Source organism: Dasypus novemcinctus, chromosome 4 (assembly GCF_030445035.2).
Source record: "Dasypus novemcinctus isolate mDasNov1 chromosome 4, mDasNov1.1.hap2, whole genome shotgun sequence".
NCBI classification, from domain to species: domain Eukaryota; kingdom Metazoa; phylum Chordata; class Mammalia; order Cingulata; family Dasypodidae; genus Dasypus; species Dasypus novemcinctus.
Window position 1 is genome coordinate 72,476,724 of NC_080676.1, and position 144,179 is coordinate 72,620,902.

The following is a 144,179-nucleotide window of genomic DNA, read 5'->3' on the forward strand; positions in this document are numbered from 1 at the left end:
GCAAACAGAATAATAAAATTCATAAAGGTTTAGTTAATGAAATTTTTGGTTACAGAATATAAAGTAAGTTCATTTAAATTAATAAAGTAAGAAGAGCAAGAAAACATGAACAAGAAACAAGATACTATTTTTTAAAATGTCCAAGCAGCTCTGAAAAATAACAAAGTAGATCTTCTAGAAAGAATGTAATTATTGAAAACAAAGCCAGTGGGTGGGTTAAACAGATTACAAAAGGCTGAAGAGAAAATTAGTGAACGGGAGGATAGATATAAGGAAATTACTAAGAGCAGCCCAGAGACAAGGAGAGAGAAAATACGAGAGATTAAGAGATATGGGGATAAGGAAGCAGACTTGGCCCAATGGACAGGGCGTACACCTACCACATGGGAGGTCTGCAGTTCAAATGCTGGGCCTCCTTGATCTGTGTGGAGCTGACCCATGCACAGTGCTGATGTGCGCAAGGAGTGCCCTGCCATGCAGAGTGTCCCCTGCGTAGGGGAGCCCAATGCTCAAGGGGTGTGCCCCGTAAGGAGAGCCGCCCAGCATGAAAGAAAGAGCAGCCTGCCCAAGAATGGCACCGCGCACACGGAGAGCTGACACAAGATGACGTAACAAAAAGAAACACAGATTCCCAGTGCTGCTGCTAAGGATAGAAGCAGTCACAGAAGAACACACAGCAAATGGACACAGAGAGCAGACAACTGGGGGGGTGGGGGGTGGGGGAGGAGAAATTAAAAAAAAAAAAGATATGGGGATAGACTGTGAAGGTCTACCGTATGCCTAATCAGAATTCCAGGAGAGAAAAGAGAACATAGAAGAGGCAGTATTTGATGAGATATTAGCTAACAATTTTCCAAAATTGGTTAAAGCCAAGAATCTTCAGCTTCAGGAAGCAAAGTGAATCCCAAGCAGAGAATTAGAGGAAATCTACTCAGAAACATGAAGAATTAAACTTCAGAATGACAAAGATGAAGTAACCATAAAGAAAAGACATTCTCTACAAAGATACAATCATTAAATTCACAGCAGACTTCTAAATAGCAATGGGTGCCAGCTGACAATGAAATAATATTTTAAAGTACCAAGAGAAAATAACCAAACCCAGAAGGGCATGACTAGCTAAATTACCAATCATATGAGCAAGGATGAAATAAAGGTATTGTCAAACAAAAAGAGATATGTTACCAACAACAGGCACCCACTAAAGACTCCTTCTTTCAGAAAGAAAGTGATCCCAGAAGGGAGGTCAGAGATGTAAGAAATCACAGGAATATAACTAATACCTACCATCCTATCACTGATTAGGACAATCCTGAGGAGCATACTTTATCCACTGTATTTCATTCTTTGACAGCATACCAAAGCCCACATTCAGCTACTCGCCAGGAAAATATTTTGTAAGGGGATAATATAGGTAGATTTTTGTCACTTTCTCATAATTTCATTATTTCCCTATCATATCAATATTCACATTATTAAAATAAAGATCAGTAGCTGTGGCAGTTTGATATTATTGATGAATTCCAAAAAGAAATACTGATTATGTTTGTAAACTGGTCTATTCCTCTGGGCATGTGATACCCTTTGATTACATTAAATTCAGAGGGTTCACTTTAGGGCTTTGACTCGGCCTTGTCAGTAGGACGTTGAGTCCCCATCCCCTTAGTGGGCAGATGCACACAAATGACAAGGCAGAGGACAAAGCTGAGTTTTGATGCTGGAGTCCCAGGGAGAGTGCTGAGCTGTTCACCTGATAGTTACAGCTGGTCTTGTGGAGAGAGGAGAGCAGCTGAGTCGGGAAAGAGATGAGCCCTAGGAAGAGAGACTAGCCTTATGCTAGCCTGCTGCTGAGATTGTAAGAAGCTAGGACAATGGAGCCTTAGGAGGAAGAGGAAGGCTGAACCGGTACAGAGACCTGCAGCCATCTTGCTCCAACATGTGGCAACAGATTTTGGTGAGGGAAGTAACTTACTCTTTATGGCACTGTGACTGTAAGGTTCTACCCCAAATAATACCCTTTATAGAAGCCAACAGATTTCTGGTACTTTTCATCAGCACCCCTTTGGCTGACGAAAAGAGTAGCAATAAATGAATATACTCTCTGTCTAGAATATACCTTAAACTCATGATAACCTGAAATCATTAGAACTCCAACAGCTGCTTCCATGTGTGCACCATCCTCCACAATGCCTAGCTAAATAATCTAGATTCTTAAGAGAGGGGCTGAGATACTCAATGCACACACACGTTTATACTTAAAATAATCTGCTGTTCTACCACCCTTAGTTGAGGTAACTTGTGTATATGTTCCTTTTATCCATAAAAGCTTAACACAGTACTTTAAGAACTGTAAACCATAAAAATGAAACAAATACTGGAACATAATGACCAGGAGAACAATACCCATTCTCTTGGCCTTAGGCAAAAGAGACCAAATGCAGAATTACAAAACTGTTTCAAAAATGAAGAAAACTTTTATTCATTCCCATTATTACACTTCCGAATACCCTGTTTAAATGAGTAAATACCCGAACCATTTTCCAAGCCACAATCTCAAATATTAACTTGGGAACTTGTTTCAATACTGTGGAAATCTTGTTCTGATGTGCAAAAGAAAAAATATTATAAACACATACACTCTTAAAAGGTTAAATCATGTTTCCCCATCTCTCTAACTATATCCTAAAATGTTGTCTGTTGATGCTAGTGATTTTATACTAACAAATAATTCCATTTCAATGCCACATTATTAATCCAACAGTGAAAGAAATGCTTATAAAACATGGAATTCTTTCTTATAAGAAAACACTAAACATGTATGAAACTAGATTGGGTTGAAATTTTAATCATTTTAAAGATCTTCACTATTTCTACTTTATAGCATTTGGATTGTCTTTTTCAATATTTAAGTCTCAAAACAGGCCTTCAAAAAGAATTGTTATGACTAGTTAAGCCATGCATGTCAAGTTATAAAATATTTATTTCCATAAAAACACCAGAATGTTTTAGGAAATTAAGTCTTGATTACATAAAAAACATATATCACATCCCATTACTCCATATAAAACAATGTTAAAATACCGATTTATTGGTTTCTGTTTTGAAACATGCTTTCCATAAGCTTTTATTTTTTAATTAACCCATGACACATTATTTCCTATTTTTTTCCCAAGTAAAACAGTAAATTGAGACCCTTCATTTAGAAAAAGCAGTCACCTGAAGGATCCATTTTTTGTAAATGTACAACTTAATAAAATATACTTTTTAAAATGGCAACCTGAGTTGTACTGACATACACACTAAATCTTAGTACTCAGTTTCATCAAGCTCTTTGACAATTCATATATTCTAAGAAATATTACAAAATGTAAAAGGAGGGAGTAGATGTGGCTCAAGCAGTTGAGCACCTGCTCCCACATGGGAGGTCCTGGGTTCAGTTCCCAGTGCCTTCTAAAGAAAAAACAGACAACGAGCAAAAACAATGAGCAAACAGATGAGAGCGCCATCTCATGGGGGGTAGGCAGAATGTAAAAGGAGAACGGAGATGCTTTAAGGAATAGTCAATTTTGACATAATTTCTTTGCTGTCCTACTTTAATAATCTTCTTTGAAATTCTGGATAAATGGCCTTACTATTATTATGCAATTAACATTTAAATAAACCTCTGATTCATCCAAATTATTTTATTCTTATATATAATAAAATTTTCTCAAACTTTAGCTTAAACAATTTCTTTTCACAAAATAAGAATTATTTGTCTCTAATACATAAAGAACTCATTTTTCTGTCCCAAATGAAGATAAAGCCATGTCTCATAAAGTACATATTAACAGAATTGTTTCCTTTATTGGCACTTGATGCTAGAGGATTATCAATAATCTTCCCAACAGAACACTAGATTTTGGAATTAGCTGTGGCTGATCCAAAATTTCCTCTGTTAAACATTATTTTGGCCATAATTCCATTAAACAAAATTTTTAAAAATAAATGAAGACAAAAGATGAAAGTAATGACATAACTCTAGAAGAATACCTCTAGTCATAAACTTATAGGGAAAAATGACCATATTTGAAAACAGCCACAAGGATCAAGGTAGAACACAGAACTGTAATGAGCAGAGTCACAGAACATACTAAAAAGGTATGTACAGTCAGTCCCACTGGAACTTGTAGAGTCACATTCTTATATACCTATGGAGAGAGAGGGATAAAGAAGTTAAATTGAGACCTTTCCTAGGGTGAGACCACTATATCTTTGATTTCTAAGTTGATCTTTTGTTTTTTTAAAAATATCTTTCTGCCATTATGTTGTATTAAATGTTAACATCATTGTTCGAGTGAATCTTTTGGATCCAACATTTTATTTAATGTTAGAAAATCAGACTCAATTCCTACAATAATTCTTAAATTCTCATTAGTTCTGACTTTTTATACATTTTACATAGAGTGGAATATATTCTAAAAAAAGAAAAAAGCAAACTATATCCTAAAGTCACCTCTAATCAATAGAAACATTTACTTCCTCTTACTATGGTTCACAATAGAATACAGAATTCTAAGTTCAAGTTCTAGAAGAAAAACAATAAAACAAAAATAAAACTAAAGTATCATTCGTTTTTCTGCTTTGCTGTTTCTCTTCCCAAATAGCTTTCAAAAGTTTATTAACAAATCACAATTGAATGTGTCCTTTTTTTGTTACCACAACATCAAATTAATGGTGATACTAACTAGTAACTCAAAAGTTCTTCTATGTTAAATTTAGTTCCTAGATCCTATTTTGTTTTAAATATAAGGGGTTCAGTTAGAAACCTTGGGAAAAGTGATTTTAAAGAGATTTTCAAAACTTAAAATTTAGGTTATCTTGGGAGTAGTTTTATTTTGGGTTTTGTTTTTCTCTTTAAGGAAGTTGTAGCAGTTTGATATTGATGAATTCCAAAAAGAAATACTGGATTATGTTTGTAAACTGATCTTTTCCTCTGGGCATATTAGATTATATTGGATTCATAGGTTTACTTGATTAAGTAATTACGTGAATCTCTTGTGCCAGTGGGGTGGGTGGGGACTCACAGATAAAAGGCATGGCAAAGGACAGAGTTAGGGGGTTCCTAATGTTGGCGTTTTAATATTGGGGTTTGATGCTGAAGCTGGAGCCCTGGGAAGAGAGGAAACCTGAGCCTGGAAAGAATCTAGCCCTGGGAAGAAAGGAACCCTAAGCCCAAAGAGATGAAGATCTGGGAAGAAAGGAACCCAGGAAGCCTGAACCCTGACAGATATCAGCAGCCATCTTGCTCCAACACATGGAAACAGACTTTGGTGAGGGAAGTAACTTATGCTTTATGGCCTGGTATCTGTAGCTCCTATCCCAAATAAATACCCTTTATAAAAACCACCCATTTCTGGTATTTTGCATTAGCACCCCTTTGGCTGATTAATATAGAGGTACTGAGGGTTGAACCTAGAATCTTGTACACAGGAAGCAGGTGGTCAATCACTGAGCTACATTTGCACCCAATGAGAGTTGTTTTTTTTGGTGTTGTTTGGTTTTTAGGAGATTATCAGAGATTGAACTCGGGACCTTGTACGTGGGAAGCAGGCACTCAACCACTGAGCTACATCGCACATGTGTTTCTTTTAAAATAAATACCTGGATTATAATTCCACATAAAAAATGTTACTAATGCAATCTGTAACAATGAAAATTATTTTTCATCAAATGGCATTGTAAACAACCCTCACTATAGATCACCACCTTAGTAATGAATGGTCACCTATATTTCCGTTATATAGAAACAAGAAATATAAGTAAAAAAAACAAACAAACAAAAAAACCCCAAAGTGCTTGACTATGACCTCTTATTTCAAGTTCCAGGTTTTAAGGAGAACTGAACTCAAAATGGTTCAATAGGATAATTACTTATTTTGTAGTAATGAACACTACCAACTTTCTATCAATCAGTAACACTAATCACACTCCTCATTCACATAAAAATAAAATTCAATATTTCAGATATATTTTGGAGTTTGAAAAAATTCATGCACTATATGGCAATGGCAAACTACTCAAAATCATAAAATATCATCATAGTCCTTTCCCAATTATCAGTTCAAAGAAAGTTCTCCAATACAAAATAGCAGTAGTATCACACAGTAAGCCTTTGGCATAAATAGTTTTCTGAGCTAGCTAGCAGACAAACTAAAAAGCAAACACAAGATATTAACAATGGTACACATTAACAAATATGCTTTATGTTTATCCGATTGACATTCATGGTATCTGCTGACTTAAAATTTTTTATTTTGCTTTTGTTGCAAACTCAATTGACTCCTTGTAAAAGTTAATCATAAAAATAATGACATAGATTGTGCTGTTCTTTAGAACAAAAAGAAACAAACATTAATACTATAAACACCAGTTAAAAGGTAGCTTATAAAAGAGGAAAAAAGGGATGAAAAATAGAGGGAAAGAAAGAGATAAGTTGTACAAAAACTTACCACTAAAGGAAGAAAAGAAGTAGACAATATTACATGTATGTATAATATATATATGTATGGTAAGTAGAAGACTGCAGACTCCTAAGATAAAGCCATTATTGCTAATGAGTTATTTAATGTTACCCCAATTTAAAAAATGAAAATGAACTGCTGAGGTCAAATTTGGGAGGCTATAGAAAAATGGTCTGAAAAGCCTAATTATAGATATGGATTAGCAATACAACTGTCTAAAAACTTTATCACAGTTAAAATCATACTACTTACAGTTTTATTTTCCTTTTCTCACATGTTCTATATAATAAAGTTAATTTTGTTGTTCAAAAACTAATAAAACATTCTAAATAAAAATAAAATTTTATTCACCAAGGAAAACCAGATGGACATATCACTGCTTTTCTTAGCCACTCCATACCTTTAAAATGTATACCAACTATATTTAAGCTCTGGGCCAAAGGGGTCTGGGACTAACCAACCCTAAGTCCCCAGCCCAAAAATTAAACAATTGGTGACTCTATCCAAATGAGGAAGCACTGCTGCCATCAGTAGCAAAGAACAGTATTAAAAACAAAAAACAGCTTTCTATGGTATACTTTGTGACCACTTAAATGTGATAGAAACATTTCAGAAAGTTTTAAATGAGGCAGCATGACCCAAAAACAACATAAAATATTAGCTTACTGATTTATACTTCATATTGTTCCACTGGCAGATATCTTTATTCTTCAAAGCACAAGGAGCTGCTACTTCTGACTGAGCCCAGCATTTCAAAACTGGGAACTCTGGGAAAAAAGTGGTACAATAAGATATCAGAAAACCTATATTTGGAGGTTAGAGGGTGGACCTGTGTTGAAGCTTAATAGAAGTCTTTCATGTTAGGATATAAGTATTGAAAAATTTTAACACACTATATATATATGGTTTGGACACACTTTTTACATGCAGTTTTATTTTAGCAGCCTGTTCTACATGAGTGCCTTAGAAATTATAAAATTATGAGGGCTGTACAAAAGTTGAACATGACTTCTTAACAAATTCCACTACACTAGACCCAAGAGCCACTTTTAAAAAAGATTTAATACAAACTTTTTTTTAAAGTATAAAATACATTCAGAAAATGAATAGATCCAAAGTGTATACATAGCTCGATAAATTTCTACACAGTAAACATACACATATAAAAACACTACGATCAAGAAACAGAACAATATCAAAACCCAAATACTCTCTTATATGAGGGGACACTTTTTCAAACTTTAAAGTAAAAGGTACCATTAATAGATGGAAAACTAAACTGGATGAATGAAACTAATATCGCTGAAAACTGTTATATTTTTTTATCATGAAATACATGAAGATATTATAGCAAATGTTATGATTAAAAACTTCCTATCTGCCAGACCTTAGTGACAATGCTTTACTTTTGTATACTCTAAACCAGCCCAAATTTGGAGAGACAAATAATCAAAATCTGAAAGTCTTTTTCAATGAAAGAAAATGACTTGATTCTAACAAGACTAGAGATGGCAGAAACATAGTTTTTCATTTACCCAAATCCCCAGATAAAAATAGGAAGAACAATTACACAGCAAAACCAGAAACTCACAGACAGCATGTGAAACAAAAACTAGATAAAAAAGTATTCCTGGGAAGTGGATGTGGCGCAGGTTACTGAGCTCCTACCTACCACATGGGAAGTCTGCAGTTGGGTTGCTGGTACTGTCTAAAAAAGACAGTGAGTTGTGTGACGGGCAGGCGTGGCAAGCTAACACAAGATGATGCAACAAGAGACACAATAAGAAAAACAATGAGAGAAACAATAAAGCAGGGAACAGAGGTTCCCAGTGCCTGCTAAAGAAAATGAGCAAGACAGCAAGCTAATGCAACAGGCAGGTGCGGCAACCTGACGAAACAAGATGATGTAACGAGACACAAGAAGAAAAGATATACTGAGAAACACAACAAAGCAGGGAACAGAGGTGGCTCAAGCCATTAGGTGCCTCCCTTCCACACTGGAGGTCCTGGGTTCAGTTCCTGATGCCTCCTAAAAGTGCAAACAATGAGGCGGAGGGGAGAAATAAATAAATAAATAAAACAAATCTTTAAAAAAAAATTTTATTCCCTCAAACCCCAAAATATATGTAAGTGGAGACAAACCACCAAATGTCTCAAGTCCTGAAATACCAACATCTGTGCAGGAATTAACAGAAAGAGGCAAAGATGTAACCAAAGGGCCTGAGAACAAGAGAATCCAAATAGTCAAGAGGTAGTATTGGAAAGCACAGACAGGTCAAATTGAATAAAACAGCTTAAACTTGCAGGGAGTACAGGGGGTCTAATAATGGTCTAAAGGGGCTGGACCCTATGCACTCTCAAAACCAAGCCATCAAGGGTCCCTTTCAGGACAGAACCTCATGCTGAAGAGCAAGTGCCAAGAGTGAAATTAAAATTGAGGAGGGCAGGTATAACAGAAAAGAAAAAAGTCATAGAAGAGTGAGGGATAGGGACAGAACCAGGAAATCTCAAAAAGCAGCTGCCATTTTTTTTAAAACACTGTATTGAAACAATAGAGAGGGAGCTCTATGAAGTTAGAAAAGCTAACTGAATAAAGATTCCTTCAGGGAAGCAGATATGGCTCAAGTGATTGGGCTCCCATCTACCAAATGAGAGGTCCCAGGTTCAGTTCCTGGGCCTCCAAGTGAAGGCAAGCAGGTCTGTGCAGCAAGCTGATCCATGTGGAAAGCTCACGCAACAAGATGACGCAACAAAAAAAGAGACACAGAGGAGAGACAACAAAAGATGCGGCAGACCAGGAGGCTGAGGTGGCGCAAGAGATTGAGCACCTTTCTCCCACATCAGAAGGTCCTAGGATTGGTTTCCGGTGCCTCCTAAAGAGAAGACAAAAAGACAAGCAGTGAATGGACACAGAGAGCAGACAGTGAGTGCAAGTGGCAAGGGGAGGGGGACGATAAGCAAATAAAATAAATCTTTGAAAGAAAAGATTCCTTTAAAATATTCAGGAAAACTAACCTCGTATAAAAACGAGCAACAAAAATCACTGACATCAAATCCTATATGAGGTAGTAAAAAAGAGAAAGTTAAACCAAAAAAAAAGAAAAAAAAACTAAGGACAGAATAACATCTCTTCAGATAACAAAAGGCACACCAAAAAGACATGCTCATGAATCAAATAAAAGTTGTAATTATGGTTTCAAAACAAGCTAAAATACATTAAGAAAATGATATAAAATATGAAAGAACATCTAGACAAAGAATGTGTGGCATAAGGGAAAGAAAATTAGATCATCATCAGACTTTTGAAAACCCACACTTCAGGTCAGAGCTCAACAAACTTTTTCTGTAATAGGTCAAAGGGTAAATATTTTGTTGCAACATGGTCTCTGTTGCACTACTCAATCCTGACAGCGTAGGTAAAAAGTAGCCATAGACAATACATAATCAAACAGCTATAGTGCTGTTCCCATAAAACTTTACCAAAATAGCCAGAGTACCTGATTTAGCCCTTGGACAGTAATTTGCTAAACTTCTACTTTAGGCCAGATGAAAATGGAGCAATGTGTTCATTTAAGGAAAGAAAATGTAAGCCAAGGAGATAGAAAACAGTAATTATATGCTCTGACAATGTAGATATGGTATAACCACTAAAAAAAGAAATGGAGAAAGAAAGGTGATAAAATATGAAAAAAATATTTAATTGTTTTAATAATAATCATTTATAATGGTAGTATATGTATGAAAATATGTGCATGTGTGCATATTTGTATCCAGAAAAGGCCTAGAAAAAAAATTACTAACCCATTAGCAATTAGCATCCTCGCCACCCAAATTGTATTTCACTTTAAGAAACCAGAGTTTCATGGAGAATGGCGGATTGCAGGTCTCAGGCAAGAAATGTATAAAATGAACCTAGAACAAGATGTCTTATCAAATCACATAGTAAGTAAGCTATCAAAAATATACCAGGGTCATTTTTTTTTTTTAATATCTAGCATGTCCTTATTAAGTTTTTTTTTTAAATTTCTCTCCTCTTGCGCCCCCCCTCCCCACTTGTCTGCTCTCTGTGTCCATTCGCTGTGTGTTCTTCTGTGACCACTTCTATCCTTATCAGCAGCACTGGGAATTTGTGTTTCTTTTTGTTGCATTATCTGGCTGTGTCAGCTCTCCGTGTGTGCGGCACCATTCCTGGGCAGGCTGCACTTTCTTTCACGCTGGGCAGCTCTCCTTACGGGGCGCACTCCTTGCACATGGGGCTCCCCTACGTGGGGGGCACCCCTCCATGGCAGGGCACTCCTTGTGCACATCAGCACTGCACATGGGCCAGCTCCACACAGGTCAAGGAGGCCCGGGGTTTGAACCATGGGCCTCCCATGTGGTAGGGGGACGCCCTATGCATTGGGCCAAGTCTGATTCCCACCAGGGTCATGTTAAAAGCACTCAGGAGCCAATCTGAAGAGCTTTCCACTGTTTAAAGATAGGGCTATTTGAGCTTCAATAAGGATAAGAAATGCAACAGACTGAAACTCAAATATGTTCAGATTAATTAGTAATAATGTTTTTTAAAAAATTAGTTGCCTTCTGAGAATTATGGAATCCCAATTCATTATTTTAAAAATAAAGCAATAAAAGAAAAAGTCAAGCACTTACACTAACTTTCCCATAAGAATAGTAGTACCAAATAATAGATAAGGGAAGCATCGTAAATGAAAAATGGAAAGCTAGAATTCATGATAAAAATGAAAAGCTAGAATGCACCACTCTTTTGCAACCCCCAATGAATGAATGGATCTAGGCAATGAGGATAGCTGCTGAGATCACAAAAAGAGACACAACCAGACGTTATATGCCTCCTGATAAAAGAACACAGTAATACTTATGGGCTTGCCAAAGGAATTGAACCTGAATCTGATCACATCTCTGGAAACAGCTGCCAACTGCCAGGAAATAAAGATGTCAGAGGAATATGTGGAACTGCACTTAAGTGCAATTAATAAAACCCCATGTTTGAGAAACTCTATAGGTCAAATTGGGCTACATTCTTCAACAGATAAATTTTAAAGGAAAGAAAGGGATAGAGGAGAACATGTAAATTAAGAGACTTAATGGAGATAATTTTTTAAATGGGTAAGACTATAACATACAAGAATGCCTGCTTGGATGATAAAATTCTAAAGAAACATAAGGAAGTCATCAAAAGTCAGGATGGTGGATACTTTTGGAGGGAGGGTGGAGGCTGTGGTTGTTACAGGAATATGGTGTTGCTGCCAGTGTGACTGGCAAAATTCTATTTCTCAATATGTGTGGTAGTTACATGGATATTGCTTTACAATAATTTGTTAAACTATATATTTGTTGGGAAGCAGACTTGGCTCAGCTGATAGAGTGTCTGCCTACCATATGGAGGGTTCAGGGTTTGATACCCAGGGCCTTCTAATTCATGTGGTAAGCTGGCCCATGTGCAGTACTGCCGCGTGGAAGGAGTGCCATGCCACACAGGGCTGCCCTTGCATAGAGGTGCCCCATGCGCAAGGAGTATGCCCTGCAAGGAGAGCCACCCCACGTGAAAAAAAAGTGCAGCCCACCCAGGAGTGGTGCCACACCCACAGAGAGCTGACACAGCAAGATGAGACAATAAAAAGAGACGCAGTCTCCCAGTTCCACCAGATAATGCAAGTGGACACAGAAGAACACACAGCGAAAGGACGTAGAGAACAGACAATGGGCGTGAAGGGGAGAGAAATAAATATTTCAAATGAAATAAATTTTTAAAAACCTATATATTTGGTTGTTAAGTTTTTCTATAACTGTTTTATTATACAATCAAAAAGATTTTTAAAAAGAAAGAAAAAAGAAGCATTTTGCTGTCTCTGTTGACTGCTGACTTACCTTTATTTTTATTTTCAACCATTAGAAAATACTTCCAACCCTTACCTTGGTCACAGTACATCAATAAATCTGGATTATTGACCACAATAAACGTTTCTCCATCTTTACTATACGGCTGATGATAGCGGTAGTGCACAGGCAAAAAAGCCTGGAAACAATCAATGCACTGTGAATCTTGTCTGGCATAAATAAGAACTTCAGATTCTTTAGACAAATAGTTAGGAGCTTCTATATTAAAATTTTCTGAAACCATCATTGCCTGTCAAAAAGAAAACAAATATAAATTCAGAAGAAGAAATGAAGAGGATTAAAAAACAATAACAAAACCAGAAGAATGCTCGACAGATGAATAGAAGTATCAAATTTTCCCCTTATAAACAGCTTTCATTCTCTTTCCATCCTCCAACTCTAAGCAGAAAACAGAGAATGTGATCTGCACTTAATAAAAATTTGTTTACTAGGGAAGTAGATGTAGCTCAACAAGTTCGGTGCCTGCCTACCACATGGGAGGTTCCGGGTTTGGGTCCCAGTGCCTCCTAAAGAAGACAAGCAGATGCTGAACCTGCTGCAACAAGCTAGACGCCACGCCCCCTGTAACTAGCAGACACCTAGACAAGCAGATGCCACAAGCCAGCAGACAGTGCAGCCCGCGGGGAGCAGATGTAGCTCAGGCCATTGGGTATTTGCCTCCCATGTGGGAGGTCCTAGTTCAGTTCCTGGTGTCTCCTCAAGAAGGCAAGCAAACAACGAGCAGATAAATGAGAGAACCATCTGGGGGATGAGGGAAGATGAAAAAAGACAAAGTAAATCAATAAATCTTTAAAAAATTTTGTTTACTAGAAGAAAACTGGGGAATTTATACCCTGGGGTACCAAAATTTCCCCATAATAAAAATTATTTCTGTGCAATTTCTTTATTAACCCCTGTTAAGGTGACAAAATAGGTACCAAGAAAAGAGAAATTTAGTGACTAAATATAGCATTATTCAATAAGTATGAAAACTACTATGACAAAAAATATTAAACATGTTTTGGGTTAAAATGACTGGAATCATTCCAGTAATTTTCTGATCTTCAGTGGTGCAAGGAAGATAGTAGCGAGATTAAGACAGAACACTGAGGTCAAGAAGTCGAAGCAAAGTCTATAAGGACAGCATTCTCTATATTGGGTATAAAAAGTTAATGGAAAAAGTGACAAACGACTCTTTAAAAATAATAATAGATTTTTATTTTTTAGGTTTACAGAAAACTTGCAAAGAATATGAAGTTCCCATATCCCCCCCGCCCCCCATACACACTTTCCCTTATTGCTAACATCTACATTATTATTAACTAAAGCCCATATATTACATTAGGGCTCACTCTGTGATACAAAGTTCTTAGTTTTGACAAATGTATAATGTCATTCATCCACCATTATACAATACCATACAGAATAGTTTTAATGCCCTAAAAATGCCCTATTCTCCATATATTGATCCCCACCATTCCCAAATCCCTGACAACCACTGATCTTTTTACTGTCTCTATAGTTTTTGCCTTTTCTAGAATATCATAAAGCTGGAATCGTAAAGTGTGTAGCCTTCTCAGACTGGCTTCTTTCCCTTTGCACTATGCACTGAAGGTTCTCTATGTCTTCATGGCTTGCTAGCTCATTTCTTTTTATTGTTAAGTAATATTCCATTGTACCACAGTTTGTTCATTCACTGCCTACTGAAAGACACCTTGGTTCCTTCCAAGTTTTGCAATTTTTTTTTTTAAAAGATTTATTTTTTTAATTTATTTAATTCCCCTCCCCTCCCCCGGTTGTCTGTTTTCTGTGTCTTTTTGCTGCGTCTTGTTTCTTTGTCTGCTTCTTGTTTCTTTGTCCGCTTCTGTTGTCGTCAGCGGCACGGGAAGTGTGGGCGGCGCCATTCCTCGGCAGGCTGCTCCCTCCTTCGCGCTGGGCGGCTCTCCTTATGGGTGCACTCCTTGCGCGTGGGGCTCCCCTACGCGGGGGACACCCCTGTGTAGCACGGCACTCCTTGCGCGCATCAGCACTGTGCATGGGCCAGCTCCACACAGGTCAAGGAGGCCCGGGGCTTGAACCACGGACCTCCCATGTGGTAGACGGACGCCCTAACCACTGGGCCAAAGTCCGTTTCCCAGTTTTGCAATTATGAATAATGCTGCAATAAACATTTGTGAGCAGTTTTCTTGTATGCACATCAGTTTTCAACTCATTTCATTAAATACCAAGGAGTGCAATTGCCAGATCATATGGTAAGCTTCTGTTTAACTTTGTAAGAAACTGTGAAAGTGTATTCCAAAGTGATGATACTACTTTGCATTCCCACCAGCAAAAAATGAAAGTTCCTGTTGCTCCATGTCCTCACCAGCATTTGGTATTATTTCAGGCTTTTGGGTTTTAGCTATTCTAAAAGTTGTGTAGCCACATGGGATCTAGGCCCACTCTTGATTTAGAGGTGGAGTGGATATCACCATTCCAGGGTCCTCAGGACGGAGGAATAAAATATGGTTTAGAGTGGACTTACTGGTATTCTACTATAGAATTATTGTTAAAGCAGGCTAGTAAGATAGGGAATAGATGGATCTGGAACCCGGCAAGAAGTCCACATGGACATCAGCAACCCCAACATGGCTGCTGGAAGACCCTCCCCAAGATTCTGCCACTCAGAAGAAGACTTCCAACGGAACCAGGAGTAGCCCAGATATTCCCCAAAGGACTTTATCATTGGGCCCTCCTGGGAGATTGACGGGGGAAATAAGCAATCAAAGCAGTGAACAGCTGGAAGTCCTCTCCTGCCATTAGCAAAGGGGTGGAATAATTAGCAGTTTAAAAAGTGGCACCGGGCCTGAGTTCGCTCTCTCGTGCTCTCTTGCCTCTGGACCTGGGCTCCAGCTGCTTTTCCCCAGCTTGGATCACTACACAAGTAAAACTTGGGCATTTATAACCTATAATAGGAAATTGTAGCCTGTAAATCAGCCCTCTTTATCACTTTTCAGTCCCTTCCTCTCTATTTGGGATACCTGCTCTGTTATTTTCTCCCATTTCTCTTCCCTCCCTCCCTGAATAAATTATGGACCTAACTCACCCGATGTGCTCTTGAAATTCATTTCTGCAGCATAGCCAAGAACCTAAATAAAATCTGGTAACATATTTGGTAAGCCAGTTCAGGAGTTTTCTTGGTGAGTGAAACTACGGCCTGCAGTCTGTTTAATGCCTTCCTTTGGTTCTCCATTTTAAACGGGTTCACCTACGAGCCCCCATAGGACATAATCCCAGAGAGGACTTGGAGTTATTCTGAATGATACTGCAGGGACAGAGGCAGGACATTATATATCCTGCCATAACCACTGAATGGACTCAGGCAGAACATAAACTACAATGTAGGGAAGCGGATGTGGCTCAACTGATAGAGCATCCACCTACCATATGGGAGGTCCAGGGTTCAAACCCAGGACCTCCTGACCAGTGTGGTGAGCTGGCCCACATGCAGTGCTGATGTGCGCAAGGAGTACCATGCCACGCAGGGGTGTCCCCCACGTAGGAGAGCCCCATGCACAATGAGTACACCCCGCATGGAGAGCCGCCCGCGTGAAAAAAAGCACAGCCTGCCCAGGAGGGGCACCACACACATGAAGAGCTGATGTAGCAAGTTGACACAACAAAAAGGACAGATTCCTGGTGCCGCTGACAAGAATACAAGTGGACACGGAAGAACACACAGCGAATGGACATAAAGAGCAGACAAGGGGGGGGGGGCGGGCAGAAGGGGAGAGAAATAATAAATCTTAAAAAAATAATAATAAACTGCAATGTAAATTATAATCCATGCAGTATAGCAGTGCTTCAAAATATATTCATCAAATGCAATGAATGTGCCACACTGATAGAAAGAGGTTGTTGATGTGGGAGGAGCAGGGGGTGGTGGGGTGGGGAGTGGGGTATAAGGGAACCTCTTATATTTTTTAATTTAACATTTTGTGTGATCTTTGGATCTTTAAAAAAAAAGACCATAAAAAAAAAGTTGGAGGGAAAAAAAGTTGTGTAGTATTATCTCTGTTTTAATTTGCAGATTCTCTAATGATACATGTTAAGTATCTTTTCATATGCTATTGGCCATCTGTTTATCTTTGTTGAGATATCTGTTCAGGTCTTTTGGTCTTTTTGTAAGTGGCTTGTCTGTCTTTAAAAGTTATTTGTATATTGTGGATACAAGTCCTTTATCAGATATGTGTTCTGTAAATGTTTCCTCCCAGTGTGTAGTTTGTCTTTTCATTCTCTTAACTGTGTCTTTCATAAAGCAGAAGTTTCTAATGTTAAGGAAGTCCAACTTATAGCAGAAGTTTCTAATGTTAAGGAAGTCCAACTTATCAAATTTTTCTTTTATAGATTGTGCTTTTGGTCTTTATCTAAAAAGTCATCACCAAACCTGGGGTCAACTAGATCGTCTCCTATATTGTCTTTCATAGGTTCTATGGTTTTGCATTTTACTTTTGGGTCTATGATCCATTTTGCTTTCATTTTTGTGAAATGTGTAAGGTCTGTGCTAGATTTTTCTTTTCAGTGTTCTATCACAATTTGTTGGAAAGACTATCCTTTCTCCATTGAACAGCCTTTGCTTCCTTGTCAAAGATCAGTTGACTATATTTGTGTGGGTCTACTTCTGAGTTCTCTATTCTGTTCCACAGATCTGTCTATTCTTCTACCAATATGATACTGTCTTCATCTCTGTAGCTTTATAGTAAGTCTTGAAGTCAGGTAGTGTCAGTCTTCCAACTTTACTCTTCTTCAGTATTGTCTTGCCTATTCTGGGTCATCTGCCTTTCCATATAAACTTTATAATCAATTTTCAATATCCACAAAATAATGTGCTGTAATTTTAATAAGGATTGAGTTGAATTTATAAGTCACATTAGGAAGAAATGACATCTGAACAATATTGAGTCTTCCTATCCATGAACATGGAATATTTCCCCCACTCATTTATTATTGTATACATTTTTCACAGATCATTTCCTATATGCATTTATCCTGGGATATAATGAAGATGAAGCAAGTAGAAACAGCAATTTGGTCTTCAGACAAGACTCTGTTAGCAAAAAGACTATTTGGTGATAGTTAAAAAAAATTTTCACTCTGGGTATTTGAGTATCAAAAATGAGCCTTATAAAGGGTTTCTTTTGGAATGATGAAATTGTTCTAGAATTAGAAAATGGTGACAGTTGCACAACTTTGTTTGAGTGTCTAAACATCACTGAATTTTATACTTTAAAAAGGGAAATTTTATACGTAAATTATATCTCAGTTGAAGAAAGAGAATAAGTTTTTAAAATGCATCTCAAGAGAGACCCAAATCCATTTTAAACCAAAGTCAATTAATAACCAACCAGCAGGAACTAACCAACAATTCAAGGTCTTGAGCAGACTTGAAAGTTTCAGCTATGATTTTTTTTGAATTGTAGCTAAAATAAAGGGAAAAAACTAACAAGTAGGTACTACAACAGTTGACAGATGATCAAAAACTCAGACAGTTGGAGTATCTACATCATTCTGTATTTAAAAGAACAGAGAAATATATTTGGAGAGGATCATAACCTTACCATCAAAAATGATATGGACAATGGCTGGATATTGGTAAATCTCTCAAAATGTGCCCAAACCATCAATGCAACCAAAAAAGGTCCAGAGAATATATGCTGATCTATAAAAACTATAACTTGTTACTCCATTTTCACCACAGATAAATAAAAAATAGCCATGAGGTGTTATCAAAAAATGTAAATTATTCATCAAAAACTCATCTTAAAGCAACCCACACTGGTTAACAGACATGAATTCATACTTTTCATGACAATACTATACTACATACGTCACAAATCATCAGAACAAAGCTAAATGAACTAAACCATGAAATTGTAAACCATCTATAACACTTGCCAGACTTTTCGCCCATGGTCTAGAGTGCTTTCAAAGAAACAAAACATTCCACAATTAAGACACAGTAAGTAGTACCTTAGAACAATTTATACAATATAAAAATTGTATATGTATAATATAATTCTTTCTTCACACTGAGACATTCTCACAAGACTTTGTATTTCTGGTCCAGTCTGGCAAAACACTTATCAATTTATTAATCTCAAAGAACCAGTTTTTTATTTCACTACTCTTCTCTATTGTGTTTCTATTTTCCATTTCATTGATTGCTGCTCTGATCTTTATTATTTCCATTCTTCTATTATTTTGGTTTCAATTGCTCTTCATTTCCTAGATTACTAAAGAAGCTTAGCTCAGGTCATTGATTTGAGACTTTATTTTTTCTAATATATTTAGTCCTATAAATTTCTCCCTAAGTATTGCTTTAGCAGCATCCCAATAATTCTATGTTCTGTTTTCATTTTCATTCAGTTTAAAATACTTTATTTCCTTTTTGATTTCTTTTCTGATATTTGGGTTACTTATGTTATTTAGTCCTCAGATACTTGAGGATTTTCCAGAGAAATTTCCTATTACTGATTTCTAATTTAATTCCATTGCAGACAGAAAATATCTACTTTATAAGATTTGAATGCTTCTAAATTTTTGAGGCTTAGAATATGGTCTATCTTGGTAAATGTTGAATGCACACTTAAATAAAATGCATATTTTACAAATGTTGGGTAAAGTATTCTATAAATGTTGAGTAGGTCAAGTTAGTTTATAGTTTTGTTCAAATATTCCAAATCCTAATGAAGCAGGCTAGTAAGACACGGAATCAATAGACAGATCTGGAACCTGACAAGAAGTCCACGTGGACATCAATAACCCCCAAGATGGCTACTGGACACCCCCCCCCCCCCCCCGCCCAAAGATACTGCCACTCAGAAGAAGACTTCCTCCAGGAGCTAAGAGAAGCCCCAGATATTCCCCAAGGACTTTATCATTGGGCCCTCCTGGGCGACTGATGGGAGAAATAAGCAATCAAAACAATAAACAGTTGGAACTCCTTCCCTGCCATAAGTAAAGGGGTGGGATAATCAACTGTTCAAAAAGGCAGCACAGGGCCTAAGTTTTCTCTCTCTCTCATATGCTCTCTCGCCTATGGACCCCTGTCCTGCCCTCTGCACACTGCTCTCACTGTTTTCCCTCTGCCATGTGGCCACGCAAGTAAAACTTGGGCATTTATAATGTATAATGGGAACCGTAGTCTGTAAACCAGCCCGCTTTATCACTTTTCAGACCCTTCCTCTTCACCTGGGACTCCTGATCTATTATTTTCTATCATTTCTCTTCTATCCCTACCTGAATAAAATACTGGCCTACCTCACCCAATGTGCTCTTGAAATTCATTTCTGCAGCATAGTGAAGAACCTAAATAAAATCCAGAAACACTAATTTTATATGTACTTGTTCTATTAATTAAGAGAGGGGTACTGAAATCTCTATTTATAACTGTGGATTTGTCTGTTTCAATTTGCAGGCCCACCAGTTTCTGCTTCATGCATTCTGAAGCTCTGTTATTAGGTGCATGAATGTTTAAGACTATTTCCTTCTAATGAATTGACTCCATTACCAGTACAAAAGAACCCACTTTATCCCTGGTGATAGTCTTTGCTCTAAAATCCACTTTGTCTAAAATTAATAATAGCCACTTTTAATCCGTATGAGTATGTTATATCTTATTCCATCATTTCACTTTTTTTTTTTTTTACCATTTTAAAAAGTTTAGACAACAAGATGCTTGACTTGAAAGGAAAATTATCTAGGATTCATTTCTTCTAGAGTAATTTATCCCTATTAAAGACAGATTCCCCTACATGTAACAGCTATGTACAAAAAAGGTTATAAAATTGTTCTTGGTTTTATGATAATAAATGAAAAACATTAAAATTCTCCAATCTAACAAGGTATGCAAGATTTTTTATGTTGTTGGTTTTTGTTGAACAGTGAAAGCAAAATAACTTAAAACAAAGAGCTGAATGAGCATGCCACTAATGGCGAAATAGAATATTTTCACAGAACCAATATTTTCCCCATCCCATTTCCATTTGGTGTTGATCAAAGCATACCATTGGCCATTTAGTTTAAAAAAAAAAAAAAAGCAATATGATTGTACACATATACCAGTTACTTTATGAACAATAAAGGACTGGGTAAGGGGAAATTGAAAGAACAGATAAAACTAATCAGTATAATCAGGATGTGGTGGAACCAAATTGCAATTTTTCTTATTAAGAACGTATTTTTGGTCTGTAGGAACAAAGTTCTGGAGTAAAACAGCAGGCTCCCTTTTTTAAAAGGCACCTCCTGCCTGCTGCTGAAACAAATAAATTGTATCTTCATTTACCATTTCCAAATGTGCTGATTTATCTATTCATTGATTGGCTGCCCATCAAATCAGAATCTGATCTGCCTCATTGACAAACCCTGTCATTCACAATAGGCTTTCAGTAGTTTACTAAGTGGTATATGCTTCAATCTTAAACTGCACCACAGAACCATCCTGCTCCACCACCTTCAATTTATTTATTTATTTTTAAAGATTTATTTATTTTTATTTTTCCCCCTTCCCCTTCTCCCACACTGCTGTTTTTGTTGTCTGTGTCCATTTGCCGTGTGATCTTCTGTATTTACTTCTCTTTTTGTCTTCTAATTTTTCCTCCTCTAGGATTCACCAGGATTCAATCCTGGAGACCCCTGATGTGGAAAGAGGTCCTGTCAATTGCGCTACCTCAGTTCCTGGTTTCTGCTGCGCTTCACCTTGACTCTTCCCTTGTCTTTCTTTTGATGTGTCATCATCTTGCTGCATGACTCACTTGCACACGCACTGGCTCACCATGCAGGCATGCTTTCTCTTCTTCTTTACCAGAAGACACCAAGGACTGAACCAGGGTCCTCCCATATGGTAGGCGGAAGCTCCATCACTTGACCCACATCTGCTTCCCACTTTCAATTTATTTATTTATTTTTTTAAAGATTTATTTATTTCTCTCCCCTTCTGCCCCCCACCCCAGCTGTCTATTCTCTGTGTCTATTTGCTGCGTCATCTTCTTTGTCTGCTTCTGTTGTTGTCAGTGGCACGGGAATCTGTGTTTCTTTTTGTTGCGTCATCTTGTTGTGTCAGCTCTCCATGTGGGTGGTGCCATTCTTAGGCAGGCCGTACTTCCTTTTGCGCTGGTCGGCTCTCCTTACGGGGCACACTCCTTGCGCATGGGGCTCCCCTACGCAGGGGACACCCCTGCATGGAACGGCACTCTTTGCATGCATCAGCACTGTGCATGGGCCAGCTCCACAACGGTCACAGAGGCCCGGGGTTTGAACCGCGGACCTCCCATGTGGTAGACGGACACCCTAACCACTGGGCCAAGTCTGCTTCCCCCACCTTCAATTTAATAAGATCATTATCCTTAGTCTTGACTCCTTCCTTGGGTTTTTCCTCAGCCATGGTCACTTCACAAAAAAGATACTAGCTCCACATCATCCAAGTCTCCATCCTTTTACTTGTCTTTAAATTTAAAGTGTGCCCTTATAAGCAACATATAGCTGGGTCTTACTTTCTTATCCAATCTAACTATGCCTTTTAATGGGGATATTTAGACCATGTCCTTATGACTATTGATATGATTAAGCTCAAATCTATTATCTAGACATTAGTTCTTTATCACATCTGTTCTGTTCTTTTTACCCTCTTTTTCTGTCTTCTTTTGGATTAACTGAATATTTTTAATCATTTCATTTTATCTATTTTGTTGGCTTATTCAGCTATAATTCTTTGTTTCATTATTTTTTTGGTTATAGCAAACATCTTTAACTTATCAGTCTACTCTAAAGTGATATTAAACAATTCCATGCCTAGTAAAAAATCTTACAAAAGATACTTCCATTTCTCTTCTCCCAATTTTTGTGATATTTCTGCCATATATTCTTCTTTTACATATGGTATGTATACTGTAGTATATTATTAGTTTTGCTTAAACTGTCAATAGTCCTATAAGAGACTTACATAATAAGGAAAATTTTTTATATATTTACCCATTTAGTTACCATTTCAAATACCTTTCTTTTCTTTGTGTAGAACCAAGGGAATTCCTTCAACATTTCCTGTAGCACAGGTCTGATAGTAATGAATTTTCAGCTTTTGTTTGTCTGAAAAAGTCTTTATTTTACCTTTGATCTGTTCTTTTTTTATTTTTTATTTCTCTCCTCTTCCCCCACCCCACCCCCCAGTTGTCTGTTCTGTGTCCATTTTGCTGCACGTTCTTTTTGTCCGATTCTGTTGTTGTCAGCAGCACAGGAATCTGTGCCTCTTTTTGTTGCGTCATCTTGCACCATTCTTGGGCAGGCTGTACTTTCTTTCGCGCTGGGCGGCTCTCCTTATGGGGCGCACTCCTTGCACATGGGGCTCCCCTATGCAGGGGACACACCTGCGTGACATGGTACTCCTTGCATGCATCAGCACTGCACATGGGCCAGCTCCACACGGGTCAAGGAGGTCCGGGGTTTGAATCGTAGACCTCCCACGTGGTAGACAGACCCCCTATCCACTGGGCCAAGTCTGCTTCCCATCACCTTAGCTTATTTTTTTTTTAAAGATTTATTTATTTATTTTTCTCCCCTTCTCTCCCCCGCCCCAGTTGCCTTTCTCTGTGTCTATTTGCTGCGTGTTCTTCATCCGCTTCTGCTGTTGTTAGCGGCATGGGAATCTGTGTTTCTTTTTGTTGCATCATCTTGTTGTGTCAGCTCTCCGTGTGGGCGGCACAATTACTGGGCTGGCTGCACTTTCTTTTGGGCTGGGTGGCTCTCCTTACCGGGCATACTCCTTGTGTGTGGGGCTCCCCTGCATGGGGACACCCCTGTGTGGCACAGCACTCCTTGAGTGCCTCAGCACTGTGCATGGGCCAGCTTCACACGGGTCAAGGAGGCCCAGGGTTTGAACCGCGGACCTCCCATGTGGTAGACGGACGCCCTAACCACTGGGCCAAGTCCACTTCCCCAATTTTGCTCTTAAAGGTATTTTTACTGGATTCAGAATTCTAAGTTTAAAGGTTTTTACTTGAGTATTTTATTTTTTAAAATTAATTTCTCTCTCCTTCTCTACCCCCTCCCAGTTGTCTGCTGTGTCCATTCACTGTATGTTCTTCTGTGGGAATCTGTGTCTCTTTTTTTGTTGTGTCATCTCGCTGCGTCAGCTCTCTGTGTGTGTGCAGTGCCGTTCCTGGGCAGCCTGCACTTTTTTCATGCTGGGCGGGTCTCCTTACAGGGCACATTCCTTGCACATGGGGCTCCCCTTCGCGGGGGACACCCCTGCATGGCACGGTACTCCTTGCGCACATCAGCACTGCATGTGGGCCAGCTCATCACACAGGTCAGGAGGTCCTGGGTTTGAACCCTGGACCGCCCATATGGTAGACGGACACCCTATGCGTTGGGCCAAATCTGCTTCCCTACTTCAGTACTTTAAAAGATGTTGTTCCGTTGTCTTCTCATTTGTATTATTTCCAAGAAATCAGCTGTCATCCTTAACTCTGTTTCTGCGTATGCAACATGCTTTTTATTTCCTCTTGCTACTTTTAAGATTTTCTCTTACCACTGCTTTAAACAATTTAATCATCATATGCCTTGGTGTAATTTACTTCATATTTCTTCTGATTGAGCATCTTAAAATATGAGGGTTTATTGATTTCATCAAATTTGGAAAATCTTTGGCCATTGTTTCTTCAAATATTTTTTCTATCCCCACCTCTCCTCTCTTAGGGACTCCAATTATACTACAGTAGGCCCCCGTAATTATGTCACAGCTCACCAATGCTCCATTCACTTTTTTTTAATCTGCACCTTCCTGTGGCTTTTTGTGTGCTATCTGCTCTCTGCATCTATTCGCTCTGCATTCTTCTGTATCTGTATTTTTTAATTTATCCCCCCCTTGCAGCTTTTTTAAAAATTTATTTCTCTCCTCTCCCCCGACAGTTGTCTGATCTCTGTGTTCATTTGCTGCGTGTTCTTCTGTGACCACTTCTATCCTTATCAGCGGTACCAAGAATCTGTATTTCTTTTTGTTGTGTCATCTTGTTGTGTCAGCTCTCCATGTGTGTGGCGCCATTCTTGGGCAGGCTGCACTTTCTTTCATACTGGGCAGCTCTCCTTACAGGGTGCACTCCTTGCACGTGGGGCTCCCCTACACGGGGGCATCCCTGCGTGGCAGGGCACTCCTTGCGCACATCAGCACTGCACGTGGGCCAGCTCCACATGGGTCAAGGAGGCCTGGGGTTTGAACTGTGGACCTCCCATGTGGTAGGCGGACGCCCTATCCTTTGGGCCAAGTCCGTTTCCCATTTGCTATATACTTTCTGTGTCCATTCGCTGAGCACTCTTCTGCATTGTTGCTTGTCTCCCTTTTTGTTGTGTTACCTTGCTGAGTCAGCTCTCTGCACTGCTTGCCGGCCAGGAGGCACTCTGCAGCACTTGTGGACCAGGTGGTACTCCACCGCACCCAGGCTGGTGGTTCTCCCCAGCATGCAGGTAAGCCTGCCTTCATAAGGAGGCCCTGGGAAGCAAACCCAGAGCCTCCCATATGGTAGACAGGAGCCCAACTGATTGAGTCACAGCCGCTTCCCTCCATTTACTTTTTAAATTCTTTGACTATTTCGCATTTTTGGTAGTTTCTATTGCTTATATGTATGCACTAATCAATAAAGAGCTGAATACTTGAGGAGAACCATCTACAGATCTCCAGAATTCTGTCTCTATCCGGTCTTCTCCTCTCCAGTGACCTTGGTTTCACCAAAATCTCAGCTTCATCTCAACTCAGGAAGTCCACCTGGTTCTGCCTGGGTTCGCCTACCTACAGCTTTCTTTGATGCTCAAGCAAATACCATATAATGGGTTAGCTTAAACAATGGGAATTTATTAGCTCACAGTTTTGAGACTAGGAAAAGTCCATATCAAGGCATCACCAAGACAATGCTTTCCTCCATAAGACAGGCATTCTGGGGCTGGCTGCCAGAAATTCAGACCAATAGGAGAGAAAGCCACAGGATACAAGAAGCTGAAGGTCAACAGAAACCAGAAGAGAAAGGAGAAGCCAGGAGAAGCTGCCACATGCATTGCCATGTGACAGAAAGATCAAGGATCCTCTTCAAAGAATATTAGTGGTTTTGAATTTAAAAATCTGTCTAAAAACACCATTTAAAAATGAAATCAGGTTCATCTAAGGTGCCTTATTCTTGGTGAATCTACTAAGACTTGTCTTTATTTTCAGATTGCCCACAAACCATCACAATCACCTTATAAGGCATTTTTCTACTATATTACTTATCTGATTTAGATCCCTAGTTCTATTTGGTGTAGTCAAAAATTTTATCTTACGGACAGAGTTGAGATCTCAGTTCAGATATATAAGCATCAACCATTTCCTACATATAACTCCCCTTCTACATAATTAAACTCATTATCTAATATCTCATGACAAAGTTTCTCTACATAGGGAATTGGGCCATGGTCTCAACCCAGCTTAGTAGAATAAAATGGCATCTGACATATCAAGTAATCATCTTCTAATTATTTTTGTTTTACAAATGAGTTATCCATTTTTCTAGAAATTTCCAAAATAAAAAATTAATTCACTTAAAAGTTTATAATTAGGGATTAGTAGATTAGCAAGCAGAAAATAAAGATAAAGAGGAACTTGTCAGTTAATCTACAGTAACACCCTTTACCCCCTTTTTAAACAGTCAACCCACACAAATCCCAATCAAAGGTATGGGCATGTAACCTCTTTTTGTGTGTCCCTATCCAAAAAAATTCCATTTTCTTAGAACATGGTTGGTGATTTTATTAAGTAGGTTCAAGTATAATTCCAATATGCCATTATAAACCAAGAACTATACTTAAATTTGACACCTGTTACTTAAAAAGTTTAAAGCCTTACATAGAATTCAAGATTCAGTGAAGAAAACAACAAATGAAAAAGCACTGAGGTCCTTACATACGTGTCTACCTAAACTGACATATATATATAATATTTATAGCTAAACTACCATACTATAGAAAACTCTGAAAACACACGAAGATTAAGATGGGGACTAAGGTAGGTCCAAGACTTTTTGTGACAGTTTTAGATCATTTACGAATCCCCAAAAGAGAAAGATTATGTTTGTAAACTTATCTATTCTTCCAGGTGTGATATAATCCCTTTGATTATACTGGATTAAGTTGAGGGGCTCTTGATTAGATTACCTGTTAAGAGTAGGACTCTGATTCGACCATGTCAGTAAGGCATGACTCAGGTTGGGTCCCCACCTGCTTGGTGGGCTGATATAAATGGTCACTCACTCAAAAAGACACAAACGAAGAGAGAGCTCTGTCATTTTTGATCCTGGATCCCTGGGGATTGATGAGGCATTCACCTGATAGTTTGCAGCTGACCTTGGGAAGAGACCAGAAGAGCTGAGGCTGATCTAAAAAGCCCAGAAAGAAATGAGCCTATGCCAGAAGAAAGAGGGAACCCTAATAGACAAGCCCTATGCCAGCCTGTAGCTGAGAAAGAGAAGCCCAGAGGGGAAGGCTGAACCCTCACAGAGATCAGCCACCATCTTGCGTCAACATGTGGCAACTGATTTTGGTGAGAAAAGCAACCCTGAGTTGGACTCTTTAGGACCTTATAACTGTAAGTTTTTACCCCAAATAAAAATGTTTTATAAAAGCCAACATATTTCTGGTACTTTACATCAGCCCCCGTTTTGGCAGACTAATACACTTATTGTTGTATACCTTTTTATACCTCCAAAATTTTAGGCTATGAGAATGTATTACCTACTTTAAAAATTAAAATAAATAAATGGAACAGGTGAAGAAACTGGCCTAAACTGCAATTAGAAATAAACTGCCATTATGAATTATTAGAAGCATATCTATTTTGCCTTTGATTCATATAGATTATAATCTTATGAACTAAGACAGCATTTCTCAAAATTCCTTAATATAAATAACTGTGTTGTTAAAAACAGACTTTTGGGCATAAACTAGACACACAGAATCAGCATTTTCTAGGAAGACCATCTGTACAAAAAGTGCACCCAGGTAATTCTTATCAAAGTTGGGTAAACCCTTAATTAGGAGGTAAGATTCCTGTCTAGGAAGAACAACAATTTTGTAATTAGAGAACCCTGGAGTCATTTCTTGACTCAACCATTTACCTGTATGATCTTGAATAATGGTTGCTTTATCCATAAATTGGAGATAATGTCTCCAGGTTTGTTAGAAAGATTAATCTATATAAAGGGTACAGGACACAATCTTTCTTTAATGCTTAATTCTATCTTCTTTCCTTTGGAAAAAAAAATTAAGATATCTGGCATATAGGTATGCAGTAAATATTAGCTTCCTTTCCTCCTATACCCAAATTATACAAATGTTGGGGTATATGTCAATCCAGCTTTACACAGTTGCTGTGGAGGACTATTTATTAATCTTTAATATCCTTAAGACTATACATAGTCACTAAACTATGAACCATCCTGCCCAAAGGATTTAACTAGTTCAGTTTAGTTGGCTTATTCTTAACAAGTATCACTCACTTGTTGAAGAATATGCCCATTGCAGCAGTTTGATATTACTGATGAATTCCAAAAAGAAATACTGGATTATGTTTGTAAACTGGTCTTTTCCTCTGGGCATATTACAGTATATTGGATTCAGATGTTTTACTTTTACTTGATTAAATAACAATTAAGGCTCTGATTGGGCCACATCACTAGGACATTGAGCCCCCGCTGGGGCAAGGACTCGCACAGAAAAGGCTTCGCAGAGAAGCGAGGTTGGAGCCTTGAGCTGGAGCCCTGGGAAGTAAGGGCACAGAGGAGATTGGCTGTGAGGAAAGAAAAGCAAGCCCCAGAAAGAGAGGAACCCTAAGCCTAGAGAGAAGCAAGCCCCAAGAAGAAAGGAACCCAAGCCCAGAGAGAAGCAAGCCCCAAGAAGAGAGGAACCCAGGAAGCCTGAACCCTGGCAGACGTTGGCAGCCATCTTGATCCAACACATGGCAAAAGACTTTGGTGAGGGTCTGATAACTGTAAGCCCCAAATAAATACCCTTTACAAAAACCAACCAATTTCTGGTATTTTGCATCAGCACCCCTTTGGCTGACTAATACACCCATCCTAGGTCTAAAAATATCAATTTATTCAATTTAACAAAATGAAAAAAAAATTACTACAATGTTGTCTTGTCTACTACTTTACCTTAATCCAAATTATGGCATCCCTAAATTAATTTCTTCCCTAGAAACTCCCCCTAATAGCTGTACCTCTGTTATGTTTCTCTCTCGTAATGAAGCCAACTCATATGGATCCACAAATAGTCCTGTCGGGATGTACAGTTTAATTAAGAGTCGGCAGGTCTGTAAGTCCTCAATGCTTTCTCCAAATTTCACTTTTATTAAAAGGTCTCTGTAAGACAAGTACATTTAAAGTAAATCTCTTCATTCAATTGTTAAATGAGACAGCATAACACTATAGTTAAAGGTGCAGAAACACTACATTTCAAATTCAATTTTCAACTGTAATTAAATCAAATTATGTATACTATGTCAGAATCACCCATTAGAACATGCATACATTTATGTCATAAGCCACAGTGTGATATTAGTGTGAAAACAGACATAGATCAAGGGAAGGGATACAGTCCAAAAACAGATACACAAATATTTTCAATAAGTGGTACTAAAACAAATGGATATCTATATATATTTAAAAATGGACCTTGAACCCTCCATCTCATATTATACACAAAAATTAATTTGAAATGGATTGTATATCTAAATGTGATTTTCCCAGACATCTGTTTGGAGGCATTTTCTGGACCACAGTGCAGTGAGGGATTTCCAAAACACAGCGCGGTGATCTTATTTAGATGATCACTCTTTAAAGGAAGATAACAAAATCCACACACTCAATAATGAAATATTCACAATGTTCAGTATCCAACCAAAAGTTAATAAATACATGAATAAGCAGAAATGTGACCAAAAACCAGGAGAAACAGCAGTCATTAGGAAAAGACCTTGATATGACAGAAGTGATGGAATTAGCAAAGGACACTAAAACAGTCATAAACATGCCCCACATGTTCAAGGATTTAAAGAAAAATATGAACATTACAAGGGAAAGAGAAGATACTTTTTAAAAAGAACTCAATTCAACTTCAAGAAATGAAAAACAATTTATGAAATGAAAAATTACCTAGGTGTGATTAAAACCAATTAGAGGCAGTGGACTTGGCCCAGTGGTTAGGGTGTCTGTCTGCCACATGGGAGGTCCTCAGTTCAAACCCCGGGCTTCCTTAACCCATGTGGAGCTGGCCCCTGCGCAGTGCTGATGCGCGCAAGGAGTGCCGTGCCATGCAGGGGTGTCCCCCGCGTAGGGGAGCCCCATACGCAAGGAGTGTGCCCCGTAAGGAGAGCTGCTCAGCGCGAAAGAAAGTGCAGCCTGCCAGGAATGGCGCCGCACACAGGGAGCGCTAACACAACAAGATGGCACAACAAAAAGAAACACAGATTCCCGTGCCACTGACAACAACAGAAGTGGACAAAGACGACGCAGCAAATAGACACAGACAACAGACAACTGGGGTGGGGGGGGAAGGGGAGAGAAATAAATAAATAAAACCAATTAGATGCTGCAGAAGAAAACATCAATAACTTGGAGACTAAGCAATAGAAACTACCTAAATTGAAGCACAGAGAGGAACAAAGCTGGCAGAGGGGCAGCTTCAGTGATCTTTAAATAATATCAAGTGGTCTAACATATCTATCATTGGAGGTGTGGAAAAAGAGGAAAAAATTTAACAGAAAAAAATATTTGAAGACATAAGATGAAAATTTTAATTTGATGAAAAATATAAACCCATAAATACAAGAAGTTCAACAAATCCCAAAAAGAATAAACACAAAGAAAACCACACCAAGATATATTGTGATCCAATCAGTAAAAATCACTAAATAACTAAAAGAAAATCACCGAAGGGAAAAAAAACACCTTACAAGCAGTCAGAGAAAAGAGGCCAATTATGTAGAGTAACAAAGATAAGAACAAACCAGCAGACAATGGAACAATATATTTAAAGAACTAAAGAAATAAGTACTAAAAGAAAAAAGCTGTCAACCAAGAATTATATATCCAGGGGAGGGGGAATTTTTCAAAAATAAAGGCAAAATATACACTAAGACAAATACAAACTAAGAGAATTTGTCACTATTAAATATGGTATATATTAAATATTTAAATATTAAATTTCAGTCAGAAAAAAATGATTGCACATGGAAACCTGGATCTATAAGAAAGAGAGAACATGAGAAATGGTAAATATTTGGATGAACTAGAAAAAAATTTTTCATTTTTATTTGCCTTACAACATGATAGTAACAATGTGTTTTGGGATGTATAACACAAGTAAAATATAAAGTAAAATGTTTGATGGCAATAACATTAAGTAAGAGTGAGGGAAATGACCCTATCCTGATATGAGTCATTCATTAACTGTGACATGGAGTAACACTATTCAAAGGAAGACTGTAATAAGTTAAAATTGCACACTATAATTGCAACCAATTAAAAAAGAGAAAGCTATAGCTAATAAGACAATAATGGAGATAAAATGAAATGCTAAAATACTTAACTTATCCAAAATAAAGGCAGGAAAAGAGAGAAAAGACTAAATGGGACAACAGAAAGAAGTATCAGGATAGTAGACTTAAACCAAACCAACCACATTATTGTTTACATTTAAAGTAAGTGGTCTTGGGAAGCAGATGTGGCTCAAGCAGTTGAGCACCCACCTACCACATGGGAGGTCCCAGGTTTGGTTCCTGGTGCCTCCTAAAGAAGATGAGCAAGACAGCTGATGCAATGGGCTGGCTCGGCAAGCCAACGCAACAAGATGATGCAAAGAGATGACACAATGAAGAGACACAATGAGGAAACACAAGGAGAGACAAAACAAGGAAGGAGCAAAGGTGGCTCAAGCAATTAGGTGCCTCCCTCCTATATGGAAGGTCCTGTGCTCAATTTCCGGTGTCTCCTAAAAAGAAGATGTGCACACAACAAACAGACGCAGAGAGCAGACAGCATGCGCGTGCACACACACACACACACACGCGGGGGGTTGAAATAAATTAAATAAATCTTTTTTTAAAAAAGTGGTCTAAACATCACAACTAGAATGCAAAGATGACACTGGACAAATTTGCACCACTTAACCATACACTGTCTACAAGAAACGCATTAAAATATTAAGGCACAGATAAGTTTAAAGAAGGATGGGAAAATGTCCATAACATACACAAATACTAATCATAATAAATCTGGAGTATATTTTTATCAGGAAAAGGAATTTATATCAGGACAAGGAAAAGGAATTTATATTAGGAAAAGGAATATTGTCAGGGACAAAGAGGATGATATAGCAATCCTAAGTGTACTGGCATACCTACAACAGAACTTTAAAATATTCATGCACTACTTCATAGCAAAAACTGATAGAATTACAAGGATAAATAGACAAATCCACAAATATAGTCAGAGATTTTAATACCTCTCTCATAGTGATTGACAGCACAAGCAGACAGAAAATCAGTAAGGACAGAAGACATGAACAATCCTATCAACCAATTTGACCTAATGGAAATGGACATTTATAGAATGTTCTACCCAACAAAAGCACATTTTTAAGTGCACAGGAAAAATCATATGTTGGGCCACAGAAGAGGTCTCTAGAAATTTAAAAGGTTAAAATCATACAGAGTATGGTCTCCAGACACAATAGAATTAAACTCAAAATCGATAACAAAGCTACTAAATAACCAACAGTCCAAAGAAATCATAAAGGAAACTGGAAAATATTTTGACAAAATGAAATACAAAGATGCTAAACATAGCCTGCAGCTATGTTTCCTCTGGCTCAGAGGAAAACTTACAGTTTTAATGCTAAGATATTTATATTAGAAAAGAAAAGAAAAATCAAAATCAATGATCTAAGCTTCTTCCTTGAACTAAAAAGGAAAAGGAAATTAAATTCAAGGAAAAAAAGATATAATAAAGATAAGATCAGAAATCAAAGAAATAGAAAATGGACAAATAATAGAGAAAAATGAAGATCAAGAAAATTAATAAATCTCTAGCTAACCAGATCATGAAAGAAAGAGAATAAACAGATTACCAACATCAAATACAAAAGAAGGAAAACACAACTTCTATACATTAAGATGTCCTCTTAATAAGACAATGTAAAGGAAATAAAATGAATCATTTTATTTCAATGAATTAAACAACTTAAATTGGCAAATCTCTTGAAAGAAAAATTATCAAAACTGACACAAGAAGAAATAGACAGGGAAACGGACTTTGGCCCAGTGGTTAGGGCGTCCGTCTACCATATGGGAGGTCCGCGGTTCAAACCCCGGGCCTCCTTGACCCGTGTGGAGCTGGCCATGCGCAGTGCTGATGCGCGCAAGGAGTGCCGTGCCACGCAAGGGTGTCCCCCGCGTGGGGGAGCCCCCACGCGCAAGGAGTGCACCCGTGAGGAGAGCCGCCCAGCGTGAAAAGAAAGTGCAGCCTGCCCAGGAATGGCGCTGCCCACACTTCCTGTGCCGCTGACGACAACAGAAGCGGACAAAAAAAACAAAAGCAGACAAAGAAACAAGACGCAACAAATAGACACCAAGAACAGACAACCAGGGGAGGGGGGGAAATTAAATAAATAAATAAATCTTTAAAAAAAAAAGAAGAAGAAATAGACAATCTGAATAGTTCTGATATCTTGAATATGTAATAAAAAATTTTAAAGTCTTCCCATGAAGAAACTCCAGGCCCAGATGGTTTCCCTGATGAACGTTATCCATCATTCAAGAAAGACATGCCAATGATTTCTCAGAAAATAGAGAAGGAAATACTTCCCAACTTATTTTACAAGGCCAGAATTACCCTGACACCAGTACCAGAAAGAAACATCACAAGAAAAAAGTACACACCAGTATCCTTCATGAACATAAAAGTAAAAATCCCTAGCAAGATACTGGTAAATCAAATCATATCTTTATTTCATAAAGATAATACATAATGACCAACTGATAGGTTTTCTTTTGGAAAAATCAATGTGCTTTACCATGTTAACAGAGAAATAGAGAAAAATCATTATTATCTCATAGTAAATGCAGAAAAAGCATTTTACAAAATTTAACAACCATGAAAAAAAATTCACAGGAAACTAGTAACATAAGAGAAAGTCCTCAGTTGATAAAAGCCATCTACAAAAAGACTAAGACAAATATAATTAATGGTAAAAGACTGGGTACTTTCCTCTGAAGATCAAGGCAAGGATGTCTACTCTCACCACTATTAATCAATATTATATTGGAGACACTAGCCAGTTCAAAAGGCAATAAAAAGTATACAGATTGTCTTTATTTGCAAACATGATCACCTTTATAAAATATCCTAAGTAATCTACTAAAAAGCTACTGGCATTGGTAAGTGATTTCAGCAAGGAAGCAGAATAAAGTGTCAGCATACATCAATTTTATTTCTATTACTAGCAACAAACTGGAAATAAAATCTTTTAAAAAACACGCTTCACTGGTCCATGCACAGTGCTGATGTGCTCAGAGTGCTGTGCCACACAGGGGTGTCCCCCGCATAGGGGAACCCCACGCGCAAGGAGTGCACCCCATAAGGAGAGCCACCCAGCGTGAAAGAAAGTGCAGCCTGCCCAAGAATGGCGCCGCACACAAGGAGAGCTGACACAACAAGATGACACAACAAAAAGAGACACAGATTCCCAGTGCCACTAAAAAGGATAGAAGTGGTCACAGAAGAACACACGGCGAATGGACACAGAGAACAGACAACTTGGGGGGGGGGACTGGGATGGAGAGAAATAAATAAATTAATAAAATCTTAAAAAAAAAAAAAGAAATACTTAGTGACGAATTTAATAAATTATGACAAGACCCAAACACTGAAACCAACAGCATTGTTAAGACAAAATGATGTCATTATTCATAGGTTGGAACAATCATTAATGCTAACATATCAAATCAGTTCTCTCCAAACTGCTCTGTAGAATCCCAATAAAAATTTCACGAAGTTTTTGGAAAAAAAAAAAAAGACAAACTGATTCTAAAGTTTACATGGAATACAAAGGTCTAGAATAACCAAGCCATTTTGGAAAAGAACAAGGTTGGAGGGCTTATTCTCCCCTCCTCCTTTTTTTCCAAGGGTCAGCCAAGGGTCAGAAATTTTTTTGGAAAGAAGCCCCGAGGCAAAGCAGATGAACTGAGATGTAAAGAATAAAAAAGTAAAGACTGGTTAATAGTACAAACACAAGAATGTTCTTCCACTACAAGGTGTCAAGAATACAGAGCTACATGGAAAAATACAACCAACCCAACGTATAGACTATAGTTAACAGCAACACTGATATCCCTACAGCAATGACAAAGAAGGCACTATATCAATGCCAAAGGTCAATAATGGGAGTATAAAAGAGGGTATCGGATTTTTCCTTTTGGAAAACACATACAATATAGTGAACCCTGTGGGGAGAGGGCTTATACTTCCTGATTTCAAGACTTACTGTAAAACTATAGTTATGTTATCAAGATAATATGTTACTGGTATATGGACAGATATAGAGATCAAGAGTTGGGGAACTCTTTTTCTCAAAGGTCCAATAGTAAATATTTAGACTTTGCAAGCCATACAAGATCACCACTGCATAGTCTTCTCTGTTTTTTTCCTAAAAAAAAACACAAAAGCTTAAAGATGTAAAAATCATTCTTAGCTCAAGAGCCATACAAAAGCAGTACACAGGCAGGATTTGCCTCGTCAGCCACAGTTTAAAATAGATGCAGAGGTAGACCCACACATATAGGGTAACCAATTTTCAACAAAAGTACCATGGTAATTTGATGAGGAAAGAATAGTCCTTTCAATAAACGGTGCTGGATCAACTGGATAATCCATATGGAAAAACTAATCTCAACCCTAATACTACATACAAAATTAATTAGATCATACCCCTAATTGTAAATGCTAAAATTATAACACTTCTAAAATTTTTTCCCATGATTGTGGAATAGGCATATATTTCTTATACAGGATACAAAAAATATGAGCCATAAAAATAAAAAATAAAAAAAAGATAAATTGGACTCCATCAAAATTAGAATCTTTTACTCTTTGAAAGACATCATTATGAAAATAAAATGATAAGACAGAATGGGAAAAATATTCCCAATATATTTATCTGCCAAAAGACTTAAACCCAAAATATATAAAGAAATGGCAAACAACCCAATTGAAAGTGGACAAAAGATTTAGGCTGACAATTCACAAAAGAAGATATATAAGGGTCATACATAAGCACATGCAAAGGTTGTTCAAAAGCATTAGTCATAAGGTAAATACGAATTAAAACTACAGTGAGATTCCACTACATAACCAACAGAATGTCTAAAATTAAAAAGACTGGCCATATCAAGTGTTGGCAAGGATGTAGCCGAAATTAAACTCTCATACATTGCTGGTGGGAATGAAAATTTGTTATAACCACTTTTTGTTTTACACTTTGGCAGTTTCTTAAAAGGTTCAACATATACCTACCATATAATCCAGCAATTCCACTTCCAGATATTTACCCAAAGAAATGGAAACATGTCCACAGAAAGATTTGTATACAGCTGTTCATTACAGCTTTATTTATAACAGCTCAAAACTGGAAACAAACCCAATGCCATCAACTGGTGAGAAGATAAACAAATTTCAGTACTTAGCAACAAAAATAAACTATACTATACAAAAAACAACATAGATGAGTCTTACAGTGAAAAAAGTCAGATATTAAAAAGTATATACCATATGATTTCATTTATATAAAATTCTAGAAACTCTTTATGCAGATTGTGATAGAAAACAGATCCGTAATGGATGGGGTTGGGTATTGGTAAGGGAGAATAACTGCAAGGAGCATGTGGTTTTTTTTGCAGGATGATGGAAATGATCTATATTTTGATTGTGGTGGTGGACAAACGGCTGTATATATTTATCAAACTCGATGAATTTGATTTAAAACAACAACAACAACAACACTATGAGATAGTACTATTGTAATTCCTATTTCACCAGTAAGAAAACCAATGCACTGAAAAACTAAGAAACTTTTTCAAGAGCCAGGACTCCAACACTTGTAGTTTCACTCCAAAGCCCACTTTCTTAACCACTATTCCATTTTGCCTCTATTCTGTACATAATAAATGTGTTTATGAACATTTAAAACTTTTAAAGTAGGAAATATACATATACAGTTTGTTTTAAAAAAACAAACAATGGAGACCTTTAAAGCCTCCTTACAAGATGATATTCAATTCCTTATTCAAAACATGTTGGATATATTTGTTCATCCTTATGAAGGCATTTATGTGTTTTATCTTCCAGTCCACATTTCTTTACCTTGTTCACAAATATAACAGGAAGACTTCATCAAGTCTTGCAGAAGGGGACCGGGGGTGAGTAGGGTAGGGGTTGTGTAGGAAAGGGTGCACCTAGGGCATGCTTCTATGGACTATGAATGTGTTAATCTTGTCAAAGGATGTTATCTCAGTGGGTAGAGACCTACAAAATAAATAGCAAAACATTAAACTCCCATCCTGGGGAGCCCTGCTACATTCTCAAATAGAGGAGCAAGAATCTCTCAAGTACATAGGCAGTGCCTAATAAAAGAAAACAGACCAATTGGCAAGTCCTCAATATTAATGTATATGACTATGAATCTTATTCTTGCAAAATTGAAACTTAGCCTAATAATAACTATTGCCCAAGAGTTACTTCCTGAAAATTTCCTTATTACTCAAATGTGGCCTCTCTCTAAGCCAAACTCAGCAAATAAACTTACTTCCTTCCCCACAGCATGGACATGACTCCCAGGGATAAGCCTCCCTGCCACTGAGGGATTAATACCAAGAACAAATCAGCAATGCATTTGAAAAAAGACCTTGACCAATAGGAGGAAACACCAATAAATACAAAAGAGTCTTTATGGCTAAGAAATTTCAAAATAAGTCAGGTGTTCATTTCAAAGATTGCACTTATGCACTTTTAGGCAGGATCTCACTAACTGGCTCTGTGAACAAAGTCTCAAACAGGGGTGCTCCCAAGGGCTCTAGAGCCACTGGGACACTATAGGCAAGGCACACAACCCCCTTGAAATCATCAACCTTTCAGTAGGCCTTACCTTGGAAATATGATAACCTATTTCCCCAGTATAACAGAGTTAGACTCATTTATAATTTCCCTGCACAATATTCTTCTACCACCACTTTTTGAGCTATAATTAGCACTATACCACTTAAAAATATGTCTCAGAAAATTAAATTTTCAATCTGTTCATATGCCAGTTGAGCCCTGAATCTCAGATGAATTGAAGCTAACAACTACTCTCCAGTTCATCAGACTTGCCCAGGACAACTAATAAAAGGATGATAATGGACAACCCCTATCTGAAAAAACAGAGAATATGTACAATTGCAAGCAAAACAGTTCCTTCCATCTGATCTAAGCACCCTCTCAATCTGAGGCAGAGCAAGCTCATGATCCTCAAGGTTGAGGAATGAACAAACACAAGGGGGGAATGCATAAACTTATCAATACTGTAGTAATGGAAGAACATGCAACACTGCTATAAAGATAGTGGATACCAGAGATTCTGATGGAAGGGGGAGGGAATAATAGTTGGATCATAGGTCATTTTAGGGCATTGGAATTAAGTATAAACCACAATGTATAGACCTTGGCTAGTAGCAGTGCTTCAATATTTATTCATCAGTTGTAACAAATTCTAAGATGTTATTAAAGGGGAAGATGTGGGAGGAGGAGGGGGTGGTATATGTAAGAATCCCTTATACTTCCAATATAACTTTTCTGTCAATCTAAAACCTCTTTATGGGGGAACAGATGTGGTTCAAGTGGTTGGGTGCTCGCCTCCCACATGGGAGGTTCCATGTTTGGTTCCTGGTTCCTTCTGAAGAAACAGGAACAGGTAACAGACAAGGCAAATGAAAAAGCCGACTCAGGGAAGCCAATGTGGCCCAGTGGTTGAGTGTCAGCTTCTCACATCTGAGGTCCTGGGTTCAAACCCCAGCCCCCAGGTACTTCAAAAAATAAAATAAAATAAAAATAAAACCTCTTTATGGACTAAAGTAGGCTTACCATTATTCTAGCAATGGAAGAACTTGTATTGTTGATATAAAGGCAGTGGCCACTAGAGGTTCTAAGGGGAGGGAAAGGGAAGAATAGGTGTAACATGGGGCATTTTGGGATATTGGAGTTGTCTTGCATGACACTGCAATGATGGATATAGTCCATTATATATTTTGTCAAAACCTATAAAATTGTCCCATGCAAAATGTAAACTATAATGTAAACTATAGACCATGGTTAGCAGCAATGCTTCAATATGTGTTCATCAATTGTAACAAACGTACCGTATTAAAAAAGATGTTGGTACTGTGGGAAAGTCTGGGAGGGAGAGAAGGTGGAGCATATGGGAGTCCCCTGTATGTTTTATGTAACATTCATGTAATCTAAAGCATTTTTGAAAATAAAAAATGATTTTAAAAATTAAGTTTATTACATTAAAAAATAGTCTTGCAAAAAAAATCAGATATATTATAACTAGCATTTCCATGTTTTATCTTTTTGCTAAATAAAAGTAAAACAGTCACCTATGTTGGGAGTTGCCAGGAGCATTCCCCTTTCTCAGGCATGGCAGGGACTTTTTAAAGATTAAAAACTCACCAAGAATAGGACTTTCTAAGGGAGCAAAGCAGTCCTAACAAAGTAGCAATTGTTATAACATTTAATAATTAGCTGGTCTCAGTCCAGTAGTGATAGCCTATTAAAAATAAACAAATACACCATACCAATATATTTCTGTTCTCCACTTTATAAGACCCCCTTATATCAAATAAAAACAGCATCAGTCAATCAAAACATTTCCTCATTTGTTTCCACATTTGCTCTATATATGCTTCTCTTTTCTATCCCTCTTTTTAGAGCTTCTTTCTACTTTCTAAATAAAATGCTACCCAATTCACAAATCCCTCGATAGAGCTATAAAATTCTAATTTTCATTTTCTCACTAATAACTCTATAAAGGAAATAATTTTGTAATAGGTTCTTGCTAGTTCCAGAGACCACCATTTTCACTTCTGTGTTCACAAACCATCTTTTTATAGAATTTTGGTCTCGAATCTACATCAAGCACACTCTTCCATGGTTCTCCCTTACTACCCAAGTATCCACAGGTTACAGATGAAATTTAGCAAACTTTTAAGCAAATTGCCCTACTACTATAAGATATAGTTTATCAGGGAGGGGAGATTCTGAACTCATTTACAGTAGTTAGACCTTTTGTATAATTCCCTACAAATTCTTTATTTCAGTTACCTATTACCAATATTTGGCCCTTTCTAGAGTGGAAGTAATCCTTCTTATCAAGAAAATAAATAAGAGAGACTAAAGAGTTCTGCTTTTTATTATCTATTAATGCTTCCTCATCTACCCTAGCAGCAAGACTATATCTGCTCTAAACATAAAAAAAACCTTTGTGAAAGGCATTGGCAGTTTCTGAAGACACCAAGCAACTCTGGGATTTCTATTTTCTGCAGCTTTTCTTGTGAGCTATTGCTCTTCATCTTTAGTTTTGTCTTGCTTTCTAGCTTCAGTATTCATAATTGGAGAGCTACATTTGCAAATATAGTCACCTCTTCAGGCACCTCGTTTTTTCTTAACAAAAATATTTATGATTACATTGTCAAAATTGCATTATTTACCATCTTTAGCTCCTCCTGAAATTCAAGTCATAAGAATAGTTTTATACACCTCAATTACTGTAAGGAGAGCAATACACAAGCTATTTACTTGACACAATTACCCTAACATTGCTTAAAATGTGTCAGAAACTCTGTTGAAAATTCCTTTGAGAAATCCTACCGACTTTCCTCTCTAAATCAGTTTGTTTCACTTTATTGTTACATCTCCTCTTTGACTGAAATGGTATTGCCTAATTTGATTACATATCTCATTAATAACAATAGCTAATATTTCCTTAGTATTTTCTATGTGACAAGCACATATTAAGGGGCTTTCCATATATTCTCTGATTTAATCCTCAAACTCTAATGAGAATTATTATCATTACACAAACCTACTGATAAAGTAGTATAACAGTTTGATATTATTTATGAATTCCAAAAAGAGATATGGATTATGTTTGTAAACAGGTCTGTTCCTCTGGGAATGGTCCCCTTTAACTGTATTAGATTCAGCTGGGATGGCTTTGATTAAATTATGTTAAGATTAGGGCTTTGCTTTGACCGTGTCAGTAGGGTGTAACTCAGAGTTGATTCCCCACCCCCTTGGTGGGTTATATAAACAGGCACTCACTGAAGAAGACAAACAGAAGAAGGCACAGGTAGATAGAGAGCGTCAAAGAAACGTAAAAGGAGAGACTTTGGTCATTTTAGTCCTGCCACGTGACAGGAAGGAAGAGGCTCAAACAGTTAAAGCCCTGGGGAGGGATGAGTCATTCACCTGACAGTTTGCAGCTGAAGGGACCATACACCTGAGCTGCTGAGAAGGCCCGGAAAGAAATGAGCCCTCCTGCCTACAGCTGAGATCAGAAGAAGCTGGGGGCGGTGGACTTGGCCCAGTGGTTAGGGCATCCGTCTACAACATGGGAGGTCCGCAGTTCAAACCCCAGGCCTTCTTGACCCGTGTGGAGCTGGCCCATGCGCAGTGCTGATACGCACAAAAGAGTGCCCTGCCACGCAGAGGTGTCCCCGCGTAGGGAAGCCTCACCTGCAAGGAGCGTGCCCCACAAGGAGCGTGTCCCAAAGAGTGTACCCCATAGAGAGCTGCCCAGCACGAAAGTAAGTGCAGCCTGCCCAGAAATGGCGCCGCCCACACAGAGATCTGACACAAGATGACGCAACAAAAAGAAACACAGATTCCCCTGCCGCTGACAACAAAGAAGACGCAGCAAATAGACACAGAGAACAGACAACCGGGGTGGGGGGGGGAAGGGGAGAGAAATAAATAAATCTTAAAAAAAAAAAAAGAAGCTGGGCCCGCAGAGCCTGAAGAGGAAGAGGAAGGCTGAACCCTCACAGATATAGGTAGTCATCTTGTACCAACACATGGCAACAGACCTTGGTGAGAAAATACCTCTTGTGGTACCTTGAGTTGGACTCTTTAGGGCCTTGTAACTGTAAGCTTTTACCCCAAATAAATACCATTTACAAAAGTCAACAGATTTCTGGTATTTTGTATCAGCACCCCTTTGGTTGACTAATACAGGTAGGAAAGCTTAAAAGCCACACAGATATTAGTAACACAGCTATATTATGAGTCCAAATCTATCTGAATTTTAAAAAGCCCAAGTTTTCTATTATACTTCCTAGCCATTCACATGGTAGCCTAACTTTTAAGAGAGAGTGAAATATTTTAGTTTAAGGTGACTATTAAATGAAGTGGCTTTCAAAATAAAAATATCAGATACATCAAATACTGGCGATCATTTCAAAGTAATCACTTTAAGAAGTTTTAAAAGTTTTGGAAGTTTTCTTATGCTATAGCTTCCACAACTTTTTAGCATTCTTTTAAATATCTTCAATACTGGCAAATATTCATCTACTAAGGATAATCTCTATTTTGGAAACAGTCTGGTCATTTTGAATCAAGTGTAGTAAATGAGAAATTATGATTTAGGACTGTATAATACCATAGTACTTGAAAATATGACTCTGGAGTACCTCATTTCTAAATTTGAGTCAGAGCACTAGCAAACTATTTAAATTCTACCTCTACCAAATTATTTAAATTCTCTGAGCCCTAGGTTCCCTCATTTGAAAAATAAGAAAAAAATATTATTTATCTCATAGCCCTTGTCAAGATTAAATGGAATAGTGTACAGTAAGCTCCTGGCTGAATATATGCAATATATATACATGCTAAACAACAAATGGTTGTTTTTCCTTTTTTTAGTTTTATTAAACTGAAAATTAAAATATTTTAATTATTATTTCAAAATGTGAACCATATATGGATAAATACATCACTGATAATCTTTAAGAAATCTAGTGGTTTTTCAGTTTACCCATGCTTCAGCGATGGATTTTTTGCTTTAAATTATATGAAAGAGTATTTTAACCTAAGTAGAAATCAATGGGCAACTTACCTGTGAAAACCATCTTTCAAGACTTCTTGCCTCAAAATAATTTCAGAACAAGTGGCCCTTATGCCTAAAAGAACCAAAAAAAAATATATATATATATATATTAATAAACACTCCATAAAAGAATATTTAAATAATTACAAAATAATCGTTTTAATAAGTTTTACTTGCCTGGAAAATCTTACCATCCTAAAAACAAAATAGGATAGTAGTTAAGTACTTTGATTCAGCAGTTAAACAGCTTAGTTTCAAATCCAGGTCTGTCACTCAATAGATGTGAATTTGGGCAAGGTATTTTCTTTCTCTGCTAGTTATTATTAATATTTGTAGAAGCACCTAGAACAGGGCTTACCGCATAATAAGTGCTCTACATAAGTGTTTGCTTTTAATAGTACTTTATCCTAGGACACCAAAAGAGCCATGAAATCTCACTGAAACTTCATACCATACCGGAAACATACTGGTAACTTCTGTATTCTACCACCCAAATCTACAGAACAAGGAAAATGGTATACCCACTTATAGGGATGTTGGGAAAATTAAAAACAAAACAAATTGCTGGAGACACTTAAAGATTCAAAGGGTTCCTTTATAAATATAGATTAACCAGAAAATTTGTTATATGCTAAACTAACTCCATGCATAAGTCAGACATTAAAACAACTACTCAATGTCAGCATCATAAAACTAAAAATTCAGTTACTATTGATCACAGACTCTGCCAGGCACCTTTCCATGTAACTTTACCCAATTTTCAAAAATTGGAGGCGTGTGCGAAAAACATTAAAACTCAAACAGGCAGAAAACGACAAACTACTATTGTATGTTGCTGAAACCATTGGAAGCAATCCTGAAAAGGCTCATTAAAAAATATATTAGGTGAAGATGAAAACATTTAAATATACAAAGGAAGGAAGGAAAACAGAATTGGAAAAAAATAAACATTAAATAATATCTATTTGCCAGATCCTGTACTTGGGGCTTTCACATGTGTTTTTACTTTCACAAACAGGCAGGCAAAATTACTGCCATTTGTTCAGAGGAGGAAAGTAAAGGGTTAGTAACTGGCTCTAAGTCATAAAACCAAGTAAGTGATTAGAAACAAATTTTGCCTAACTTTTAAAAGTCTAGGTTCTTTCCATGCTACTTAGTATTTATTAAAGGAATCCTTATTTGTTTTTGAGAAGCATATAATCACTCTCAAGTAAACAAATAACTTACGTGCCTCTTTTATAAATTCAGATTTGTGTTTCTTGTGCAAATTCCGATTTTTCTGCATCATGCTTTATTTTAATGGGGGATGGGGTAAGCAGCAAGGGCTTATATCTCCCTATAAGTTTTATTAGAAAATAAGCCAGATAAAAAGGCTTATATTCTACTGGGATGAGTAGTAAATAACATTCACTAAGGGATGATGGAAAGGTTAATTTACAAACAGCATAGCAAATACTAATCATTTTTAAGGCAAAAGCGGCATTTTGCAAATGAATTTGTTACATCTGAATTCACCTTCAAGATTTTTCTTCTTAAATATCACTTTAAGTCTTTAGGGATCACCAAGTCCAATTGTTTAAAAATTCTTTTGCCCTTATAATCCTTTCCTCAAATACATGTGGAAACCTAATAAACACATAAAGACAGAACTGCTCTGATTGACGGACTAGTCCAACTCCCTCATTTTACAGATGGAGAATTCACCTAGTATGTGTTGACTTTCCTTCCCCTAGCAAACATTATCACTTTCTTGTAATTATTACAGCACCTATCAGTTGCCCCTATAACACTGCAGCTCCTGGAGGGTTGGGGAGGTTCTGGCTCAGGGCTGGATCCACAGCATCTGACAAGCATTCGGGGTCAAAGAAGTGAATCGACTCGCTTGCCCAGGACGGAGTCAAAAAGAAATCCTAGCCCAATACAATCTATTATAACAGATGTTTATAAAACAAAAGCAGTCATTTCCCCAAAGTCTCTTCATTCTGGATTTGGGATTCTCGCACCTCACAGGGCGCTGAGATCTTACTGGCCCATTGGTGGCTAAACCTCTTCTTTGTCCGGACTTGGACAGTGCTGCCAATCTCGCCTCAGAAACACAAGGCCCGGCTCTCCAGGGACTCAGGAGTGGACACAGCCGTAAAAGGAGGAAGCAACCCCCCCCGCACCCCCCCCCCCCCCCCCGCTTTTGTTTACACCTCCTCCAGCTCACCCCAGAGTTCTGAGGTCCACGCTGGGACACAAAGAACACCTTTGCAAACCGAAGGGACGGGGAGGAGCCCGGAGCCGAGACCTCTCGCAGCCCTCCGCGGCCCTCCAACCCCAGCCGCACTCCCGCAGCCCCGCCCCTCCCTTTACCAGCGTCGGAGAGGGCGGCGGTCACGGTCTGGGCGTGCGTGCGGGTGAGCCCAGCAGCCGCCCAGAGGAACAGCCAGGCCACAGCCTGGACAGCCACGGCCGGGGCAGCCAGGACGCCGGAGGGCAGGCGCCCGAGAAGGGCGCGCGGGGACGAAAAGTGGATGGAGGAAGGAACCTTTACACGCCTCACGCTGCTCCTAGAGCGCGATGCCACGGACTCAGCTAGAGGGACAGAGGGTTCGGTGCGCGCATAACAACTATTGTTTTCCCCTTTCTTACACCCCTAGCCCCCGGAAAGATCGGGCGCCGCGTGAAACCGCCAGCCGGACCCCTTACGCGCGCCCTCCTCCGCCCCGCCCTTCGCCTTCCCGGCCAGGGGCGGGGCAAAGAGCGGCGCACGCGCCGTGACGTGCTCCCGGAGCTGTTGCTGTAGGAACCGGTCCGTGGGCACCCTTTCGGAACTTGCACCCAGGTTGGTTTCCCTGGGTGTAGGCTCGCCGTGCACCGGGTCTCCATCTCCACAGCCAGGTACTTGTGGATTCAGGCCTGCTGCCGGGAAGTTCACTCCACGGCTGCGGCTTGCGGGCTGTGACGGTCGATTTTTTCTGCAGTGCTAGCCTCCTGGCCGCCGTGTCGGGTAAGGGCTCTTGCGTGCACTGCAGTTGAATAGAAATGTCCCTGTCACGGCGGTTTTAGACGTTGACCTGCAGAAGATTCACTTTCTGTACTTCTCTGAGGGTAAGAAAGTCAGCTTGCGGTAGTGGAGACCGTGGAGAAGAAAGGTCCTGCGTAGAGAGAGGATAGTTCACCCTCAGATGCGTGCCATTGCAAAATCCATACTCTTCTAGGTGTCCTAGGGGATACTTAGCAAGATTGTGGCAGGAAGACTAGTTAAATAAATGTGCCGTCCGTCTTCATGAATTAAATAGAATCTGTCAGCAGGTCTGGAGAGCAACCAGCGTAGACTGGAGGATTCCAGGATGGATGTTTCAAAGGGGAGTGTATGCCCAAAGATAATGTGTATGTTATGATATTAAGAAATACGGGTATAAATTTTTGGAAGAAACGCCTAAAAGAAATGAAATTGGTTGCCTATAGAGCAGGGGGCAGTATTTTTGTTGTTGTTGTTATAAACCTCATAGAATTATTATACTTTGAAAACAATGTACAAATATTATTTTAGTAGAAACGAAAGTTAAATTTTAAAAAGAAAGAAAGGTGTCCATAGTTAAAACTATTTTATTAGAGCATCAATTGCCTATCACCATTCATGAGTGCAGTCATTTGCTTACATATTTGGAGTTACTATTGTGCTCAGTAGGATGTCCTAGAAAACTTACCAGCAGACTAAATCTTAGTGAGGTATTTGTTTTAAAAAAAAATTGGGGTTGGATAGGATCAGAAGCACAGGACAGAAATTAGAAAAAGCAGTTCTTTAAATATGATTTATTTCCTAAAAGTAAAATTGCCCATGTCCAACAATAAGGGGTGAATAAATTAGATTATGGTACGTCTATAGGACAAAACACTTGGAAATCATATAAAAAATCGAATTTTAGTAAAATATTCAACAAGAAAATAATCACATAAATTGTTAAATTTAAAAGGGAGGAAGTAGTATGTGTAACACTTTTTAAAAAGCACTATAGTTTAAACTAAAACTTTATGCCTAGAAAAAAGACTAAAAGGAATTAAGGGTGATTATTTAATGTTCCCAACCCCCCAATTTTCTAAAATGAATATGTATTAATTTCTGTTGTTTTTTTAAAAACCATGTTCCTATAGTGATTCTCTAACAGAACTGAGTTTATGAGGATATCATCATCCTATGCCACTTTATATTAATATTTCTTAACATTTGTAAATTTTTCCTAATTATATCTTAGTTGTATCTAATGTAATCCCTTTAATTAAGTGTATTTTGGCATTGGGGGTAGAGAAGGGAAAAGGAAATTGAAAGCATTAACCTGAAAAATAGCTGTTTCTTGGAACTAAAAAAATATTACCAGTGAAACAAATAAGCTGAAATGAAAGCCATGTAAAAATTGTCTTCTCTACGTAGAGGCTAGCTGATTCTGCACCACTTCTTGATTAAGCTTCTAGATTGTGAACATTTAGAGGATATACAGGGGCTGTGCCTTATATTAATATATTGAATTAAACAAGTATGTATGGTATGCCTAATATGTTCCAGATATTATGATGAATATAGTGGTTAACGATGGATTTGTTCCCTGTCCTCATGGAGGATGTTTTAGTTTACTACAGGCTGCCAGTGCAATATACCAGATATGGGTTGGCTTTTATAATAGAAATTTATTAGGGTGAAAGCTTACAGTTTTGAGCTATGAAAATGTCCACATCAAGGCATCATCAGCAATGCTGTCTAACCAAATTGCAGCTGAGGGTGATCAGGTGTCTCACCACAGGTCAACTGCTGGCAGATCCTGGGCTCCTGCCATGTGGCAAGGCAGAATGGCAGGTGGACTCTGCCTTCTCCAAGCTCACTTTCTCCCCGAGCACAGCTGTAGGTGATCAAGGATATGGGTCATCTCTCCCCCAGCCTCATACCTAGATTTGGGGTGCTCCGCTGATTTCAGCCTCCAGCTTCTCTCTCAGCTACTCAGGGTTTCTCTCTCTTTCTGCAGCTCTAGGCAATCCTGTAGTCCTCTCTTACATGGCACGGTAAAAATGGTAGCACTCTTTTCCTCTGTGTCACCTCCCTTTATATAAGACTACAACAAGGGAGCTGAAACTCACCCTGGGTCACGTCTCACTGAAGTAATCTGCCCTTTCTGCACATGTGGTTGGGAAAAAGGGGGCCCTCTCTCTTTGCCTGAGATGTCTTTAGTCCAGGCCTCAGCTTCCACAATTTTGTTCTTGAAGTCGTTTTTCCTTCAGTCTCTGTCCCTTTTAGTCCAGGCCGATAGTGGGTCATTCATACAGATCTTGCAAAAACCTTGCTGGTTTCACGTGCAGTTCACAGGGGTCCCAACCATCAGACAGTAGGACTTTTCACAATTCCTTCCTGGATAATTGTATTTCCAATCCTGACTTACCAGGAAATGGCTGCCTGGTTCCATGTTCAGTTAAAGGGACCCCACCCATGTGTGCAGAAAGGGTGACCTTGTTGCGGCATTTGAAGTAGGTAGACCTTCTGCCCTGTTGTTCAGGGAGAGCTCTGCCACCCAAGATTTTGGAGAGGGTGGAGCACATTCCCCTGGGGTTGGGGAGAGTTAGGTCACTACCCACTGTTCTAAGGGAATGTTGAGCACATGCCCCAGAGTTTGGGGAGATTATGGCCATCACCCCAGTATTCTTGGCGGGTAAGGCCGAACTGAATTGCATTCCCAAGCTCAAAAGTGAACGAATTCACATCCTTCAGTGAACCAGAGATTATTAGGGATCCAGAAGAGTGGGAATACCTCAGGGCGAAACTACTTTCAGAGCAGTCCTGGAAGTGTTAAGCTTCATAGACTGAGCTGCATCTCTAGAACTAAACCTAATGTGACTTGCTGGCTGGGACGGGTAGTGAGATTCATCTAACACCTAGTTGAGCTGAAGTAAAATTTTTTTTCCTCTTTGGCAGGAAGCCATTATGCAACTAACACATTTTCATCAAATTTCCTCTGATTTACCTTGAAGAATATGTGGGAATGATGTGTACTGCCAAAAAATGTGGAATTCGATTCCAGCCTCCAGCTATTATATTAATCTATGAGGGTGAAATCAAGGGGAAAAATCGCCAGCGCATCATGCCAGTCCGAAACTTTTCAAAGTTTTCAGGTACCTCTTGTTTTATCTTAAAATTCTCTAAATCACTTCATAAGTACAATTTGAGACTCATGCATTGGAGTGGCATGACCTTTAGAGTTAGACAGCCTAAATTCAAATCGTAACTATACCAGGACTAGAGGTATAACCCTGGCTAAGTTACCTACTGTCAATAAGCTTCAGTTTCTTGATCAGTACAAGAAGTTTAATTACCTCAGTATTGTTGGGTGTGTTAAATGATAGCATTATTCAATAATATTAACTCCCTTCTCTTCCTCCAGATGTTTTGTTTTTTCAGTTTTTTATTAGCACTAATAGTATACTCTAAAAGCTGTCATATCACATTTTCTTCTCATATTCTCCATGTGAAAGTGTTTAACAGCTCCACAAAATGATTTTAAGTTAAGGAAATAACACATATCACTCCCTTTCCCCACTCAATTCAAACCTCAATGTAAAGAAACAGTTCTGCAAAATAATTCATTCCAATAAAGATATTTAACTACTTAGCTATAATGGCAGATAATGCCTTCAGGTTCTGAGGTTTTTTTGTTCTCTTTTGGCCTTTCCAATAGTTTATTGATGTATCAATGGTTTGTGGTATATATGGTATAAGTGGTATATAGCTTTTTTTTCCCTCTCTCCTAGACTGCATCAGAGCTGCTGAACAACTAAAGAATAATCCACGACACAAGGGTTACCTGGAACAAGTATCCCTGAAGCAGCTAGAGAAATTATTCAGTTTTTTACGAGGTTACTTGAAGGGGCAGAGTTTGGCAGAAACAATGGCGCAAATTCAAAAGGAAACAACCATTGATCCTGAGGAAGATCTGAACAAATTAGATGACAAGGAACTTGCCAAAAGGAAGAGCATTATGGATGAACTTTTTGAGAAAAATCAAAAGAAGAAAGATGATCCAAACTTTGTTTATGACATTGAGGTTGAGTTCCCACAAGATGAACAACTGCAGTCCTGTGGCTGGGACACAGAGTCAGCTGATGAGTTCTGATACACTCACAAAATTTACCAGGCTAGCAGAAACTTCATGTTTACTCAAAGAACATAGAACATAGATTGATTATAGCAAAATCTGTAAAGAACGCTAAATGTACATTTTGGGTCGTAATTGGATTGACCATATTACTTTTCAAGACTAGGACATTTAGGGCATCTACTATGTAGGTGCATAAGTAATACAGAAAAAAACCAGAATATAGGAATCTGCCTTTAAGGAGCTTACAATCTAAATAGAAGATAAGTAAAAAACTTGTGTAAAGCAAATTGACATTATTTGTCTGCAAAAAGTTTAGAGCCAGATGCTTATTAAAGACAATTATATGATGAAGAGGGTCAGAATCTACTTCACCATTACCATTGGGTAGAGTAGTCAGGGGAGACTTCATCCTTTAGTGGTAAAGATAGGACTTTGCCTGGCCCTTGAAATGGTATTATTTGCATAGAGGCTTGTAGAGGATTCCAGATGAGAAAAACTGGAAAAAGGGGAACTAGGGGCAGTGGTAAAGAGACAAGAAATAGAAAGTTTTATTTGAGGAATAGTAAGCAAATTACAATCTGATAAGATTGGAGGGTATATGCAGTTGCCAGGGAATTACCCTGTATCCATTACGTCTTTATATGTATTTAACTCTAGAGTAGAAGAGAACCCCTGCAAAAATGTCCTGCAGGTACAAAGTAGATGTCCTTTGATGAGCAGCAGGGGAATTCACCCCTTCAAATATCAGGGGAAATATACTAAAGAAATTCGGAAATCCTGGACCTCTTTCTAAAAATAAGAGATTTCTTTATAAAATGAGAAATCTACCCATAATGAATGAACAAAAGATATTGCCAACATAGGCCTATTGAAGAGTTTGGATCTACAAAGAAAGTATTTGCTTAAGAAGGTTATCTGTGTACAGATAAGTCTTTCTTCTTACTAGGACATTATTTAATTTGTAGAAATTTTATTGTCTTTGCAAGGGGAGGAAATTAATATTCGTTAAATAAAACTGTAAAAGTAATTCATTCTACCTGTCAGCTTCAACTCTCATTACCATTATAAGTCCCATTAAGGGATCATTCTTTTAGCAATATTACTAGGAACTTAAGATGGTCATGTCTCATATATATATTTGACAAAGGTAGCAAAATAATTTTCAGAATTAGAGATCCTTCCATATCTACATTTTATTCCATTTTATAGATGTAGATAATTCATTATAAAAGCTGGCCTTGGTTTGCTTCTCCCTTTAACTATTACAGGTAATGCTACAGTAAATAACCTTGTATATCCTTTGCACATGTGCAAGGATATCTTCAGGTTAAATTCCTAGAGGAAAATTGCTGGGTCAGAGATGCATTTTAAATTTAAGAGGGGGAGTGCAGGTATAGCTCAGTGGTTTGAGAGCCTGCCTCCCATGCATGAGGTCCCAGGTTCAATCTCCAGTACCTCCTAAAAAAACAAACAAACCATAAATCCTACCATTAAATTTAATAGGGATTGCTAAATTGTCTTTCATAGAGGGTCATTCATTCATTCAGTATTTGTATTTACGGAGCACCTACTGTGGCAGATTGAGATTATTTTATGAATCCCCAAAAAGGAAGATTGTTTTTAAACTATTCCCGTGGGTGTGATGCCCTTTGATTGCATTAAATTTGGTTGAAGGGTCTTTGATTAGATTACTTGATAAGATTGATTTGGGGGTTTTGATTGGGCTAATGAGATGTGATTCATGTTGAATCTCCGCCCTCTTGCTGGACCTGATAAAATCGGAGACACCTAGAGATAGACACACAGGAAAAGGAAGCCACCATATTTGATCCTGCCTTGTGAGAGAGAGATCCTCCAGTTTTGCCTGGAGCTAAGCTACACGGAGAGAAGCCCCAGAGAGGCTCAAAGAGCTGAGACCCAAAGAGAGACAAGCCATATGACTGATAACTTGCAGCTAAACACAGGAAGAAGGCAGAGTAGCCGAGACTGGTAGAGGAAGCCCAGAAAGAAACAAGCCCATGCCAGGTTTGCCTTCAGCTGCAGAAAGGCAGAGACCTCGACAGAGGTCTGCAGCCACCTTGCTTTGCCACATGCCAGGACAACAGGATCAACACTGAGAAATCCCCTTGATAAAACCCAGCCCATTTCTGGTACTTTGCTTTGGCAGCCCTTTGGCAAACTAGAGCACTTACTATATGCTACACCTGTACTTTCTAGGTTCTGGGGATATAGCAAATATATACAACAAAGTCCTTGCCTTTACAGGATTAACAGTTTAGTTGGAGAGGAAAGATGATAAACATAGATAAAATAACATTAGATAAGTGCCATGGAGAAAAAGTAGAATAAAAAGAGAATGATGAAGAAGATGGGAGCCACTGTTTTAGATTGCGGAAACAGAGAAGACCTCACGGAGAAGGTGATGAGTGAGCAACGGCCTAAAGGAGGTGGAAAAATTGATGTGTATTTCAGGCTTAACGTAGAGAAAGACAATTATGTAGACCCTGGGGTTGGAGGGGGTTTAATGTATTTGAGAAAGAGTAAGGAGGCCAATGTGGCTAATATAGATTGAGCAAGAGAAAATGGTAGTTGATGAGATTTGGGTAGATTTTACCAATGCATAGTACCTACCTTGATGGTTGTACCAGCTTAAACTATCAGCAGTATATGAGAGTACCTGTTTTCCCCATAGGCTTCTCAAAAGGGTGTTTTCAAACATGTTCATCTTTGCCAATCTTATAATTTAAAAATAGTATAAATTTTTATTTGCATTTCTTTTAAGTTAGACTGTCTTCATACATTCATATATTTAAAGAGGATTTTTTTTCTTTTTTCTTTTTTTTTTTTTGGTGATTGACTTGTAGAAGTTCTTTGTTAAGGAAATTAGTCCTTGGTCTGTGATATCAGTTGCAAATATTTCTCCACCTTGTCGTTTGTCTTTGACTTTGTTTATGATACGTTTTCCAGGCAGAATTTTTTAAAGTGATCAAATTGATCAATAATTTTTTCTAGGCTTCTGCATTTTGCATCATACATAGAAAGATACTCCTCACTCCAAGATTATTCAAAACTATGTGATTTTTTTCTATACAGGAATTTATTTTGATTTAAGATGTGAGGTATGAATCCAATGTTATTTTCTCCAGATGCCCATCCAATTGTCTCTTGCATATTAAAACCAGCAAACCCTTGACTTCACCTTGAGTCTTTCTTTGATTAACACTGTATCTAACCAAATTTTAGCTCATCTGGGCATTGGATAAACCTCATACACACAGCCCTCCCTTTAAAGCAGATCTAGTTTAGCCTACTTCTAGAGATACAGCTCAGTCTATTAAGCTCAATACTTCCAGGACTGCTCTGAAAGTTCATTTTCATCCTGAGGTTTCCCCAGTCTTCTGAATCCCTAAGAATCTCTGGTTCACTGAGAGATGTGGATTTATTTACACATGAGCCTGGGAATGCAATTCAGTTTGGACCTTTTAGTGTACTACACTCTTACTGAAGATTGTATCTGAACCTCTGAATCAGCCCAAGAACTGACCTAAAGGGCCTTTTATATTTACCAATTAAGCAAGTATGTATCTAGCACCCTCTATGTCTAGGTACTCTGAGTGGTCACTGGAGCAAATCTGTCTCCCTTGTACTTTCCCACTCATTTTAACCATCAAGTTTCTTGTAATTACTTATTTAATTATCTATCTGATATTTCGACAAAAGTAGTAGTGGATCATAGTTGAGGAAAGCCATTGGACTTGAAACTAGGTTTCTGTTAACAGTCAAGAATGAAGCTTGATGGGAATGATTAGGATAGGAACTGCAAGCTCTTAAAAGGAAACAGGGGAAGTGGACTTGGCCCAATGGATAGGGCGTCCGCTTACCACATGGGAAGTCCGCGGTTCACATCCCAGGCTTCCTTGAGCCATGTGGAGCTGGCCCGCACGCAGTGCTGATGCACACAAGGAGTGCTGTGCCACGCAGGGGTGTCCCCAGCATAGGGGAGCCCCATGCGCAAGGAGTGCGCCCCGAAAAGAGAGCCACCCAGCGTGAAAGAAAGTGCAGCCTTCCCAGGAATGGCACCGCCCACACGGAGAGCTGACACAAGATGATGCAACAAAAAGAAACACAGATTCCCAGTGCCACTGATAAGGATATAAGCGGTCACAGAAGAACACACAGCAAATGGACACAGAGAGCAGACAACTGAGGTGGGGAAGGGGAGAGAAATAAATGAAAAAATAAATCTTTTTTAAAAAAAAGGAAACGGGATCATAGACCTAAATGAAAAGCTAAAACTATTCAAGCTTTAGAAGAAAATAAAGGAGAAAATCTTTGTGACTTTGTGTTAGGCAAAGAGTTCTTAGAATTGACAGCAAAAGCATGATCTATACAAGAAAAAAAAAAATAAGTTGGACTTATCAAAATTAAAACTTTTTATACTCCAAAGACAACATTGAGAAAATAAAAAGACAATTCACAGAGAAAATATCTGCAAATCATTTATCTGAAAAAGGACTCGTATCCAGTATTTATAGTGAACTCTTACAACTCAATAAGAAGACAAAAACAATTTAAAAGTGGGCCAAAGTCTACATAGATATATTATCAAAATAGACATATGGATGGCTAGTAAGCACATGAAAAGATATTCAATACCAGTACTCATTAGGGCAATGCAAATTAAAACCAATTAGAGACAACTTCATACCCACTAGAATGCCTATAGTAAAAAATACAGAATACCAGGTATTAGTGAGGATGTGGAAAAACTGGAACCCTCATTCATTGCTGGTGTGAATGTAAAATGGTGGAATAACTACTTTGGAAAACAGTTTGGCGGTTTCTTAAAAAGTTAAATATTCTACCCAGCAATTCCACCACCAGGAATCTATCCCAGAGAAATGAATATATATGTCCACACAAAGACTTGTATGCAAACATTCACAAAAGCATTATTCATAATAGCCAAAAAGTGGAAACAATCCAAATGCCCACCAACAGGTAAGTGAAGAAACAAATACGGTATATTCACACAGTGGAATACTAGTCAACAATATAAAGGAATGAAATATTAATATATAGTACAATGCATGAGCCTTTAAAACATTGTGTTTGGGAAGTAGATGTGGTTCAACCAGCTGGGCACCTGACTACCCCATGGGAGGTCCCAGTGCCTCCTATAGAAGAAGAGCAGATGCCTAAATGAGCAGATGCCACAAGCCAGCAGACTCCCCACTGCAGCCTACAGGGAGCGAATGTGGCTCAGGCTGTTGGGCACTCATCTCCCATGTTGGAGGTCCTGGGTTTGGTTCCCAGTGCCTCCCAGACAAGGCAAGCAAACAATGAGCAGACAGACAAGAGAATCATCTCAGGGAAATGGGGATAAAAATAACAATATTAAACATTATGCTAAGTGAAAGAAGCTAGACACAAAAAAAGTACATATTGTAGAATCCATTTCTATAGCAGATCAGTGGTTGGCTGGGATTGGGGGTAGGGAGTGGGCGTTGACTGCCAATGGGTATAAGGGATATCTTGGAGCCTTTGAAAACACTCCAAAACTGGATTATGGTGATGTTTGCACAATTTGTAAATTCACTTTTAAAAAAATCATTGATCTGTGCACCAAAAATACATGAGTTTTAGGATATATATTGAGGTATATAAATATATATATATTGAGGTATATAAGTTATATACCTCAATAAAGCTATTTTAAAAAATAGGAAAGAGGGAATAGAAGCAATGTCTGCAGACCATTTATTCCAAGAATGAGCAAAGAGGGGCCAAAGATATGTGTAAAACATCCTTGAACCCACATAGAGTTTGGAGAAGGGAAAGAATTAATGCATCCAATCCATAAACACTTTTTGACTATTTACTCTGTAGAAGTTCTCCATGAGGTCTGGAAAGGGACAGCTTTAAAGAAGAGGGAAAAATAAGAGAAAAGACTATGATTCCAGGGATTGATCAATGTTTCTGATTTCAAGGACAAAACGAAGTCATCTGATTTGAGTGAGACTAGGGGTGGGACATGGGAAAGAATGGGGAGTTGGGGTGAAAACAAGAGGTGAGCAGAAGCACCTTTGTACGAATGGAAACAGGTGGAGAAAATGGATTGTGGGGATCAAATAGAAATCTACAGTACTGGAATTATATACTAAAAAGGATCTACCCCCTCCTTACCACTTCTCCCCCAAAAACAAACTAACAGCAACAAAAAAAATTACTGGTCATATTTACTAGAGAGTGTTAATGGTTGAATTAACAATCAACCTTCAAATTAAAAATGTTTAGCTTTTATGGCTACAAAGTCCTCTCAGTGGTTCACCATTTACACTATAGCAGATCCTGTTGGTTACCTGCCAACATAATACCCCTTTCCCCCCTTGCTTTTTGTTATTAGAAACCCAATTTTAATTGTTTGAGTAGAATCCATCTCATACAAGTCTCAGCTCCAGAGACAAAACCCTCTCTGGTCTAAATAAATCCCAGTGTTCCCATTCGTTTGTCTCTTGTTAGGTTAGAGATGTACCCAATTCTGGCCAATGTGATGTGAAAGGGTGTTTACAAAGGCATGCGGGTAAGGTTTTCTCAGTAGCAGAAGAAAGTTCCCTTCTATATCTCTGGACTTGGTTTTGTCTGAATGTGACACCTGGAAATACTGCAGCTCTTTTAAGGCCATCCTCAGGATAACTCCAGTTATTAAGGAGGGCAGAATGAATCATAGAAAGGTAGAGGCAGAGAGAGCATGCTGCACCTGGAGCCTTTGGAAATTTTGTTATATGAAATAATAAATTTACTCTTTGCTTAAGCCAATTTAATTTTTTTTAAGATTTTATTTTTATTTATTTCTCTCCCCTTCCCCGTCCCCCCATTGTCTGCTCTCAGTGTCCATTCGCTGTGTTTTCTTCTGTGTCCACTTGTATTTTTGTCAGTAGCACCAGGAAACTGCGTCTCTTTTTGTTGCATCATCTTGCTGCGTCCGCTCTCCGTGTGTGCAGCATCACTCCTGGGCAGGCTACATTTTTTTTTTTCATGCAGGACAGCCCTCCTTATGGGGTGCACTCCTTGTGCGTGGGGCTCCCCTAGGTGGGGGACACCCCTGTGTGCACGGCACTCCTTGTGCGCATCAGCAGTGCATGTGGGCCAGCTTACCACATGGGTCAGGAGGCCCTGGTTTGAACCTTGGGCCTCCCATGTGGTAGGTGGATTCTCTGTCAAGTGAGCCAAATCCGTTTCCCTAAGCCAATTTAAAAATTGGTGTTTTTCTGTTTCTTGCAGCCAAAAATCAAACAAACAAACAAACAAACAAACTCCTAGCTGTTATTAAAGGAGCAAGCCTCTTCCATTGGCCTCTTCTCTTTCAGGATCTAAAAGGAACCATTTGCATCTCAAGGACAGGAACAGAACCCACTAGGAAGAGACTGACACAGTGGACAAAGCAAGGCATAAGGGATTAAGAAAGGCCAGGGAGCTGGCTAGGGCAGCATGATGCAGTGGACCTCAGAGTCTAAAGCTGAATGGAATCATGTGGAGTCAGGAGGGAGCTGAGTAAAATGGGAAGGGCTTAGTAATTAAAAGTACCAAAGAAGGCGGCACCAGGGCAAGTCAAGCAAATTGTGGCAGATAAGCTGGGGTAAAGAACGTGAAGCAATCCAGTGAGAGAAGGGGAATGCTGAGTTAAGAGATCTCAGAAGTTTAGCAAGTCCTGCTGGTGATGAGATCTGGCATCTGAACTTTTGAGACCAAGACTGATAGTGAGAGAAGTCCATAAAATCAAGAAAGTTGTGGAGTTTTGTGAAATCAAGGAGTCTGAAGGAGCAGTAGTTCACATGTTGAAAGATCCTGTGAAATACTGATGAGGGGCACAGAGGTAAAGAAAATCAGTCAGATCCTAAAGTCATTTAGGTGTACATCAGTAATTTGAAGAAGAAAATGTAAAAGAATGGAATTAATAGTGTATGTTTAGAAAAAGGGAAATAAAAAAGAAATGATAAAAGGTTAGAAGGTTTGAGTAAAAAAAAAAAAAAAGTCAGAAAATTTCCTATGCTATTCCACCAGAAGCAAATAAATAGTACAACATTGGTAGAACATGTTCAAGACATGCATGAATATGGATCCAGGAATCTTTTGGTTTATGATAAGAATGCTTTGGTTAGCAAATTGCATTAGGGCTGCCTTCTTTACCTTGTTAATAGTACTCTGTGTAGCCAGAACAGCAAGATTACCATATGCCTTTCTACTTAAAAAGAAATTTTAAACAGAGCCAAGCAATCTGTCTTCACATTATCAAATGTTTGTTGCTTCCATAGTCCCTCTTCTCTGTTATTATATATTGGATACTACATAATTTTCACATTTTTGGTCAGATGCATTCTCTACCCTCAAGATACTTAGAGGTATCTGTTATTTCTGACAATGAACCACATAGAATGGATAAAATAAAACTCTAATATAATCCTTAGAGTTAATTTTATCCAAAACCTTTTATCTCTTCTTTCGCTTTCTTTCCCCTCTACTCTCCACCAAATATCCCCCACCCTGAAATTAGAATTATCAACTAGTAACAAAAAAGGTTGCAGAGATTTATGTTTTCTTTCTCTCATATCCACTGTTTACTATTTGTGAAGTAACTATTTGTGAAGTACTATTTGTGAAGTAATACACTTCAAAACAGGGAAAAGACTAAAAAGAAATTAAGACCATAAAATATATATAAACTTATGTTAAGAAAATTATCCAAAACTTAGAAATAAAGCAAAGGATGAGTGCCACACATATTTTCAGTGTCATAAAGAGGCTTTGTTTAAAAGCCTGCCCAAGAAATACTTAATTTTCTACGACAATGTACTTGTGTTTGCCTTTGCTATTTATCATTTGATTAAAGCCCAGATGCTTTGCTGTCACATTATTATGGATTGAATCCTGTTCCTCAGAAAGACATGTTCAAGTTCTAAACCCCTGTCCTAAACCCAGATAGGCTCTTTGAAGTCCTATTAGTTAAGATGAGGCCAAACTGAATCAGGGTGGGCCTTAATCCAATGTGAATGGTTTCCTGATAAGCAAGTTTGGACATAGTAGTAAGAGTAGTAGTAGGAGACAGATGGGGAGAGAGACAACCATGTGACAGAGGCAGAGATTGAGTTATGGATTGCCAACAAGCCACCTTCAGAATACTAGAGAATTCAGAGAAAGCATGATCCTGCCAACCCCTTGATTTTGTACCTCTAGCCTCCAAAACTTTGAGACTATATATTCCTGTTGTTTAAGCCAACTAGTCTGTGATATTTGTAACAGCTGCCCTGGCAAACTAGGTCTATTAGTTAGCCAAAGGGGTGCTGATACAAAATACCAGAAATCAGTTGGTTTTTATAAAGGGTATTTATTTGGGGTAGGAGCTTACAGATACCAGGCCATGAAGTGTAAGTTACTTCCCTCACCAAAATCTATTTTCACGTGTTGGAGCAAGATGGATGCTGATGTCTGCAAGGGTTTAGGCTTCCTGGGTTCCTCTCTTTCCAGGGCTTGTTCTCTCTGGGCTCAGAGTCCCTCTCTTCCTGGGGCTTGCTTCTCTTTCCTCTGTGTGCTTACTTCTCAGGGCTCTGCCTTAAGACCTCAGCATCAAACTCCAACATCAAAACTCCAACATCAAAAACCTCCAACTCTGTCCTTTGTCATGTCTTTTATCTGTGAGTCCCCACCCCCCAGTGGGGACTCAATGCCCTAATGACATGGCCTAATCAAAACCCTAATCATACTTTAATCATGCCCAGGTACTGATCAGTTTACAAACATGATCCAATATCTGTTTTTGGAGTTCAGAACTATTTCAAACTGGTACACTAGGACATGTTAACTTGAAGATTTCTGTCTGGTGGAAAAGATAACCATGAGGGTTATGGTTTATTTCCCTATGGGACATTAACCACTTTCATATCCAACCTAGCAATCTTATTCTAACAATTCCTTTTGAATGACTTAGTTCTTCAAAATCCTCTTCAACTAGCTTTACCGTCTTACTGGTTCCCATCATCAATGAGTTAATGTCTTGGACATGTGTTCATTTTATATTTGTATGAAAGTTATATATTTTTAAAATTACACTTTGATACCTGGTAGCCCATATGATAAAGAGATTAACATCTTTTTAGCCTTTGAGGGCATTCCTTTGAGACGCAATGGCTGATATTTTAAACTTTAGACATTTGACTTATGCAGGGAGCTGGGAACAGGAATCAGGAAAGAACTGAAAGCTTGAGGCCAAGTTGAGAAGCCAGACAGATAAAGGATTATTATCAGTAGGGGTCAGTCTCCTCTGGGTCCCAGCTGGCCCAAGCAAGGAAGCTGTGTTACTATTTCACACTGCTGTAGGCAGGCCCACCTTAGTGCTGCCACATTAACCAGTGGGCTCTGGAATTTCTATGCAAGAGAGATTCAGGTATGGCAGTCTAGTTGGAAGGGTTGAGGGGTGGGTGGTAGCTAGGGAAATTGTCTTGAATATGTATAGCAAGCACACTGCATCTTAAAGTCCCTCTCAAGCCACTCCTTGGCTAGGATATTAAACTGTTGCTGCTGAAATTAACAAACAAAAACAGAAAACTACCATCAGAGGGCAGTATTTGTTTTTAATATATCAAAATGCAGCTTTGACTTGGTATTGGAAAGATGTTAGCAATTTTTTCTTACAGTTTAATCAATGTGCCTATATCTCCTTCCATAGTAAGTGCTGGAGGTGAGTCTTGTTCAGCCTTGCCAATGTTTTTAAAATGATAGGTTTCTGGAGGACATTAACTATGTCATACTTAGATTCATTATTTATTCGTTTGATATATTAAAGCACTTTGTATGTGCCGAAAACTTTTCTAGGTAACAGGGATAAAGAGGAGAACAACACAGACAGGACCCTTCTTTCATGGAGCTCACATTTCAGTGGTGAGAAATAAGTTGACAAGAAAAACATATGGTTATAAATGCTGTGCAGATAATTCAAGTAGGGTAATGTGGGGTTAATGCTACATTTAGTCATCATTCCCTTCTACAGAATCTACAGAGGAATTCCAGGAAGGAAAATCATATCAGCCTGATAAAGCTACTGTATGCAGATTTCAAGACTACATAACTGAAGACTCACCTTAGTTACCAATCACTAAGTCACATTTTATAGCATTATGTGTCCATTGGACTTTATTTTTTCAATCCAACTTTATCTTTTTCTACCAATTCTTATTTTTCTGTCTATTCCTTTGCCTGACCTCATTTCCTTCTGAAGGCCAACAAGATTGTCACTCTTGAGAAAAGCCAGGAGTTAGTTTTTCTTTTTTTCTTTTTTTTTTAAAGACTTATTTATTATTTCTCTCCCCTTCCCCCCCACCCCAGTTGTCTGTTCTCTGTGTCTATTTGCTGTGTGTTCTTCTTTGTCCGCTTCTGTTGTTGTCAGCGGCACAGGAATCTGTGTTTCTTTTTCTTGTGTCATCTTGTTGTGTCAGCTCTCCGTGTGGGTGGCACCATTCCTGGGCAGGCTGCACTTTCTTTCACGCTGGGCGGCTTTCCTTATGGGGCGCACTCCTTGCACGTGGGGCTCCCCTAGGCGGGGGACACACTTGGGTGGCAAGGCACTCCTTGCGCTCGTCAGCACTGCGCATGGGCCAGCTCCACACGGGTCAAGGAGGCCCGGGGTTTGAACCACGGACCTCTCATGTGGTAGGCGGATGCCCTAACCACTGGACCAAGTCTGCCACCCAGGAGTTAGTTTTTCTATTCTTCCTCCCTCAGCTTGAGTCTTTCAGCCACAGTTGAACATATACATTCCAATAGGTCTGTGAGGTGGGGCTTAAAAGGTGTGTGTGTCTGTGTGTGTAGAATCATCTGTACTCTCAGTCTTCTTTGAGACTAATGACTGAACCAGACCCCTGAGAAAATAGAACACCTTCACCATTGTCCCTTACCCTCGGTAAGGCACAGTTTCCTCATTTGTAAAATGCGTATTAATACCTGTTTTCACTGGGCTATACTAAGGATTAAATGAGATAGTGTATGCATAGCACAGTATCTGGCATAGAATTAGTACGCAATAAGTGGAAGTTGAAAAAAAAGAGTCCCTTGTCTCCACTTCTCTCCTGAGTACCAGATACATGTTAGCTGTCTTCCAGTTGTACAGAAGCAATACTTATTAACAGTCAAGGCAGGGGAGTGGATGTGGCTCAAGTGATAGAGCTTCCACCTACCATATGGGAGGACTGGGTTTGATCCCTGGGGCCTCCTGGTGAAAAGAAGAAGAGAAAGCATGCCTGCATGGTGAGCCAGTGCCTGCACAAGTGCCCGTGTGGTGAGCCAGTGCCCACGCAAGCGAGTCACGCAGCAAGATGATGATGCAACAAAAGAGAGACAAGGGGAGAGTCAAGGTGACAAGGTGAAGCACAGCAGAGACCAGGAAATGACGTGGTACAATTGACTGGGAACCTCTCTTCACATTGTATCTCCAGGATTGAATCCTGGTTAATCCTAGAGGAGAGAAAATGAGAAGAGAAGACAACACAGACCGCAAAAACAGCAGGGCAAAAACAGCAGGGCAGGAAGAGGGGAAGGGGGGAAATAAATAAATCTTTAAAAAAAAAAGTCAAGGGAAACGGACTTTGGCCCAGTGGTTGGAGCGTCCGTCTACCACATGGGAGGTCCGCGGTTCAAGCCCCGGGCCTCCTTGACCCGTGGAGCTGGCCCATGCGCAGTGCTGATGCGCGCAAGGAGTGCCGTGCCATGCAGGGGTGTCCCCCGCGTAGGGGAGCCCCATGCGCAAGGAGTGCACCCATAAGGAGAGCCGCTCAGCGTGAAGGAGGGAGCAGCCTGCCGAGGAATGGTGCCGCCCACACTTCCCATGCCGCTGACGACAACAGAAGCGGACAGAGAAACAAGACGCAGCAAAAAGACACAGAAAACAGACAACCGGGGGAGGGGAGGGGAATTAAATAAATAAAAATAAATCTTAAAAAAAAAAAAAAAGTCAAGTCAGGGAGAGGATGTGGTGCAAGTGGTCGAACTCCTACCTCCCACATGGGAAGTGCTGGGTTCAGTTTCTGCTGCCTCCTGAAAAACAACAAGCAAAACAAATGAAAAAATCAACTCAGGTAAGTTGATGTGGTGGGCTTCCCATATAAAAGGTCCCAGGTTCAATCCCTGGTCCCCTCCACTAAGGGGGAAAATAGTCCCATTGAAGAACAGCATCAAGATTTTGAGTGACTGGACCAACCAGATGAAATATAATGGAGATAAAAGTAGAGCACAGCACTTACATTAAGAAATATCAACTGTATGAGTACAGGATGAGAAAAAAAATGCATTTAATAGCATTTAATGGGAAACAGATGGAAGGGGATTAATTGACAGCAGATCCAGTATGAGCGCACTGTGGAGTGGCTGCCAAGGAAGCTAAAGTAATCCTGCATTGCACTAGCTGAGGTTTAATATCCAATTTAAGGGAAGGAATGGCTCCATTGTTTGCTGCCCTGGCTAGATCCTGACCAGGGTCATGTTTTCTTCCAGGACCCTCGTTTTAAAAGAGACATTGACACACTGGAGTATGCCCCACCCCCAGGGAGTGACCATGTCACATGAGAATCTACTAGAAGAAGTGATGGGGTTTTCACCTGGAAAAAAAAAAGTTTGCTCTTATTTATTTAAAGAGAGCTTTCATGCAGAAGAATGTATTAATACTGCACTTCCAGAGGGAAAAGCTAGGGACAGTGGGTAGAAGTTTAGGGAGAAACTTTCCTCTCAATAAAAGGAAAAACTTTTTAAAGATCAAAGCTGGAGCAGTGGAAAGGCTGACTTTGTGAAGAGTGATCTGTCTATCTCTGGAAGCAGTCCAGTGAGGCTGAGCCACTGCCCGTTAGACAGGTCGTATAAAGGATTCCTGCACTGAATGGCGGGTTACTCAGATCAGTGGTTTTTAAACTGTTTTATATGGAGTAGCATTCCAGGGAGTCCTCAAAGTGTAGGTTGCAGGTTGGAGTGAGGAATAAGGTAATTTTACTGGAGTGACAAAGGAAAGAGACTAAGGAGTTGAGAACTGGACCCCGAATTTAAACAGAGCAGCTCAGTTCTTATGTTTTTGGAAGTGTCCTCTATTTCAGAGTCCCACTTGAGATATTTGTTCAGAGTTCTGCTGCTAAAATCAAAATTTGGAAACTGTTGGCAATGATGGTTTTCTCACCAGCTCCACAGTGACCCAATGCCTCCTTTCTTAGGTCCACTACTGTCAGAGAGCCTCTGGAGCAGAGGCCAGATAAGTCTCACCCTTGTACCCTTGACTGAGTTCACTCACTTCTGGAGCTTTCTAAATGGCCTCCTCCCTTCCAGGGGATGTGCTCTTTAAAAAAAAAACAAAACAGTCTTTTGGTTAGTAGCCCTTGAGCCTGTAAGGCCTGACAATTTGCTGTAGGTATCTGGCCTCCACTTTGAAGCCTTTCCTCCCGTGCTCCCTCCCCTCTTTGTTATGCTTCCTCCATCAGTCTCTACCTCTGGCAGACAAGGCTTACCTCTTCAGCCAGTAGGGAAAGAAATCCTAGGGCCAGGTTTTAGCCAAAACTCTGGGTGTGGACACCTGAAAGTGTCCTGCCCCCAGCAGGCTCTTTGGGAGATGTGTGACCCAAGCACAGGTCCTCAGAGGGGAGCTTGCCTGGTAGAACACCTTCTGACTAGCTGGGGTCTTCCCAGCCAACCAGGTTTGAATTTTCTCCTCTCTACTCAGAATTCCCTCAATGCTACTATTTATACTAGGGCTCCCCAAATCAGGTTTCTTTTTACAGTTGTCATCTGAGCAGCTTTTTTAAAGTGCATAGGGAAGAGGATATGACTCAAGGGATTGGGTTCTGTCTGCCATATGGGAGGCCCCAGTTTGAATTCTCGGGGCCTCCTGGTGAAGGCGAGACGGACCGCGCCACTGCAGAGTTGACAGCAGACAGTGCAAACAACAAGGGGGTGAAAACAAAAACAATATACTCGGTCACTTCTCAGAATCAGAAGCTGCTAGGATGGAGTCTAGGAATTTGTAATAAGCCTCCCCAGGGGAATCCATTTGGGAACCATTGTTCTCTACCACTCACTTTAGCACTAAGGCCATCTTACCCTGTTTGATTATTGTTTTATCTATGCATCCTGTCTTCCCTCAAAGTGAAGTACACTTGGATTTGTTTCTCCATTTCCTACCACCAGGTGAAGCACAAATAACACCTAAAGTCCTCACTACTTGCTTTACCTGGCCTGAGACTTGGTTGCAAAAGTCTCTACTTTGCTATCAGTGGTTCTAAAACTTTAGTGCGTATCAGACGCATCTGGAGAGCTTGTTAAAATACATGTGGTTGGATCTCACCCCTGGAATTTCTGATTCTGTAGGTCTGGGGTGGGGCTTGAGAATTCACATTTCTAACAGGTCTCCCAGACCACATTTTGAGATACACAGCTTTCGCTTTACTTCTTTTATTGTTGTGGATGTAAAAGTGTTTCCAATCCACAATTCACCCTGTTCTGATGAACTCCGATTTATTCCACAGTGCCCCTTTGCTTAAAGGCCTCTCCTTTTGTAATAACATTATTTCTATGGGATTCAGGTATACTATGACCATCTATTTTAAATTTTCCCACAACAACTCATTCTGTGGCCATTAGTCTGAGGCCAGGGGTTCACCCTCACATAGGTGCGGTGTCTGTAGAAGGCATTTATGCTGCAGAAATTCAGAGAAGGGAAGGATTAGTGTAGGCTGGAGCCTTAGGAAAAGCTTCCAAAAAAGGGGTTGGATTTGAGCACACCCTTAAAGGGAAATTTGTCTGTTTAGAGGGAAAAAGAAAGAGCATTCCCAGCAAAGGAGCCATATGGGCACTGACCCCTGAACACAGTAGCATGTTTCAGAATGAGACTGAGGAGACAGGCTCACTCAAACGCACATCTCTTTCAAGGGGGTGATGAAGCATGTCAAGGGAAGACATCCCGCCTGTTGCCAGAAAGATTGTAACGCATTCAGTGCAGTCAACCCCACTGGAACCAAAATGATGTTTTGATGTTGTCTCTCAGGCTCTCGAGCTGTTCTGGAGTCCCCGCGGTGCTGTGCGAACAAGGCAGCCTGGGCGTCACCGTCAGGGGAATGGGCGTGTTTCCTCGTAAGACCCAGGGCACATCATTCCACTTCCTCTTTCTATGGAAAAAGCCCCCAGCCCTGCAGAGTATGGCAAGAGTTGACCTGAGGAAGAGGTTTTACTCAATAGGAAATGAGCTATGATGGTGAAATGAGGAAGCTCTGCTGGTCTTCAGCTCAGTGGTTTTGAACTACTTAAAGAAAAGAATGTATAAAAAGCTAACCTACTAGTGGAAAATTGGAAACAACTCTAACGTCCATCAGTAAGAGATTGGTTGGATGAATCGTGGAGTGCCCTTGTGTGGTATACTGTCCAGCCCTCCACAGAGGTGGAGCTGGTGGTCGTGACCTGGAAATCCCTCCTAGCTATGTAGTTAAGTGAGAAAGGCAAACTACCAAATGGTATATTATAATCCCATGATTAAAAAATATATATCAGTAAAAGTTCTTCAAGGATGTCACCAAGGTAACTATTAACAGTTACCTGCAGAGAGGTTAAAGTGGGAGGTGGGCAGCTTACATGACATTTTTTAATTTTTAAAAGTAAATTTCTCAATGGTTTGAATTTTTCCCATTTGATTATAATAAATATTAGCTAATGTGTGCTAAGTGTTAGGAACTGTTCTAGTTGTTTCGCACCTATTAACTTATTTAACCCTCACAACAAACCTATAGAGTCAGGAATTATTATTTCCTTCCATTTTATAGATAAGGAAACTAAGACACAGAGCAGTTAATTTGCCAAGGACATACATAGGACATAAATAGGACAACTGGGATTTCAGCCCAGGTTCTCTGGCTCCAGAACCGTATGATCCCTATAAAACAACAACTATGTGCATAGGGAAAATAAAGCTGTCTCTTTAAAACATTGATCCAAAGGTTCACTCTGAATTCCAGCTCAGATGGAATCATTCAAATACAAAATACACTGAATTCGGACCACGAGGAACACCTTGCTCCTCTTCCTGTCCTAAACTCTAGGATAATAACTGACGTTTCTTAAACAGGGGCTAAATGCTTTTACCACCCAAATAGAGAGAAAGCTTAATATGCAGATGTAACTCTTTCTGACCTAATTGTATAAATCTCCAATTTAATATCATTAACGTGTAAATAGCAAGTAATATACAAAGAGCAGGTTGTATTAGGGGAGGAGCAGAGAGAGAAGCTGGAAGAAGAGCCCCTGAGAATACCATAGGACTGGTATGGGAAGGTTGGAGTCAGTAGTAATCATAATACTCACTATTCACATTACAGTGACACAGGCATTACCCTTACTAAGTATTTGCCTATATATTTACTCTTTTGATCTTTAAAATTTCCTGTGAGCTAGAGAAGACGGATACGATACCCATTTTACAGGTAAGGAAATCAAGACTCCAAGCAGTTAATTACTGAGTTGGACCTAGATTTCCAAACTTCTAATTCACTTTCCAGGACTCTTCGGTCACACCCAGACACCTCAGCCACATCACAACTTTACCCAGGCCAAGGCATGAGTCAGCATCCATGGAAGAAATGCTTGTAGACAAAAGCTCCAGATGTTAAGAGTAGCAATGGGAGACTGTCCAGGACCCCCTGAGAAATATCCAGGTGGAATGATAGAGGGGGAGCCATGGTCAACCAAGGGGCAACACAAGGGTGCCAAGGACACAGAATGCAGAAAAGGCCCCAGTGCTGGCCCCAAGCCAGACAGGGAGCAGGGCAAGAGTTCTGACTTTGGCTTTTATATGACAGGACTTTGCGTCCATCTTTACCCCAGCTCCCTACCCCCCATTTCTTTCTCCCACTCTTTCCACTTCTGTTTTTGTTTCCCTCCTCGACTCCAAACCCAAACTCACATTTACAGTCATGAAAAGGAGGGGTGGAGTGGTGGAATAAATGCCTATTTTTTTTTAAGATTTATTTTTTATTTACTTCTCTCCCCCTCCCCCAGTTGTCTGCTCTCTGTGTCCATTCGCTGTGTGTTCTTCTGTGACCGCTTCTATTCTTATCAGCAGCACCGGGAATCTGTGTTTCGTTTTGTTATGTCATCTTGTTGTGTCAGCTCTCCGTGTGTACGGCACCATTCCTGGGCAGGCTGCACATTCTTTTGTGCTGGACGGCTCTCCTTATGGGGTGCACTCCTTGCGCGTGGGGCTCCCCTATGCATGGCACCGCATTCCTTGCACGCATCAGCACTGCACATGGGCCAGCTCCACACGGGTCAAGGAGTCCTGGGATGTGAACCGCAGACCTCCCATGTAGTAGGCAGACGCCTTACCCATTGGGCCAAGTTCGCTTCCCAATGCCTATTTTTAAAAAGGAAATTCTTGGTAATATTACTTATGAACCTCTCACAAGTTCTGATAGTCTGACCTTCAAAAAAGCACGAAATGTCAATGGTAACATTGATATTCTCAAACAGGGCTTTTGTGCAGAAAAGATTATTCAAAAGCAACTCTGTTTTTAAAAATTAATATTAAATTTAAATATAAAGTCACAAATCAAAAACTTAATCCTTCCTTTAAGCTTTTAAGTTCAATTAACAGATCTCATTATTTTCTATGTAAATCTAGCAAATTTTAACATTAGTCTTATGGGACCTTTGATTAATGTTTGGTCCCATTTGTAAAACTTAAATTTTAAAAAATATTTTAAAATCATTTGCACATTTAATATGTTTGATTTTCTCTATCAATTTCAAATGTCTTACTGACAAATCTTCTCAAGTACCTAAGTAATTTTAAGTTTAATAAATTGTACTTAGAAATATGGTGACTCCATAGTCACGTTAAGTTCTTTTAAATCCAATATTATTTATAAACAGTGAGATTTCAACTAAAAATCACAAGTCTAAAACAGTCAATTATACATTTTAAATTAGAATCTTGCTCTCTGATATGTCAAATTCTCTTAAACCTTACAAGTACTATAAAGTCCTAAATATACCAGAATAATTAACATGAAAATATTAATAGTGCTTGTTTTAGTCATTTAAATATTTCTGCACTTAATTCTATATCTCCCTGAGGGAAAGAATGCTAACCCAGTTAAGAAACAATCGTCTTATTCCAAATGATTTGAGATCACTTTCGTAAGTGAACATGGGGTTACATTTCAGCTGGACTAGATTGCTCATTAACAAGAGGTTTTGGCCAGGGTGTGAGAATTTATCTGCAGATACCAGAGCTATCTCCTCCCAAGCCCGCTGCCTTGCTGAGACTTTTTTTTTTTTTTTTGAGACCTTCTCGTATGCTTGCTTTGTCCAAAAAAGGTCTTCAAATGCCTGCCCTACAAATGAGGTTGGATTCAAAACCCAAGTCCCTTGAGTCCACTTTTTTTAAAGCCCTACTAATTTTTTGACCTTCTTTCTACTTCATTACCAGTCTGATTAGGATGGGTGAATCCTATAACTATGCTTCACTCTTGATTAAATGCAGTTAATTTATTTACATCTTTATTTAATCCTGAATTATTTTCATATTCTTCCTGCCTGCTATGGTTATAGCAATTTTAGATAATAAAATGACCTCCAACTGGATTTTGTAAGTCTCCCAAGGCTTTGGTTGATCCTGTGTATCTGTCTCCTAAAAATATCAAGCTAAAGACATGCACCTTCTCCACAAATCCCTGTGACATGAAGGAGAAGGGAAAATAACAATGAAAACATGTATATAATATTCCTCTGGGTTAATTGGGTGAGTCCTGAAATCTTGGGCTACTGATAGCAGTAGTAGGGGAGAAGCACTGAGGAGGCAAGAAAATTAGCCATTAAAAAGCTAGTGTGCATTACAAGGAAAGCATTTTATCTAATGGGTTTTGTCTTATAGTTTCCACTTGTTTTTGCCTTTGCCGTTGCCTACATATTTCTAAACATTGCCACCAGGAGGCAGTAGTGTGTCAATTTCAGGAGTCTCAACCTGCCAGGTTTGGGTTTTCCTTTCCATTTCCTCACCGAGGAATTACAGTTCCTGTTTTTCAGACTAAGGAACCAAGGTGCAAAGTGAAGTAAATAGTAGGCGATCTAGTATTATGTGAGTGGCAAAGGTCGGATATAAACACAGGTCTTGATAATTCATCATCCAGGCTCTTCTAGAGTGTGCCTAAGTTTATAGCTATGTTTTCCACTTCTTTTCCCTGAATCTTTTATAAGCCCCATTTATTAAAGGCAATAAATTTTTAATTTATTACTTTTAAAATAAAAGAATAAAATAAAGAATTGTTTATGTCTTTAAACAATGTTAATTTTAATTTCTTCATTAATTCTTTTTTTTTCCTGTTTTTTCATTCCTAATTTTTGTCATTCATAATATTTCCTTCATCATGTCAAAGACAGAGTCCTGACCTCTTCCACTACCCTTGCCTTTATGCCCCTCGGTTCTGGCCATGGTTAACAGCAGTTTAAGAAATAATTTCTGCGACAGCTTCTGGTCTGTTGTCTATAATTTACTCTAAATATTCCAGCAGAAGCATTATGCTGTAAGTGTGTGTGTTAACACACTTGATTTACATGCTAGATGCCCTAAGCAGGAACACACACTCTAGGGGTGGTAGCAAAGCATTTCAGCAAATGCTTCGGGTAGCTTCATGTCCAGTTCACCCCCAAGACTCGATAACCAGCATAATCAATGTTAGAAACACCCCTCTGGTGAAATTACTGTTGTCTTAGATTTGTGGTTTCTCTGGAAATGTTGAAGAGCAGCAGGCCCTGCTATTATTGCCTGGTCAGAGTAGCAAGCCCGAGCGTTAACACCCTGCAGAGCGCTCTTGAGGCTTGACACCTGAGTGGTCCTGTAACTCCAGCCGCTGACAGAAGATTCTTGGGCCTCTGAATTCCACAAGAGATGGACCCTGAATCCTCACCGGAGGCGATTGTTTCATTTGCTTCAAGTGAAATGGAGCACTTAAAAGGGTAGAGACCTGCAGCTTCATGGAGTCCACAGAGCAATTTTCAAGACTATTTCTGTACCTGGCTGATAACCAACACTATGTGTGTGTGGCCTCATTTGGGCTGAGACTTGGCTTTCATTGCAGCAGCAAGGTGTGGGTCAGGAGAACTATAGATATCATCTGTAATCTACTAAACAGACCCTAATAATTGTAAACAACCAGACTACTTTATATGTTTACACCCTGCTTCTGAGAAAATCCCCCCAGAAATTAAATTTTTCCATGAGGGAAAAGAAAAGGGGGTAAAGGATAGTCACCTCCATCCTTACTCCACCCATTGCTTACTAGCTGGAAGAAGCATCTTTCTTTTTTTTTTTTTTTTTTTTTTTTTAAAGATTTATTTATTTATTTAATTCCCCCCCCCCTCCCCTGGTTGTCTGTTCTTGGTGTCTGTTTGCTGCGTCTTGTTTCTTTGTCCGCTTCTGTTGTCGTCAGCGGTATGGGAAGTGTGGGCGGCGCCATTCCTGGGCAGGCTGCACTTTCTTTTCACGCTGGGCGGCTTTCCTCATGGGCACACTCCTTGCGCGTGGGGCTCCCCCACGCGGGGGACACCCTTGCGTGGCACGGCACTCCTTGCGCGCATCAGCGCTGCACATGGCCAGCTCCACACGGGTCAAGGAGGCCCGGGGTTTGAACCGCGGACCTCCCATATGGTAGACGGACGCCCTAACCACTGGGCCGAAGTCCGTTTCCCCGCATCTTTCTGTTATTTAGAGGTAGCTCTGTTTTTGCTTTCTCACAGGGAGTAGCATGTTTTGCATACTATGTGTGTTCATTAATTAACAAGCCCCTTAGCAAGTTTTCCTAAGCTAAGTTGTAACACTTTGGCAGTTCACTTTTTAAAAAAACAGCCTTTTACAGCAAACGTTTATAGCAATTGTGCCCCTTAAAATAAAAGATAAAGCTGAAAAGAAAATAAATGTATTTAATCTATTATGGGGTTGCTAATTTTACATTTATCTTTTCTTTCTTTCTAAGGAGTTTCTTTGTTGATTGCACTGAGTCTTGAAGAATCAACTTCAGATATTAAGACTCTATACACACCTCCCTTCTCCACATTCACTGCTTTGGTCTTGGCTTCCATCATTGCTTGTCTTCACCATTATTACTGTCTAGATTGGTACTGTTGTTCCATAGTTCTTGTTATTTTTCATTGAGGTACAGCAAAGTGCACCCATTTTAAATGACTTTTTACGTTATACAGTCAGGTAATCACCACTGAGACAAAGATATAGCACATTCTCAACACCCCAGAAGACTCACTGATGCCCCCAAAAGGAAGCAATTATTTTGACTTCTACCACCAGAGATTTTCATCTTTTCTTTCTTTTTTAAAAAAATAATAGTAAACTTTATTTTTAGAGAAGTTTTAGATTTACAGAAAAAATTACACCAAAAGTTTAGGGAGTTCCCATACACACACACACACCCCAACACACATAGTTTCCCCATTACTAGCATCTTACATTAGTGTGGTACATTTGTTACAATTGATGAACCAATATTGAAGCATTGCTACTAACCATGGTCTATAGTACATTATGGTTGACACTTGGTGCCATACAATTTTTTTTCTTTACATACATATATGTATATTTAAAAGATACTTAGATTACATACATGTTACATAAAAATATAGGATTCCCATATGCCCTGCTCCCTACACTTCCCACATAAACAACATCTTTCATTAGTGTGGTACATTGGTTACAATTAATGAAAACATTTTGGAACATTGCCACTAAGCATGTGGTTTACACTCTCTCCCACACAATTTTTTTTTTTTTAAAGATTTATTTATTTATTTAATTCCCCCCCCCTCCCCTGGTTGTCTGTTCTTGGTGTCTATTTGCTGCGTCTTGTTGCTTTGTCCGCTTCTGTTGTCGTCAGCGGCACGGGAAGTGTGGGCGGCGCCATTCCTGGGCAGGCTGCTCTTTCTTTTCGCGCTGGGCGGCTTTCCTCACGGGCGCACTCCTTGCGCGTGGGGCTCCCCCACGCGGGGGACACCCTTGTGTGGCATGGCACTCCTTGCGCGCATCAGCACTACGCATGGCCAGCTCCACACGGGTCAAGGAGGCCCGGGGTTTGAACCGCGGACCTCCCATATGGTAGACGGACGCCCTAACCACTGGGCCAAAGTCCGTTTCCCTCTCCCACACAATTTTGTAGGTTATAGAGATATGTAATGGTCTGTATCTGTCATTTTAATGTCATTCAGGCAATTCCCAAGTTCTCAAAATGCCATATTACACCTGTTTTTCCCTCTCCCTGCCCTCAGAACCTCCAGTGGCCACTGCCTCCACATCAGTGATATAATTTCTTCCAGTGCTAGAATCACAATAAATCTATAGTAGAATACTAGTAAGTCTACTTTAGTCCACAGTTCATTCCCCAATCCTGAGGACTGGGAATCCTCAGGAATGGTGGTGCCCACTCTACCTCTAATTGAGAGGGGGCTTTGATCCTATGGGACAGATAGATGGGACTCTTTTGCTTCTACAAGAGAGTTGTAGACTCTTGGTAATTGGGATGGTTGTTGTCCATCATCATCTCATTGTTAGGTGTCCCGGGTGAGTCCAATGAACTGGAGAGTAGGTTTTGCAACTCTGTTGAGATTCAGGGCCCAACTGGCACATGGATAGCCCAAAGATTTTAGTCTCTTGGACATTCACCTATCCAAAGTAGGGCCCATGGGCAAGATATCAAACTCCTGAGCTATCTGCCCTGACTATAGTGTCTGGATGTCTCCAGAGCCCTCAGGAGCTCCACTATTTGAGGTAGAATTTATTTTGGCAGTCAATGAGATCCTGCGAGACAATCATAAGCATAACCTCTGGAATGACCTCCCGACTCACTTTGAAGTCTCTTAGCTATATAAGCTCATTTGTCTTTGCCTTTTCCTCCTTTTGGTTAAGGTCTTTTTCCAGTTGCATTGTTAGTTGGTGCTTGGTAGTAGTCCCTTGGTGCCAGGGAGGTTCATCCCCAGGACTCATGTCCCACAGTGAGGGGAAGGTAATGCATTTATATGCTGAGTTTGGCTTAGAGAGAGAATACTGTACAGTTTTATAGGTTTTGACAAATACATAATGTCATGTATCTGTCACTGTAGCATCATACAGAACAGTTTCACTGTCCTAAAAATGCCCTGTGTTCTACCTATTTATCCCTCCCCTTCCCGTCTGAACCCCTGGCAACCACTATCTTTATATCAATGTTACAAGTTATTCTGTTAACTCAAGATAATAACTATAATAACAATAAATCTACTTTGGTCTGTGGTTACACTCCACCCCCTTACATTTGTTCATTCCTCCATCTTAAGGGATTTAGGATGATATCTGCTCTGATTGATTCAGGCTGAGGGGACTTAGATATTATAGGGCAGGTGGAAGGAATTGTTTTCCTTGTATTTATAGATCCTCCTTGTTTTTTGGGATGGGACTTGTTTTATTATCAACTTGTTAACTTGTTTTATTGTCATCATTTTGTTAGTTGTCCAGGGAAAGCTCAAAGACCTGGAAAATAGGAGTTGGCTGCAACTCTGCTGGGATTCAGGGCTCTACAGGCATATGTTTTCATCTTTTCTTGAACTTAGTTGTATCAAATAGTATGTATGATTTACTTATCCAGTCCTCTGTGCATGGACTTTTAGGTTGCTGCCAGTTCTGGACTATTATGAATAAAGCTACTAGAAATGTTCTTATACCAGTTTTTTCTTTGGATATATACCCAGGAGTGGAATTATTTGTTCATTTTCTTCTAGAAGCTTTATTGTTCTAGTTTTCACATTTAGATCTATGATCCATTTCAAATTAAATTCTGTGTATGGTGTGAGGTAGGATGTCAAAAACATTTTTTTTTCTATGAATTTCCAGTTGCTGTAGCCCCATTTATTGATAAAACCTTCCTTTCCCCTCTGAATAAGTCAAGTGATTGTATATGTGTTGCGTTTGTCTCTGAACTCTCTATTCTAGCCTATGGATTTACTTGTCTGTTCTTGTTTATGTTGCTGTCAATTAATTTGAGGTTTATACTAAACATTGAAATCTGGTAGTGTAACTGTTCCAAAAGTTGTTCTTCTTGAATATGTCTTGGCTTTTCTAGATCCACTGCATTTCCATATATATTTTAGAACCTTCCCTTCAATTTCTACAAAAATGCTTCCTGGGATGTTGATCGGATTGCATTGGATCTGTGCATCAACTGGCAAGAATTGATATCTTAGCAATACTAAGTCTTTCAGTTCATGAACGTGGCATATTTCAGTTCATCTAAGTTGTCAAATTTGTTGGCACAAAGACAGTCATCTTATCTTTTTAATGTTGTAGAGTCTGCAGTGATATTCTTGTTTTCATTAATCATATTTGTAATTCATGGGTGATTTTTACTGTTGTTGTTGTTCTCTTGATCAGTCTTGCTAGGGACTTTTAAAAATAAACTTTATTTTTTAGTAGTTTTAGGATTATGGAAAAGTTGCAAAGATAGCACAGAAAGTTCTCAAACTCCTCACCCAGTTTGTTTTCCTTAACACATTTGTCAGAACTATGAAACCAACATTGGCATGTTACTATTAACTAAACTCAGAATTTACTTTTATTTCAACAGTTTTGTGTTTTTTTTCCATTAAGGTCCTTATCTGTTCCAGGATTCAATCCAAGACACCACATTGCGTGTAGTCATCATGTCTCCTCAGGCTCCTCTGCTCTGGATAGTTTCTCAGTCCTTCCTTGTTTATCATGACCTTGACAGTTTTGAGGAGTCCTGGTCAAATATTTTGTATAATGTCCCTCAAATTGGGTTTGTCTTATGTTTTTCTCACAATTAGACAGGGGTTGTGGGTTTCTGAAGAGAATCCCACAGAGGTGAGGTGCCTATCTCATCACGTCATACATCGTATCAGGGGTACATGATATTCACATGACCCCCTAGTGATGTTACCCTTTATCACTTGGTTAAAGTGGTATCTTGGTATCTGCCAGGTTTCTCCAACGTAAAGTTACTATTTTTCTCTTTCCATAATCTGTTCTTAAGAAGTGAGTCAACAAGTTCAACCCATACTCGAAAGCTGGGGGATGAGAGGGTGTGAAAACTTCCCCTCATGAGGTGGAGAATACCTACCGACATTATTAGAGTTGTTCTGCAAGGTGCTCTGTCCCTTCTTCCCCATTTACTTACTTATTCAATCACTTAATTATGTCAGTATGGACAGATACAGAGCAGAGCAGGGGAAGGGCTGAGAAAGTATAGTCAGTGACTAGCACTAGGGCTCAGACTCTATTACTTAATTTGTTTTCTAGGTTTTTTTTGAGATTCTGAGGCTCAGAGCCTGGACTAATGTGTCTTTGAGATGACTGGATTTGTGGCAGATTGTTGTTCCGTCAACCAGCTTTGGAATCAAGAATAGAAAGTATCTATAGCATGGATTTATATTATGTGGCAAATGCACAGTGGACACAAGAACAGAAACGAATATCTCTCTTAGGAGTAAGATAAATGAAAAACACTGAAGAAGCAGAAAAGTGCTTATAATATACATGTGCTACACCTGCTTGTTGAAATTGCCCAAATACAGCGTGAGTGTCTCAACTCTAAACTAAACAGTAGTTCAGTACTCAACTCTTAAGGATAATGAGGGGTCAAGAACAGAGAAGGGACTGGGAGATGGAAATGAAAATAAGTAATTTATAATTGACAACCTCCGAGAAGAAAAAATAGGTTGGTTTGTGTCCGCAGAGCTAAGAAGTACCTGGCACATGGCAGTGGCTCAATAAATATTAGCCGAATGAACAAATACCTCCAGGACCTGTGCCCATCCCCTCCTTGTAGAATACCGAGAGACATGGGACAAGGAGTAGAGATATTTCTGTGCATTTGGACTTGAAATAAGCCCCAGGCAACAAATAAATGAAATTCTTCAAAGTTAACAAACCTAAAAGGTCTACAATATCAAAATCACAGGGAAGACACTGAACTGTAATTGCCTAGTTAGGACATCAGCTTCGAGGGCCTGGGGGAGGGGTGATGGAGCTGTTTTTCTTAAAGCTCCAGCTGACTGATAACAAGAAACCTGTGGGCTTCAGCAGAGCACCCCTGTCATGCACCAGAACTTCCAGCCTTCCTCTTGGTCTGTCCTCCTCAGATGCTGCCGGCTGGTTTATGGCAGGGGTGTGGGGGAATTCCAGGTCCTCTTGGGGCATGAAGAGGGAGGTTCCTGCTCAGGATCCTGTGTGTGGGTCCTGGAACCTGGGTGAGAAATGTAGAGTTGAGACACACCAGCCTCCGAGGGACATTGGACTTCATGCATATAAGTTGGCAAAAACTCTGGTGAACAACCAACAAACATTCCTTTAAAAATGTTTCTCACAGACCTGTGAGATAAAGGTGGTGAGTAATGGAGGGCAAGCCTGGTTCATCACTATCTTTGGGCCATCAGCAAACTAGACACCTCTGTATTGCTTCATTCTTAATTAAACAGACCCCACCACTCTTTCTAGTTTTATTCATTTGCCTGTTTCACCCAGATACAGGAACAGGAAGCTCCTTACAATCCTTGAATGTTAGATTTGTAACGAATGGTACAAGTTATCTAGTTCAAGCACCTTATTTTGAAGGTGAGGAAGGTGATGTCCAGAGGGAAATGCCCAGCTTAAGGGCACACACCTCACTGGAAGTCAAGCTGGGACTACCACCCCAGCTGTAATTCCCAGGCTGCACCTCTGAACCTAACCTCAGAGATCAACAGCCTAGCCTAGGACTGTCCTACCTTCCTCCAGAGTCCAGGAACTGACTGAGCAAAATGCCACCAAATGTTGTTTGATTTTAACAACAATAAAAAACACAAAAAAAACCCCACCAATATATCCAGAAAAGGGCAAATTAGGACTGGGAAGAAAAACATGTCTCATTAAAAGATAGAAATTGTGAGCCATCAATGACAGAAAGGAGAGGGATCATTCCATCAGTAACCCTCCCTTGCTTGACTCAAGCCCCAAAGGGGCCACATTCAGTCATCCCACAGAACCTGAGCAGTGCCATCCACCTCCAGAAGCTAAGCAGGAACTAGCATCTAATATCAAAACAGTGAGATGAGAACCCAGCAGTTTCAGCTAACAACTCAAATGTTGACGTGTCCTCTGCAAATGAACCAACCTCGCGGACATCAAAGTGTGGGCACCAAGCACCACTTAACGAATCCTGGCAATCACCGCCTTGGTAACCATGCAACAGGAATACTGCTTCCTACGGGAGACAGTGAATAAACCCCCAACAAAATACCTAAGTAAGCAGTACGGGTCGTTTCACAAGGGGTACAGAGACCTACATTCATGGGGCAAAGTAATCAACATTGGAAAACTAAGCCCTCCCCCCAAAAATAAAATTTGACTATGAACTCACAAAAATATACCCAAGAGGAGCAGCTGAAAATGAAAAAGAAAAGGCAGGGGGAGTGGTAGACCAGGGAAAGAAAGAAAACTGTTCAATAAGTGTGGATGGAAAAGATGATAAACTCAGTGATAATCCGATGGAATTCTAAGTCAGGTGCCAGAGGCCCTCCTTAATTAATTAATTCCCAAGGAATTAAGGAAGTATCAGTGTTCTCCCTTTGAAGCTGGAAAAATAAATGCATCTATTTAGGAAATTTTAAACGCCAAAAAGGCAGGGAAGTGCTCAAGTCTATAACTATCAAAAAGAAAATAATCCAGTCATGAAAAAGATTTCACCAGGCTTTGACTAAACGTTAAAAGTACAATGATGTTCTACCTCCTGTGCTGGGGCCTGAAGTAGGGGAGACCCAAGAAACCAAGGGAAGCCCGAGCAGTTGCAGAAAGCTCACTGCATGGAGTCTTAGCAAAAGTTGCAGCAGTCAGAAGTAAATAAAGCACATTTAAGAGGGACTCCTGTTTGTATTTTTATTCTTTTTCACAGACAGGATTATGTTCCAGCCACCCATTTCAAAATACCAATTTCCTGTTTGTGAACACATTCTCTAGGTTAGCAGTTCTTTCACTTCTAAATACAACTGTCTTTACGACCTCAAAATTTTAAACTTTATTCCTTTTTCCTCTTTTTTTCTATTTCATTCTTTGCCCTATTGAAAATATCTCCACAGAAACGTCTGTATATTTTTAATCTCTACTGTTCTAAGCTTTTATTCCTTTAACAATTACCAAGTGGTGAGATCTCACCCTTTTTCCATATTTGTATTTTTCTTGTTTAATTTCTTCATTTTTCTGCCCTCATACACATATCCAAGTGACATTAAAATTCACATAAAACTGAAAATTAGGCAATGGCCTATCTCTCTGTGCCTTCTCTTGGGCAAATAGTTCCTCTGGATTCATTAAATAGACCCATTCTCCAGATCTATAATATAAATTGATTTTGCTCAGAATTGTCCTGCATCAGAAGCTACATTGTATTTTCATTTCTACCCAATCCACCTAATCTTAAATCTCTTTTAAAATCTTGATCATTTAAAGATTTCAGGGAAGCGGACTTGGCCCAGTGGTTAGGCTGTCCGTCTACCACATGGGAGGTCCGTGGTTCAAAACCTGGGCCTCCTTTACTCATGTGGAGCTGGCCCACATGCAGTGCTGATGCACGCAAGGAGTGGCCTGCCACTCAGGGGTGCCCCTGCGTAGGGGAGTTTCATGTACAAGGAGCGCGCCCCATAAGGAGAGCCGCCCAGCGCGAAATAAAGTGCAGCCTGCCCAGGAATGGCGCCACCCACATGGAGAGCTGACACCACAAGATGACGCAACAAAAAGAGACACAGATTCCCATGCTGCTGACAACAACAGAAGCAGACAAAGAAGAACATGCAGCCAATAGACACAGAGAACAGACAACTGGAGGGGGGAGGGGAATGGGAGAGAAATAATAAAATAAAATTTTAAAAAAATTTTCAATTCTTGCATTATAGTTGCAAAATATTCCCTTCCTTGATGAACACTTGCATTGCGTTTGTTCTGATAGATGCTTTAGTAGAATCTGCATCCCTTTTTTGCAATTAATGACAATTTCTTTTTTTTCTTTTTGAGGTACTGGGGCCAGGGATTGAGCCTGGGACTTCATATGTGGGAAGCTGGTGCTTAACCACTGTGCCACATCGGCTGCCCTCAGTTGGTTTTTTCATTTGTTTCCTTGTTGGTTTTGTTTTTTGTTTTAGGAGGCACCAGGGATTGAACCTGGGAACTCCCATGTGAGTAGCAGGCATTCAACTGCATGAGCCATATCAACTCTCCTTTTTTTTTGGTGACAGCAAAAAGGAGAAAGAAACAAAACATATTCCATGTATGTTCCAGTGCTCTGTCACGATTCTCTCTGCTCCAGTTTTTAGTAGACCACCAGCCTCTGGACAGCTTCTTCACTTCAGATTGTTACGTGACGTATATAAAAGGTCATTCTTTAGGCTAGGCTTCATATTGCGGAGTACATACTGTAGATAATATATCTATTGCAGACAATCTTTCATAATTATTTTCAGAAAATAATTAAAAGCCAGATGGAACTTCTGGAAAAGAAGAGTGAAGTAAGAAAACAATTCTCTTTAGAAACTAAGCTTAGGGATTGGATAGATCTCTGTGGTTGAGCATCTGCTTCCATGTACGAGGTCCCAGGTTCAATCCCTGGTACCTCCTAAAAAAAAAAAAAAAAGCTGAATGTAATAAAATAGAACCCAAGGTAATGAGAGCAACAAAGATGACTCTGCCCCTTTGTTTTTGTCTCCATCTATCAGGCAGTCAATACTGGTCCGTTAGGAAACTGTAGAAACAGACTTGGTGTTGTAAAATTTACTTGTATTTCTAGGGGAAAGTGTGGCACTTTTGAAAAGTTAGAAAATTGGCAGGAGTTTCCTATTCTAATTGACTATTATAATCGCAGTGAAATTTTTATTGTTGCTGTCTTTCAAAGGAAGCATGTTTTACAATTTGAAACAGAGGTAATAGAGGGAGATAATATTGTTAAATAAATCTAGCTCAAGAAAGTCAGGGTTGGCTTGAAAAGCTTAAGAGAAATTTCCTGCATAATCTCAAAATTTCTGGAGATGTGGCATTAGCAGAGAGGAGATCAAAAAGTTTTACCACAGCTCTCCAAAAGACATTATTTAAGAGGTGGGCATAGGAAGGTATATGACCAAACAAAATCTTAATGTGGATAAAATTGGCCTTTTGAAGAATGTAATTAAAAATGTTGCCAGTGAAAAGCAAATCAAGGATAGGCTATTCTTCTAAGTGGTAAGTTTTGTGGTGATATAATTAAAAACCTGTCACCCCACCTCTGTACTCCACCGCAAGGGTCAGGATGTTACTTCAGTTCAATCTCATGACGTATCTCATAGAGAGCTAAGATGCTCACAGTGGTAAAAAAAGAAAACAGAATCTGATAGTCAAATGGTTCTGACCAACATTGCAAAATTCTCAAGAACTTTAAGAGTCTCAAGCAAGGGACAGATATATTTCTTGGGCAGTATCTCCATATGTATATATCCTTATTCTTCCTTTTCAGATATTCAATTTTGTTGTCTGTTCTGTCATTTCTCAAAATGACTTTTTTTTTTTTTCGTGTAGAGAGATTATTTTCTGGGTCCTGATTGATTTGAGAAGCAGCTGACATCTGGGATGTGCCTCTTCCTCTTCCTCTCCAGGAAGAAGTGAGCTGGGGTTTCCTCCTGCAGGCTGGCAGCCCCTCGTCTAGCTAGGGGAGCTTCCCATTTTGTTCAACTTTTCCCCTTTTTTCTTTACTTCTAACTTGCACTTTGCACCACTGGTAAGACAACAGGAAGCCCTGGGCTTCCTCTCCAGGGCATTCAGCTGAAGGCATGTGCTCACCACATAGATAACAGGAGCCGGAAAAGAAAGAAACACACCCACCCTCGAGAAAGCGTGACCCTCTTACCCTCGTCCTCACCCCGCCTGCTCTCCCTATCTCAGTCCCGCTTCCCCATCTGAGCCTCAGGGTCCCTGTTGTTGGAGTTGCCCTCCCGTGTAGTCAGTTTCAGGAATGTGGGAGGTACTGTTGTCTAAAAAGACTCAAGGTTTGATCATTGTGACACTGAGTCCATTGGTATCAGCATTTCTATGCATGTTCTTACATGGCAAAGAGTTTGTAGTGTTGCCTTTATAAGCTAAACACCCTTGAACAAGGCAAAAGGAGGAATTATTGGTTACAAATCCAATGTGTCCATGTATAAAAGTTTTAAATATGACAGAAGTTTTACATATTTTAGTTTTACATAACTAGTTTTACGTATTTTACACATTAAGGGATCTTGAGTTGAGGGGAGTGCGGGGCTGAGTGCCTGAAGAATGAACCCAGGATCAAGAAGAGCCAAGAAGCTGCTGAAGATGGTCAGCAAGATGGCACCAGCATGAAGATGGAATACCAACTACACCAAGAGCCAGTGGCTAGCTTAGTGAGATACAACAGCCCTTGGGAAAGGTCACTTAAAGAGTCCTGAGAAGTCTAGCTTGAGGGAAACTCCATCTGGGATGTCAAGGCCTATGTATGGAAATCCTTCCCTTCGAGTCTTCCCTGGGTTTAGTTGGCCCTGGTCTGCCATCTATGGTAACCCAAGAATTAGTGAAGGACTGACTGAGCTCTCGGAGGTCTGGAGTGAAGGAATGTGGCCATGTTTTAACAGCTCCGAAGTCTCTGAGTGAGTATACCACCTCTATTGCTGTTTAACCTATCCTTTTTTCTCAGAGACATTTGAGAAACAGGAATTTGATGATTCTCCCCAGTCTCCTCCCTGGAAAGATGATTTCCCTGACCAGTCATCCTACCCACAAGGAATTTTTTAAATTAAGGTGAAAACCAGAGTCCTCGGAGTCCTCTTGTGTTACACATTAGCCCTGATGGTTCAGCAGGTAGATGTTGCATCGCTGAAGGAGGAAGAAATTGAGTGAAATTCCTATGCTACAAATTACCTCCAAGCAATCACCAAACCATGCCCAAATCTTTCAACACTCTTAGAAAGATAGATGATCTTCAGTGACCCTGGACCATTACACCTCAGGTGAACCTTCCCATGTTTGCCATGTAATCAGCAAACTGCAGTTCAGCAACCACTAACCGCTTATAGATTGATGTAGCATGACAAATTGATAGATTTGATAAAGATAGTCAGGTTGCTGATGCTGCTTTCTCTTTTTCAGCATAATGCTAACAAGATTTCTGGATAACATTGGGCAAGCCTTAACTGTTCTCAGCCTAGGGTTTTCCTAAGATTAAGTGAGTTCTAGCATTTAGCTTATAAGTACTCAGTAAATGCTGATGAGGATGAAGTAGAAGAGCTTAGTGAGAAATAGTTTTCATTTTCTTTAAAACATTTTTCCTAGCCATCTTGTCTGGTTTCTTCGGCTCTATGCCCAACACTCCTTTAAAAAAAGCCTCCAAGGCCAGAAACTTCTACCTCTACTTCTCTAATTTGGGTAAAATCTGAATACATTCTAAATATGGCGAGGCAGGCCATCGCACTCATGCTCAGCTTCTTTCTTGCATCCACTCATTATGAATCAGAGGGACATTGCCTTCATAGCTCTGGCTGCATCCTTAGACTTCTGTGGTTCCCTCATCCAAGCCTTGGGATTTCTCTGGCTAAATAAATAACCAACTGCATCACTCAGGGTACCAGCAGGAACCAAATGGCATACTCAAGCCAAGATAAGGAGGACTTATAAAGGGACAATTTACAAAAGGGGGAGTAGGGTAAAGACAAACCACAAGGGATAATGCAATTACATGGGGTCTGGTAATAGAAGGACAGACAGTGGCATGAATGGTTCTTGGAAGTCCAAAGGGAGAGAGAGCCACCCTGACAGGCATGTGACCTTTGGTTGATAGGTACAGCCAGCTTGAGACAAATCCACAGGGAGGACGCAGGAGACTAAACACTCTGAGCTCACGTTCCTCCTTCTCTCTAATCTGCCAGGACTTCTTCTTGTCCAAATACAGTCGGAAACCAGAGAGCATGGGAGCCACTGAGGTCAGCTTCCGGGGGCAAGGTAGAAAAGGGTAAAGAGTGGATCTGGAGGAGCACACTAAATTTAAAAAGTGGGCCAGACTTTTGGGATTAATGGTGACTAAAGACCAGTGATATGAACCAGATTGTATTTTATCCAAATCCTTCCAAATGAAGCAGGCTAGAAGATAGGGAATTAATAGACAGATCTGGAACCTGGCAGAGAGTCCACATGGACATCACTAACCCCCAAGACGGCTGCTGGAAGACCCCTACCCCCAACATCCTGCCATCCAGAACAAAGACTTCTTCTGGAAGCCAGGAGAAGCCCTAGATATTCCCCAAGGACTTTATCATTGGGCCCTCACTGGGGGATTGCTAGGTGGGGTAATCAATCAAAACAGCAAACAGCTGGAACCCCTCCCCTGCCATTAGCAAAGGGGTGGAATAATTAATAGTTTATAAAGCAGACCGGGAGGCAAACGCTCTCTCTCATGCACTCTCACCTGTGGACCTGTCCTGCCCTCAGAGCACCACTCTCACCGTTTTCCCTCTGCCATGTGGCCATGCAAGTAAACCTGGGGATTTATAACCTATAACAGGAAATTGTAGTCTGTAAATCAGCCCACTTTATTACTTTTCACCCCCTTCCCCTCTACCTGGGACTCCTGATCTGTTATTTTCTCCCATTTCTCATCCCTCCCTGCCTGAATAAATTACTAGCCTAACTCACCCAGCCTGCTCTTGAAATTCATTTCTGCAGCATACGCAAGAACCTAAATAAAATCTGGTAACACAAATATGACCCTTAAAAATAATTTGACGCTATTTATTTTGGGCCTCTAGAAAGCCTTTAACTTTTGTTCTCTGAATGAGCTTTCAAAATCTGAATTAGTAGACCTGCGTTAACAAACAAATCTCGGGCATTCTTTATCTTTGATTCTGAATGTTCTCCTGTGTGTGTACTCCGGCATGTGGTACTGGGGGTGGCCCACTTCCCACTCACTGAGGAAGACCCAGTTGGTGTTCTGTTTGGGTTTATGTCTGCCTTAGGCAGACAACCATCTGGTCCCACCACGGAATTCTGGTGACAGGCTCTGTGGGGCCTTCCCTCTCTGGCACTCTTTGAGTGGACACTAGAGTGCCTCCTGCAGGTAGAGGTAGGGATGGGTGAAACAAGACAAAAGAGCAGGCTCTTCTGGAGAAACCACAACTCAGACCCTGCGCTTCCCATCCTTCTCAGCCCCTGAACCTTCTCACCATACTGAAAGAAACCTAGGAAGTTGCCTTTGGACACCAGTGATGGAGCAGACTACTAAGAAAAGCCCTCAGTCTTCCAAAGCCACTGCCAGGGAAGGAGTAGGGCTCTGTCCTCACCTCTTCCTCTCAGTCTGCCATCCTGCAAGGCTGGACCCTAAAAACAAGTAGGATGGGTGGTCAGTTATGCGGTGCGACTTGAGAGATTCAAAAGGCCTGACTGCCCCCCAACTATCTCCCCTGCCGACCTGAGCTTTCGCCTGAAGTTTCCATCATTGGTGCCACTCCTTTATAGTAAGAATTTGTTTCAAGAAAACTATGCTGAAATGCGCATGTTACCAAAAAGGGTGTGGTACATGTTTGTCATTCCTTTCCTTTGCTCAACATCTAACCTCCTTTCTACATCTTGAGAACTACACATCTTATCAGTATTGACAGGAAGCAGGGGCCATCCTCTTCAAAAGCATTTGCTGAGCCAGCCTAGTTTGTAGCTAGGGCACAGGCCTGTGACCCCAGGTCAGCCCACCAGTGCTCCAGCTATGCATCAGGAGCTAATGACACAAGATAGCAGAATTGGGGAGCATTCACTTCATCAGTGGGTGGCAGCAGTGGCAGTGCCCATAGCTGTCCAGAGCTTTCAGTGGTAGCACTGCAAACAGCGGTGTTCAGTATCAAGGGGTACCTGCAGTCATATTCCCACATTTGTTGTTTCTGGCACAACTTGGGCTATGTTCCCAACTGCTGTGTAGCATCCCCTGTACCTGTCCGTTTCCCAAGCCTGTTCTTCAGGTCACCAGGGAGTCTGTGAGCTTCCCAACATCCTTTTTTTTACTAAATTCCCATGCTGCTTAAATCAGCAGTCCTCCTTACTTTCCTGCAGAACAATACTGTGCCTGGTGTTCAGACGACTGAATAGGTAAACTCAGAATGCCAATTACTGTTCTCTTAACTTTTCTACGGATTAGAGACTCCAGGTGTGAATCCAGGGTCTGCCACAGGCCACTCTGACCACGGTGGCAAAGCAAGTCAATGGAGGCAGGAAGAAAGAGCTCTCATGTCCTGCCAGATCCCTCAGCTCTGCTTGAAAATCCTTGTCCCTGGTGAATTCTTGAGGCGCAGACTCTCACCATTCATAGCGCATGCTCTTGGAGTTGTTTTCGCCATCAGCAATCACTGAATCACTGCCCTTTCTCATAAGCTACATGGATGTCACTGAGGGAAGGGACCAAAAACTAACCTAAGTGAAACTGCAGGACACTTAAAAAGGAAAAACACACAGGCTACCTTTGATTAAAAAAATATTTATGAGACACATTGTCTTTTATTTTCATAGAATGTGACTTAATAAATATTTTACCAGGATGATGGTGACAAATGATAATGACAGGGAAAGAATTGTGAGACTAAGGGATGGAAACATTTTTCATTTAATTGAAACCTCAGTTTACCAGACTTGATCTCTGCCTCAGATCTTGAAATCTAGCAGAGAAAGTGCCCTTCCAGTTGCCAGGGTCAGTATATGGAGGACCAGTGGCAGCGGGTCTTGATGACCTGAAGCAGGGGTTTTTTAAAAGTGAGGAAGATGACAGTGCAGGCCACCAGCAGGGTAAGGCAGCTGGGGAGAATGAGCACGAGGTAGAGCAAGCCCATGTCCACCTGCTCCCACTTGCAGTCCTGAGGCTTGCTGCCAGGCAGGTCCAGCACACGGATTACCCTGGAGGACAGGTTGCAAGTAACCATCTCCAAGTCTGCGATTCGTGGCATCTGCAGGTGCTGCAGGGCCCCCCAGCCCTCCACCCTACAGCAGTCATATGGATTCTGACTGAGGTAGATGCTCTGCAGCCTCATGAGCTGCCCAGACACTGCCCGTTGGGAAAAGGCTGTGAGCAAGTTTCTGCGGAGATCCAGGGTCTGCAGGGCCAGGCTGCCCCCGAACCTTGGGAAACTTGTCAAGGAATTTCCCGACAGATCCAAGTCCTTCAGATTCCCAAACTCAGAGAAGTCCAACTCCACAAAGCTGGAACTGAGGCCCACGTTCCCGAGAGACAGGACCTGCAAAGTGGGGGCAACAGCTCGGAGAGGGGCCATGCCCCCTCTCAGAACCCCCCAGTTGCTGGACAGATCCAAGTGAGTGAGGGGAGTCCCCTTGAAGGAACAGTCCTGTAAGGCCCCAAGCCCACAACCCTCTAAAGAGAGGCTCCTCAAAGATGTCATATTCCTGAAATCCACACAGTTGGGGGTACCCACCCAGTCTAAGGGAGCTGGCCGGGGACACAGTGAGATCTGATTGTGGCTCATGTCAAGTGTAGTGATGTTACTGGCACTAGCAAAAAGCCCCGTGGGGACACCCAGGAGCTCGTTGGAGCTCAGGTTGAATACCTGGAGGCTCTGGAGACAGCTGGTGAGCCCCGGAGCCAACTGCAGCTCTGACAGCTGGTTTTGGCTCAGGTCCAGCTCAGTGAGTGCTCCTGGGGGCTCATGCTCCTGGATGTGGAGCGTCATCAGGCAATTCTGGTTGAGGTTCAGGTGGGAAAGGGAAGGCATTTTCTTTAAGAAGCCATCAGGCAGGTACTGAAACTGGTTCTGGCTCATATCCAGGAAGCGGAGATCAGAGAGGTCGCTGGAGGCAAACTCTTCCCAGAGATTGACAGTGGTGATGTTGGTCACGTTGCCATCCACAAGGAGGAACTGGGCCACCATCTCCTGAGGCGATGAGGTGTTGTACAGGTCCCTGTAGAAGCCCATGTTGTTGTCCCGCAGCAGGAGGGTGTGTAACTTACTGCACTGGGGCAGGAGTGGGAAGAACAGCAGCTGATTGTGAGAGAGGTCCAGCATCTCCAGCTCAAAGGCAGCCTCTCCCCCGGACGCCAGGAACCATTCAAGGGCATTGTAGCTGACGTTGAGGAACTGTAGCTGCGTGAGGCCGAAGTCCACAATGCAAGGAAGGTTGTTATAGGCCAGGTTGAGGTGTCTCAACTCAGTCAAGCCATCAAAAGTGCCACCCTCAATCTCAAAGATGTAGTTCCTCTGCAAATCCAGCTCCCTGAGGTGCCCCAAGCCCTCAAAGACTGAGTCGTCGAGCCTCATGATGGTGTTCCTTGCCAGGAACACCGACTCCAGGGAAGAGAGGTTCTGGAGCATGAGGGCCACCATGTCTTCCGTTAGGGAATTTCCAGACAAGTCCAGCCTCTGCAGACCCAGAAGAGAGTGGAAAGCAGTGGCTGTCTCTTTGTAGTTCTCTGAGAGGGAGTTGTCGGCGAGAGCTAGGCTGTGCAGGTGGGATTGCTTCTGGAAGGCACCGTGGCCAATGCGTTCCAGGTGGCAGCTGTGCAGACTGAGGCTCTCCAGGAGAGGGTAGTGCAGGAGAGAATGATTCCACAGGGTCTTGAGAGGGTTGGCATCCAGGATGAGCATCCGGGAATGGCGCGGCAGATTGCTGGGCACTGAAGCAAGGTGTCTCCCTTGGCAGTCAGCGACTCCACCCACCTAGGTCCAAAAACACACTGGTCAGCAGGGAGGAGGCCTCTGAGGGAGAGGCTGAGTTCGTTTATAGGATTGTTCCCGCAACCCCTGGATATGGCTCTAGAGATGATGATTTTTAAAATAGGATGGGAACATGTAGAATGAAGGGGAAATTTCTTTGTTCTCTAACTTCACAGTTAAATAGTCAGCCAGGAGCTGAGTTCCAGGCCTCATTTAAAACACAGGACAGTGTTACAAGTAGGATTGGGACACCTGTGTGTCTGGTGTTGAGAGCTGACCACTATAATTGCAGGTTGGTTTGAACTACAAGACCCAGCCTCTGTCTGGATTTGAATTCCCATCTCTGACACTTATTTTCTGTGTGACCATGGGCAAATAATAGAAGCTAAGTCTATTATTTCCACTGTCAAATGGAGATTAAATAGTACCTACTTCAGAGGAGTTTTGTGAGAATTAAATGAGAGAATGTCCACCAAGAGCTCAGCACAGTGCCTGGTACACAGCTGGTACTTGGTCAATGGTCCCGATTGCATTGTTACCACTATTACATAATACCTGTGCCTCCAACAGAGCCACTGCTGAACACCCAGCAGGGCTGCCAAATCTTCATTTCACCAGAAGTAATTTTGTCTGGGAGGCTCCCTTACACTCTGCATTGATAAATATTACAGCTTAAAGGGACCTTGGGGTTCACTGCCACTTCGAATTGTACAGAGAAGTAAAGTGAGGTCCAGAAAGAAGGGAAGAGCCAATGGCAGAGCAGGGACCAGAGCACAGAGCTCCCAAGGGCCCTCTCAGTACTCTCCCTCACACCATTTTACTGCGGTTATGCAGAACAAGAAGGCAGGAGAGATGGGGCGACCCTGGTGTCACTACAGAAATCACGCAGGCCTCTGGAGATTTTGTCAGCCCAGTGTTTTGCAAGATGGGCAAAAACAATCAGTCACTGGATGGCAGCTATGTGTCCAGCAGAAAAGTTTTGAGTGATAGGAGGAAGAGCAATGGCATTCCTTTCTATGGGTTGGCCAGTAAGACAAAGCCAGAGATGGCCTAAAATTATGGGCCCAGTCCAGGGGCCAAGAGGAGTCATGGAACAGGGGAGAAAAATCCCAATAGAGAGGAAGAAGCACAGGTTTCAAGTCTGATTCTTGGTTCTGCCATTTATTAGCTTTGGACTCTGGCTGGGCAAGGAATCAACCTCTTGGAGCCTCAAGTTCTTTGTCTAATTATTGAAATAAAGCCTTCTAGTAATTAAAATTTGATACATCATAGAAATATATTGAAAATTCAACTCGTTTGCCTTTCCCTCAGAGATAACCTTTGGTTTATCTCTTTCTGGACTTTTTTTTTTTTTTTTTTTTTACGATATTACCTATCTTTTTTTTTTTAGCAAAAAAAAAAAGACCCTAGTCTAAAAACTGTTCAGTAATCTACTTTTTCCCCCTGTATTGTATTACCTTTGCAATACAAATACATTTGATCACATTGTTTTTAGCAGCTGTATGTTAGTTCATGGATGAATGGCACAGTGGTTAAAAGTAAAAGTTCCAGGGCCAGTCTGAGGTCCAATCTAGGCTCTGCTTTTTATCAAATGTTTGACCTTGGGCTGATTACCTTACCCATTCAGGACCTCCATTACCCTATCTGTAAAACGGAAATTGTACTTGAAATTTTCTCATAGGCCTTTTGTGAGGATTTAGTGTGATTGTTTATGTAAAACACCTAAAACTAGGCACATAAATGCTAAATAAATGTTAGCTGTGATCATTGGCATGATTATAGCATGATTAAATTAATCTTCTATTGTTTGGCATTTGAGTCTGTTTCTAATTTCCAGATGCACAGAATTGTGTCAAATTCCTTCCATCATCCTGTGCCGCTCTGAAAACGAAGTCTTTGAATCTTGATTGGAACCACAATTATGGATTCATTTGTGGGAGAACTGACATCTTTACAAAATTGAATCTCCCCATCTAGAAGCAAAGAATATTTCTTTATTTGAGTAAGTATTGCTGTTCCCCTCTGCACAGGGTCTCTCTGGAGAATGCTGTGGTTAGGGGCTTTCCTAGAGCTGTGAGACCCTGTTTCACCACAGCTGCTGCAGTCGCAGGGTCACACCTCCGTAATTCCCCACCGCCTCACCGAGGTGCTGCAAAAGGTTTTCAGGGCCCAAGAAAACCTTTCTACATCCACTTCATGTTGACAGCACTGCACGGTTAATGCAATGAGGGGCGAAGGGCAGTTCTAGATCGACTCTAGAACTCAGCCCTCTATTCAAGAAACACAGGAATTCCCCTCTTGGAGCTTACTGGCAGCCAAGCCCCTCCTCCTGCCTGCCAGAGTAGCCACGGGTCAGGCAGGGAGTCTAGCCTGAACCCGAGGGCTGTCAAAGAATTCACACTTTGTTCTCTCTTCTTCCAGTGCTTGGTAGCCCCTGAATAGTTAAATTTTTATTGCCCCTGTAAGGGAATGGTGGCAGTCTGTGTAGCAGCTGCAGCGACACAACAATAATAGATAAAATACATAGCTCTGACTACATACCAGTTGTCATTCTGAATGCTTTACATACATTAACTCACTTCATCATCGTAACGTCTCATTGTTATGGTGTTCTTGGTAAGTATTACTATTACCTCTGTCGTTTACAGATGAGGAAACTGAAGTGCAGAGCAGCACCCAGTGTCGCCGGCTAGGGACTGGTGCAGCTGGAATTTAAATCTGGTCAGTCTGGCTTCAGAGTCCATGCTCGTTACGGTTATACCTTACGGTTATACCGTGTAGAGCTTAGTGGTGACAGGTTACTGAAAGTGGTTAAGAACCAGGGCAGCTGATTTTTAAAGAGTCATCAGCTTTAAGAACACCATCTTGACAGTAAGTTTTAGCCCTGACATCCAATTTGTCTTCCTAGTGCCTAACATATTATTGGGCTCAAGGACTGTTTATTAAATGTATGTTTCTCTGTCCCTCCCTCCGGAAGTGCGGACTTTTCCTTTTGGGCTTCGCGGTTGCGGTTGAGCAGCTCAAGCCTGGGACAATGGTGTGCATTCCTTGTATGTCATTCCAGTTCTGCTTTGGATCCACAAAAAATTCCTGGAGCCATACATATAACCTCTGATTTCCCCTTTTGTTAGCCGAATGTGGCCCAAAAAACTTAAACAAGAATCCAATGATGAAAGTAAAGTCAAAGTAGACTCTGAGAGTGCTAAAATGAATGGATTACCAACAAAAGAACCATCAGAAATCTCTGATAAAAAGAAAGACTAAAGCAATTTTCTCAAAGGATTTCATTGTTTTGAAAACAGACTTGATAATTTTCTTTGTCTTCCTTGTAATTATCTCTGACCTTTTTCTCTGAGACCAGAATTTGGGATAGGTTAGAAATTTACCTGATACTAATCAGGAAATACATGGCAATTGTATTTAATATGTATTTTGTTATCTTTAATGACTTCATTCCTGCCTTTTTCATTAAAGTAGCTTTCATTTCTATAAAAATAAATAAATAAAATAAATAAATGTATGTTTCTCAGGCGCACTCTTGATATCATTGAATTATAGGCAAAGGGGAAAAAGTTTCTAGAAATGTACTCAGTTGTTAGGACCCAAGACTGTTTCCACATACAGGCTGAAAGCCCTGGAGAGGATGGCCGTACCCGCTCAGGCATCTACTCTGCAAAAGCTTCTCCAACTTTAATGTGCCCCACCCAGAGATTCGGATACCACTAGTGGAACCCAATCGTTCAGATTTTCAACAAGGTGTTGTTTCAGCTGGCTGGCCTAGGCTGGCCTCTGCGGTCTCCTGTCCTTAGCAGGCATGAACAAGGGGGGCGGGGCAGGGGGAGGAATGACCGCCTGGCCTTTCCCAAGCATCATCTTAGGAATCTTAGGTTAAAGAGTTGCTTACACGTGGCACTGTGCTAGGTAGACACAGAGTGATTCAGACTCATTTCCTCCCTTCCTTGACTGACAATCCGACTTTCCAAATGGATCGAACCTTGTCGGGATAGGAGCAACAGACAACTCATGGTTCCCAGGGGAAAACTCACCAACTTGCAGCCCCCTTGGGAAGCTGCCGTGACTGTTCCACTTCTGTTCCTCCATTCCACTGTCAAGAAGTGAAAACTCAGGCACAGCCAAAGGGGCAGCAACTCCATCTCAAGAGCAGCACTGTGGACGGAGGGCAGAAAAGAGGCAAATCAGAGAAGGACCTCCCAGGGGGCTGCCTGGCACTCGCAGGAGAAAGCGGTTCCCAAGTTATCTCTGGCCCTGGAGGTGCACAGCTGTGAGGAGCTGGAAAGCCGCAGATTCTTCATATGCTTCAATTTAGCCAACACTTTCAACCTTTCCCTGTCAAAAAGAACTCATTTTCCTTTCGCTTCTGCCATACCGTGGACAGATGGCTGAATACGGAAACTCCCAAGAGCCCAGCAACAGAAGAGAAAAGCAAAGGACTTCAGGAACCAGGTCTCAAGTCACCTGAAGTTTCCCGCTCTGTAGTTTTGCTGAAGCTTTCCCCGCAACAGCTCACATCTGCCCGATGCATACGTTCAATAAATATTGGTTAAATGAATGGTGGCTCCACAAAATCACTCATGGTCTCACTGGCCTAAGGATTTTAGAAAGAGTAGATCTCACTGGTTAAATTATTTAACTGTAGCCCTTTGAGGAAAGGATTTTGATGTTCTGCCTGGAAAAAAGTGAAGAGACCTGAAGGGATACTGAAAAGGCAATCTTCAGATATAGAAAAGATTATTGACGAAGGGTAGGTATTAGCACTCTTGCCTGATCAGTGAACACAGACCAGGAGTCACGAGAAGGTTCAAAGTTATATGTGTGCCAACAGAATTTTAGAATGAGACGGACCCACAAGGGAATATACGAAGGCGCAGCAATGACAACTTAACCACGGTTCCGCAGCTTCTCCGTGGCAGGGCTGGAGCAGGCCCCAGGTCCCCACTTCCACCTGCCCTGAGCTCCAGGGTGAGTTTCTAAGAAGGGCCCTGTAATTTCCCTCCCTGATAGTGTTGAATTGACTACCCACTTGCTGGGTGAGTTCATTACCGAGTGGCATCTCCTTCCAGGCCTGCATTCCTCAGAATCACAGGGAAGTGCCTGAGCCCAGCATTCCATCTGCCCCATCCTCTCCTTGACATCCACCCAGGTAGGACCACAGCAGCTGCTCTTCAGTCTTCTCCTGGCCAGCAGCATCTACACGATCATCAACCTCCTCACCTATTCACCAGAGAGGCAACTTGCAGGCTTTTCTGCCTGGCACATCTAGGCCATCTTGGGCCCCTTCCTCTTTTCCTTTCTTCAAATATGTTTACATATCTAGAAAGCTAATTTTAGCTTCCTGGACAGATTTGAATACTTACCAATGAAAAGCTAAGTGAAAGCAGGTAAAGCAACATCACTTCAAGCCCAGGTCAGCTCTGCTTACCACAGGGGAAACCTCCAATTCAGAATATAGCAATTCTTGCTGGACACTGGGAATCCACTTCCCAGACCCCCTTTCTGCTTCTGCACCTGTGCTGGAATTTTCACCTCATGGGCTTGCACAGGGCACAGATGGCCAAAGCAGAGACATATGGACTCCCACCCTCAGTATCCTCCCAGCACACCCTTCCCCGCCCACCACACACACCTGAAACCATGGGCTCACTGCCCACCTTGAGGTAGGGTTGCCAGATTTAGCAAATTACAAGATGCCCAGTTAAACTGGAATTTCCGATAAATGACAAATAACATTTTGGCATGAATAGGTCCCTTGTAATATCTGGAGCATATTTATATGAAAAAAAAAATTCCTTGTTCATGTGAAATTTAAATTTCACTGGGTGTCCTGTATTATATTGAGGAGAGACAGGGAGATGGGATGGTGTCTCTGTCAGGTCTGGGGTGGTGCCTGCTGATGTGACACTCTTCTAGGAGAGCTAGCTCCATACATTGAAGTACTGAATCCAGACGTGTACAGAGCAAGAGTGTAATTTCTTCTGAGAGAATATAACCTCTTCAGAGTGGAATGCTAGATAAACCTGGTGTTACTTAACGCTCAGGTCTGTGATTTTAATTTCCGGAGCACCAAGAATATTTTTGCAGATTTAAAACATATCCTCTCCTTCCCTCCTATATGCAGCCAGTCAGCCCAGAAAAACTCTACTGTGGCCTGTGTGCAGCTCCCATGAGGCAGCAGGGTATCATGGGAAGATTATGTGATTTGGAACCAGACCGTCCAGGCTTTGAATTCTGGCTCCATTATTTGTTTTTTGGCCTTGAGCAATTCACATAAAATCTCCAGACTAGATTATTTTTCTACAAAATGGGAATAATAATAAATATTCAGAGAGGTTTTATGAGGATCAAATAGGATAATATATGTGAAAGTAGTTCATTATCTGTGATTGTAGTTAATCATGTAATTATTATTTATGAGTTCTAAACACCAATGAACAGGTTGAGTGATTCCTACTCCTATGCATAATCTCCAAGATAATTCAACAGTACAGAAGGCAGGAAAAAGAATGAATAATTTGGCTGGAAAGATGAATATACCATTAAACCAACTAAATGTGTAAAAGATATGCAGGAAGGTTGGACTGAAAATTCTACACTAATACATTCAATGATCACACCTACTATAGGAGAGCTATTTCAGAACAAGGCTAATCCTAGTAACAGATGACTATGCTAGTAGAGGACTGTTTGTCCCCAGATGCTTGCCTTCCCTTTACCCCTTCTGCTCTGTAAAGGGGGCTGACTTCTGAAGGCTGTTTTCCAGACCCCAGGGGTCAGCAGGCCTCCAGCTGGTTTGGTCAAGGCTTGGCACTAAGGGAAGATTAGAAAGCAGAAGGAGACCAGCCAGGATATTTCTCTCCCTCCCTTTGCCTCGGACAGAGACCTCCTGGAGCTTCTGATGACCATGGTCCCTAAGCTCTGATAAAACCACCTCCTCTTTTTATCTCCCCCTCCCCAGCCCCACCCCCAACACCGAGGGGAAGTAGCTGCTTCCTCTAGTTGCTAATCTCTGGCTTGACTGTCTTATTCTCTGGTTGGCTTCTCAGCCTCTTCCACCATACGTGTAGCCAGTCTCCTCCATTAAATTTCCTCTGTTTTAAGTAATGTGGTGGTTTTGTTTCTTGGTTGGACCTTGCTGAATAATGCACAGGAGGGTGGCTTTGAAGAGTACTAGAGAAAAATGTATGAAAAGGCTCTGAAAAGAAAGAAAAGACTTTCAAAATACTAGCCATTCAGGTTGAGAAACCATCTTCCTGGAGGGTATAATTGCAGAAAGCTTCTGCAGAGCCATGGCACTGCAAAGAGTTCAAGACAAACAGTTTGGATGTCATAGCTCACAGGAAAATCCCGTAACAGCTCCCCACCCCTTGTGCCTGGGGCTGCTTCCTCTCCACCTGCACTCATCCTCAGCTGGGTGAGGACCACCCAACAGCATCTCTAGCTATAAGAGAGCACCCAAGCTTGAGTGTGCAAATAAGTAACTTTCCCACTTTACTTCTGAAAAACACACCTGTTTTTTAAGCCAAATGTTGCTCATCGTATATACATTTTTGGTGGAGAAAAGTGAAGCGAATGGAAAAAATTTTTGAGGGAGAGCACACATGGCAGTATGGCATTAATCATTTAAATGACACAACCTGGAAACTCTCTTCATTATAATTAAAAGTATTTCAATCAATGGTTCCCACTTCATGATTGTGGACCATGGGGAGGAACCACAAATCAATGTGTGTTCTAAGTACTGTCTAAATAAATATCACATCTCCTCTTGGTCTGGGTGACCCTTGGGGAAACACCTGTGAGACCTGAGATCCAGACATGGAAACAGATGGCGTTAACAGACAATGTTTGTATCAGTTCTTCTTAAACCAGGTAAAAAGGTTGACGTGTCTCTTCTAAGTGCGGAGGCAGAAAATGATAAGTTCCATGTTCGTTTATATAGAGACTATAAGTCCTGTATTCCTTGATTTAGTTAACAATTTTTTTAAGGTCTCTCTATATCTCTTTTGTTCAGTCATAGTTACCGTGATCATAGCTAAAACCAGAGACTGTGAGCCTCCAATTAACAAAAAGCTTTGAAGGATAAGACACTGCTGGTGGGAACCAGATTCTGTAGTACATTCTGTAAAACTTTTGAATTGGTGTTAAATTATAAATTCTGCCTCATGTTAGAGTGAAGTCCTCTTTAAGTTGCATTTATGCTTTTGTATCTTCTAACTGTCCTGTTTGGATCCAGTTACCATAAAATGACCTTGCCGGTTTTTCTTAAGAAGTCTTTGAAATACTAGTACCTCAAATGTTTAATGCGATCCCCCATGGAACCATTAATCTCGAGGCTACACATTCTAATTGGTTATCATGGAAACTTGTCATTCAACCAAATATCTATCCCTTGTCTATAAAGAATTAGTGTTCCTTTTTAGGCAGAAATGCAGTATGGCTTTTTGTCTGGCATTTCCCCCTCTAAACTTGATCAATTCATAAATGGCTAAAATAGACTCACTTGATAAAAACAACATGAACAGAGACTGGATTCTGAAACAAGAGAAGGCTAACAGCGAAGTATGTGCCTACCAGCTGCAGAAGTTCCCCTTTGTTTTAGAAATCATACTTGTTTGATTTTTCTGTTTACACACACACACACACACACACACACACACACGAGAAACTCGTACTCCATTGGCCCAAAAAAATGAAGACTGAGTGACTATGTGAAACAATATGGACTATGCGAAACAATAAAAGGGATGAGAACATTTACCCCTTTTGGAACAGGTCCCTCTCCCCCCTTCCTGCTGGCAGAGGCTGGGCCGTAAGCAGACGCAGCACCTCCACATCCACTCCAGGCCACCCTAGGCTTGAGCCCAAGACTGCTTGGACAGGTGAAGATGGCCGTATGTAGGTCAAGGAATAGCTTCAGTGAAGGGAACATGTGGGTAATACTCTGCTTTTGCAATGGACAGGGACTAAAGGGTGAGTGAAATCTGGTCTTTGTTTCCTGGAATCCTAAAATTTCCACGTCCAATTATCACAAGGGTCACAACAGTTCAGGAGTGTGCAGCATCTCTATTTTTCACATAGCCTTTGACAAATACATATAGAACTTTTTTCAAATGTATGTAGATTTGCCTGTATTAATATAATATAAATTCTTTTTTAAGGGTTACTGAACTCTGAGTGGCTTTCTGTCATTATGTAATGATAATATCTTTTTTTTAGGAGGTACTGGGGATTGAACCTGGGACCTCATACATGGGAAGCAGGCGCTCAAACTGGTGAGCTACACCTGCTCCCCAGAATATGTCTTATGTAGCTGATACGATCAGGTAAGGGTCAATTCAAAGCATTTTTGTCCATGGAAAGGTCCCTGGTCTCATACTTTAAAAGTTTGGGAATATGAAGAAGTAACTCTGACCCGAATTTTGTTTTCGTTTTGTAGCTTTTTTGTTTGTTTTGTTTTTAGCAAAGGATACTGGATTTCTAAAATTCAGGGGTGCCTTGAATATTGGAAATATTATTCAGGCAACAGTGATTGTCTTTTTTTGCTACCACTTTCCCCCTCCCCCTGCAACTGCTACTACCATAGCAGCTGCTGCCAGAGCAGAGATGGCAACCTCTTTGCAACAGGAGCTATTAGGAAGTGTAAAGACAAGTGTGAGTGTCATACATATATTAGCATGTAATTGAGAATTTTCTCCTCAAAATAACCAGATAAGCTGGAAAAAACTTTAAAGAAAGAGGTCTTGTGGAGAAGGTAGATAGCTATCAGAGGTATTGTGCCTTAGAAACAAATACTTACAGATTGGCCGGGAGGGAGGGAATGAGGGCAGGGTATAAAAAGTGTGATGCTTACACTCATGAACACAGAGGGCCCGGGACTAGACAGGGCTCGAGGAGAAAGGGAGTGGACTGTGTTGAGAATAAAAGCATACATCCCACTTGCGATCCTGGGAGAAAGGGAAGGCCAGCTAGTCATTGACCACAGAAAATAGATAATAAAGAACAGAAACAGCCACTTCAACAAATGGTGCTGAGAGAAACGGATATCCATAACCAAAAGAATGAAAGAGGACCCCTATAAACTCAAAATGGGTCAAAAACCTAAACATAAAAGTCAGGACCATAAAAGTCCTAGAAGATAATGTAGGGAAATATCTACAAGACCTTGTAGTAGGTGAAGGTCTCTTAAACCTTATACCCAAAGCACAAGCAACAAAAGAAAAAATAGATAAATAGGACCTTAAAATTAAAGACTTCTACACCTCAAAGGACTTGTGAAGAGGGTAAAAAGGCAGCCTACTCAAAGGGAGAAAATATTTGGAAATCACACATCCAACAAGGATCTAACATCCATGATATATAAAGAAACCCTACAACTCAACAATAAAGAGACAAATGACCCAATTAAAAAATGGGCAAAAGACTTGAATAGACTTTTCTTCTAAAGAAAAAATACAAATGATGAAGAAACACATGAAAAAATGTTCAACATCACTGGCTATTAGGGAAATGCAAATCAAATCAAATCAAATGCAAATCACACCTACTAGAATGGCAACTATTGAAAAAAACAAACAAAACTACAAGTGTTAGAGGGGATGTAGAGAGATAGGAATACTTATTCACTGTTGGTGGGAATGTAAACTAGTACAGCCACTATGGAGGACTGTTTGGTGGTTCCTAAGCAAGTTAAATATAAATCCACCATGTGACCTGGCAATACCACTCCTAGGTATATACTTAGAAGAACTGAGAGCAGGTACATGAACAGATATCTGCATACTGATATTCAGAGTGGCATTATTCACAATTGCCAAAAGATGGAAACAACCCAAGTGTTCATCACCTGATGAATGGATAAACTGTGGTATATACACACGATGGAATATTATTCAGCTGCAGGAAGAAATGAAGTTGTGAAGTATGACAACATGGATGAACCTGGAGGACATAATGTTGAGTAAAGCAAGTCAAGCACAAAAGCACAAATATTGTATGGTTTTGCTATTATGAACTAAATAGAATGAGCAAACTCATGGAGTTAATAGCTAGATTATAAGTCACCAGAGAATAGAAGGTGGTTAGAGAATGGAAAGCTGAGGTTAACCTGTGCAGAATTGGTAAAAAGTTTTTTGTAAATGTTTAGTGATGAATGTACAACTCTGCGATTATACCAGATGACACGGATTGTACACTTGAGATAAACTGTATAGTTTTTGAACAATAAAAAAATTAGGGTGAGTTGGGAGAAAAATACACCAAATATAAGATACTTACTCTAGTTAGTAGTAATACTTTGACAATGCTCTTTTATAATTTGTTACAAATGTTTCACAACAATGCAAAGTATTGGTGGGGTGATGTATGTGAGCACTATATGATGCCATGCATGTTTGTTTTATAAGTTCCCAACTTTTAATATATACTTATTGTTTATGTATATTCATGTATGAATGATATACTTCAATAAATTTTAAATAAAAAAGCTCTAAAGGAAAATTTTAAGACAACTGGGGAAATTTAAATATGTATCAAATGTGTGTTCAAATGATGTGTACAGATGATATTATCAGATTATTGCTAGTTTTCTTAGATATGATAATGGTGCTGTGGTTATGTAGAAAAGTTCCTTATTATTAGGAAATGCGTGCTGAAATACTTCTGGGGTATGTGCTATGATGTTTACAATTTACATAACCTGCTTTCAAATAGCTCAATAAAGGGAGAAAGAGAGTTAAAGCAAAATATTATAATACCAATTGATAAACTTAGCATATTACTTTCTTTTAAACTTTTTTGTAAATTTGAAAATTTTCAAAAGAAAAAACTGGGAAAAATGAAATAAATGTTGGCGTTCCTAAATGGGAAAGGGGGAAAATAAGGTAAGCATTTGCCTCAAATTTTCTTCTCAGAAAGGTGCTCAGAAAACATATGTTAAGTTAAAAATGTACCTACACATACATCTTAAACATTTCCTGAAAATTCTAACATTGTGGTATTCAAGCTAGAGCTTTACACTGCTTCTCACACCTGAGAGGAGACATAACTGTTAGCTCATGTGTCCCAGTTGTGGCTCAGGAAATACGGCTGATGCACTAGTGTAACTTCCACTGTCCAGGTGGATTGCTCTAGCCACCACGCCACGGCCCCTCAGGAGGATCACAGGACCTCCTCATGACTATCTTGTCAGAATCTGCTGGGAGCACCTGACCAACCAGAGGCCAGTCCTTACTTGGGACCAGCACTCTCTGAGTGTCCCTGGTGAAAGAGACAAGGGCGAGAACTAGGTAATTAGCAGTGGAAACTGGGACTAAGGAGTCCATAGAGAGAAGGTAGAGTTGATCATGCCAGGAGGAAGCAGAAGCTGAGATAGAAAATAAGGCATTTGGACAGAAAAGATTAAAACAGTCAAGAGAGAGCAGAGATCAGAGAAAACAGAACAAGAAGAATGGCAAAAGGGTGGACCATGCAGGCAGGAAGCAAGGGTAGTGGGAAAGGGTTCTAAGGCTCCCAGAGTCCCTGATGGCTCTTTACAGGCTAGCTCCATTTCCAAGTTTCATGTTTTCTTATGGTAACCACTACACCATCACCTGGTCTAAATTTATCATCCTGGCAACAAAAAGAACCCAACTAAAATGAGACTTGGGCTTCTTAATACGCTTAAATGCAAAGAACAAAATTTAACATTATTTCAAAAAAAGCATGTGTGAACTTTATGAAGCTACCTGAAAATTAGAGAAAATGGCTGGAATCTGAATCCAGGAGTGTAATTTTCAAAAAAGTGCATTCCACAGTCAAGAACCACCAACCAGCTAGTCAGTCTCCATTCACCCCCAACTCTCCCAGATCTAGGTAACCACTAATCTTTCTGTATCTATAGATTTGCCTATTCTGGATATTTCATATAAATGGAATCATACAATATGTGACTTCTTTCATTTTGCATAATGTTAACAAGTTTCATCCATGTTGTAGCATGTGTCAGAACTTCATTCCTTCTTATGGTGGGATAATATTCCATTATATAGATGTACCATACTTTGTTAATCCATTAATTCATCACTTAATAGCCAGTTGGGTTGTTTCCAATTTTTAGCTATTATGAACATTCAAGAACAAGATTTCTGGGGACATATGTTTTCCAATTCTCTTGAATATATACTGAGGAGTGAAATTGCTGGGTCATTTGGTAACTCTTCTTAACTTTAAGGAACTGCCAAACTGCTTTCCAAACTAGCTGCACTGGCTGCACACTTTTACATCCCCATCTGCAATGTACGAGGGTTCCAATTTCTCCACAACCTTGACAATATTTGTTATTGCCAATCTCTTTTATTATAGCTATTCTAGTGGATATTAAGTGATATCTCATTGTGGTTTAGATTTGCATTTCCCTAATGACTAGTGATGTTGAATATATTTCCATGTGTTTTTTGGCCATTTTTATATCTCCTTTGGAGAAATTTCCACAATGTGTACTTTTCTTTTTTTAGGAGGTACCAGGGATTGAACCTGGGATCTCATAGATATGAAGCTGGTGCTCAACCACTGAGCTACACTGGCTCCCTGCACAATGTGTACTTTTATTTATTTATTTTTAAAGGGTTATTTATTTATTTATTTGTCTCCCCTTTCCCCCCTCCCCCCACCCCAGTTGTCTGTTCTCTGTGTCTATTTGCTGCGTCATCTACTTTGTCCTCTTCTGTTGTTGTCAGCGGCACAGGAATCTGTGTTTCTTTTTGTTGCCTCACCTTGTGTCAGCTCTCCGTGTGTGTGGCGCCATTTGTGGGCAGGCTGAACTTTCTTTCACGCTGGGCGGCTCTACTTACGGGGCGCACTCTTTGCACATGGGGCTCCCCTACACGGGGACACCCCTGTGTGGCACAGCACTCCTTGTGTGCATCAGCAATGCATGTGGGCCAGCTCCACATGGGTCAAGGAGCCCGGGGTTTGAACCGCGGACCTCCCATGTGGTAGACAGACGCCCTAACCACTGGGCCAAGTCCGTTTCCCACAATATGTACTTTTAAATCCAAAGATTTTTTCATTATGATTTTGGATTACATAAAGAATAACTTTAAACATGAAGATCTGGTTGTATTCTTTGGTGAATTAATACATTCTTATATTTTGCAAATAATCAGTATTCAGTGGTGGATGCATCAAAAAATTGAGGATTGGGGTAAAGGCACATTTAGAATTGTGATGTGTTAATTGATTTCTCAGGATCTGCTTCTCTGACTTCTCCTTAACAATGAATTTGTTAAAATGCAATTCAATGGCATTTGAGGTTTTTCTCCCCCTAGGAATTGTCTTATACCCTGCAGGTGGGAGAGAAAATTGGCACACTTTTTCTAAATGGACAATTTAGCACAACTTATCAAAGACCTTGAAAACTTCTAGAGATTTACCCTAAGGAATTAAATGTGGTTAAAAGTATTTTTACAAGAATATCCATTGCAACATCAGTAAAAATAATATTAAAAAGGAAACCATCTAAAAATCCAAAAATGGAAGGATTGGTTAAATAAATTTTGATACAAATATATATAGGAACAGTGTTCTGCAATCAAAAAAGCTGTGGTAGAAATACATTTATTGACAGAAAAAGATGTTTATAATAAAATGTTATAAAGGAAAGGGTAAAACAAAATGTATAGTATTATTCCAATATTGCTTTAAAAATATGCATGTTTCTTCATGGGCATAGAAAACGCTTGAAAGGGTACAGACCAGAGTCTCGACAGTGGAGGAAGTTACACTTGATATTTACTTTTTTCATATCTGTATTTTTGCTTCTTTGCATTTTCTAATTTTCCAATAATGAACTTCAATAATTTTACTAACACAAGCTTTAAAAGAATAGCCAACTTCTTATCACGTAAAAATTAACACACATGTCATAATCAGAGCCATAATGAAATAGAGAATTTATTATTACTTAAAATGAAAATTATTGTGAGTGTGCTTAAAATGATTATGTTCAGAGCTGATGGAAAAATAATATCATTGATTAATTATTTAAATGAATTTTATTATAGATATCACTTTTCTTTAGGATCAAGGGGGTTTAGATTTAGGGTTGCATGTTTACAGCACAGCCCTTAAAAAGTGGCTTTAAAGCAGAGGTTCTTACGCTGTTTTGTTTCAAGACCCCTTTCCTGGTTAGGTAAAAACCATGGAGCCCTTACTAAGTCCACACTATATTATGTGTTATTTAATAAATATATCACGCCTGCGCTAACACGCCCCAAGAATAATGTTTTTCGGTTATTTATTTATTTATTTAAATTTACGCTCACCGGCCCCGGTTAAGAACCCCTGCTCTACAGGGTGAAGGCACAGCCTGGCTAAGGGGACAAATGGAACGGGTTCAAAGCCTGGCTCCAACCTTGAGTATGCCGCTGAACTTCTCAGCCTCAATTTCCTCCCCAGTAAAATGGAAATAATAATACCTGCAGTGCAAGGTTGTTGCTACATTAATAAAAGAGTGTTCAAAAAATAGCCTTTGTCATTACAGTGTCCCTGGTCCCTGACAGGTGTCAACCTACCTGTACTTAAACACTCCCAGGAATGGGGAGTTCACTGCTTTGTAAGCAGCTCACTGAACTATTAGAGCCTCTTTACATCTGCCTTTAGTACTCAGATCTCTCTCTAAGACTGGACAAATAAGTGAGTTGTATAATTTGAATTTCTTGAAACGCTCCTTGAATGTGTGGTCTGGAGAATTTGCTTGACAATTGACTATTCTGTTACATGTGACCCTTCTAGCACATTAATTCAATTTTTTTTAATGTTTTAAGAGATCTTTTTTTTTTTCTCCTGTTAGAGATGTTCTGGATTTACAGGCATTAATTTGAATTTATTAACTGGCCATCCTTTTGAGAAGAATTGTAGCATTTCTGAAGAAATTACCTCCCCCATTTTGGAGGTGAGAACACCCAGCCCAGGGAAAGAAAATGATATGGACAAAGTGCCACAGGGAAGGTAGAGGGATGGTTCCCAAGCATCAAAATATAAGATGCATTGTTAAAAATACAGATCTCCTGTTCCCACCTGAGCCTAGCCCACCTGTCACCAGGGTTCTTCCCCTGCTGTGAACTTTCTGAGATGCAGGTTATGAAGCTTGCCAGGGCATGGAAGAAGAGCCTGTGTGCCAGCAGCTGAGGCCCTGCCACCTCCAGGATGGAGGTTTAAGGACCACAGGTGGGCTTCTTCCCCTTGGCTCTTCCTGTGGAACTCCAGGCAGCCGGTGGGTAGAGCCCCAATTGAAGCACTAACTGCTCAGACCTCATGTCCTCAGGGCCACAGATGAGTCAACCTGTTTCTCTTTGTGGTTGGGGTCAGCCCTTTAGAACCGACAGAGGTCATTCATTCCATGGCCACAGGTCTTAAAATGCAAATCTGTCCCCCACTGAGGAGTTAACACCTTGCTAGGGCACAGCTAGTAGAGGGTCCCTGGCCTCAACTTTGTATGTAAATGATGTGCATCATGTATGTGGCACCCAACCAACAATGCATTCCCTTAGACCTTCAGTGTTCCTTCTTTCATCACCTTCTTTCAACACCATCCTTCTTGACAAGAGGAAACAGATAAGACCTGTGTGGAGGAAAGGAACCTGGACTGCGTGGAGGGCACCTGGCCCAAGTCTGTCTCCTCACTCCAGTGGTGGCCACGGGTCACAATAATACCTGCCTCCCCTACCTCACAGGGTTGGGTCAAGAATGAATGAGTAAAGTGTGAGAATGTTCTTTCAATATAAGGGAAGGTTGTGGACTTTTTTCCAAGTGCAGGGGAGGGACCTCCACTAATTCCTCTAAGGCCTGCAAGGATATCCCCATAAGAGGTAGAGATTTTCTATGGTGAGATGGGGTAGGTGTCAGAATTAAGGGGAAAGGGGAGTTTTGCTGTGCAAACTGGGAGCTGATGTTTAAATAAATAAAATGGGGGAGCCGCAGCACCTTCCTCCACCCTTGTGAGCTGCAGAGTGTGGACCAGGGCGTGGACCTTCAGGCACTTAGGGGAGGCAAGATCATCCAGAGTGTGTGGGAGACTGTGGGCAAAGATTATAAGTGATAACTGAGAGTTTTTGCATAGAGTGAGATAAGAATGAAATTATATTTCTCTCTTGGTCTCCATAAGAAAGAATGCTGAGAATGGAACAATATGAATTCCTGATAACTGATTAGCTCAGTGGGATACTCAGTGGGATCAAAGCCTGATGGCACCCAGATTGCTTTCCAGGCTCAGAGCTGTAATAGCTAATGTTTATTGAGTGCTCACCTTGGAAGACGTGCTATGCCAGGCACTTTACATGTAATACTCATCACAAAAACCTAGCAGGTAAATATTATCATCCTCGTGTTATACACGGTAAATTAAGTCACAAAGGTTAAGTAACCTTTAGGTCATGTAACTAGAGAGAGTTAGGGCTGGAGTTCAAATGTAGGTCTGTGAGTACAGCATCAACTCAACCTGAATACCACAAGTTGTAACCACCCTGGGATTCTTGCTCTCCTTGGTTAAATCACACACTTTCACATTCTTTTTCCTCTATGGCCCTTTCTCTGGTCTTCATCAAATGCCTATTCATCCTTCAAGGCCCACTGCTTGTGTGACCTCCTCACCCCAGACTAATATTTCAATTGAATAATAATCCATATGATATGACAGCATACTATAGGTAGTTACAGCTCCTATCGAAGTTTGGGGGTGCTTATTATTTGGTTTTTATGTTTATGAAAAGGAATGTTAACTTTTCCTTGACATTTTATTATGAAAAAATGTGAGCATACAGCATAGTTGAAAGAATTTAACAATGATTTGTGGTATACCCATGATCTAGATTCTATTATTAACATTGTATTACATTTCCTTTACAATATATCTATCCATCCTCTATCTGTCCTTCAGTGCATCTTATGTTTTGATGCATTTCAAAATAAATTGCACCCATTAATATACTTCCCCCTAAATACTTTAAAGTGCATATCAGCTAATTTAACTTTTGAAGAAATGTCCCTACATTTCCAATCTTCTGGGTCAATCTAATGGAAGAGCATCCTGAGATTGCAAAGTTACCTATTTTTATTTGGAAAAAAATGTTTCTGTACTGGGAAAAAATAATATTTGACAGCCACCACTTTAGTCAAAATTAGGAAAAAAGCACCTTATACGAAGTGTATATGACTGATATACTCTTTAATGTAGTACTCTTTAGTAGGTATATGTATATGCAGCAATGAAAAATAATAAAGTTTCCATGGTGTAATTCAGGATGGTAAGGAGTGCCATTTAAAATATCAGACACCTGCATAGCACAAGCACTGAGTGACCAGAGGGACATTGGCATTAGAAGCAGAGTCTTAGAGGCCCCTGCTGGTCAGTGTAACTCTGGTTTGCTGTATTGTGGAGAAAGTGCTGAGAGGTCCAAGGAGGGGCCAGGCAACTGGGGCAAGGACCCGTGGGGTAATGGTTAACCAACAAATACATACCTATACACCCCAGCTGACACTCACTTGCTGTCTACCCCTCCCAGACAGGTTCATATGCTGGACCTCCCACCTGGGTCCACGAGGGGGTGGACCTATTAAGATGAGAGCCTATTAGAGGTTCTGAAAAAGGGGCTTGAGAGCCTAGAAAACTTGAGGACTTAGAAGGCAAAAAGAAGCCAGGATCATTAGCTAAAATGGAAGCTTCTGTTTCAGGACCTGAGGAAGGCACAAGACTTAGAACAAGAGAAAGGCCAAGGAAGGAGTCCCTTGAAGAGCTCTCAGGGTGCCAGGTGGGCAGCGGGAAGATCAATAATGTGCCTCCAGTTGAAGGAGGTGGCCCAGGGCCAGGAAGCAAAGGGCCCCACCCACCACTGACCCTGCAGACAGGAAGAGAGCCCAGCCTTGGCATCTGGCGGGACCATTAAGGGGAGACACTAAAAGACAGGAAAGACCCAGTGGGTCAAGGCTGGACCAGGGGAGGAGTGAGTGACAACAGGGAGGACAATAGGGTGTGAGGACTAAAATGGGTTATTGGGAGCACACAATGTTTACCCCAAGATGAGCCCCTGCTGGGCACTGAGGGTGCTGGGCTGCCTCAGACACTTAGGTCCTGCTTGAGAAGGCCAGGGAAAAAGGAGAGTCCCCAAGTGCTGTCTACTGAGGAAAAATCCCTTCTCCGATTCTTATTTTTCTTAAAGGCAGTGGTGAAAAGTTCTTGGCTGGGGCTGGAAATCACCCATGCATTAAAGTAAGAAAAGACACATGTGGTTTGGTTTCAGCACCCAGTCCCCCGACACCATTTGCTCTGGAAATTGGTTGGTATTGCTAACACACATTCATATCTCCTCCTTTTGGTAAAAGGAATGCAATTTCCGTTTAGGGAAACCGACCCCTTCCTTTCTTGGTCCATGTTCGCTTGGGTCTGACCCCCAATTTATAGGTCCAGGGGTGGGCCTATGAACCAGGATTGACCCATCAGAGCCTGCTATTCGCCTAACCACAGTGATTGGTTCATCACAGAAGCCAGGCCCACGAGAATCAATCCATGGATGGTTGCAAGAATTATTGAAAAAGAGGCTCTCTCTTCCTTCTTCAGATGTCAAACTGGTGAGATATGAGCTTAGAGCTGCCGGCAGCCATCTTCACCACCCAGTTAGAGCCTGCCTGATAATGAAAGTAGGCAAAGCAAAGTTGAGGAACAGAGTAAGTGTTGTTTGAGCAATGATGTTTGAGCACCTAGATCCAGCCATACCTGAAGCTATTACCCATCTACTTTTCAGTTATTTGAACCAACAAGACCCTTTTTTCCTTTTTTGCTGAAGCCAATTTGAGTTGTCTTTTTGCCCCTTGCAACCAAAAGAATCTTATCTAACATAACCCTGTACTCAGGTTTATAGTTGCTTTTGAGGGTTTATGAGATTCAAGCATCAATGTTCTTTCCCCTCTTTTCACTTTTCTGAGCTTTCAGAGATTATCACCTAACCTAGCTTAGGGCCCCACACACAGTGAGTACATGACATTTGTTTGATGATAAAGTTGAGAGCAATAGTTCATTGGGCAAGGGAATATAATAAGTTCTAGCAAAGGTGAAAAAATTATGAATTATTTTTTCCCTGCTAAGACACATCATTATAAATTACAATTTTTAAAATGATAAATCAGTGAGCATAGGCAACTGTGATTATATTACAGATAAGCATGTCCTGAGAAAGTATGCTTTCCAGCCATGACTGAAAGTCCATCTTCCCTCTAAATTATGTGTTTATAATGTAGATGGGAGACACATCTAGTTGTCCATACAGGGTTTACACCTTGGGCTGTGGGTGCACACTGCAGCCAGAAAGGAGGTTCTAACCAGTACACACTACAAAAGTCAAGAAGACCAAAGAGCAATGCGTTGCTAACACCCAGAACAAAGACACTGGGAGTTTGTTGTCTGTCTATCTGGGAGGTTCTCGTTCTTCGATAACAGGCTTAAGAACTGAGAGAGTTTTCACAAAGTTCCCATGAGGGCACTCATTAGATGAACATTCCCACTTGATGAAGCAGGGTTTTGTTTGTTTGTTTGTTTGACCTAAAGGCAAGAGTTGAGGTTTTTCTCTGGGCCCATGATTCTGTAATTCCCTGTGGTAATTCTCAGAGAAACATGTACAAATCTATGAGGCTTATGAGGAACATCAAGGAGACTCAGGGCTGTACCACCCAGCAAACCACCCACATCCAAGGGGACAGGCTGTGTGATGCTGCCAGTAGCTGAAGAGGGCACAGGAAATCGTGGCGGGCCAGACCCAGAAACTCCAAATGTTTCTACCACCCAGACATCTAACAGCTTGGACCCATCAAGGAAGAAATCTCCACTATGGTTCCCTCACCCGCCCTGGGAGGGCAGCCCCTGGGGCCAGCCCTGTCCAGGGTCTCCTTTCCTAGGCCCCTGCCTCAGCCTCCTCCTGTCCCAGCCACAGCCAGGCACGTGTTGACCGTCTCCCAGCAGCACCCCACCCCGAGAGCAGCAGGGAGCCTGTCTGTCCTGGGTGTGTGGGGATTTATCCTGAACCCTCTAGAATGCACAGGGAGAAGCCCTGAGTGCTCCTGAGGAGCACTGGACAAGGAGCCAGAAGGGCTAGTCCCTCTCTGACACTTACTAGCCGTACAACCCTCCTGAGTCTCCCAAAGACAAATGCTCTGTGGGGGAAGGGACTTTGCCCGTCTCCTTCATGCCTGAACCCCAGTGCGCTGAAAACGCCCGGCACATGGAAGGCATTTGTAAATAGCTGTTGCTCGTAACGAACCTCTGCGTCTTCGTCTAATCAATCCACTTTGTGGGGCAGGAAAGGAGATCCAAGCACTCAGTACCCTGAGTGCTCACCGAAGGTTCTCATTCCATCCAGTCACCCAGCCCGGGAGAGAGGGCAACTGTGTCCCCATTTCGCAGATGAGGAAACTGAGACTCGGAAAGGTTTCCTGACCTGCTCACATGCTCCGAAATCAAACCCAGGGTGGACCGTTAAGCCCTCGTTGTCTCCACCAACGTCAGAGCTCTGCTCGAGAGCACGGCCGCCCGGAGCTTGGATGCAGCAAGCCACAACTTCCCCGTCAGCCCCGAGCTGCGGCCCGAGGACCCTGAACTCCTACCGCCCCAACTCGCCCGGGCTCGCTCACCTCGAGAAGGGGAGCGGCTGCCCCGCGGGGAGGCGCCACGGAGGAAATACTCACGGCTCCCGCAGGCCCAGGCGGCTCGGCGGGGCGCATCCTCTCCAGGCGCGCGGCTCTGCAGGGGCTCCGGCCTCCTCGAGAGCAGCCCAGGCGGCGGGCTGCGGGGCCTCCTCTCTCTGGGGCATCAGATTATTTTAGCACTTGCGGAAGGAACGGACGGAAACTGCAGTCACATGGAGAGTGAGCTGCTCAGCGACTCAGCACTCGGCTCGCGCAGAGCAGGCATCTCAGAGGGAACTGCAGCGCGGGCGTCGTGGGGGAGGGGGCCGGGCGGGGCCGCAGTGGCCCCTTGCACCCCACCTGGGTTGAATCGCCAAGGAGGCGGGTATGTCTGTGGTTCCCAGAAATGCTAACCAAGGTCCCCAGGCTTCTTCGCCTTAGAGGTTCTGAGGGGTGCCTAGTTGGGGGGTTCTTAGCTGTGAACTCCGCTGACCCCAGAACACTTCTCCAAAGGTCTACCCCAAAACCAGGCTGGGGCAGACTTCGGAAAGGGCAGCACACACGCCTTTCAGCTGTGACGTGCGAGAGTCCGCTGTCTGGAAGGGTCTTCCCCGCAGCTAGTCTTTACTAAGAGACGTGTGTGTGCCCAGCACTGTGCTAAGGAAAAAACGTAAGAAATGGAAATTGCTTTGTGGAGGTCTGTCAGGGGATGGCTGTGCTTCTTGATCATAGGTGGCAAGGATGGATTTTGTTATACAGTCGTATGTGTACGAAGTTCCCCACTAGATCTTGCTGAGAATTCGAAAGAATAATGAGAACGAATAATAGTCACCATCAAAGGGGTGCCAGACAGTGTGCTGAGAGCTCTGTGAGCGTTTTCTCATAGCTACTGTTCTCAAGGCACTTATCGTCAAGCGGAGAAGGCAAAATATTGACAGTGTCTGCTGCCTGCCAAGTGAATGAACAAACCATACTGGGGGGTTCAGAGAAGGGGTCTCCAGTTCTGCTTTCTCATTTCATCTGGAGAGTTGAAGTGTCCCACCTGGAGACAGCTCTTGGAGCCTGACTGATTTGCAATTCTGTAGAGCTTCATGCTCCTTGGCATGTACATCCCAAGAGGGCAGGAGCAAGTCCTTCCTGTTCCAAACATTTAGCAAATCACCTATGCACCCTCAAATATTCTTTTTTTTTTTTTTGCATTGGTGAAAAAAAAAAAAAAAAAAACCCTAAATAAAGGTAATTGGCCCAGCCAAAGTTTCTTTAGAAGGCCTGTCTCTTCTCATGGTATACACATTCTCTACTCCCACATTTTAAATCTCTAGCTCTAACATTCTCTCCCAAGAGAAAAGATCCAGACTTAGATTTTTAACTATCTGCTGGTCAATCAAGTCCTAGAGATCCCAGAGTCTCCAGAACCCAATGTGTCCCACACTGAACCCTTATCCTTGTCCCAGAGGGCCTCTCTCCCTGAATGGCTGTCATCATTTCTGGCAGGCTTCTACCTGGGAAGCCCTGCCCTCACAGACACCACCCCGCACATCTAATTGGCTGCTGCCTTCTGGTTCTAAGTCAGAAATGTTTTTTGAATCTAGCACCATCCTGGGTCCTTCTTCCACTGGTCTAGACCTCATGGATTCATGTCCAGACTATTTCAGTAGATCTTTTAAACTGGGCTCCCAGCCTGTAATGCTGACCCTCTCTAATGTAGATTCCACAAAGCAGCCATAAGAATCTTTCACATTTGGATCATCTCACTCCCTGCTTAAAACCCTCTCACAGTTTGCCATTGCCTCCCTTACGTGGAGCAGTGATTTAAAACTGCTTTCAACAGGGTTCAGGGGGAAGTGGACTTGGCCCAGTGGATAGGGCAACCGCCTACCACATGGGAGGTCCGTGGTTCAAACCCCGGGCCTCCTTGACCCGTGTGGAGCTGGCCCATGCACAGTGCTGATGCGCGTAAGGAGTGCCGTGCCCCACAGGGGTGTCCCCCGCGTAGGGGAGCTCCACGCGCAGGGAGTGCACCCTGTAAGGAGAGCCGCCCAGCGCGAAAGAAAGAAAAGCCTGCCCAGGAATGGCACCACCCACATGGAGCGCTGACACAACAAGATGACGCAACAAAAAGAAACACAGATTCCCAGTACCGCTGATAAGGATAGAAGCCGTCACAGAAGAACATACAGCGAATGGACACAGAGAACAAACAACTGGGGGTGGGGAAGGGAAGAGAAATAAATAAAAAATAAATCTTAAAAAAAAAAAAACAGGGGTCAGGATTTCCTCAGAGGTACCTCAGGACTCCAGGCACCTCATCTCTCTTCAACCAGAGCAATTCCACTTTTGTTTGTTTTATGTATTGGGGTTCCCTTTAGGAAGTTCTTTTGAGAAAGCTAGCTGCTGTCGCTCAAACAAACAAACAAACAAAAAAACCCCACAAACAACAACAACAACAACAAAAACTTGGAAAACCCATGGTCTTGATGGTTGTGTAGAGACGAGCAGTTTGTTGGCAGATGGCCCTGGCAGTTGGTAGCAAAGTGGCTCAGCAGGAAGGACCCCAAAACCTCTAGCTAAAGCCAATGCTGATTTGCAGCTGAAAACAGCATATTCCTCCTGGCAGCAAGGCTGTAACCCTGCCAGCATAGCTCAGGATTCTCCAGCCTGCTTGGCTGTTCCGGACCCCTTGCCAACCTCTGTGTAAATACGCAAGGCGGTGGGGGATCGGGGCCCTTCCTCTGGAGCCCAACCCGTGGCCACACAGCTGAGCCCTGGCCAGGCGCAGCTCTCCACAGGATGGTCAGAGTCTGGGGGAATTATGTGTCTATTTCTTGTGCCTGCTTCATGCATTAGGATATTTGTTCCCACCCTCTTCTCAACAATAGTAAAGCCTAGTTTAGCTTCAAGCAGCCCACTTTCAAGGGCCCCTGCCGTGAAAGCAAGGGGCCAGGCAGTTCCCAGCTGGAGGAAAAGGCCAGGTGCCTCACCGAGCTTCACCTTGAAGACCCTTCATGACCTGCCACAGGCCACTCTTCACCGTTACCTCCCACACCTCCACACATGGTCCCCAAGTGGGTCTCATCCAGTCGATCTTCTTGCTAATTTCCCCCACATAGAACAAGAGCTCCCCACTCTGTTCTCCCTCCATCAGAGGGTGCCCTTGGTTGGAATGGCCTCTCCTCTGCTTGCCCAACGCCTCCCCATCCCAAAGGCCAGGTCGATGCCTTCCCCACTGTGAACACATGGGACCGAGGGTGTGAAACATCCTTTGGCCTCATGGCAGCTCTTATGTTGTGAGTTAATCTTAAGGATTTCTTTTTTGTTTCCCCAATGATGTAAACTTGAAGGCAGGGGACCTGTGCTATTCCAAAAAGTATACTTTCCAATACACATAAAGGGGCTTAGTAAGTATTTGCTCAAAAAAGGTAGAAGGAAAGGAGAGAAGAGAGAAAGGAGAAAGGAAGGCAAAAACCCACCACTCTATGGCTCTAGTTATTGTCTTCTAATGTTTCTCTCTCTCTCTCTCTCTCTCTCTCAGCTTCATAATAGCTCATCACTGTTGGGACTTCTCAGTCTTCCAAGCATATTAAATTAACTCTTGGTTTGTGCCCTCTCCCTTCTATTGCTTCTCCGTATGATAGCCAGACACTATTCTGTACTGGAGGGGGAACCTACGAAGACAGTGGAAGGTCACACCTCCTAGTAGAGGACAAGGTATACAAGAAATCCAGTGGGAGAAACAAGGATCAGCTTCCCTCCTCCAGATGGATCTGTGAGAGAGAAGAGTTCAATCCACTGTACCCAGCAGTGGGGTGGTAGGGTCTACATGTGGAACTGGCAGCTCACCCCAAGCCCAAACCCTTGGTCCTCTTTCTTTCCTCTGGTGTTTTTGGGCTCCCAGCTCCTGGCCACAGAAGACAACCTTTCACCTTGGTGGCAGGCCTGGCCAAGCAGCCAGCTAGTGCCTCCCCCGCTTCTCCAGGCCTCAGCACATGACCAGGGAGGGGATTTCCTTTGGGGCTTTAACTGGGAATTGTTCTTTTTGCTCCACGTCAGCTGGCTACTGGGGGTGAGTCTTCAGTAGTTTCATTTCCTTTATTTGGAATGGAGTTTTTAAGAACCAAAATTCAAAAACGGAAAGAGGAGAGGCCACCGCCTACGTTGGTACCACCCAACTTCTCATGGTGCCAATACCGGGAAAGCTCAGGAGTCAATGTGGAGACCAAGGGCAAGTGGGGGGATTTGGGGCTGAGGGTCTTTCCTGGCATGTTTATTACTCTTCTCTAACTCTTTGGGGCAGGAAGTTTGCACTCAAATCCAGAAGTCAACTCCTCTTGCTTCCTGTTTGCCCAGGCAGTTTCCAAAGCTCCCCCAGGATAATGAGCCCTTAGCCTCCCTGAGTCTAAGATAACTGACATCTGTGGGAACACTGCCTCTTCCTTTGCTGGAAACACTGTTTGACAGTATCAACGTATGATCAAGAATTTTCTGCTGTGCAAAGATAACAAAATACTTACAAAAGTATACTGTCAATGCCAGGCCTTGGCTGGCAGTGGGACAATGAAGGGAAGTGACACCCACAACAAACCATGGCCTAGTTCAGGACAAAATGGATGTCAGTCATGGAGAAAGAGGAATGAGGTGCTGAGAGAGTTATGGGAGGGAGAGAACATAACTGGTAGGAGACTTCTCGGCAAGCTTTCTGGAAGAGGTGGTATCTGAACTGAACCTCATGAGATGGAACTGGGGGTGAGGGTGGGCACTAAAGAAGAGAGAAGGGAGACAGGGACATTGGAATCAGACCATGTCAGGCAGAGAAGGAGACTGTAGGAAAGGAGACAGCTCTCTTTGTGCCTCTGCAGGACTTTGTTCTCAGCTCTGTCCCAGCGCTTCCCAGGGGCATCATAGTTTATCTGTTTATGGTTCTACCTTTCCCCCACGGTCATGAGTCCTGGCGGACCAGGACTATGGTTTGCTCACATTTGTATGTCTTTCCAGCAAAGGTGCTCAGCAGAGGTTTCTTAAATGAATGAAGATTAAAGCGTCCTTTGCTCTAGAGTAGTTGGAGAGGATAAGGACTCTGGAAAGGTCATCTATTGGTCATTGAAAAGTCGTTCTTTTTCATAATGAGCTAATATAAATCCTAGAGTCAGCATAATCTGGTTCCCTCTCTCCTGTCTCTGATTTCATATCCTACCACTTTCCTCCTCACTCATTCCACTCAAAGCATGAAGTCCTTGCAGTTTCTCATTCAAGCAAAGATGGTGTCTGCCTCAGGGCTTTTGTCATTTGCTCTTTCTTAGGCCTGGAATGTTCTCTTCCCAGATACATCTCACTCCCTAACTTCCTTCTGGAGAAAGCTAAAAAGAAGAAATTTAAAAATTAACCACTGGCCCACTACCCAGAGATGATAACCACTGTTCACATTATGGTGTGTTGTCTTCCAAACTTTTTCTTTGCATTACATCATAAGCTTTTTAAAGAAAGTTGAGATCAGAGTCTACATGCTCTTTTCTTTTGCTTTTTTTTTAAGATTTATTTTGTTTATCCCCTTCCCACCCCTCCACCCCCCTACTGCCTGTGCTTGCTGTCTGCTCTCTGCATTCATTTGCTGTGCATTCTTCTGTGTCTACTTGTTTTCTCTTCTCACCTTCTCTTTAGGAGGTACCAGGAACCGATCCTGGGGTCTCCAACACGGGAGAGGCATCCAATTGTTTGAGCCACCTCAGCTTCCTGGTTTGTTGTATCTTGTCTTTCATTTTCTTTCTGCTGTGTCCCTCTCTCTCTCTCTTTTTTTTATTTTTGCATCATCTTATTGCATCAGCTCGCAGCACGGGCCAGCTCTCTGCAGCACGGGCCAGCTTCGCCTTTACCAGGAGGCCCCGGGAACTGAAGCCGAGTCTCCCCATATGGTAGACAGGAGCCCAATTGCTTGAGCCACATCCATTTCCCTACATGCTGTTTTGTAAGTTTATATATGCAATATATGACAATATATTGTGATTGTTTCCTCATATCCTTAAATTTTCATGAACATGATTTTGATCAGTGGCATAGTATTCTGCCACATGAATGCCTATAATTAATTATGCAGTCCTTTTTTGTGTGGCATTACAGTACTGGTCCCAAATTCCTAATCTGAAAATTGAGAGGCCAGAAGTGTTTCAGAAATCAGTTTTTCATGGTTTAGAAAAGTAACATGGTACATATACATAATATTACATAATTCTTCTAATAGGGCCTATAAGCACACCCCCAAATCAATGCATTAATATTTTAGCAACAAAACATGAATATTCACATCAAGCAGGCAGAAGACAGAGTGAGAAAAATGCCTTTCATCAGTTGAGGTCAGGTTTTGCAACCAAATGAGTTTGTGTCAAAATCACACACACACACAGGACAAAAAATGAACAAACAAACCTTTTGGTTTTTAGAGTTTTTTGGATTTCAGGGTTGTGGACTTATATCAGGATTTGAAACCTGGCTCATTTCATAGCCTAGTTATGTTTCCCAACAGCTGAGGCGTTTTAGAATGGCAGCAAAGTGAAAGAGCTGAGCACAATTCTGGCTGCTCAGGAAAGTGAGCAAAGCAAAAAAGTAGTGATGGGATTCATAGAACAAGGAGGGGGGCAGGATGGGGGATCAGCTGTAGGACAAGGAGCAGGCTCTTTACAGTAAAGGAATGCATAGGGGAGAAGGAAAGGGGAGTGACTGAGACCAGAGAGGCAGAACCTGATCTGAGGTCATGGCCATGGGACAAGGTGCAAACTGCCACAAAACCGAGGTCCAAAGTTCTTCAATTCATTTCACAGCCACCTATCTCAGAGGCTCTGTGTTTCAAGGATGAAGCCCCCAGAAGGGTCCCCAGTAGAACCCTGAGACCCAGAGAGAGGGAGGAAGATAGGGCAGAAGATTCAGAAGCCGCCTGCTGTGAGAGAAGGAACATAACCCTGTAGATCTCACGGAAGGCCTAGGGCAATTGGCCCCATTCTCCTTTTAGTGCCAAGTGTGGTTTGCTGTCAAGTGGTAGCAGGTTCAGCCACAGTCAAGGGAGGTGGGGGGAGAGGCCCCCAGAGAGTGAGAGGCCCTGCGGTGGGCTCCCTTAACCTGAAGGGTGCTTTGCTAGAGCCTCGTTCAGCTGGGGTGCAGAATGAATGGTGGGAATTGGGGCTTCTGGGTGGTGCAAGGTATGCTGGGAAATGTGGGTTTTAATTGGCAGTTGGGCAGTTTAGCCACAAGCTGGGGGCAGGGTGAGGTCGGCAGAGGAGAGGAGGCTGGTTAGGTGGAAACACCTAACTTCACTGCTCTGAAGGAGACTCTTCCCCTGCTGATTCTCACCATAGTTACCAAGTCTGTCACACCAAGGATGCATTTCCCCCCACATCTTGCAAATTCTCTTCTAGAGAACTTGTTGCCGATTCACCACTCCCCTCCAGCAGTGGAACCCCCTCCTCTCTGCCAGGCCATCACCATTACCTTCGCAAAGATTTCACTACAGACTTGCCTCCCCCAAGCCTTCCCCAAATATTCCCACCCTATTCAGCCGACTATCTCTACTTATGTAAAATGTCACCAATTCTTCCAGAAATCAGACTCTTGACAAAAATACAACTAACTACCCAAGTTTTAATAATAGAGGGGTATATGGGAATTCCAGATTTTCTGCATGATTTTTCTGTAAACCTATGACTTCTCTAATAAAATTTGTATTTAAAAAATACAACTACTCAAACCAGCAGCAAGGGGTCTCAAAGCCCAGGTTCTGTCACCCTCAGCCTCCACCTTAGACTAATAGGAAATATTTAGAACCGTAAGAACAAATGATGACAGCAGAGGAAGCAAGAGAAAAGATACATAAGGATATATTTCTTAAAACTGCTTTTTTGGTTCTTCTTGATAGCGTTGTTTGGCTTTTAAATTGGGCAGACCGTCCTGCACAGATCTATGATCCACGAGTATACCTAGTTTGAAAAATAATTTGGCAATTACTCACAAGTGTCAACATAGAGTTACCGGGAAGTGAACTTGGCCCAGTGGTTAGGGTGTCCGTCTACCACACGGGAGGTCCATGGTTCAAACCCGAGGTCTCCTTGACCCGTGTGCAGCTGGCCTATGCGCAGTGGTGATGTGTGCAAGGAGTGCCCTGCCGCATAAAGGAGCCCCACGCACAAGGAGTGCGCCCTGTAAGGAGAGCCGCCCAGCGCGAAAGAAAGTGCAGCCTGCCCAGGAATGGCACCGCACACACGGAGAGCTGACACAACAAGATGACGCAACAAAAAGAGACACAGATTCCCGGTGCTGCTGACAACAACAGAAGCGAACAAAGAAGAACACGGAGCAAATAGACAGAGAGAACAGACAACTGGGGAGGGGGGAAGGGGGGGAAGGGAGGGAAGAGAGGGGAAAGGGAGAGAAATAAATAAAATAAATCTTTAAAAAAAAAACAAACATAGAGTTACCATATGACCCAACAATTTCATTCCTAAGTACATACCCAAGAGAATTGAAAACAGGTGTTCAAACAAATTCGTGTACATGCATATTCATAGTAGAACTATTCACAATTCACAATAGCCAAATGCTGGAAATAGCCTGATGTCCATCAACAGATGAACGGGTAAACAAATTATGGTATAAATATATACAATGTAATATTATTTAGCCATAAAAAGGAATGAAATAATGACATTAATACTTACTACAACATGGATGAACCTCAAAAACATTATGCAAAGTGAAAGAAGACAGTCATAAAAGATCATATTATATGAGTCCATTAATATGAAATGTCCAGAATAGGTTAATCTATAGATACAGGAAAATTAGTGGTTACCTAGGTCTGGGAGGGCTAGGGGTAAATGGAGGGTAACTGCTCATGGATAGTGGGTATCCTTTTGCACTGATAAAAATGTTTTAAAATTGATGGTAGTGATGGTAACACAGCTCTGTGAATAGACTAAAAACTATTAAATTGTACATTTTAAATGAGTGTATTGTATGGTCTGTGAATTATGTCTCAATAAAGCAGTTATACAAAAGAAAATAAAACAAAAAGAACAGATTAATTTAGACTTAGTTTCTTCTCTATAAGAAAGGGAAGTATATAACTTGTTTTAAAATTTTTTAAGCAATGAAAGATTAGCACTTAACTGATACTCTGGAAGATAAATTTACATGAAAACCTTGTTTCCCAACTATTGTAGTCTTTATCAGATGGGATATAGAGCAACCAGCAACATTGTAAAATTAGTGGAGTTATGTAGCATTTTGACAACAATATCTTGAAGTCATGCTGAGTCTCTTAGTAGTTGATGAGTGTTTCATGTCTATATATATTTGACTTCTCAGAGTAATAAAAAAAATATATAATATATATATACTGCTTTCAAACGTTCCCTTTAATGCCTATCTAAGTGTTTTTTTAAATGTTATCATTTGGAGATTTTGAGGCTATAGATTTATTATTTAAAATACAATTACAATGATCCTTAATCCTATTTCGAGATGCTTGCTAAGGAGATCATTAATTTAAATACATCAGAAAACTCTGGGCAGCTGGTATTCCTTGTTAAGGAGAAAAAGACTGTCATCCCTTTGAGAACAGAAATACCTCCTTTCTTCTGTTTGGGGAAGAGACAATTAGGCACCTAGGGCTGGAATCTACAACAGTTAATATTTGCTGAGGTTTTTTTGGAGGGGGGTGTTGGGGAGGAGGTGCTCAGCATCCAAACTCCTTTACTATTTAGAAGAGCCTTCCTTGAGCCATCTTGTGGGAAACATAGCCCTGTCCTTGGAAATTACGGTGGTTGTGTGATCCAGGCCCAACCAGCCTGGATCTGTGCCAAGAAACCATTGGTCTGGAGCAAGTGATGCAGAGAAGCAGGCTTTCTCCAGAGGTTGCAGCAGCAGCCTCTGATGTGTGGGCAGAGGTAGCAGTAGTGCCATAAGCAGTGTTCAGTAGCCACAGTGACACAGGAATCCAACTAGGTTTCCCCCTGGTGTGGCCATGGTTGCAGCTGCTCACTTCCCCTTTGTACTGTCCATTTTCTTACCTGAGTCTCCAGCTGTCACAATGACATCTACCTTCCTGCAAATTCCTTTCCTGGTCAAGGAAGCCAGAATCAGTTTCTCTTGTTTGCATTCAAGAACCATGGCTCATTCTCTAAACTGGGAAAAAAAAAAAAAAAGATAGAGAAAACTCTTGAAGTTGAGAACAGTGATGGGGGTAGGAGGGAAGGCAGGAGAAGAAAGGAGATACTGGGATTTTAAAAAGGTAAAATAAGGGTTTTTTCCCCCTGGAATTAGCAGAAAAACATGACCCTGCAAGTCTCACTAGAGTCAGGCTACATTGCCTGCATCCATGAGAGAAGCTGCTGGGCTGCTAGGAAGAGTAGGGCTCCAATTCAATCCCCATAAGTTAAAAATCAAAATCTACTACCAGAGAGGGAACTGAATTGCTCAAGAGATAGAGTGATAGAATTGCTTTCAAAGACAGAATTACTTTCAAATACTCTGAGATGATGTTCTTGGTGAGTAAACTTTAGGGTAAATTAGCCCTGGAAAAACTTTAAATAAGAATTAAATGTTAGCCAAAAATTGATAAAAACACAGGAATAACTGAAATACTTGAAATATGCCAAAATTATTATCAACAATATTAATAGTCAATGAATTTTTATAGGTGAGGTAATATCAGACCACATTTAAAAATATTTTTATATGCTAGAAATATTTTCAGTTTAGTTTATAATTACTATTTAAGCTATTTTAAAATTGCAGATCTATAAAATTACAATAGCAAATATGATCATTGGAGTTATTGACAAGAAAATCATGCTAAGTATAGGTCAGATTTAGTAATAATGACTTAAGAACATTTTGGTGGAATAATATTTCTTTCATTCAAAGATTCCTTCTATCCGATGGATTGACTGAAAATAATAGTTTGTGAAGAAACAGATTCAGAGGCTTTGCTCTGTTTTAACCCCAAACTAGATCATTAGCAGAAACTACCTGCTTAGTCGTTGTGTGGTCTCTCTGTCCTCCATTTCCTCATTTGTAAAACATTGATAATAGTACCTACTTTATAGAATTGTTGTGAAAATGAAATGAGTGAATACTGGCAGGCACTAGAATAGGGCCTGATACATAGGAGCCCAATGTTAGTTGTTCTAATAGTTCTAATTAGTTCTAACAAATTGTTTTCACTATGATTCTTGGGGTTTTTTATTACTGGGAGTAGAGTCACATGTATTTATGACAATGGAAAGGAAATTATGCTTGGGCAGCAATTTTTTATTTTTTTTTTTATTTTTGCGGTACTGGGGCAGGGGATTGAACCCTGGACCTCGTATGTGGGAAACCAGCTCAACCACTGAGCCACATCAGCTCCGCTGAGTTGGTTTTTTTGTTTTTAGGAGGCTCTGACCTTCCCATGTGGGAAACCGGTGCTCAACTGCTTGAGCCGCATCTGCTCCCCTTGGGCAGCAATTTAGTTGAAACAAAATTACCTAAGAAACCCAAAAGCTGTGGCATTCCTAAAATTTACCTAATTTGGAGGGGTGGGGCCCTGGCAGATCTGTTTGGATGGGGATCCGAAAGGAATCATGATTCCACTTGGGAACCCGCCACTCACCTTGAGCAGCCCCAGCCGTGAATATAATGAGTGCAAGCGGGTCCCCAAAGCACAAGGAAGCAAAGGCAAGTTTGAGAAAGGCTTTGCTGCCTGAATTGTCAGGGAAGAGGATGAAGACGTCCTGGAAAGTAACCAAGGAAACCCTGTTCGGAGTGGAGAGGGTGTCAGGCTGTGGGTCACAAGGATAGAAAGCACTGGGCAGAAGGAGAGGAGAGATTACAGAGAGAACGCTGCTGTGGGAATGACCACAGCTCCCACAGACAGATGCCGGAAATTGACCACAAGCTCCTCCTTATCACAGAAACGGCCCAGGGGCAGAGAGCTGCTGATGGGAGATCCTCACAACCTCAGGCCTACTGGAAGTCTCTCCAGCTAAAAAGCAGATGCGATAAGCCCTTAGAGCGTGAGAGAGAACTTGGGCTCTGGAGTGAGACACTCTGGCTCGAATGCCCATGCTGCACTCCTGCCAGATGGATGAACTTGAGCAAGATTCTTAGCTTCTCTGTGCCTCAGCTTCCTCCTCTGAAAGGTGCCCTTCACACACTAAGCACTCAAGAGTTCGTAGCTATTATTTTTGCTTGCTGACAATTTCATCTTCCAGAGAGGAGAGGAAGTAATAAGGGGAACTGCCACTGTGAACCTAAATTTGACCAAAAGGAGGAATTGGTTGGCAGAGTGGAAGTGACAGGAACCTTGGGAGAAAGCAACTGTGCCTTCTTTGTTTGTGATAGTGAGAGAAATGGTAGGGGCAGTTAAACGTGTTCACTGGATTTTACAAGAGCAAATATATGGCAATTAAAATATTATTAAATATTAAAAGAAACTATCATGACTCGAGACTTTAGAAAGATCCTCAAGTACTTAGAAACTTAAGAACACCCACTTTATGAAATCACGAGTTAGGTGAAAAGAAACCATATGGTTGCTTATGTTTGTTTACATGAATGTAAGAGAAAGTAAGTCTAAGATGGGCAGCGGGGCGCCGGCCCACAGATGGACATAGAAGGTGGAACAGATGTCTAACATCTAATGTTGTCTTGAGAAAGTGAAAGCCCCACGTGAATCGAGGCCCATAAAGGGCTTCATAAAGTCGTATTCAAAGCAAAAAGCAAAAAGCAAAAAAAAAAAAAAAAGATACACTCTTTGTGGTCAATGTTGTCACGTTGGTGGGTGACAAAGAGAAAGCAGAACTTCTCGATTTGTATTTTGCTTCTGTTTTCTCTGTTAAAGGGAATGTTCTTAGAACTGAAAAGCCCAGAGGAAAATTAGCTCAAGATGGAAGAAGAAATCACAAGAGACCTCCCCAGTGTCTCCGTATAAATTCCAGGAAGCTGGCCACAACAACTTGTTTTTCAGAGTATAGAGAGACTTGCAAATGAATGATCCTTGAGGCAGTGTATAGGAATAGAACTCTGGAGGGAGGCACTTCTTACAGTGTTCAAAACCATGAGGAAATCCAATTCCACACAAGACAATGCATTGTGTTTGTTGTGAGTCCTAGAACCAGAATGGATTATTAATGAAATGGTACCTCAGATAATCAGCATAGGGAACTACACTGAACTACACCACTACTATTAGAGAAATTGTAGTTTTACAGAAAGATCACACAAAATACAGAGTTCCCATATACCCACTCCCATTTTTAACATTTCGCAGTAGTGTGATACCTTAGTTACAACTAATGAAAGAATATTAATATAATAATACATGCTATAGGCCATAGTTTACATTAGGGTTCACTGTGGTGTATAGTTCTTTTTTCCAGTTTTTGTTCTAGCAACATATATACCACATAAAATTTCTCATATTAACCACATTCAAATACCGAATTGAGTGGTGTTAATTACATTCACTATGTTGTATTACCCTCACCACTATACATTACCAAAACTCTTTCATCAAACAGAAAATCTATAATTAAGAATTAACTCCCTATTTCCTACACTCATCCCAGTTCCTAGTAACCTGTATTCTAGTTTCTGACTCTATGGATTTGCTTATTCTAATTATTTCTTATCAGTGACATTGCACAATTTTTGTCCTTTTGTATTTGGCTTATTTTACTCAACGTGATGTCTTTAAGGTTCATCCATGTTGTTGCATAGGTAGAACTGTGTTCCTTTTCAGGGCTGAAAAATATTCCATTGTGTGTATTACCACATTTTATTTATCCATTCATCTATTGATGGACCTTTGTGTTGGTTCCATCTTTTGGCGATTGTGAACAAAGCTGCTGTGAGCATTGGCATGCAAATATCTGTTGGAGTCCCTGCTTTCCATTATTTTGAGTATATGCCTAGGAATGAGGAACTACCACATTTTTCCACCACATTTTTACTATTTTACATCCCCACCAACAATGAATCAGTGTTCCTATTTCTATTCTCCACATCCTTTCTAATACTTGCTTTTTTTCTTCACTAAAAAAAAATAGTAGCCATTCTAGTGCGTGTGAAACGGTATCTCATTGTGGTTTTGATTTGCATTTCCATAATGGCTAATGATATTAAGCAACTTTTCATGTGCTTTTTGGGATTTGTGTCTCTTTTTGGAGAAGTGTCTATTCAAATTTTTTGCTCATTTTCAAACTGGGTTGTCATTTTATTGTTGAGCTGTAGGATTTCTATATAGATTTTGGATATTAAACCCTGAGCAGATATGTGGTTTCCAAATATTTTCTCCCATTCTGTAAGTTTTCTTTTTATTTTCATTATAAATTCCTTTGATGCACAAAATTTTTATTTTTAGGAAGTCCCATTTATCTATTTTTTACCTTCATTGCTAGTGCTTTGGTGTAAAGTTTAAGAAACCTTTGCCAAACACAAGGTCCTGAAGATACTTCTTTACATTTTCTTCTAGGAGTTTTATAATTCTAGTTTTTATATTCAAGTCTTTGATCCATTTTTGGTGTTAATTTTTATATATGGTGTGGGGTAGGGGTCCACCTTCATTCTTTTGCATATTGCTCTCCAGTTCTCCCAGCACCATTTTTTAAAAGGACTTGACATTGTTGTCAAAAATCAATTGGCCATAGATATGAGGGTCTATTTCTGAACTCTTAGTTCAATTCCATTGGTCTGTAAATTTGTCCTTGTGCCAGTACCATGCTGTTGTGTTTTTTTAATTTTAAAATCAATTTTATTGATACATGGTCTTAAAGCATATAATCCATCCAAGGTGTACAGTCAATGGTATTTGGTGTAATCACATAGTTGTGCATTCATCACTTCAGTCATTATTAGAGCATTTTCATTACTCCACTAATAATCATAATAATAATACACAAAAAACAAAAACTCTACCCGTTAATATCCACCTCTCAACCTCTCTATCTTTCCCCTGGTGTACTTAACTGCTATTCTGTTTCTATCTCTCTAACTTACTTGTATTTATATTTTGTATAGATAGAGCCAAACAATATGTAGTACCTTTTGTGTACTTTCTTTCACATAGTATGTTTCCTTCTTTTATCCTAAATGAGAGATTACTAAAATAATACTATATACTACTGTCCATGGTTTGCTTTGATTGTATTTTGCTTGATATTACCATCTTGTAGCATTAATGTACGTTTGTTCAGTTTCAAAGAAAAATGGTCTTATGTATGCAGTATTACCCAAACTCATATTTCACATGAGGTTTCACTATGTTATACAGTTTCATATTTCATTTTATAGTTTTCCTTCTGGTAATATACATGACCTTAGACTTTTCTTTCAACCTACCATGCTGTTTTGACCACTGTAACTTTGTAGTAAGTTATAAAATCAGGAAGTGTGAGTCCTCCAATTTCATTGTTCTTTTTAAAGATATTTTGGCTGTTTAGGGTCACTTACTCTTCCATATAAACTTGATGATTGGCTTTTCCATTTTTGCAAAGAGACCGTTAGATTTTTTATTGGAATTACATTAAGTCTGTAAATTGCTTTGGGTAAAATTGACATCTTGATTATATCTAGTCTTCTAACCCATGAGCATGGAATGTCCTTCCATTTATTTAGGTCTTCTTTGATTTCTTTTAGCAATGTTTTGTTGTTTTCCATGAATAAGTCCTTCACATCATTGGTTAAATGTATTCCTAGATATTTGATTCTTTCAATTATTGTAAATGGAATATTTTTCTTAATTTCCTCTGCAGATTTTTCATTACTAGTGTATAGAAACACTACTGATAGTGTATGTTGATCTTGTACTTAGCCACACTGCTAAATTTATTAGTTCTAGTAGCTTTGTTGTAGCTTTGGGGGATTTTCTATCTACAGGATCATGTCATCCGCAACTAGGGGGAAAGTTTCACTTCTTCCTTTACACTTTAGATGCCTATTCTTTCTTTTTCTTATATAATTGCTCTGGCTAGAACTTCCAGCACAATGTTGAATAACAGTGGTAACAGTGGGTATCCTTGTCTTGTTCCTGATCTTAAAGGGGAAAGTTTTCAGTCTTTTACCATTGAGTAGGATATTAGCAGTGAGTTTTTCACATATGTCTTTTATTATAGTGAGGAAGTTTTTTTCTATTTCTAGTTTTCTAAGTGTTTTTATCAAGAAAGGATGCTAGATTTTGTCAAAATGCCTTTTCTTCATCATTTGAGATGATCATGTGTTTATTTTCCTTTGTTCTATTAATGTGGTGCTATGTTGAACCACCCTTGCGTGCCTGGGATAAATCTCATTTGATTATGGTGTATAATTCTGTTAATGTGCTCCTGGATTTGGTTTGCTAGTTTTTTGTTGAGAATTTTCACGTCTATCTCATAAGGAATATTGGTCTGTAATTTCTTTTTCTTGTATCTTTATCTGGCTTTGATATTAAGAGGATGCTGGTTTCAAAGAATAAGTTCTGAAGTGGTCCCTCCGTTTAAATTTTTTGGAAGAGTTTGAGGAAACATTATTCTTGGAATGTTTGGTAAAATTTACCACTGAAGGCTGGGATTTTGTTTGTTGTGAGGTTTTTCATTATTGATTCAGTCTCTTAACTTGTTATTCATCTGTTGAGAACTTCTATTTTCTCATGAGTTTGTATGTTTCTAGGAATTCATCAATTTCATTTAGGTTATATAATTTGTTGATGTACAGTTTTTCATAGTATTCTCTTATAATCCTTTTAATTTCCGAGCAATCAGAAATTAAAATTCTGAGTAATAACACGTACCCCCTTTTCTTTCTGATTTTGTTATTTGTGTCCTCTCTTTCTTTTTCTTTGTCAGTCCAGCTAAGGGTTTGCCAATTTTATTGATCTTTTCAAAGAACCAACTTTTGGTTTTGTTGATTTTCTCTATTGGTTTGTTATTTTCTATTTCATTTATCTGTCCTCTAATCTTTGTTATTTCCTTCCTTCTGCTCATCTTGGGTTTAGTTTGTTCTTCTTTGTCTAAATCTTCTAGTTGTGGAGTTAGGTCTCCGATTTGAGCCCTTTCTATTTTTTTTAATGTAAGCATTCAGTGCTAAATTTCCTTCTCAGTATTGCCTTTGATGCATCCCATAATTTTTGGTATGTTGTGTTTTCATTTTCATTCACCTAAAGGAATATTTCCTAATTTCTCTTGTGATTTCTTCTTTGAGCCATTGGTTGTTTAAGAGTGTATTGTTTAATTTCCCCATATTTGTGAATTTTCTAGTTCTCACTCTGTTATTGATTTCTAGCTTCATTCCATTGTGGCTGGAGAAAATACATTGTATTATTTTATTATTTTTTAATTTATTGAGTCTTGTTTTATGAACTAAGATATGGTGAATCCTGGAGAATGATTCATGTGCATTAGAAAAGAATGGGTATTTCTACTGCTGTTGGTGAAGTGTTCTATATATGTCATTAGGCCTAGTTACATTAGAGTACTGTTCAAATTTTCTATTTCCTTATTGATCTTCTATCTAGATGTTCTATCCATTATTTTTTTAAAAGATTTATTTTATTTATTTCTCTCCCCTTCCCTCTCTTGTCTGTTCTCTGTGTCCATTCACTGTGTGTTCTTCTCTGTCTGCTTGCATTCTTTTTAGGTGGCACCGGGAAACTGTGTCACTCTTTTTGTTGCATCATCTTGCTCCTGGGAAGGCTGTGCTTTTTTCACATGGGGCGGCTCTCCTTGCAGGGCACGCTCCTTGCACGTGGGGGACACCCTTGCATGGCACGGCACCTTTGTGTGCAGCAGCACTGCCCATGGGCCAGCTCACCACATGGGGTAGGAGGTCCTGGGTATCGAACCCTGGACCCTCCATATGGTAGGCGGATGCTCTATCAGTTGAGCCACAACTGCTTCCATGTTCTATTCATTATTGAAAGTGATGTGTGGAGTCTCCTACTATTAATGTAGAGCCACCTATTTCTCCTTTCAAATCTGTCAATATTTGCTATATTTATTTTGAGGCTCTACCATTAGGTGCATGTATTTTATATTAAGTCTTCATATTTAATTGACCCCTTTATCAGTATATAGCAACCTTCTTTGTTCTTCATAACAGTTCTGGATTTAAAGTCTTTTATCTGATATTAGTACAGTTACCTCACCTTTCTTTTGTTTACAATTTGCATAGTGTATTAGGGTTCACTGAGAAAACGGAATCAACAGGAGATATCTTTAATTACTATGAGGCTTTATAAGAGCCTCTCACATGACCCTGGGAATGTTCAAGTCCAGGCTCTGCAGGCAGGCTGCAAACCAGGGGCTCCTATGAAAGTCTGGTGAAGGCCCTTGATGAGTTTCCAGGAGATGTAGCTGTCCAAAGAGCTGGGAAATTCTCTCTGAATGCTGAAATCACTTCCCCTTTTAAGGTATTCAACTGATTGGATAAAACATCACTCGTTGCTGATAGCAAGCTCCCTGGTTGATCATAGATGTAATCAACCATCTATGCAGTAAACTCACTGATGACTAAAGCCCATGAATGTCCCTGTATTACAATTAGCCCATTTCTTGCTTGACTAAGCAACTGAGCACAATTACCTGGTCGAGTTGACATATTAGCCTAACCATCACACATGGTATATTTTTTATATCCTTTCACATTCAACCTACTTGTGTTTTTTAACTTAAGGTGAGTCTCTTGCAAGCTAATATAATTGAGCCATGCTTTTTTATCCATTCTGCCAATCTCTGCCTTTTGACTGGAGAGTTTAATCCATTTACACTAAAGGAACTATTGATAATGTAGGACTTCCTTCTGTCATTTCGTTCCATGGTCTTTGTAAGTCTTGTACCTTTTTTGTCTCTCAGTTCTTCCATTAATAACTTCTTTCATATTTATTTTATTTTTTATATTGTATCATTTTGACTCCCTTCTCATTTCTTTCTCCACATATTTTTCATATATTTTCTTTGTGTTTACCATGGAGCTAAAATTTAAGATCCTAAATCTATAACAAATCATGTTTGCTTTTATACCAATTTAATTTCAATAGCATGCCCATACACTGTTCTCATACCCCTCTGTCCCGCTACCTTTTTGTTGTACTTGTTATAAATTATACCTTTATACATTGCATTTCCCAAAACATAGATACATCAGTACTTTTTATGCATTTCTAAGTAGTAAAAAGTAAAAAGACCAAAAAATACAATATGCTTATTGTATTGATAGTTATTCATATGGTTACCTTTACTGAAGGTCTTTATTTCTTTCTGTCACTTCAATTTAGTCTCTAGTGTCCTTTCTTCTCAATCTGAAGAACTCCCTTTAGTATTTCCTGTAGAGGAGGTATAGTGGTGACAAACTCCCCCAGATTTTGTTTATCTGGGAATGTCTTAACCTCTTCCTTATTCTTTTTAAGACTTAATTATTTATTTTCCTCTCCCCTCCCTGCTGTTTTTCTTTTGTTGTCTGTGTCCATTCACTGTGTGATCTTCTGTATCTATTTCTCTTTTTTATCTTCTCTTCTCATTTTCTCTAAGATTCAAAGGGATTCAATCCTGGGAATCTCTGATGTGGAGAGAGGTTCCCTGTCAATTGCACTACCAAAGTTCCTGGTCTCTGCTGCACTTCACTTTGACTATCCCCTTCATCTCTCTTTTGTTATTTCATCATCTTGCTACGTGACTCACTTGTGTGTGCGCTGGATCACTGCATGGCACTGGATCAGGTGCAGGCATGCTTTCTCTTCTTCTTTTTCACCACGAGGTCCCAGGGATTGAACCTGGGTCCCCCATATGGTAGGCAGAGGCCTTATCACTTAAGCCCCATCAGCTTTCCCTCTCCCTTATTTTTGAAAGACAGTCACACTGGATATAAAATTCTTGCTTTCTTGGCTCCATGATTTCAGATGAGAAATCAGCACTTAAGCATACCAGAATTCCCATGTACATAACACATTGCTTTTCTCTTGCAGCTTTCAGAGCCTTCTCCTTGTCCTTTGCATTTGACAATTTGACTACTATGTGTCTGGGCATATTTCTCTTTGAATTTATCTTGTTAGGGGTTCATTAGGATTCTTAGATGTACATATTAACATCTTTTGCTAAGTTTGTGAAGTTTTCTGCCGTTATTTCTTTGGATATTCCTTCTGCCCCCTTCTTTCTTCTCCTTATGAGACTTCCATAATGCACATATTGTTACTATTGATGGTGTCCCACAGGTCTCCTCAGCTTTGTTTGCTTTTTTAAATTACTTTTTTTCCTTCTGCTCCTCAACCTGAACCATTTCAATTGTCCTGTCTTTGAGTTCACTGATTCTTTCTTCTACCAGCTCCAATCTGCTGTTGAAACCCTTTCAGGAATTTTTCATTTCAGTTATTGTGCTCTTTTAACTCCAGTATTTCTGTTTGGTTCCTTTTTACAATTTCTATTTTTTAATTGAGATTCTCATATTGTTAATTCATTGTTTTCCTCATACTCTTTGGTTCTTTCTCTATGCTCTCCTTCATCTTCTTGAGTATACTGAGGATCAGTTTTTTAAAGCCTTTGCCCTGCTTGCCCAAAGTCTAGTCTTTTTCATTGATGTCTTCTAGATTTTTGTTCTATTCCTTTGGATGGGTCATCATTTCCTGTTTCTTTGTCATTTACATTTTAATATTTTAAAGTATTAACTCTGGGATTTGCTCCCTACACTGTCTGTTCCTTGAGTTTATATCCAGCTTGTATTATGACAGAGATTTCCTTAAGTGCCAGGTGCTAACGAAATCAAACAAATCAAAGCAAATAGTTTCTTTCACATTCTTTGCAAATTCTCTGTGTTGGCCTGTGCTCTCCTTCAGAGTTCAGCCCTCCTATCAAGAATATGAGCCCAAGGCAAATGCAAAGTGCAGTGTTCTCACTGTCTTTCCTGAACCTGTCTTGTTCTGTGTTTGTGCTTGCTAGTGACCTTAGGAATTCCCCATTTACAGTTCAAATGCTCCTTCTACTCCCTATGTAGTAGACTTCCTCCCTCTCCCAGGTGCTCTATTATAAGACTTAAGGCAGGTAATAATTTACCCCAGGCTGCTTTAACTTAATTGTTTCTTACACTGTACCAAGGTGCTTCAACCTGAAGGACAAATTCTGGGAAGGTGAGCCTGAGAGGGCTTTCTTAGGTTAGTCCATCAGGCTGTTTCCTGATTGATTGACACCACCATACAGGCACCCCAGTATGCCCCTAGGGGTTATTCCAAGAGAAAAGAGCCAGGGATCTACAATGGGAATGCCAGCTTGCTCCACATTGTGGTGGGAACAGGGAAGGAGAGGGCAAGCAAGGGTGCCAGGAGCCTCTCCTATAGTTTTGGTTTTTGTTTTTTTTTTTAAGATTTTTATCTTATTTATTTCCTCCCCCTCTACTGCCTGCACTCACTGTCTACTCTCTGTGTCCACCCACTGCACGTTCTTCTGTGTCTTCTTGTCTTCTCTTTAGGAGGCACCAGGAACTGATCCTGGGACCTCTAATGTGGGAGAGAGGCATTCAATCTCTCAAGTCACCTCAGCTCCCTGGTTTGTTGTGTCTCTCATTGTCTTTCCTCTGTGTTTCTTTGTTGTTGTTGTTGTTGCTGTTGTTGCATCAGCTCACAGCATGGGCCAGCTCACATAGCATGGAGTCAGCTCTCTGTGGCAAGGGCTACCTTGCCTTCATCAGGAGGCCCTAGGAACTGAACCTGGGATACCCCATGTGGTATATGGGAGCCCAGTTGCTTGAGCCACATCCACTTCCCTCCTATAGTTTTTTGAAGCTATATTTTCCTTATTCAGCACTTTCCCAGTTACTGCAACCCTCCCTAGTTTTGAGGAAGGGTACTGTCTTTAAGACTCCTCTGCTGCTTTTGCTTAACTGGGGGGTTGTAACAATAGCTGCCCTCAGAGGCAGCCCCCAGCAATCTGAAGTAGGTGATCAAATGCAGTGATCAGCATCAGACTTCACACTCCAAATTTCAAAGGACTAGGTCTTTATATCCCACCCTGGCACCAGCACACTGTACCAGGCACCAGGGCTGTGGATCCCACTGCTGTCTGCCAGAAGGTAGGTGGTAGGGGATGGTAGCTACTACATGGGGATTGAAATTCACTAGTATCTACCACAATTTACCTGTCTCTTCCTCTGGCTCTTCCTTGGATGCTGCATAGAGTTCCACTAAGCTCTGGAGTTTCAAAATAGTTGATTCAGGCAGTTCTGCTAGCTCAACAGAGTTGATGAAGGAACTGATTCCTGAAACTTTCTATTCTGCCATCTTCCCACAATCCTTCACAAGGAGGTTTTCAAATATAAACATTTAAATTAATTATACATATTGATTAATTTTCATCAAGAATGTATTTTCTTGATCACCTTCCACTAAGTCAGTTTAATTTGTTGATCATCTTTCTATGACACTCATTTGAAAAGTTTCTATTTTTATCCATTTTCATTTTTACTCAACTGAATATTTTTCACTAACATCATTTCTTTTTCATTTAAAAGTAAGCGTTATCCATCGCTTGTTTTCTTTATCTGTACAGGTCTGTATCAAGTTTTGCTATAACGTCTGCCATTTTAGGTGGTTTATCTCTCAACATCCATTTTCTCAATGTTGATTACTACCCCAGTTTTTGTGCGGATATTATATCTCCATCATGTGATTCAGAGGCTTTGAGGAAAGCTAACTCCACTTCTGGCTGGACTGAAGACTATGGCTCAGGCCTCAGCTAAACAGCAAAATCCCATCTCTAGTGGACTATTAATATTGCAGGGGTAGGAATGACTTAATTCAAGCTAATAAAATTGGAAAAGACTTTTGGTGGAGGTTTCTGGGAAAGCAGCTCCCCCCTCTATTCCTTTGAATAGTGTGGTATGATGATGTGAAGCCTGGGAGCACTACAGCCGTTTTGCTGCCATGAGGGAAGCCTGAATGAGGAATGAGCTACCACACAGTGGAGGACAGGACCTACAAGTCTGCATGGAAACTGAACTTAAGCCCCAATCAAACTACATCTGAAAGAATTATTAATGGACTTTACAGCTAAATGAGCCATCAAATCCCTTCCTTTCTCCCCTCTTTTAGTCAGTTTAGTTTTCTGCTCCTTGAATCTTAAAACGCTTAACCTGATAAACTTATTGTGAGCTTTCTTTTATGGCCATTATTTTTATCACATTCAAATTTTATATGCCTAAAATTTTTAAAAAGATATACTTTATTTATTTCTCTCCCCTTCCCTCCACCCCACAGAGAATTGTCTGCTCTGTGTCAATTTGCTTTGTGTTCTCCTGCCTCCTCTTGTATTATCAGGTGGCACTGGGAATCTGCATCTCTTTTTTGTTGCGTCATCTTGCTGCGTCAGCTCTCTGTGTGTGCAGCACCACTCCTGGGTGGGCTGCGCTTTTTTCACGCAGGGCGGCTCTCCTTGCCGGGTGCACACCTTGTGCATGGGGTACCCCTACACAACACGGCACTCCTTGTGTGTGGCAGCACTGCATGTGGGCCAGCTCATCACACGGGTCAAGAGGCCCTGGGGATCGAACCCTGGACCCTCCATATGGTAGGCAGATGCTCTCTCAGTTGAGCCACATCACTTCCCACATGCCTAAACTTATCATCAAGATTTTACTTTTCCATTTTGAGCTAAAAACAAATTTACAATGTTTTAGGTTTAGCAGCAGTTTTATTTTATGTTGGATATATCTACCAGTTACATTCATTTTGAAGTAGATAAAAGTCTAAAGCTAGTTTGTATTTATTACTTAGCTAACCCATGAGGATATTGCAATGTGATTGAAAGAAGGAGAGAGAAAGATTGCTACAGGCAAATGTAAGAACCTAAAGAACCTAAATGCATGAATGGCAGGGAGGTGAGGTTAGGGGAGCTTGAAATACCATGCTTTATTTAGAAGAGATTTGGACATGGTCTTCGGGATTAGGGATAAACTAGATAACGATTTGGAACTCCCCCAACCCTTAGACTATAAGATTCTATTGAAGGGTTTAGTTACTATATAGGCAGTACCACCAGTAGCTGGGGTTCTGGGCCTCTGCTAGCTGATTCAATGTCTTTGTGTGACTTGAAAAGACTCCCCTCCTGCAGACACCGTCCCCCAGATGCAGGCTTTGTGGTAAAACAGAGGCTCGATCTCAGCCTCCAACCCTCCCCTCAGCGGAGGGCCCTTGTGCCATGAATCAATACAGCCATACGCTATGGTCTTCAGTTCTGTTGGCCCTGTGGGCTCTGGGCCAAGTGACCAGGGGCATCAGCTGAGGGATCCAAAGTCATGGGCTCATCAGCCTGGGTCATGGAGGATTGCATATGCAAAGCAATGCCTGGCCAAGTAAGCTGGCTCAGGGTTGTATAACTTCCGAAGAGCAAGGCAAGAGTGAAGAGACACAGGAATTGGTCTGATGACCCAAAATTGTGTCCAGTGTTGCAGGATGGAGTTAGGGTGTAGAGTCAAAGAGGGCTTATGAGAGCTGCAGCCAAGGAAGGAAAGCAGCTGTTGCTGTTCTGCCAAGATGGTTTCTATCAGTCCAGCTTCATCCTGCCTGACCAGGCCCCTGGGATTTAAAGGCTCCTTATCAGTTTGTTGTCAGCTACATCCTCTGAGCCCTCCATATCCAGACCAAACTAGGGAGAGAGCCCTTCCTCTCCAAGTGCTGGGAAGTGGACCGGGATCCTTATAAGAGGTGCAAAGCAAGGAAATGCCCTTTTGTATTACACACTGGGAAAAACCCAGAGGGCTGGTTTGGTCCCCAGGGAATCTTAACTTTTCTGTGTCATGCACCGCTCTAGCAGTGTGGGAAAGCCAGTGGTCTCCTCAGCATCACATTTTTTAAATGCATAAAATAAAACACGTAGGATTACAAAGGAAATAAACTATATTGAAATGGAATTCTAGTCACAGACTCCTTGGGTCTATGGAACCCAGGTTAAAAAATCCTGAGGAGCAGTAGGTAGCAGTTTGGAATTCAAATTAAAAAGCTAATAGAAATATTGAAGGTATTTATTTTTAGAAGTTTCAGCTAGGGTGGAAAATAAAAAGTATGGCAAGCTAATGCAAGGTTTACTTATATTCAAATTTCATTTTATTATTAAACCTAAGAATTGCCTGGTTGCCTATATACTTTAGCCATCTTGTTTTCCTCTCCCCAGCCCCCTTTTTTAAAATAGTTGTGCATTCATGACTTCAATCATTATTAGAGTATTTTCACTATTTCAATAGTAATAATAAAGCAGACAAAGAAACAAGAAAGTTCTTCACCTCTCCAATTCTCTGTTTCCATTGCTGTATATAGCTGCTATTTCTGGCTATTCTTGCACCATTATTTACTTATTTATTCAGCAGTTTTATTGAGATATATTCATAAAGCATACAATCTATCCAAAGTGTATAATCAGTGGATTTAAGTATAATCACAATGTTGTGCATTTACCACCACAAAAAATTTTACAGCCATTTCATGACTCCAAAAAGAAAAACTCCACACCCCTTAGCTGCCCTACAAAACCACTAATCTAATTTCTTTTCTATAAATTGATTTATACTTACATTTTTCATAAGTGGAATCATAAAATATGTTACACAAAATATTTACTTCATAGAGCACAATCATACAATATTTGTCCTTTTGTGTCTGGCTTGCTTCACTCAACATAATGATCTCCAGGTTCATCCATGTTGTCAAATGCCTCATGACTTCACTTCTTCTTACAGATGCATAATAATCCATCATGTGACTACACCACAGTTTGTTTAACCATTCATCAGTTGATGGGCACCTGGGTTGTTTCCAACTTTTGACAATCAATCATGAACAGCGTCACTATAAAAATCGGTGTGCAGATGTCTCTGTGTCACTGCTCTCAGTTCTTCTAGGTATATACCCAGTAGTGTTATTGTAGGGGCACATGGAAAGTCTATATTCAGCTTCTTTAGGGACTGCCAAACAGTCCTTCACAGTGGCTGTACCATTCTGCATTCCCACCAACAGTGAATAAGTGTTCCTATCTCTTCACATCCTTTCCAATACTTGTAATTCTGTCTTTTTTTTTTAAGATTTATTTTATTTATTTCTCTCTCCTTTCCCCCCTAGCAGCCATTCTTATAGGTGCAAAATGATGTCTCACTGTAGTTTTGATTTGTATTTCCCTAATTATTAGTGATGTTGAGCATTTTCTCATGTGTTAATTTTGTTGTTTATTTATTTTTTTGCCATTTGTATTTCTTCTTTGGACAAATGTCTATTCAAGTCTTTCACCCGTTTTTTAATTGAACCATTTGTCTTTTTATTGTTGAGTTATAACACCTCTTTATATATCATTATTATACCCTTATCAGATATGTGATTTCCAAATATTTTCTCCCATTGAGTCAGCTTCGTTTTCACTCTTTTGGCAAAGTCCTGTGAGGGACAAAAGTGTTTAATTTTAAGGAGGTCTCATTTATTTTTCTTTTGCTGTGCATGCTTTGGATATAAGGTCCAAGAAACCACCACCTACCACAAGGGCTTTAAGATGTTTCCCTATATTGTCTTCTAGTAGTTTTATAGTCCTGGGTTTTACATTTAGGTCTTTGATCCACTTTGAGTTGATTCTTGCATAGGGAGCGAGATAGGGGTCCTCTGTCATTCTTTTGTAATAGATATCCAGTTCTCCCAGCACCATTTGTTGAAGGGACTGTTTTGTCGCATTAACAAGACTTTGGCAGGTTTGTCAAAAACCAGTTGGCCGTTGATGTGAGAGTTTATTTCTGGACACTAAAATCTATTCCACTGACCAATGTGTCTATCTTTATGCAAGTACCATGCTGTTTTGAACACTGCAGCTTTGTAATATGTTTCAAGTTGAGGCAGTGAAATTCCTCCCATATTACTCTTCATTTTTAAAATGCTTTTGGTTATTAAGATGCACTTTCCCTTGGAAATATATTTGTTAATTCCCTTTTCTATTTCTATAAAGTATGATGTTGGAATTTTGATTGGTATTGCATTGAATCTATAAATCAATTTGGGCAGGATTGACATCTTCACAGTATTTAGTCTTTCAATCCACAAACGTGGAATGTCTTTCCATTTGTTTAAGTCGTCACTGATTTATTTTAGCATTGTTTTGTAGTTTTCTGCAGATAGGTCCTTTATTTTCCTCTCTTACTCCTCCATAATAACCTCTCCCTTAATGACATAAGGATTTTAATTTCTGTATTTAAACCATTGTTGGAATTAGTTTTTACATTCAAACTATACCACCTCTTAGAGTTTTTAGTTTGCCAAAAGTTTGCCAATGCAAAGTACCAAAAATCTTTTGGCTTTTATATTTCTTTGGGGGATTTCTTTGGGATAAAATCTGACAGTTCCAAGGCCATGAAAAGTCCAAACTGAGGCACCATCAGAGTTGCTTTCTCAACAAAGTCAGCTACTGTTGATCCTGGAATGTTGCCACATGGTGAAGCAAGGTGGCTGACAATCCCTGCCCAGGTTTCAGCCTTCCCAGCTGGGCTCACCTTTTTCTCTTGAGCTGCTCTGTGGGACCAGCCTCTAGGAGCTTTGTGCTTAAGTGATCCTTTAGTCCTCTCTCTCTGGGCATAGGGCTTGCTTCTTCTGGGTTTCCTGTATCAGTCTCGGTTGTTCCATTCTCTTCCCAAATTCAGCTGTAAGCTATCAGGCATATGGTTCATCTCTCCCTGGGGCCTCAGCTGTTTGAGCCTTTCCTTTCTGTCACGGCAGGTTAAAAAATGGCAGAGCTTTCTCTTCCTGTGTTGAGTGTCCATTTACATCAGACCTAGCAAGAGGATGGGAACTCGCCTGAGTCATGCCTCACTGATGTAGTCCAATAAATCCCTATAGCAATCTTTTCAAGTAATCTAATCAAAGCCCCCTTGACAGAATTTAATGCAATCAAAGGGTATCACACCCAGAGGAATAGTCTACAAACATAAGCTTTCTCTTTTTGGGATTCATAAAGTAATCTCAAACTGTCACATAGGGTATAGCAGTTTGATATTGTTTATGAATTCCAAAATAGATATTGATTATGTTTGTGAACTGGTCTGCTCCTCTGGGCATATTAGATTATATTGGATTCAGAGGTTTTACTTCTACTTGATTAAATAATGATTAAGGCCTTGTCAGTAGGATGTTGAGAAAAACTGTACTGCCGAGAAAGGAGGTTAGAGTTTTGACCCTGGAGCCAGGCAAGTAAACACACAGAGAAGCAGATACATGAAGAATGAGAGAAGTTTCCATTAGACACAGCAGAGGCCCTGGGGAAGAGAGACAAGCCATTTGCCTGATAGCCTACAGCTGGACTTGTAGAGAAAGCAGAGCGGCTAAGCCCGAAGAGAAATGAGCCCCAGGAACCCTGAGCCTTGAGAGAAGCAAGCCGTGGGAAGAGAGGAAACCAGGAATCCTGAACACAGCAGACGTCGGCCACCATCTTGCTCCAACAGATGGCAACTTTGATGAGGGAAGTAACTTACGCTTTATGGCCTGGTAACTGTAAGCTTCTACCCCAAATAAATACCCTTGATAAAAACCAACAGATTTCTGGTATTTTGCATAAGCACCCCTTTGGCTGACTAATACACATTCATAAGTGTACAATCCCCTGTATGAAGCAATATTTCATTTTATTTCTTTCAAGTGTATCTCCAGACTCAAGATGTGGTCTCAATACTAACACTTCTGTTGTCTAATCTATAGGTTACTCTTTTAAAGATTTTATGCCCAGGTACCAACTTTTGATTCGTCTGCACATGACTGTTCTCTCACTCCTTCTAACCCTTTGCTCCTTTTCTCCTTATTAGACTTTCCCTACTTTGCTTACATTTTCTCAAGACTCACCAACCACAACCAAATATAAGTTTCCAGATGTGAACATATTATTTGCATCAAACAGGATACCAGCAGGAAAGGACTGGGCCAGCAAGCTCAAATCAGGAGAATTTGAGGAAGGTTTAATAAAGAGATTACAGGCAGACCTCAGAGATACTGTGAGTTCAGTCCCAGACCACCACAATAAAGCAAATATGACATTGAGGTGAGTCACATAAATTGCATATAAAAATTATGCATGTGAAACTTATGTTAACACTATACTGCAGTCTATTAAGTGTGCAATAATATTGCATCTAAAACTAACAATGTACAAACCTTGTTTTAAAATATATTTTATTGCTAAAAAATGCTAACCATCATCTAAGCCTTCATTGAGTCATAATCTTTTTACTGGGGAGGGTCTTGCCTCGATGGTGATGGCTGCTGACTAATCAGGGTGGTGGTTGCTGAAGGTTGGGGTGACTGTGACAATTTTTAAAAGAAGACAACAAGGAAGTTTACCACATCAATTGATCCTTCCTTTCACAAAAGATTTCTCTGTAGCATGCAATGCTGATTGAGAGTATTTTACCCATGGTAGAACTTCTTTCAAAATGGGAGCCAATCCTCTTAAGCCCTGCTGCTGCTTTTTCAACTAAATTTATGTAATCTTCTAAATTCTTTGTTTTTACTTCAGCAATGTTCACAGCATCTTCACCAGGAGTACAGTCCATCTCAAGAAACCACTTGCTCTGCTCATCCTTAAAAAGCAACTCCACATCCATTCAAGTTTTATTATGAGATTGCAGCAATTTCATCAGATCTTCAGGTTCCACTTCTAATTCTAGTTCTCTTGCTGTTTCCACCACATCTGCAGTTACTTCCTCCACTGAAGTCTTAAACCCCTCAAAGTCATCCATGAGGATTGGAATCAACGTCCTCCAAACTCCTCTTCATGTTGATACTTCAACCTTCTCCCATGAATCATGTATGCTCATAATAGTATCTAGAATGAAACTGAATCCTTTCCATAGGTTTTCAATTTATTGTTCCAGATGTACCAGGGAAATCATTATCTATAGCAGCTATAGCCTTATGAAATGTATTTCTTAAATAATAAGACTTTAAAGTCTAAATGCCTCATTGATCCGTGTGCCACAGAATGGATGTTGTGTTAGCAAACACAAAACAACATTCATTTTGTTGTACAACTCTATCAGAGCTCTTGGGTGGCCAGGTGTATTGTCAAGGAGCCATATTATTTTGAGAGGAATCTTACTGTTCCGAGCAGTAGGACTCAACAGTGGGCTTAAAATATTCAATAAGCCATGTTGTAAACAGATGTGCTATCAGTCAGGCAGAGTATATTCAGCCTGTAGACTCTTAAGGGCCCTAGATTTTTGAAATGGTAAATGAGCATTGCCTTCAACTTAAAATCACCAGCTGCATTAGCCCCTAACAAGAGAGTTGGCTTGTCCTTTGAAGCCTTGAAGTCAGGCATTGACTTCTCCTCTCTGTGAAAGTCCTAGATGGCATCTTATTCCAAAATAAGGCTGTTTTTTCTACATTGAAAATCTATTGTTTAGTGGAACCACCGTCATCAATTATCTTAGCTTGATCTTCTGGAAAACTTGCTGTGGCTTTCACATTAGCACTTGCCCCTTCACCGTGCACTTTTATGTTATAGAGACAATTTCATTCCTTAAACCTCCTGAACCAGCCTCTGTTAGTGTCAAACTTTTCTTCCACAGTTTCCTCAACTTTCTCAACCTTCATTGAATTGAAGAGACTTAGGGCCTTGCTCTGGGTGGGCTTTGGCTTAAGGTTTGTAACAGGTTTGATCTTCTATACAGAGCACTAAAACTTGCTCCAAATCGGCAATAAGGCTGTTTTGCTGTCTTATTATCCACGTATACACTGGAGTAGCACTTTTAATTCCCTTCAAGAACTTTTCCTTTGCATTCACAACTTGGCTAACTCTTTGGTGCAAGAGGCCTGGCTTTCAGCCTATCTCAGCTTTTGCATACCTTCCTCACTAAGCTTATCATTTCTAGCTTTTGATTTAAAGTGAAAGATGTACGACATTCCTTCCACTTGAATGCTTAGAGGCCACTGTAGGGTTATTACTTGGCCTAATTTCAATGTTCTTGTGTCTCAGGGAATAGGGAAGCCAGCGGAGAGGGAGAGAGACAGAGAACGGCCAGTTGTTGGAGCAGTCAGAACACACAACGTTAACCCATTAAGTTTGCTGTCTTATATGGGTGCAGTTCGAGGTGCCCCAAACAATCACAATAGTAGCATCAAAGAATGCTGATTACAAATCACCATATCAGATATAATAATGGTGAAAAAGTTAGAAATATTGTGAGAATTACCAAAACATGACACAGAGATACAAACTGAGCACTGTGGGAAAAGTGGTGCTGATAGATGAGGTCATTATGTGGTTGCCACAGACCTTCAATTTGTAAAAATCACAATATCTGTGGAGTTCAATAAAACGATTTGCAATAAAACAAGGTATTCCTCTAGTTCAGGGCTTCTTAACCTTTTTTGTTCCATGGACCTCTTTGCCAGTCAGGTGAAAACCACAGACCCCTTACAAGTCTACACTATACTATGTATTATCTAATAAATATATCACACCTGCATCAACACGTCCCTACAAGAATAATGTTTTGTTTTGTTTTTAATTTCAATTCAAGCTCACGGACCCCTTGTTAGAATCCCTGCTGTAGTCAGAAAGGTATGGTCAGAGTAATGCTGAAACCCGAGGCTTGCAAAAACGGACTATTAACGTCCCTAGATTTGAGGGAGGCAACAATTACCAGAACGCAGAAGGTGAGAGTCCAAAAGTGGCATGCAGAGGATTCCTTGAGAAGTTTTGTGACCTTTGATCTAGGGAAGCAGCAACCTTGAGGAATGCCTGCTAGGAAAGAACCAGAAGCATAAATACCCCGGCTTCTCTCTTCTCCATCTCTAATCCCTTAGCACAGTTCCCTCCTAGGGATCCCAACTAGAAGCCAAAGGGCACAAGAATGCTTGATATAGGCACTCCAGGTCATCTGCCCTGAGCAAAAACAGGGTGGGAAGAAGGTGGAGAGTGGCTCTAGAAGATCTAACAGAATTATCCAGTACACTGTGTTTCTATGCAAGGGGGGATAAATGATATCAACTTTTATTTCTATTATGCTTTCCAAATATGTTGTGACAACAGTAGCATCTTGGCAATATGCTCTTTTTTTCAAAAAGATTTATTTTTTATTTATTTCTCTCCCCTTCCTCCCCACCCCCAGTTGTCTGTTCTCTGTGTCCATTCGCTGTGTGTTCTTCTGTGACCGCTTCTATCCTTATCAGCAGCACCAGGAATCAGTGTTTCTTTTTGTTGCATCATCTTGTTGATGTCAGCTCTCCGTGTGGGCAGCGCCATTCTTAGGCAGGCTGCACGTTTTTACACGCTGGGCGGCTCTCCTTACAGGGTGCACTCCTTGTGCGTGGGGCTCCCCCACACGGGGGACATCCCTGTGGCAACCCAACTCGAACTGGTTTAAGGGAAAAAAAAAAGAGAGAGAGGTTTATTGGTTTAAGGCATTATTATATCCAAGTGCTCAAAACCATCCATTCAGAAATCTGTCACTGCTGTTCTCAGCCCTGCTCTCCTCTGTGTGGCTTCATCATCAGGCAGTCTTCCCACGTGGCATCTAGGAGGACTTCTGGCAGTTCCAGGCCTTTATCCTACCAGCTTAGCAATTCCAGGGGAAAGATTGCCTCTTTCAAAATAGTCCAGCAGAAGTCCTGAGTCTCCTTGGAGCGAGCTGGGGTCAAATACTTCCTTCTTCCTGAATCATCACAGCAGCTGGGGAATGCTGATTTTTCTGAAATGGATCATAAGCTTGTTCCTGAAGCTCCACCCAAACTATATGAACTAAACGTGGAGGAAAAATGCTACCTTATAGGAATTCAGTGTGCTTTGATCAGAAGAGGGATGGAGGTTGAGCCATCCTCTCTGCAATTTTAGTACTGATTCCTGGGAAGGGCTACTAGCTCCACTTCATCCAGAGAAGCCCACTTATTCCTATCTTTTCTTTCTGGTCTCTACACCAGTTCCCTATCTACAAGATAATAGCAGTCACAATCCCAGAATTATTATATCTCATTGCTCTTAGAATATAAAAGGCTTTTTGAACATGTAAGTAGAATACATACAGCAAACACATGCTTATTTTCCCAAAACCAAGATTCAGTAAAAGAGAATTCCCTCTGGACAGCTTGGTTGTGTTGTCCTGTAATTGATTATGTTTCTCGAAGAGTTTATTAAAGTAACCAGTAGACATACAGAGGTGAATCACAATGCTGGTGACAATGCTGGTGAAATAGAAAGATCTCTGGTTAGAGAGGGAGAAAATCCATATTTCAGACCCGACTCTGTTGCTAACAATAGGCCCCAGTTTGTCCATCTGTAAAATGAGGTTGGACAAGATCTCTCAGGTCTATCTGCAAGAATTTAGAATTCTATTTTAAGATATGCATCATCAAAGAGACAGTAGGATAGGAGTATCGTTTATTTGGGTGAGAGAATTCAAGGTCCTTAGGCTATAGCTATGGGCCAAAGACAAGAGGAAGAATTATAGTTCCAAATTCCATATACTTAAAGAAGTTTAAAGTTGGAAGGAATCTTAGACATCTTTAAGTCCAAGTCATCTATTTTACAGATAGAAAACTGAGGCCCCAGATGTTAAATGATTTATTCAACAGCAGAACACAATAGCAGAGATGGAACCTCCATGTGCTTCTTCTAACCCAGCTATGCCTTTTCTTTTTCTGAACAAGTGTGACTTTAAAATACACATCACTTGACATTTGTATGATGCTATACACAGTTACATGGCACAGATGTCTTTTTCTGGTCACAAGAGGAAAAAATACGTTGATGGGGTCTAGCTGTCAACATGCTAATCCAGGGGTCTATCTTAGGATCATTCACGGGAGGACAATCAGATACATTTCTTAATGCAATGCAACATGAAATACCCAACATCACATAAGATATATTCTTGTTAACAATGTTTAACTTGAGGGAAGTGGATGTAGCTGAATGGTTGAGCACCTGCTTTGCATGTTTGAGGTCCTGGATTCAATCCCCAGTACCTCCTAAAACTTGAATTGAATCAAACC

General features: G+C 40.6%; 3 protein-coding genes across 13 annotated transcripts; 1 reads left to right on the plus strand and 2 right to left on the minus strand.

Annotated features, from left to right (window-relative positions):
- Positions 1–2,454: 2,454 nt before the first annotated feature.
- On the minus strand, positions 2,455–45,142 carry PIGX (phosphatidylinositol glycan anchor biosynthesis class X). 6 transcript variants are annotated; one of them, XM_071214714.1, is made up of 7 exons: positions 45,006–45,142; positions 42,660–42,723; positions 36,029–36,165; positions 28,678–28,819; positions 12,438–12,651; positions 7,170–7,270; positions 2,455–4,190 (listed from the first exon to the last, which is right to left on the minus strand). In XM_071214714.1, the coding sequence occupies exons 5-7, from the start codon at positions 12,646–12,648 to the stop codon at positions 4,047–4,049; spliced, it is 456 nt and encodes a 151-aa protein (XP_071070815.1). In that variant the 5' UTR covers positions 12,649–12,651; positions 28,678–28,819; positions 36,029–36,165; positions 42,660–42,723; positions 45,006–45,142; the 3' UTR covers positions 2,455–4,046. The 6 variants fall into 6 exon arrangements, with proteins under 6 accessions (XP_071070815.1, XP_058152431.2, XP_071070812.1 ...); XM_058296448.2 differs by lacking the exon at positions 36,029–36,165 and having other exon boundaries at positions 45,006–45,136; XM_071214711.1 differs by lacking the exons at positions 36,029–36,165; positions 45,006–45,142 and adding an exon at positions 44,860–44,967.
- Positions 45,013–52,967, plus strand: CEP19 (centrosomal protein 19). 5 transcript variants are annotated; one of them, XM_004465878.4, is made up of 3 exons: positions 45,013–45,477; positions 48,595–48,791; positions 49,428–52,967. In XM_004465878.4, exons 2-3 carry the CDS (start codon positions 48,662–48,664, stop codon positions 49,787–49,789), a joined length of 492 nt encoding a protein of 163 aa, XP_004465935.2. In that variant the 5' UTR covers positions 45,013–45,477; positions 48,595–48,661; the 3' UTR covers positions 49,790–52,967. The 5 variants fall into 5 exon arrangements, with proteins under 5 accessions (XP_004465935.2, XP_004465934.2, XP_004465933.2 ...); XM_004465877.4 differs by having other exon boundaries at positions 45,046–45,642; XM_004465876.4 differs by having other exon boundaries at positions 45,061–45,743.
- Positions 52,968–86,342: 33,375 nt separating this feature from the next.
- Positions 86,343–110,494, minus strand: NRROS (negative regulator of reactive oxygen species). 2 transcript variants are annotated; one of them, XM_004465874.5, is made up of 3 exons: positions 110,264–110,494; positions 92,587–92,707; positions 86,343–88,543 (listed from the first exon to the last, which is right to left on the minus strand). In XM_004465874.5, exons 1-3 carry the CDS (start codon positions 110,386–110,388, stop codon positions 86,570–86,572), a joined length of 2,220 nt encoding a protein of 739 aa, XP_004465931.2. In that variant the 5' UTR covers positions 110,389–110,494; the 3' UTR covers positions 86,343–86,569. The 2 variants fall into 2 exon arrangements, with proteins under 2 accessions (XP_004465931.2, XP_004465932.2); XM_004465875.4 differs by having other exon boundaries at positions 110,210–110,302.
- Between the last annotated feature and the right edge of the window lie 33,685 nt (positions 110,495–144,179).

Bases quoted from the DNA above. Each gene is read 5' to 3' on its own strand.
- CEP19 (XM_004465878.4), top strand. From the start codon at position 48,662: ATGATGTGTACTGCCAAAAAATGTGGAATTCGATTCCAGCCTCCAGCT. The intron at 48,792-49,427 runs GTACCTCTTGTT...CCTCTCTCCTAG, and splicing joins AAACTTTTCAAAGTTTTCAG to ACTGCATCAGAGCTGCTGAA.
- PIGX (XM_071214713.1), bottom strand. From the start codon at position 12,648: ATGATGGTTTCAGAAAATTTTAATATAGAAGCTCCTAACTATTTGTCT. The intron at 7,271-12,437 runs GTAAGGGTTGGA...CTTTTTTCCCAG, and splicing joins ATTGATGTACTGTGACCAAG to AGTTCCCAGTTTTGAAATGC. The intron at 4,191-7,169 runs GTAAGCTAATAT...CTCTCTCCATAG, and splicing joins ACAATATGAAGTATAAATCA to GTATATAAGAATGTGACTCT.
- NRROS (XM_004465874.5), bottom strand. From the start codon at position 110,388: ATGCCCCAGAGAGAGGAGGCCCCGCAGCCCGCCGCCTGGGCTGCTCTC. The intron at 92,708-110,263 runs GTGAGTATTTCC...CTCCGTCCACAG, and splicing joins CGCCTGGGCCTGCGGGAGCC to TGCTGCTCTTGAGATGGAGT. The intron at 88,544-92,586 runs GTGAGTTTTCCC...TTTTGGACCTAG, and splicing joins CCCAAGGGGGCTGCAAGTTG to GTGGGTGGAGTCGCTGACTG.